The sequence below is a fragment of the Durio zibethinus genome, chromosome 4 (genome assembly GCF_047325235.1).
Source record: "Durio zibethinus cultivar Kanyao isolate XHJ-2024 chromosome 4, ASM4732523v1, whole genome shotgun sequence".
Taxonomy (NCBI): domain Eukaryota; kingdom Viridiplantae; phylum Streptophyta; class Magnoliopsida; order Malvales; family Malvaceae; genus Durio; species Durio zibethinus.
Genome location: NC_143165.1, coordinates 36,119,365 through 36,256,221, shown reverse-complemented (window position 1 = coordinate 36,256,221; position 136,857 = coordinate 36,119,365). Strand labels below are relative to the sequence as shown.

The 136,857-nt window shown below is 34.0% G+C and overlaps 19 protein-coding genes and 8 pseudogenes across 38 annotated transcripts; 16 read left to right on the top strand and 11 right to left on the bottom strand.

The window, feature by feature from the left end:
• Positions 1-5,642: 5,642 nt before the first annotated feature.
• On the top strand, positions 5,643-11,040 carry LOC111288607 (putative WRKY transcription factor 57). 2 transcript variants are annotated; one of them, XM_022879565.2, is made up of 4 exons: positions 5,643-6,324; positions 7,601-7,744; positions 8,483-8,859; positions 10,428-11,040. In XM_022879565.2, the coding sequence occupies exons 1-3, from the start codon at positions 5,924-5,926 to the stop codon at positions 8,844-8,846; spliced, it is 909 nt and encodes a 302-aa protein (XP_022735300.1). In that variant the 5' UTR covers positions 5,643-5,923; the 3' UTR covers positions 8,847-8,859; positions 10,428-11,040. The 2 variants fall into 2 exon arrangements, with proteins under 2 accessions (XP_022735300.1, XP_022735301.1); XM_022879566.2 differs by having other exon boundaries at positions 5,647-6,324; positions 10,437-11,040.
• Positions 11,041-15,518: 4,478 nt separating this feature from the next.
• LOC111287970 (uncharacterized) lies at positions 15,519-18,112 on the bottom strand. Its single transcript, XM_022878668.2, has one exon. It carries the CDS (start codon positions 17,240-17,242, stop codon positions 15,692-15,694), a length of 1,551 nt encoding a protein of 516 aa, XP_022734403.1. The 5' UTR covers positions 17,243-18,112; the 3' UTR covers positions 15,519-15,691.
• A 5,646-nt stretch (positions 18,113-23,758) lies between these two features.
• LOC149519388 (uncharacterized) lies at positions 23,759-25,434 on the bottom strand (annotated as a pseudogene).
• Positions 25,435-28,073: 2,639 nt separating this feature from the next.
• LOC111287918 (UDP-glucose 6-dehydrogenase 1-like) lies at positions 28,074-30,046 on the bottom strand. The gene has a single exon (XM_022878614.2). The coding sequence runs from the start codon at positions 29,740-29,742 to the stop codon at positions 28,273-28,275; it is 1,470 nt and encodes a 489-aa protein (XP_022734349.1). The 5' UTR covers positions 29,743-30,046; the 3' UTR covers positions 28,074-28,272.
• An 839-nt stretch (positions 30,047-30,885) lies between these two features.
• Positions 30,886-32,866, top strand: LOC111289061 (expansin-A1-like; annotated as a pseudogene).
• Positions 32,867-33,637: 771 nt separating this feature from the next.
• On the top strand, positions 33,638-36,621 carry LOC111287448 (Cobalamin biosynthesis CobW-like protein). Of its 2 annotated transcripts, XM_022878022.2 has the most exons (9): positions 33,639-33,851; positions 33,951-34,168; positions 34,297-34,411; positions 34,884-34,973; positions 35,150-35,323; positions 35,424-35,543; positions 36,056-36,166; positions 36,254-36,335; positions 36,424-36,621. In XM_022878022.2, exons 1-9 carry the CDS (start codon positions 33,642-33,644, stop codon positions 36,474-36,476), a joined length of 1,173 nt encoding a protein of 390 aa, XP_022733757.1. In that variant the 5' UTR covers positions 33,639-33,641; the 3' UTR covers positions 36,477-36,621. The 2 variants fall into 2 exon arrangements, with proteins under 2 accessions (XP_022733758.1, XP_022733757.1); XM_022878023.2 differs by lacking the exon at positions 34,884-34,973 and having other exon boundaries at positions 33,638-33,851.
• A 993-nt stretch (positions 36,622-37,614) lies between these two features.
• Positions 37,615-39,293, top strand: LOC111288547 (KTI12-like, chromatin associated protein). 2 transcript variants are annotated; one of them, XM_022879470.2, is made up of 2 exons: positions 37,615-37,770; positions 38,155-39,293. In XM_022879470.2, the coding sequence occupies exon 2, from the start codon at positions 38,196-38,198 to the stop codon at positions 39,105-39,107; it is 912 nt and encodes a 303-aa protein (XP_022735205.1). In that variant the 5' UTR covers positions 37,615-37,770; positions 38,155-38,195; the 3' UTR covers positions 39,108-39,293. The 2 variants fall into 2 exon arrangements, with proteins under 2 accessions (XP_022735205.1, XP_022735206.1); XM_022879471.2 differs by having other exon boundaries at positions 37,643-37,770; positions 38,173-39,293.
• A 1,184-nt stretch (positions 39,294-40,477) lies between these two features.
• On the top strand, positions 40,478-46,220 carry LOC111287291 (putative methyltransferase PMT5). The gene is made up of 10 exons (XM_089760116.1): positions 40,478-40,616; positions 40,912-41,925; positions 42,123-42,258; positions 42,473-42,713; positions 43,180-43,405; positions 43,604-43,763; positions 43,907-44,208; positions 44,713-44,845; positions 45,200-45,406; positions 45,881-46,220. The coding sequence occupies exons 2-9, from the start codon at positions 41,399-41,401 to the stop codon at positions 45,347-45,349; spliced, it is 1,875 nt and encodes a 624-aa protein (XP_089616242.1). The 5' UTR covers positions 40,478-40,616; positions 40,912-41,398; the 3' UTR covers positions 45,350-45,406; positions 45,881-46,220.
• A 5,836-nt stretch (positions 46,221-52,056) lies between these two features.
• On the bottom strand, positions 52,057-52,851 carry LOC111289060 (putative pentatricopeptide repeat-containing protein At1g26500 pseudogene; annotated as a pseudogene).
• On the top strand, positions 52,712-55,004 carry LOC111287257 (14-3-3-like protein GF14 iota). The gene is made up of 7 exons (XM_089760117.1): positions 52,712-53,003; positions 53,126-53,432; positions 53,798-53,885; positions 53,998-54,107; positions 54,197-54,345; positions 54,558-54,619; positions 54,720-55,004. The coding sequence occupies exons 1-7, from the start codon at positions 52,928-52,930 to the stop codon at positions 54,726-54,728; spliced, it is 801 nt and encodes a 266-aa protein (XP_089616243.1). The 5' UTR covers positions 52,712-52,927; the 3' UTR covers positions 54,729-55,004.
• A 1,411-nt stretch (positions 55,005-56,415) lies between these two features.
• LOC111287256 (triose phosphate/phosphate translocator, chloroplastic-like) lies at positions 56,416-60,025 on the top strand. Its single transcript, XM_022877661.2, has 12 exons — positions 56,416-57,249; positions 57,390-57,461; positions 57,716-57,781; positions 57,899-57,977; positions 58,064-58,184; positions 58,275-58,370; positions 58,519-58,631; positions 58,834-58,911; positions 59,012-59,128; positions 59,218-59,317; positions 59,536-59,636; positions 59,793-60,025. The coding sequence occupies exons 1-12, from the start codon at positions 56,930-56,932 to the stop codon at positions 59,817-59,819; spliced, it is 1,290 nt and encodes a 429-aa protein (XP_022733396.2). The 5' UTR covers positions 56,416-56,929; the 3' UTR covers positions 59,820-60,025.
• On the bottom strand, positions 59,207-64,889 carry LOC111287255 (pentatricopeptide repeat-containing protein At1g26460, mitochondrial-like). Of its 5 annotated transcripts, XR_016341829.1 has the most exons (9): positions 63,990-64,889; positions 63,057-63,279; positions 62,476-62,955; positions 61,651-61,857; positions 61,236-61,373; positions 60,961-61,149; positions 60,691-60,760; positions 60,071-60,192; positions 59,245-59,341 (listed from the first exon to the last, which is right to left on the bottom strand). XR_016341829.1 is itself a non-coding variant. In XM_022877657.2 (7 exons), the coding sequence occupies exons 1-6, from the start codon at positions 64,601-64,603 to the stop codon at positions 60,961-60,963; spliced, it is 1,851 nt and encodes a 616-aa protein (XP_022733392.2). In that variant the 5' UTR covers positions 64,604-64,889; the 3' UTR covers positions 60,445-60,760. The 5 variants fall into 5 exon arrangements, 1 of the variants encoding a protein (XP_022733392.2); XR_002689954.2 differs by lacking the exon at positions 60,071-60,192 and having other exon boundaries at positions 59,207-59,341; XR_002689955.2 differs by lacking the exon at positions 59,245-59,341 and having other exon boundaries at positions 59,465-60,192.
• Positions 64,890-65,537: 648 nt separating this feature from the next.
• LOC111288598 (Ribosomal L18p/L5e family protein) lies at positions 65,538-67,967 on the bottom strand. The gene is made up of 2 exons (XM_022879542.2): positions 67,763-67,967; positions 65,538-66,151 (listed from the first exon to the last, which is right to left on the bottom strand). The coding sequence occupies exons 1-2, from the start codon at positions 67,940-67,942 to the stop codon at positions 65,756-65,758; spliced, it is 576 nt and encodes a 191-aa protein (XP_022735277.1). The 5' UTR covers positions 67,943-67,967; the 3' UTR covers positions 65,538-65,755.
• A 140-nt stretch (positions 67,968-68,107) lies between these two features.
• Positions 68,108-69,281, top strand: NDHT (Chaperone DnaJ-domain superfamily protein). The gene is made up of 2 exons (XM_022879541.2): positions 68,108-68,535; positions 68,773-69,281. The coding sequence occupies exons 1-2, from the start codon at positions 68,192-68,194 to the stop codon at positions 69,194-69,196; spliced, it is 768 nt and encodes a 255-aa protein (XP_022735276.1). The 5' UTR covers positions 68,108-68,191; the 3' UTR covers positions 69,197-69,281.
• A 3,161-nt stretch (positions 69,282-72,442) lies between these two features.
• Positions 72,443-74,618, top strand: LOC111287959 (PLASMODESMATA CALLOSE-BINDING PROTEIN 2-like). The gene is made up of 4 exons (XM_022878654.2): positions 72,443-72,695; positions 73,051-73,293; positions 73,400-73,430; positions 74,031-74,618. Exons 1-4 carry the CDS (start codon positions 72,644-72,646, stop codon positions 74,257-74,259), a joined length of 555 nt encoding a protein of 184 aa, XP_022734389.1. The 5' UTR covers positions 72,443-72,643; the 3' UTR covers positions 74,260-74,618.
• A 1,750-nt stretch (positions 74,619-76,368) lies between these two features.
• On the bottom strand, positions 76,369-78,972 carry LOC111288623 (uncharacterized). Its single transcript, XM_022879587.2, has 3 exons — positions 77,072-78,972; positions 76,876-76,947; positions 76,369-76,779 (listed from the first exon to the last, which is right to left on the bottom strand). The coding sequence occupies exons 1-3, from the start codon at positions 78,137-78,139 to the stop codon at positions 76,582-76,584; spliced, it is 1,338 nt and encodes a 445-aa protein (XP_022735322.1). The 5' UTR covers positions 78,140-78,972; the 3' UTR covers positions 76,369-76,581.
• Positions 78,973-87,564: 8,592 nt separating this feature from the next.
• Positions 87,565-88,939, top strand: LOC149519387 (ureide permease 1-like). The gene is made up of 5 exons (XM_089760273.1): positions 87,565-87,645; positions 87,813-87,958; positions 88,089-88,452; positions 88,575-88,627; positions 88,753-88,939. The coding sequence occupies exons 1-5, from the start codon at positions 87,565-87,567 to the stop codon at positions 88,937-88,939; spliced, it is 831 nt and encodes a 276-aa protein (XP_089616399.1).
• A 1,952-nt stretch (positions 88,940-90,891) lies between these two features.
• LOC111287891 (F-box/kelch-repeat protein At2g44130-like) lies at positions 90,892-92,298 on the top strand. Its single transcript, XM_022878578.2, has one exon. It carries the CDS (start codon positions 91,026-91,028, stop codon positions 92,067-92,069), a length of 1,044 nt encoding a protein of 347 aa, XP_022734313.2. The 5' UTR covers positions 90,892-91,025; the 3' UTR covers positions 92,070-92,298.
• Positions 92,299-95,111: 2,813 nt separating this feature from the next.
• LOC111288475 (magnesium transporter MRS2-5-like) lies at positions 95,112-100,037 on the bottom strand. 2 transcript variants are annotated; one of them, XM_022879381.2, is made up of 7 exons: positions 99,689-100,037; positions 98,576-99,133; positions 98,071-98,141; positions 96,560-96,688; positions 96,122-96,466; positions 95,546-95,593; positions 95,112-95,398 (listed from the first exon to the last, which is right to left on the bottom strand). In XM_022879381.2, exons 2-7 carry the CDS (start codon positions 99,006-99,008, stop codon positions 95,168-95,170), a joined length of 1,257 nt encoding a protein of 418 aa, XP_022735116.1. In that variant the 5' UTR covers positions 99,009-99,133; positions 99,689-100,037; the 3' UTR covers positions 95,112-95,167. The 2 variants fall into 2 exon arrangements, with proteins under 2 accessions (XP_022735116.1, XP_022735115.1); XM_022879380.2 differs by having other exon boundaries at positions 98,576-99,173; positions 99,689-99,965.
• Positions 100,038-100,791: 754 nt separating this feature from the next.
• Positions 100,792-104,329, top strand: LOC111287869 (uncharacterized). 7 transcript variants are annotated; one of them, XR_016341827.1, is made up of 4 exons: positions 100,794-101,100; positions 101,659-102,940; positions 103,153-103,334; positions 103,539-103,676. XR_016341827.1 is itself a non-coding variant. In XM_089760110.1 (4 exons), the coding sequence occupies exons 2-4, from the start codon at positions 101,721-101,723 to the stop codon at positions 103,735-103,737; spliced, it is 1,509 nt and encodes a 502-aa protein (XP_089616236.1). In that variant the 5' UTR covers positions 100,798-101,100; positions 101,659-101,720; the 3' UTR covers positions 103,738-104,329. The 7 variants fall into 7 exon arrangements, 6 of the variants coding, with proteins under 6 accessions (XP_089616238.1, XP_089616240.1, XP_089616239.1 ...); XM_089760110.1 differs by having other exon boundaries at positions 100,798-101,100; positions 103,156-103,245; positions 103,539-104,329; XM_022878542.2 differs by having other exon boundaries at positions 100,799-101,100; positions 103,153-103,245; positions 103,539-104,329.
• A 1,601-nt stretch (positions 104,330-105,930) lies between these two features.
• On the top strand, positions 105,931-109,935 carry LOC111287165 (LRR receptor-like serine/threonine-protein kinase RPK2 pseudogene; annotated as a pseudogene). Its single transcript, XR_016341826.1, has one exon. The product of XR_016341826.1 is annotated as an LRR receptor-like serine/threonine-protein kinase RPK2 pseudogene (transcript).
• A 205-nt stretch (positions 109,936-110,140) lies between these two features.
• Positions 110,141-112,937, bottom strand: LOC111287166 (glycerophosphodiester phosphodiesterase GDPD6-like; annotated as a pseudogene). Its single transcript, XR_016341828.1, has 8 exons — positions 112,846-112,937; positions 112,223-112,401; positions 111,607-111,790; positions 111,412-111,486; positions 111,182-111,291; positions 110,814-111,032; positions 110,560-110,715; positions 110,141-110,469 (listed from the first exon to the last, which is right to left on the bottom strand). The product of XR_016341828.1 is annotated as a glycerophosphodiester phosphodiesterase GDPD6-like (transcript).
• Positions 112,938-115,052: 2,115 nt separating this feature from the next.
• On the bottom strand, positions 115,053-118,196 carry LOC111287598 (ninja-family protein AFP1-like). Its single transcript, XM_022878244.2, has 2 exons — positions 117,160-118,196; positions 115,053-115,516 (listed from the first exon to the last, which is right to left on the bottom strand). The coding sequence occupies exons 1-2, from the start codon at positions 117,881-117,883 to the stop codon at positions 115,161-115,163; spliced, it is 1,080 nt and encodes a 359-aa protein (XP_022733979.1). The 5' UTR covers positions 117,884-118,196; the 3' UTR covers positions 115,053-115,160.
• On the bottom strand, positions 117,734-123,005 carry LOC111289059 (nuclear transport factor 2-like; annotated as a pseudogene). Its single transcript, XR_016341900.1, has 8 exons — positions 122,964-123,005; positions 122,677-122,917; positions 122,423-122,573; positions 122,205-122,325; positions 122,047-122,112; positions 121,818-121,869; positions 121,455-121,663; positions 117,734-117,864 (listed from the first exon to the last, which is right to left on the bottom strand). The product of XR_016341900.1 is annotated as a nuclear transport factor 2-like (transcript).
• Positions 123,006-123,980: 975 nt separating this feature from the next.
• Positions 123,981-124,588, top strand: LOC149519386 (pre-mRNA-splicing factor ATP-dependent RNA helicase DEAH10-like). The gene is made up of 5 exons (XM_089760272.1): positions 123,981-123,992; positions 124,081-124,126; positions 124,212-124,286; positions 124,348-124,351; positions 124,417-124,588. Exons 1-5 carry the CDS (start codon positions 123,981-123,983, stop codon positions 124,586-124,588), a joined length of 309 nt encoding a protein of 102 aa, XP_089616398.1.
• A 448-nt stretch (positions 124,589-125,036) lies between these two features.
• LOC111289058 (pre-mRNA-splicing factor ATP-dependent RNA helicase DEAH10-like) lies at positions 125,037-129,238 on the top strand (annotated as a pseudogene). Its single transcript, XR_016341899.1, has 8 exons — positions 125,037-125,189; positions 125,303-125,506; positions 125,946-126,106; positions 126,403-126,604; positions 127,427-127,654; positions 127,744-128,283; positions 128,511-128,705; positions 128,871-129,238. The product of XR_016341899.1 is annotated as a pre-mRNA-splicing factor ATP-dependent RNA helicase DEAH10-like (transcript).
• Positions 129,239-129,960: 722 nt separating this feature from the next.
• LOC111288047 (protein SPIRAL1-like 1) lies at positions 129,961-133,094 on the top strand (annotated as a pseudogene). Its single transcript, XR_016341825.1, has 2 exons — positions 129,961-131,108; positions 132,794-133,094. The product of XR_016341825.1 is annotated as a protein SPIRAL1-like 1 (transcript).
• The last annotated feature ends 3,763 nt before the right edge of the window (positions 133,095-136,857 follow it).

Below are 136,857 nucleotides of genomic sequence, written 5' to 3'. Positions count from 1 at the left end.
AAAATTCGGAATTCGATTTTTGGTATTTATAATTTTTTTTATATTGAAATTGTGATTTTTTTTGTAAAAGATAACCATGTATTGAATTTTTTAGTGTGCTTCATCAAAAAATAGTGTATTCATTAATTGTGTAGCTAGAGATTTATTTGTTTTAAGTTTTTTTTTTATTATTTCTTTATTGCTTTGATCTTCACAGGAGGCTTTCAAAATGATTGATATGAAATGTATACGAGTTGATGAACACATGAACAGGCCAACTAACGCAAGCCGTCAGGACCATAACATGACATCTGATATGCACGATGACGCGTAATATTGTTGGATTAGGCTGGCATTACATATTCCACGCGTGTCGGTGTTGATTAATCATGTGTTTAAGTTAAGAACAATTGGTTTAACAGCAGAAGAAGGATGTTGAAGCATGCGTTACAGTTTCATCGACAAAAGGCAGCTGTTTCCTGGTAAATAAGGGTTGAAGTCTTAAGCTGCAGTTTCTAAAGGGTTCTTGATTATAATACTTCTCAAAATTCTTGATCAACGGAGGAACAATATCAGTATTTTTATTCAATAAGATATTAAAGTGGATGATTGACTCATTTCATACTAAAACTAATCGTAAAAATCTTTTGATAACACGAATTTTTATTTTTCATTGAAATCCCACGATCAAAACAATTGGTTGAATTTAAGATCATTCTTTTCTTCAATTGAAACGAACGGAGATAGAATTAGATAGATTCCTTAAATATTTTTTTGGATATTTTTCAATGTTCCAACTATTCACAAAACGTAAGAAACGGATGAATAATTATCTGATTTTGAAAGAAATTGAAGAATTTTTTAGAATCTTATAAGATTCATTTTCTCTTTTTTCTTTGATAGATGGTCAGAACTTCAAATTTTGTATAGACTGGAAGTGGATTATATCAAAGTTCTTAATTTGCCGATGGAAACATAAAATATTTGACTTAACTAATTGCTATATTCACTCCAAAACAAGTTAGGGCTCATCAATTTATCATAGAATCAAATTGGTCCAAGATCGATTATGATACACGCAAAGAGCATGTTTGATTTGATTCAAAAATATCAATAAAATTAACCTTTTTTAATCTTTTTTTTCCACACGTATATTCAAATTGCCTTGCTGAAATAAATGGGAGCCAAACTTGGATTTTGAGGGACCAATTTGTATGCTGAAGATGAAACAGAAACCAAATCAACTTGGCCTGTCAAGTATACCATAACTTTTATTTTTATTTATTTATTTATTCATTAACCAAGATCAAATGTGACAAGAAAATAGTTTAATTGATGTTAAAGGGGCATCAATTCAAATGTCAAAACAAAATTTTATTGATAGAATGTCTTCATCATCAATTTAGATTATGTAGAAGAATTAGTTCACCAATCCTTAACACTTGAAAAAAAATATATTTTAATTTGCCGACATCGTAAAGTTATAAATTTTGATTTTTTTTTTTTATAAAAGAAGTCGCAACTATTCAAGTATTATTATTATTATTATTATTATTATTAAGGATAATTGAAAATTTTAAAATTAATCAATACTTATGGATTTTAATAGTCCACATAATTTAGATCTAAACCAAGGTTTAAATCAATCAAAATCACATGGCATTCATATCCGTCAAGGGCCCCAAACTTAAAGTTTATTATTATGCAGAGCTTAGGGACCAAAGTCCAAAAGGGGTATAATTTATAAGTAAGGTCTTTATTTTTTGAGTACTTGCCATGTTTAATTTATGAAATCTAAGTTCGAACTTTAAAATTAAAATTTAAACTGAAAATCAATTTTAAAGCATATAAATGGATGAGTTCGAGTTTAAATTTAAAATTAAATTTGTTTAATTATTTATTATTTTCAACTCTTTGAAAAATATTTTAACAATATATAGATAATAATCGTAAAATACTTGCTTCGTATATAACTCAAAATTATAAAAAAATAATTAAAATTATAAACTAAACTATTTAAAAGCAACTTCATCTCAAAACAACATCCAATCAGAATAATATCAAATACCTACAATGCAACCATTATTTTTCATCATAACTTTCAAATCATACTCTTAATTTTCATTTACAACAACAATATCAAATTAGGCCTCATTGATTTTTTTTTAAATATTGTAATTAATTATTTTAAACTTTATTTAAAACTAATAAAAAATTATTTTTAATAAAAATATTTATGAATCGAATCAAAATTAGGTAAAATTTGAGATTTTATTCAATTTTCCTTATCCAAAAGGGCAAAGGGTTCAAATCTAGAAGATTCCATGAGGTGACATGTCCCCTTGTTGTCTAGCGTAGGCCCTCATCATCTAACAAATTAATTAATTAATTAATAAATCTCCATCAGCATCAGCCAGCTTATGCCAAATTGTCATCACGATCAACCTTACTAGTCTAATAATAATATTATTTTCATTTTGCCGTAGGGTTTAGGTAAATAAAATTTTAGGTAAAAAAAATTATCTCATATTTTTAATAAAAAATCATATAAAATTTATAAATTATTCATAAAATAATTATTAATAACAACAATTAAATATAAATTTTACAAATAAAATATTTAATTTTATTAATTTAACCAATTTATTTACTTTTTGAAACATGCCTTTCTTTCCCTCTATCTGATTCTTAATTTCTGGACAAAAAATTTGACAGTGATGTGATTTCTTGAGAATCAAGTTATCTCTTTATTGAAATAACGTTTATTTTATATAAACAAATGTGTCCACGTTTTATCTCTTAATCTGTCTTCTCTTTAATATTTAGGAGAGATTATGTCACTTATATATAGCTTTAATTTTATACATGTGAAAGCATATTAACTTTTAGTAAAGCAAATTGATACTTATTTTACATAATATAATACTAACAAACTCACAAAGATTAGTTTAGGTTTCTTTTTTTTTTTTTTTTTTTTGTCAATTAAGATTTAATTCTTAAAGAAACACTTCGAAAATAAAATTATAAATGTATCAAAATATTGATATCGACTTGAGTGAAGCATCCTAAAATCGTCAAAAAATTAGGTTTTTTCATGTAATTTATAAAAATCTTATTCTTTCATCTTCAAAATTTGAATTTTGATTTTTTTTAATTGTAATCCTTACGATTTGTTTATAAGTAGGGACAAGCTGTACTTAATTCACAAATTAATGAAATCGATATAATTATAATTATTAATTAGGGGAATTAATATTCCCATTATCTTTTATTTCTGTAGATTTAACTTATAGCTTGTCGTATATACATCATTTTTATGCTTAATTCAAATGATATTGAAGGATATGTTGATTTTTCTCGAACCCAAATTAAAAAAAAAAGGAAAATATTTTCTTACCATAGCCAAGGGTTTAATTAAGTATAAAACAAAGGCATTTTCCTTGAAGGAGGTTTGGTCATGGCTTCCCTTAGCATGTGCCCAAAAATGTTTACAAAGCAGTGAACAAAGTTTTCCTTTGGTTTGAGGTAAAGAGTCAAGGCATGATTGGATAGGGGAAGATCGGCTCCCCTTGTTATTTATAACATTATTATAACTAAATATCTCTTTAGTTTAATGCAAAGTTACATATCTTGCAGCTGCCAAATCCAAATGGTTGGTATGAGTGTTTATTTTTTTTAATATATTTTTACAAATGATAATATTGAATTCTATAAGTAACTAATTTTTTTTTTATTTAAGATTGTTAGCATTTAATTAATTGTTCACTAAAATTAAAATTTTAACATTTTATTAACAGATCACATAATATCGTACTTAAGTTTTTTAAATTGAAGGTTTCAACTTTTAAATACCACTAAGTATTTATTAAGGATGAAGTAATTGAACAATAATTAGGTTTTCTTGGCTATAAGAGAAAAAAAAATCTATGAATCCTTGAATTTGATACTCAATTTTTTATATATATTAAAAATATGTCAATCTTTTTTAATCTTGTAAGTGTAATTTAAAAACTCCATTAATAATATATAAAATAATTATATATATACACACACACACACACCCAATAGTTTTAGAAAAAAAAGTGAAGAGGGAACAATATAGTACAAAAGATTTTCCTTGTTAATTATAATATTGAATAACATAGAGAAAATGAAAAAAAAAAAAAAAGAGAAGGGAAAATTACTAACAATGGAATTAACAAATTTCTTTTTTGTTTTTACACCCTGATCTCAAATAATTTGTTTGCACAAAAAATCATAAAAAATAAAGAGAATCTCCTTAAATAAATTTAGTGATTTTCCATTTTTAAATCAACTAAATAAAATGAAAACTAAAAACCAATAAATTGATAAAATCAATCAAGCCATGTATATATTAATAAAACCAGGTCACTATCTTAATTTCTTTTTTGCTATCCTAATTAGGTAGTGAGAGTTAGGACTTAAGATTTTTTATCTCAAACTCATAGAATAAAGCATGTGAGAATTATTACGGAATTTTATCATGATTTAATTATAATTATAAAATTTTAACTCTAATGGTAAATTATATATATTTTGTTTTAAATATTTTAATTAAATAATTTTAATTTTAATTTTGTAATTGTATTTATGAAATCAAAGCTCACCTTTTATACAAAAATTGTATGAAAATTCAAAATATAACTAGAATAGTTGAGACATAATTTATTGTCTGATTGGTGCTGTAATCTCAAACAATTTGACTCGCAAACAACATCTCATGGTGCTATAAGATCCAAGCACAAGGGGACTTTCACTCTCTCTAGCGTTCTTTTCTAGGAGATTTGGATCCTACAATTCGATGCATATAGCATGAAGCTTGCCAACACTCGTTGCGTACAAATGGTAGCATCTACACACATTAATCCACAACTTACCCAATCAATAACTCAACAAGTGAGCAGTGGAAATAATATACAATATTACACCACAACCACTTGATACGAGAAAAATCCAAGCAAGGGTTACGAGATTACCTCTATAATCCAACAAACAACATTGACATAAACACTACTAAGACTTGTTCTGACCAAAATCACACATGCAAACTCTATTGTCACTTAATGCAAGAAACCTTTTCAAAATTAACTACTTAATCGAACAAAATAAAAGAGAAAACACTCATTCGGGAATTAAAAGCAAAGAAATTAAAAAAAAAAAGAAAGAAATAATGCAATAATGAACAAAAAAACCAAAAAAAAATCCCCATTAACAAGACACTATGATCATATTAGATGCATATAATGATAAATAAGATATAATAAGATAAAATAAAATAAGATGATAATTATTTTATATTATATTTAATTTATAAGTAAAAAAATAAAATTATAAAAAAAATTAATAATTCTCTTAATATAAAATAATTTTCAAAATAAAAAAATTTATTTTTAATTTATAAAATTGAATTTATATATTTTATTATATTTTTAAAAATCATGAAAGAAATTTAAATTATATAAATTTTAGGTACCAAAATCGTCCTCTAATTATTATTGGAGAGATAAAAAAACAAGGTGCACCCTCATGTCGGAAAGTATCCCTCTCTATTTTTTCTCATTCATGCGCGTGGGCCCCCCCACACAGACCCTGTCCCACCCTCTTCCACCTCGCTTAAATATCAACCTCCCGTAACGATTTTCGGTTGACGCCGATTTTTAACTTATCTATTCTCTATTCGACTATTCTTCCCCTTCTCCTACTCGCGCGTTCTTTTCCTTTTTACTTTTTTTTCCTTTCTCTTTCTCTTTTGGAAAAAGCTTTCAAAAACTACGCGTACCTTCCCAACACTAAAACTCACACACCCAAGCCAAAACCCTAGCTCTCTCTTCGCTTTTCTTTTTAGATCCTGTTTGGATGCTTTGAATCCTTTGGATTTTCTCTTTTCCTCTCTTTTTTTCTTTGTTCGCTGAAGATTTGAAGGATGGAGGATAAAGAGGGGGCGGATCCGGGGACCGAGTTTACATCCGATTCGAGCTGGACACTGGCTGGACCTGACTCAGTGTCCGACAGCGTCAATTACTTCTTTGATAGGGAAAGCATTATACTGAGTGAGTTCGGGTGGAATCTACAACCGGACCATGGTGATGAGATTGAGCGGTTAGCTGAACTCGACCGGACTGATACCAAGCCTGATTTGGCGGGAAACTTTAGTGGCTCACATAGCTGTAGTGCATCTGCTGCTGGTGTTTCTGGTTCAGGGAAGGCGTCGAATCCGGGCGGGTCAGCTGATGTGTCGACATCGAATCCGTCGGTGTCGTCGAGCTCCAGCGAGGATCCGCCGGAGAAATCTACGGGCTCCGGCGGGAAACCGCCTGAGATACCGTGAGTAGTAGTGAACACATCATCACCAATGATGAAAATAGAAAAAAATTAAAAAAAGAAAAGAAAAACTGCCTTTCTTTTTTAATTTTTGGTATTTTGGGGACTGAATCGTAATTAAGTACAATTTTGGTGGGCAAATACAGATTGTAATAAAGGCCACCGGATCAAAAGTCATGCTTCAATAGAGTCTGTCCGTAAGGAAAGGAGAGAGAGGGATGGGTGCAATGGTGTCCGTACACTGGAATTGTCAAAAAGAAACTGCCTTGTTTCATGCAAGTTGGGGGGGGGGGGGTAAGGCAGTTTCGTAATTTTAGAGAAATAATAGGTGCAATTAAGGGAATATAGGGTGAAAAATAAAAGGAGCTTTTTGGCTATTAACGAAGTAGCCTTGAACATCGCCGCCATTGCGGCGGCAATGGCGTGTTTGGAGCATTTTTTTTTTAATTTTTACTAAGGGAAAAAGCGGGAATATAGTTGGGAAAAGCCCCTTTTGATAACTCATCAAATTATATTCTTCTCTTAGTGGGATTTTAGTGTTATTTCTGAGGTTGGTTTTCCATGTTCTTATAGTTTGTAAATGCACTTCACTGCTTTTGAAATACATTTTTGAGAAAACTATAAATGGGCAGTGATCAGACATCTCATGAAAGTTTAAAAGGCCTTTCTTATGAAGATTTAGTAGCATTCCACTTCATAAAATTCTCTTTGCTATAAATGGGCATTGATCAAACATCCCATGGAATCATGGACTTTTAGCATGTGTGCATTTCATGGGAAACTTGTTTGTATTTAGAATGTGCTAGTAGAATACTGATTAGGTAAACTTAGTTTTTCATCACATCATTAATGGCTGCATGATATGAAGTATACAATATTCAAATGTTTTCTTTATTATTTTGAAGATATCTACCTTAGTGGTTGCATGTTTCTTGGCTCTTCACTTTTGAATCTGTTTCAGTGCATACAATCAATTTGCTTGAATAGTTCCTGACAAATTGATAATAGCTTCCTTTTTCGTTTGTTTTATAAAATTTACCACAATTTAAGTTGGAGTGATGAGGAAACTTATCCAAGTAATATTTACCTTCTTCATTAACATTTTTCAAGTACTTAATTTTACGGTAATACTTCTAATTTTTTCATAGGAACTGTCATTATGTGTTTTTTTCTTTTTTTTTTTTCAACCTTTGTTGCAAATTGAAACATATTCATTAATTTTTTTTCAAAGAAAACCTTGTTTTTCATTTTGATAATTGTAGGTGGAACGTTTTTGTAGGAGTAAGGTAAGGAAGAAGGGGCAAAAGCGAATTCGGCAGCCACGTTTTGCATTTATGACCAAGAGTGAAATTGATCATCTTGAAGATGGCTACAGGTGGCGAAAATATGGACAAAAAGCTGTTAAAAATAGTCCATTTCCTAGGTCTGTTGCTATTTCTCTATTATAATTCAGAGAAAACTATTGACATATTACCCATTTTTTAAATTAATTCGGTGCCTGTTTTCTGTTAAATAAATTAAACTTTAAAGTGAAACATTGTAAACCATATTCACTGTTCAATATTATAATGAACTTTCTTGCCAGAAGTTGGTGTATGATCATTTTTACATTCTTTGCTCTTTGTTAATTAAGAGGGAGATTCCATCAATTCATTGACAAAAGATACCTGAAATCAAATGGTTGTAAACTAGAGTTAGTAATATCTTTCTTCAACAAAGTTAAATATTAATTATTAAACCACTATTGATATAGGGGTATATTCCATCATTTCATGACTATATGATTGCTAGGACTCTAGATTACCATTTTCTCTGAATGTTAGGTCCACTCCTTTTCATTTGACTCTCCATTTTCTTAAACCTCTAATTTTAACTTTCAACTGCATAAATATTTTTGCTTAATTCATATTTTATGTGAGAATGCACCTACCCATTCATTATCTAAAGTCAAATTTAATTACAAGCTCATACACATCGGAATATAGAAAATTGATTTAAAACAAAAAACGGTCATGACCTAAAATTTTTCCATGGAGGGTAGTAAAACTCTTAATAGGGCTCATTATGTTTGAAGGCAGTGAAATTATGACTTCATGCTTAAAATCATTATTGATGGAAATTTTCAAAATGTTGTGCAAAATCTGACCCACATATTTCACAGGAGCTACTATCGCTGCACAAATAGCAAATGCACGGTAAAGAAGAGGGTAGAACGCTCCTCTGAAGATCCCACCATTGTCATTACCACATATGAAGGTCAACACTGTCATCACAGTGTCGCATTCCCCCGTGGTGGACTCATCAGCCATGAAGCTGCGTTTGCTGGTCAATTTACTCCTGGAGTCTCACAATTTTATTATCCAGGGTCACAGTTACATAGGGAAATTCCTCCAAGCATAACACAATCACACCAATTACCCATTGACGGAGGAGAATCTCGTGAGCTGCCCCAACCCACGCCAAAGCTCCCCACAGATGAAGGGTTACTTGGGGACATTGTACCTCCTGGAATGCGTAACAGATGAGAAAGAAAATATGGTATGCATAGCTTACTTCAACTATGTGTGCTTGTTCACTTGTCTATGTCATGTGCTTCTTGTATGTTGACTGTTGAGAGAGGGGAGGAGGGGATGAGAGAGAGGATCAGTACAGTATCATTTTTTTTTTTTTTAACTCAGAAGAGTAACAATCAGTACTTAAGGAGGTTGGACCAATGTTCAATTATGAAGCCGTCAGGCAGATGCACCCTTCTTCTCATCAAGCAAGTGGGCTGAGTATGAAAAGCTTAAGCAGTGGGCATTTACAGGTTACGGCTTCAGCTTAGTTATGGCTAAGTAATTAAACCTCCAATGGCCATGAGGCCTTCACAGGACTAGAACTTCTTAGCTACTAGGTAGTGGACCACCGATTAATATTTGACATTTAACCTCCCAAGCATGAGATGTAGAATCATTCGTTGACCAGTCCTAATCTATCTTGGAGCAATTAAATGTATCGGAGCAGTAACACATAGGACCGACTGCGACCTGAATGTTGATGGATATACATATACTGATATTTGTAGTGATATGGTAAATCGGAGTCTTCCTTGTTATTTGAATACTTGTTTCCTTGCATCAATACATCACGACTAATGTCCGGTGCATAGTTTTATTGGCTAGTTACTAATTTGTTGGCTACTATTACTTCAGATAATTTATTGTTTTGTGGCCTGCCTTATGTCTTTATGCTGCCTGCTTTATTATGCTTATCAGGCATTTGGAAAGGCCTTTCTAGGCATGATCTTGATAGATTGTAACTTTAGTACTAGTGAAAAGACTTTTAATAAGCAGTTGAATCTACTGGATTGACAGTTTTAGATGTTCTCCTTGGTAAAATTGTACCCCAAGTTGAGAGGGTTATCCGTAAAGCACATTTGATAGGCCTCTAGTGCACCCACGTAACTATATGCAGCGACAAGTTATTTTGGAATTTGGTTTTATAGTGCCTAATATTGTTTTAAGTTAGTGAAGTTGAAGAAGATTCAAGGGTTGCTTGAGTTTGTGTAAGAAATTGGTTTCAGTCACTCTTCAGTCAACTTATATCACAACTTCGTGATTACTGCAATGATTACTGTGGTGTGGGTATATAGATGTTTTATGGGATCTAAATAAGCCTTGCTTGATTCTGTCTTTCTGTACGGTAGTTAGTATGCCTGATCTGGAAAGGGAAGGTTTCTTTTATATACCGTCATTATCAACATTATTATGCTAACCGATCATTAGGGAAGGAAAAAGAACTATCGGTTTATACCATGTGCGAAAAAAACACGTGCCTGTTTATGGACAAAAGAAAATGCAAAAAGCAAGTTTAGGTCTTTGTTCAACACTTGTGGAGGTGACGAAAAGATGAAGGAAAGTAGAAAAAAAAAGTAAGTAGCAGTGCAAAATGATAAATAGAATATATCATGCCTGTTGCTTTGGAACAAAGCATAAATCAAGAGGAGAATCCAACTACTTGTATATAGCAATATTGCCTTTTAGATTATAGGTTTGGCTCTTTTTTCTTTTTCTTTTTTTTTTTTCTATGTTCATCTTCTTCAGAAAATAATAGTAACCCTTTTTCAGTTTGTGCAGGCCAGGCAGTGATTGATATATAAACTAAAGGTTACTCTTGATCTGAGGACCCATTCCAGATGTCAGAAGAGCCAAGCCATTAGTCAAGGCAATTTTTTCAAGATGGAAGTGAGTCCTTTACCTGAAATTACACAAATATTACTTAGACAAATCAGGTATTGGTCACATGAGTTCATTCTCTCATGGGCAGATTTATCTAACCTCAGGCTTCCAATTCTAATATATGCATGTGAATATTGAAATTCCTGTTTATAAGGTTTAAAAGTTGAGGATTTCGATCACTGCAGTTCATAGCATTTCTTTTTAGCTGCAAAAAAGATTCGAGCCGTTAGGTTGCAACTAGGCTACAGTAGTAGTTGTACTTGGTATCTTTCTTATAATTATAGTATTATATTTAAAGAAATGTGAAAAGAACCACATTTTGGATCTATTCTTCTGCTTTTTTTTTTCCTACTTCTTGTTGGGTGTTCACTCTTTGCCCTTTGTCGAGCTCTTCATGGTTCGTACGTGACTGTGAACTGCGGGGAATCGATACAATCAATAGAAAAAAAAAGGAGCTGTAAATTGGGCCACTTGTTTAATGGCTCAGTTGCGTGGATTTCAATGTTGCTTCAGAGTTAGGCGGTCAGCCGACATGCTTTTTTTAAACTCTCTCTCTCTCTCTGTATCTCTCCCTCCCGCCGTCTTACTTTTTCTCGTCTCCTTTTTTTTTTTTTAACCTTTTCCGCTTGGAATTTACTTTAGGGACTCTTTTTTTCACCAATTTTTTTAACACTTTTCTTTTAGGGTTTCGTCATATATGGGACGTGATGAGCTTCTTGTCTTTACTATAACCCAAATTGAAATCAACGATTAACTGTTGGCTCTATTAGTTTCAACTCAATGATTCATCATCAAGGAATATAAACAGTTCAGTCAGGTAGCCCATGTACGAATGTAACTATCATCTGATCTAAGATATCCTCTGTCTGTCTACCCTCTCTAACTCCTATAGCTAAAAACATTTGCCATTATCGGTTTTATAAATGCATGTGTATACATGGTGGGAGAGGATGCTTGTTTTTCGAGATATACATAGAGAAAGTAAAAATTAACTTAACACTATAAAATTAAAAAAATATATTTTTTAACGATTAATTTTAATAAATCCACGAATGTAGTTAAATAAAAATTTTTCTATTTTTATTTGTTTCTTTTATCTGTTAAAATCAATAATTAAAAAATTTTATAAATTTTTTTAGTTTTACACAATATAAATCAATCTCTTTTCATATATATCTCTCTCATATGTGATAATAGTAGAGTACGAAGGGGGGCTTTGGTCATAGATGAAAAGAGAGACTTAATCTATTTTTTTTATACTTCATATTGCCAAAAACTAATCGGGGGTTAATAGAAAAATATTGCTAAAGGGTAAAATCTTTAAAGTCCTAAGCAGGAAAGAAAATTTTAATCCATTTCTGTAACCTCATGGTGAATCATGCATTTTTATTACACATTTTGTCTTTAAATGTTGTTACCCTCATAACTCTGGTATGTAAAATATATTTAATTACCTACATATTTATTACATTGCTTTCCCTATATAACCATCTATATTTGTGTAAAATTTTACCCTTTTGTCTTTGGTTCATGTATTATATCACTAAATTTTTTTAAACAATAAATAAAGTCTAATTTTGCAGCCATTTAAATATTATAAATTGACCTAAAAAGTTTGGAAAAAGCTACTTGAACAAGAAAAATAACTTTAACAGGTATGAATATGAGAGTGCCAAAATTTTCAAGTCCTGAAGTGCAAATTTTTTTTTGGAAATGAAAGATATTAAAGAGGGGGCAGTTAATTTAATGGGGGCGCGTGAACGCAATAAATCCCCAGCCTTTGTAGCATGTGTGGTTTACGGACCTTAACAGACCTGTCTGACCGTACACGTGTCATATTGATTTCCCTGTCCCCCCAGACTGATCATCGTACGATAATCCCGCATGGCGGTGGCAGAAGAAGTGGCGCTTTATTCGCCGCTTTGTTTGCGGGTTGGTCCCCGACCTTTCATTTCCTCGGCGATTCTTATTCTTTTTCCGATTCCTCGTGTGGCAGTTAGGCAGTTAGGTGAAGTTTGTTTTGCGTCATTCACAGCAGTTGGACTTTTTATGGGGTGGACCTCTCTGCTCTCTCCTCAGTCACTTGCTGCGACTGTGAGCTTTCTCCCTGCTTTAGGATAGGGTAAAGGATTAAAAATATCTTCGAATAAAAATTTAATAACTATTTAATAATTTATTATTTTTATTATAATAAATTAAGTCTTTCAAATATTTATTTATTTTAATTAAATTTTTATTAGAAAAAAATTAATTAATTATCAATATTAATTTTTATTTAATTAAAGATTCAATTGAAATAAAAAATATTTAAAATTTTAATTGATTCAAAATAAAAAATAAAAAATTTAATTTAATTTAATTATAATAAAATATTAAAAATTTAAATAATTATCAAATTTTTATTCAAAAGCTTTTTTTTTTTAGTCGTTTTGCCTTTGACATAAAACTAAATTTCAAATGATTGTTTTTAAGCTTTGACCTAATGATTAAAATCGTTTAAAAAAATATCAAGGATTTGGTTTCAAATTAGATCTCTCTTCTCTCTTTTATTTGTATTAAAATTTTACTTTCCTGATGTAAAAAAAAAAAATTCAAATGGTTTGCTACTTAAAACTTCAATTGGACGAGGATTCAATACCCTTTCAGAGAGATGTCGTACGCATTTTTACCCTTTTAGTACAAAATTTTAAAGCCAAGGTTTTATTTAGTGACACTATTAATATTAAATTTAAAGAAAGAAGTATGTAGTTAATATATTGTTTGTTATTGAATTTAGTAACTATATTGTATTAAATGCAAAAATATTTTTTATACAAAAGATGTTACAATTTAAAAAAAATAAATAAATTGTAAGTGTTGAATTTTAATTTTTAAATTTGACGGATATCATTTTTTAAGATAATTATTTAAATTAATTAAGTTAAAATTCGAATTCATAATACAAAAAATATTTTCTTAAATAGCTTTCTAACCAATGTCTATAGACAACTATTAATTGGACCTTATGTTGTATAAAGCATTTTGTTATAATGTAAGAGTCATTTATAATATTAATCATTTTTTTATGATTAAAAAGTCCATTAAATTCATCACAATCATATTGATTAATTAGGGTTGGATTTCTATAGTCCACAATCTGAACCATCAATCAAAGGGCAAAGCACAAGCGATTAAGGAAAGGCCCCATATCTTTCTATTTCCCAGAAAGGGCAAACCTTAGCCACTCATAACACATACAAATTTTTCTGACGCACAAATTTTCTACTGTCAGTTGATTTTTTTTTTTTTTTTAGTGCTTGTTAGTTTTGGTAATGGTGATACATCAAATGGTTCAACCTACCAAATCTGAAATGAATTTCCAATTATTGTTTTATATGCCTACCCTGTATGCAGTTTTTAAACCTTGAAGTTTCAATCAAGATAGCATTGAAGATTTCAGCCCAATGTTGATTTTTCATCATTACCTAATGGGCTCATCTTTGATTGGATCATAAGAACCCAAACTTCAATGCCCTCAATCACTACCTTCATGATTCAACACCAAAGTCTACATCTTGTCATTATTATGTATATCTCATGTTAAATATATATAAAACATGAATATTATTATATTATAATTCATGTCAAACCGTTAAATGAAAATATATCTTTTGGTTTTTTTAAATTTATAATTTTTATTAAAATTTTAAAATAAATCTTTTTTATTTTTTTTGTCATATTTAAAAAATGAAATTGCAAAGTGCCTTCTTTCTCTCTCAAGCATACACAATCAAAGGATAAGAGAATGTTATAGTAAAGAAACAAGCAAAAGGGACATGGTGTGCTGGAATAAAGATTTAAAAACAAATTCTAACACCCTGTCAAATTAAAAGGTTGAGAAAAGAAAGCACCAAAAACAATGAGATTGGGTTTGTTTTGTTTAATGGTAGTTGACAATGCAACAACCTTTGAGCCACAATTTCTTCTTGAACAATAAAAAAAAAGTGAATGATCAGCTTTGATTCATCATAATTCCAAAGACTTGTTATCTTCAACCATGTCGTCAAACTAAGTCCAACCAATCCACGTATATCCTCTTTCAAGCTAATCTCAATAGCTCAACAAGTGACATTTTCATTTAACAAAATGAACCAAGCTGCCAACTCTACAAGCTGGTATGGGGGCTGACCTAAATTCTTGAATTGTATTCAATGGGAGAGAACAATGTGATGAGCAAGGCCATTTTAGCAATTATTTATGTGGGTGGAAGGAGATCCTTAACTTAGTTATAAAGAAAAAAAAAGTTTTGAACTTGAAATTTTACTTAATTGATTCATGTAATTATCCTTAAAAAAGGTATCCAAAAAGTTTGAATTCAAATCTTAATACTTGTAATTCCTTACTATCTTAAGACTTCAATCTTTTTTATTTATTAAAAAAAAATCTTTAAAAATGATTTAGGGGCATTTTCCTAGGAGTATGTTCCAAAGAGAGTTGGAACAAACAAAGGGATTTAACTGTACATCTTTGGTTGTCTTAACATATTTAAATGTGAGTGTACAGTTCTTGAGGCATGTGCTTTTTAGAGGAAACTTCTTTTCCACTCCATAGAATCACACTTTCTTTAATGTTTCCCCATAAAGCAGGTTGTCCTTTAGTTTTTTAAAACAACACTTCAACAGTGGGATTGGTTATATGAAGGACCAAATATGATTGCCTATATGAAATTAAAGGTTTTAAAGTAAAGCTTTTGTCATATAAGTTCAAAAAGAGAAGCCACTGGCCCTTGAGTTTGCTTCCTAGAAGATGCTAATTGACAAATTTGAAGTAACTCAGAGCTGAAAGTGCTTTAACATGGAAAAATGGTGTAATCAAGAGGGAACATAGTTGATAATTTTTCAAGATAAAATAGATAGACAAAGAATTGGAAGTTGTAAGAATGAAGACATAATCCAAGAACATGGATAAAATCAAAAGAAAACAACTTTTAGAAGCAACAGGTGGGGAACATTTACCTTGAATTTGAAGCAAAGGAGAAACACAATTAAATTTACTTGTCTATACAGTCTAAGATCTCTTGCATCATGATGAATTATCCTATGCCAAAAATTTTCTCATTTAGGGATCAAACCCACCATGCCACCAGCAAGAGTCATGCTTCAGTTGCTTCAAATCTACCATGGCATGAGCCCAGCATTCACCATTGCATCTTCTTCAACAGGAGCTGGAAGGTTAAGATCAATTAGAGCTGGCATCTCGGGTGAGTTTTGCTTGATCACCAATGTTCTGTCCTTGGAACCTCCAATAAAATGGGACCTTTTGTGACCTCCTAAAGCTTGGCCTGACTTGAAAACCCTGAAGCAGAATGGGCACTCATGCCCCTTGTTTTTCTTTGATCCCAATCTTTTCCCCGCATTGCCAGATGAACCACGACAAATACTTAGGGTTTTGCCATGTGAAAACTTGGTAACTTTTCTATAAGTCATTGGAACAGGAAAAGAATCATTTGTTAAGCTATCTTCACCGCTATCATGTATTGACTCACTGCAGTCATTGACCTTCGTATGCCTTGCTGTGTGCCCTCCAAGAGCCCTGGGGGAATCGAAGGTCTTCTTACAGGTCAAACACTTATATTTGCTTCCCTTTGAAGAACTGGTGCACAAATATTCAGGACTGTAATAATCATTCTTGGCACTTCTTCTTAAATCATACTTGGTCAAAGCTCTATCTGCTCGATTATCTCCTATTTCACTAATCAAATCCTTTGGAAATTCAGTTTTCACACATTTGAATTTACTCAAACTCTTCCCAAAATTTTCATCAAAGTCCTCGTATCCAGATCCAGACTCCACCTTAAGTTTCTTGGGTCCATTACTAAAATAACCAGAATCAGAATTCTCAGAAGAAGGACCAGACTCAGCAGATTTCAAGTTGTTGTCTCTTTGTTTTTTCATCTTCAAAAGCTCACCACTGTTAGAAACACATTTCATGTCATTCTTAATAGTAATCCTCACATCAATAGATGATGATTTAGCTTCGAAAACGACAGAATTGTTATCTGAAGAGTCGGCAACTGAATTCAATCCTTTCTTACAACCAGAATCCCTTGACAGCAACATCAAACACATAGCAACCTCTTCTTGTTCTTGCTCTATCTCTGATACAGATGAAGAACCATTAGCTAAAGAAACTGAATTATTAGAGTAAACGCCAATTGCCTTGTACCTTATTCTTTTGGATCTCCTCCTCCTACTTGGAGCTGATGTTTCAGTATCTGACTGACTATCCATTACCAGCTTCTGTTTATCACTATTACCTGAATGATCCTCAAACTTCTGAAAGACCCTCTCTTTCTCTGAGTGACAAGCCATGTGACCACAAAGAGCTTTCAAAGATTGGAAACCCTTACCACATTCTTTACAAATCATCTCTTTGAGTAAAGAAGCGTTGCCTGGATCAGAAAACCTCTTGGTTTTCTTGGGGTTCTCCCTCAGACCATAAGCTGCAGATAGGCCACCAGATTCAGCCTCTGCAACTCTCTTGATGTTTCTAGAATTACTGCTGGAGAGAAGCTTGTTTTTGGAGAGTTCAGCTGCTCCTTCCTCTGCTTCAGCATAATTTTCAATATTCATATGAGTCCTTATGTGACCACCTAAGGACTTCCCACATGGGTACCTCTTGTTGCAAAACTTGCAAACAAACTTCTTCTCTTGATTTTGTTCCATTAAAAATCAATGGAGGTTGATCACTGAAAAACAGAAAATACCCAGTAAAGGAAACAGGATCAGTTGCTCATTTCTTACCTCGAATCTTCGAAAGACGGCATTTTTCATGATCTTTGGCTGTGACCAAGAAGATATCTTGAATGGTGAAGAAGCAAGCAAAGGAAACAAGAATCAAAATCCAGATCAAGGAGGAGAGAAAACAGATCGCAAAGCTTCTTGCTTTTGTTTCAGTGGATATGATCAGACGAGAATCAGGAGTTGAGATGTGACAGTTCCTTGCTTTAAGTACAACAAAAAGATCCGACCCACCTCTTTAAATCCCATTTTTTTCACCTCAACACCTTCCAATGTTTAAACAAAAATACTTTAATGGCTTTTGAAATAGAAAAATCAAAATTTTAAAGGAGATGGGTCGCTAATGATGGCGATGAACAGGCCTATAAGAAGAACAATCAAAGCAAAACCAGGACCCTTTCTCTCTCTCTCTCCTTTGCTTTTGAGTTGTGGTTGGAGGAGAATTCCATGCATGGAAGCAAAAGATTCAAAAGGAAAAGAAAAGATAGGCAGCACGTGTACTCAAGTGAGAACCATTCGGTGAAGGATTGAACGGTCAAGATTTCTGGGCTTTTTTTAATGGGATTGAGGATCCCAGGGAGTGAGGAGTACTGGATCAAATAAATGGATTACATTTACATGGCAAATACTAGACTGAAGCAGCTGCTGCAACATCCAAACTATGCCTTTTGCTTGCAAGCTCACACAAGTGATAGGTCAGCATGGCCGAACATTTTTGGCTTTCAGCTTCCTCCTTTTGCCAACCCACTCAAACAGATCATGCATATGCAAAGATGTTACATTGTGGTTGTCCCTCATTTTTCTTCTCAATTTGTCATTTTCTTCCTTTTTTTTTTAAATAATTTTTGCATTTATTGTATGGTGGGAATTAGTTTATGTTTATGCTAACTTTTATAGAATCAAACATACAAATTTTTACATATTTTTCTTGATTTGAAAATACTATATGTAAAGTTATGTTCAAAATTTAATTCAGATACTTCGTATAGTCATTTATAAGAATAAGTATTCGATAAATTTAAAATTTAAATTTTAATATCTGTAACTTATTTTTTAATATCAAATTGTGATTTTTTTATATAAAATACATGTGGAGTTAAATTTAAGTTTTTTATTTGTGTCATTTATGTAAAATTAATTTTGGGCATTTTACCAATATTAAGACTAATTTTGGGCATATCTTAATATTGGAGAGCCATTAGACATTCAATCATGGCCATCGCTATAGTGGCTAACTGAGGGCAAATGCAAAAAACTGTAATCAGTTCATAAAAAGGATATTTGCTAGAAACAAGGAACTTTAGTAGTAAAATGATTGTTAAGTTGATAGCCCAAAAGAACATTTATCGTATATTCGTGTTATGAAAAATATTAAAATTTATATATTTATATCATATTTTATATAAAAATTATATGTTATAATTTATATTTATCTAAAAATATTATATGTATTTTTTAATTTTTATTAAATTTATATATAATTATTACTAAAATTTTAAATTTAATATTGTCTTATTTTTTTATCATATTTTAATGTCAAATTTAATCTAAAGTTTGGAGCAGTAGGAATCACGTACTTGAAAAGCATAGTGTCCATGCTCAGCTTTGCCCAATCTCACCAACTCCTCTTGAAATTCAGGCTGCAATTTCACAGCCAAATGCCTAAATATAAAACCTAATCAATTTCCCTTTCTCTTTTTTTTAGCATTTTTTTAATACTAGAATATATTCCATTGAAGATCAGGTCAAGGCCCTCTTTGTGTTAATCTCAATGTGATGTCGCAATCCATTGCATCTTTTCTTTATTTAGCATTCTCTGCCCCGTTTCTTTCGTGCAATTGCAACTTCCTTGACCAGGTTCATTTTTTAATAGTATGCACCGCCGTAGGAGGTGTTACTGTTTTAGGCCTTTTTTATATATAAGATTATCAAAATTTAAATTTTGATTATTAAAATTAAAGGTTTAATATTTTATCAACAGTTATACGATTATTAATAAAGGTGTTGGAATTTATTTTAATGGTTAATGAAATTTTTTTTATTATATTATTATGTTATTTTAAAATTTAATGCATTTGACGATAAAATAATATTATAATACGATGAGAATCATTTTTCTTGAAATTAATTTCTCATTAGCAAGCTCATCTTGGACCAATAACTTGTTGCTCCATAAATTCCACAAACAGGAGAAACTAATGCAAAAGTTGATCATGGAAGTGTCATATTTAACCATCCTCTTCAACCCTTCAAAGTGTTTTAAAAAGGTGGAGAGAAAAAGAGAAAGGGAGAGAGAGGAGAATTGCCTTTTCTTTTGATATCCAACATATGATTTTACCAAGTTGTAAATTTCTTTCACATTAGATAATAATTTGGGGTTAGATTCAAGGTGACACAAGACATTGGATTCTTTGTTGTTTTATTCTTCGTTGTGAACTAATCATCATTGGAGCTGACCAAGAATGAACCAAGAAACCATCTTTGAAAGCTTGACTTTGGAGATAAGAAGACGATTCCACTGATAATGAGGCCAATGAAGTGAAGTCGGCTTGAAAGGCATGGCTATGAATAGACATACATACTGGCCTGTTGATTTTGTTGGTTTCTTGCTAATAACTTTTGACTGGTTATAATACTATCCGCTTATTGCATGCAGACGCTAATACAGAGGGTTGAAAACCAGAACTTATCAGATTTATTGATGGAATTGATGCATAACTCACCATTTATCACAAACACAAATTTATAACAGAATTAAAGCTGAACTTAGTGTGAGTAGGAGCCAAAACCCACGGAACAAAACCACCAGGGCTGCTGCCGGAGGAAGGAGGCATCACGGCAGATCCAAGTGCTGCTGGTTGCTGCTTATGGTCGGGACTGCTGGACTAGCATGCAAGGTGGACAGAAGCTTGGTTTGTTTAGAGAAGGTTCACTATTCTCTTTCCTTTAATCAACTGAATTGCGTTAGCTCAATCACTTGTATACATTATGAGAGTTTGAATCTCCTTTGTTAGTAAATAATGTCACATCCCATTTTGAGTCCAAATACGAAATTAGAATGGAATCACACTCAACTAAATTCATACTATGTGATCGGATATATCATAATATAATTACTCATTAATTTGACTTTTTTTTTTTTTTTTTTTTGGTTTCAAAGTGGGCAGTGCCATACATCAATAGGTGAGGGGGAGAGGCTGGGGTTCCTATGTCTTCTTTAAGGCTTACTTGGCCACTAGGCCAAGCAGCTGAAGACATTTAATTTGACATTGATCAAATATAATCCGAAACAAAATGACTTTGTAAATTCACTACATAAGATAAATACAACATCCCAAACTCAGCTGTCATTGACACTAGAGCTAGGAGCTTCCTTTTATGATGAATTTGTCAGTCAGCTGCTTTGAGGTTACAGTCTAACCAGTCAGAAAGAGGAAACGCTTAAAGGAGAAGCAGGGCCAAGAAACAAGTTGGAATCAGTACAATCGCATTCAGCAGATCTAGAATAGCAATCCCCATTCATGAACACAATTAAGACACACAGATCATCATAATGCATGTGTCACGGGTCGAGACTCAAGCTCCGAACCCGCGCGGCTCCGGGACCCGGGCATTCACCCTTCCGGTGTCCCGGATCAGCCTTCCGCCACGGTTCACACCCTTGTGAGGTATTGTCCGCTCTGGCCCCCTTGGCCTCACGGTTTTGTCCTACAAAAGGCGCCTCACAAGGCGGAGATGGTGTGAACCCTTTTATACCCCAGTGACCTTCCTATTATGTTCGATGTGGGATTCAGGACTCCCCCTTAGGTCCGTGACATTCTCCCGCACCCAACCTCGTGACGCCCTCGTCACGGAGGCCGGCCACCCTGCCTACCTCCCTCGAGGCGCTCGGCGTGGATCGAACGGTTTAGGGCTGGCTCTGATACCACTTGTCACGGGTCGAGACTCAAGCTTCGAACCCGCGCGGCTCCGGGACCCGGGCATTCACCCTTCCGGCGTCCCAGATCAGCCTTTCGCCACGGTTCACACCCTTGTGAGGTATTGTCCGCTCTGGCCCCCCTGACCTCACGGTTTTGTCCTACAAAAGGCGCCTCACAAGGCGGAGATGGTGTGAACCCTTTTATACCCTAGGGACCTTCCTATTATGTTCGATGTGGGATTCAGGACTCCCCCTTGGGTCCGTGACATTCTCCCGCACCCAACCTTGCGACGCCCTCGTCACGGAGGCCGGCCACCCTGCCTACCTCCCTCGAGGTGCTTGGCGTGGATCGAACGGTATAGGGCTGGCTCTGATACCACTTGTCACGGGTCGAGACTCAAGCTCCGAACCCGCGCGGCTCCGGGACCCGGGCATTCACCCTTCCGGCGTCCCAGATCAGCCTTCCGCCACGGTTCACACCCTTGTGAGGTATTGTCCGCTCTGGCCCCCTTGGCCTCACGGTTTTGTCCTACAAAAGGCGCCTCACAAGGCGGAGATGGTGTGAATCCTTTTATACCCCAGTGACCTTCCTATTATGTTCGATGTGGGATTCAGGACTCCCCCTTAGGTCCGTGACATTTCTTGTCACGGGTCGAGACTCAAGCTCCGAACCCGCGCGGCTCCGGGACCCGGGCATTCACCCTTCCGGCGTCCCAGATCAGCCTTCCGCCACGGTTCACACCCTTGTGAGGTATTGTCCGCTCTGGCCCCCTGGCCTCACGGTTTTGTCCTACAAAAGGCGCCTCACAAGGCGGAGATTGTGTGAACCCTTTTATACCCCAGGGACCTTCCTATTATGTTCGATGTGGGATTCAGGACTCCCCCTTAGGTCCGTGACATTCTCCCGCACCCAACCTCGTGACGCCTCGTCACGGAGGTCGGCCACCCTGCCTACCTCCCTTGAGGTGCTTGGCGTGGATCGAACGGTTTAGGGCTGGCTCTGATACCACTTGTCACGGGTCGAGACTCAAGCTTCGAACCCGCGCGGCTCCGGGACCCGGGCATTCACCCTTCCGGCGTCCCAGATCAGCCTTTCGCCACGGTTCACACCCTTGTGAGGTATTGTCCGCTCTGGCCCCCTTGGCCTCACGTTTTTGTCCTACAAAAGGCGCCTCACAAGGCGGAGATGGTGTGAACCCTTTTATACCCCAGGGACCTTCCTATTATGTTCGATGTGGGATTCAGGACTCCCCCTTAGGTCCGTGACATTCTCCCGCACCCAACCTCGTGACGCCCTCGTCACGGAGGCCGGCCACCCTGCCTACCTCCCTCGAGGCGCTCGGCGTGGATCGAACGATTTAGGGCTGGTTCTGATACCACTTGTCACGGGTCGAGACTCAAGCTCCGAACCCGCGCGGCTCCGGGACCCGGGCATTCACCCTTCCGGCGTCCCAGATCAGCCTTCCGCCACGGTTCACACCCTTGTGAGGTATTGTCCGCTCTGGTCCCCCTGGCCTCACGGTTTTGTCCTACAAAAGGCGCCTCACAAGGCGGAGATGGTGTGAATCCTTTTATACCCCAGGGACCTTCCTATTATGTTCGATGTGGGATTCAGGACTCCCCCTTAGGTCCGTGACATTCTCCCGCACCCAACCTCGTGACGCCCTCGTCACGGAGGCCGGCCACCCTGCCTACCTCCCTCGAGGTGCTCGGCGTGGATCGAACAGTTTAGGGCTGGCTCTGATACCACTTGTCACGGGTCGAGACTCAAGCTCCGAACCCGCGCGGCTCCGGGACCCGGGCATTCACCCTTCCGGCGTCCCAGATCAGCCTTCCGCCACGGTTCACACCCTTGTGAGGTATTGTCCGCTCTGGCCCCCTTGCCTCACGGTTTTGTCCTACAAAAGGCGCCTCACAAGGCGGAAATGGTGTGAACCCTTTTATACCCCAGGGACCCTCCTATTATGTTCGATGTGGGATTCAGGACTCCCCTTTAGGTCCGTGACATTCTCCCGCACCCAACCTCGTGACGCCCTCGTCACGGACCTAAGGGGGAGTCCTGAATCCCACATCGAACATAATAGGAAGGTCACTGGGGTATAAAAGGGTTCACACCATCTCCGCCTTGTGAGGCGCCTTTTGTAGGACAAAACCGTGAGGCCAAGGGGGCCAGAGCGGACAATACCTCACAAGGGTGTGAACCGTGGCGGAAGGCTGATCTGGGACGCCGGAAGGGTGAATGCCCGGGTCCCGGAGCCGCGCGGGTTCGGAGCTTGAGTCTCGACCCGTGACACATGAACCATCCTCAACCTTTATTTTCTTAAAAATAAAAAACAAAATAATAAAACAAAACATGAAAGCCTCCCACAAACATATTGTTTGGTTAACGAATTAATTAATCTATACAAAATGTGAACTATAAAGATATCGCCAGTATTTTTATACAAGTGTAACAAGTCAATGCCTCTAATCACAGCTACTTACCTTATCCACAGAGATTCTAACAAGTTTGAGCTTAAAAATCCAAGAGACTACCCGCAGCATTCGAGCCTATACAAGGGCAATGTACTGTATTGCTATGCCATTTACAAAAGCAGAAAGATCCCATTAAGAGCACTTTTAACACATGCTGGGACATGAATATATTTGGTAAATGAATTTACAAGAAAGAATTAAAAAAAAAAAAATCTTAGCCTCCTCTAAGAAGATTCAGGACGTTTCAAGAACCACTATCTGATGCTTATTCATTTCTCGTCTTGTTGTCCCAAGTGTCTTGTCCAAAAATTTCTTCAATGATGTTGCATGTCGGCTGGAGATCGATACCTTTTGTTGAAGCTGTAGGATACCTGGCGTCTCAGATTTTTGCATCACAGGCATCCAATAAATACACATGGCTCACCAACTCACTAGACCCATCTACTTTACCCCGCATACACTTGCTAAGGTCAGTCTTCATACCACTAACATGCAAAATTGGCCTTTGTGTCAATCAGACTATGAGGGTCAACCATGCTTGGCTGAAACTCAAAAGACATGCATGAGTCATCCTGTAAATTGAAATCCTTCACTATTCCCGAAACTGTCTGTTTGTTCAAAAACAGGATAAAACCTGCTCTCATCAAATGACTTTGCAACGTTTTCTTTTAACAAAAGATTTACAGCATAATCCTCTCTTGTTGCAGAACTGCAATAATCCCCAACACCACTATCACCATCAGAGTCGCCACTATCATCATCATCATCTTCAAGACATTCCGCTTCATGGTTTGCCAGATCTTCCTGGTCAGCAAGAGACTCAATAACAGAGTCTTCATCTTCCTCTGAAAATTTAACTTCATAAGCCTGTTGACTTCCATGCCACTTATCATCATCACCGTCAATCGCCAGAACAGTGGATCTGTTCTGAACAGCTCGTCTCTGACATTGAAATAATAGCTAACTAGATCCCTCATAGATCATGATGGGAAGACCACAGACAAATGCTTCCAAAACTTCTAACCCAATGATGCAGGATTAGCGTAAACAACCTCATGAAAGATTTCTTCATCTTCTTCAGTCCATTTATAAGCTACATCAACTCCCATGTCATAAAAACCCAGCTTCACAAATTTTTCATGAACAAGGGATTTTCGTAGTTTTTCTCGTGCCTCGATGGCATGCTGTTGCACACATCTCAATGAGCCCCTATCCAAGCAGCTACACTCAGTTCTACCAGCTCCAACTTTGCCACTGTTGTTTGCAGACAAATCTGAGTCAGGCATTGGAATGACACATGCTCCCATCATAATCTCTTCATAGTCATTATCATTGGCATCTGACGCACCATTCAGAGCAAACCTATCCTTCTTCATGTGCCCACCCCATGATGGAACATTGGCTTAATGATTTGGCCCAAGCAGAACTTGTCTTCGAGGAGACTGATCCAAGAGTAAAGAATAGGCATCCTCAACAGGAGCAAACATTCTTCGTGGGAAATCTAAGTCAAAGTATTCTGGGGAAACAGGTGAAATAAATGCTGCCACAGAACCAGTATTTTCTTCATTGGAAGCGCTAGCAACCAAAGACAAAGGAACACTAGTCTCAAAGTCCTTGTCAACCAAATGTGTAAAATCACTAAGAGCATCAGTGTCAAATGCTTCATCCCATTGGTATTTACGAAATCCACCGTCAACTTCTACTATGTCAGACAGAGGAAGACCAAATCAATATTAAAACCATGCAGCAGAATATGAATCATTCGCATAAAAACAACCAGAACAGGCAGAGAACACATTGCCTGAAATATGAGGTTTCTCTGGAGTATTACTACGGGGAATAGTATCAGCAAACTGAGTCAGCTTGTTGCTATAGCCAAAATGTCTTGGATTCTGGAAAGGTAATTCCTGCAGCTCCTCGTCCTCAAAAGGCCGTTTCAATCCCATTTACAAGCTGTGGGACAATCAATAAATTATGAAGAAAACGTAAGTAAAATAATAATAACAACAATAAAAAAGTTAGAGATGCAAGTCAATCACAGATCGTAACAGTAAATGCACAATGACACATTAAAAAAAAAATGCAATTGCAGACAATAAAAGGAGCACTTTCAAAATTAAGCCTATGTCAAATAATACTTAACGCAAGCAATAAACATAAAAATTAGCCAGAAACTCATTTAAACTAAAATTTATGATATAAGAGGGCTTGGAGCACCATGCTACTAATATTAATAATAATGCACATTGTATAGGCATAACATAATTGTGTTCTGCTAAAGAGAAGGTATTTTGCCATTTATAGTTAACCAATTTGACTTAGCATGGTGAGCTAAAAGGGTTTAGGGTGGGTAACCCAACCCACCCCCGACGGGTTCCAACCCGACTCGAGCCTATAGGATCAAGTTTTTTTTTAAAGTGGGATTTGGAATCGGGCCTGATAGTGCTAAGAAGATGTTGGGTTCGGATTTTAGATAAATTTGATCCGATCTGATATTATATAAAAATAATTTTTTTAATTAATTTTTTATTTATATATATTTATATAATTATATATTTAAATATTTATATTTAAAAAAATAATATTTTATTAATTTCGAGTCATGATTTATACACTCAAATCGAGTCGGGTTTATATATGAAAAAAATTAAAAAAAAAATCGGATCGACGTCAGGGCTGGATTTGACATATATGAAATCGAGGGCTGGGTTTGACATATATGAAATCGAGTTAGATTTAGAACGAGCAAAAATCCGCCTCGACCCGTTGACAACCTTAAAAAGGTTCATAAGTTAAAGCAAATCGACAATTAGTCAATTATGAATGATAAAAAGCAAGAATTAACATATTAACCACTTCACAATAATAAAAACTAAATTTAATTAGGTAATTAGGTAAAATCAATTACCTCTTACTTGTGTTCAGATGAAGCTTTAATGGAGCTGAAAAAAAAAGGGATCAATAAAAAGGTCCAGATGCCTCAATTGAGACGAGGATAGCACTTAATTGGGTACTAAAATTGATTTCACTATGGAAAGAGGCGTTTTCCCTAATTAATTTGACTACCAGGAGAAGCCCTAAAATTACAAGAAAACCGTAACCCTAATTCCCAATTCAACAAGGACACGACAAATTCGAGGCACAAAACCCCTCTAAACAATCTCGCCGCCACGTAAAACACCGAAGCCCTTCTAAGAATTCATATATAGAGAAGAACCCTAACGAACCTAAACCCTAAAAAGAAAACGAATCAAGAACAATCACACAAAATTGGACCAAAAAAAAGAGGGATATCAATATATATCGAAGATAAAATTAAAAACCATGAGAATTCAGGAACAAAAAGGGCTCGATCGAGGATATCGAAGAACCCTAACCCTAGAAAATCTTAAAATCAACGGCTGTGATAGAAAAAGAGATCAACTGAAAGGGATGAACAAGAATTGAAAAGATATTTATGTGATTTACAAATTAGATGAAGAAATTACGACAAAATCGGAGATAAATTTTCTGGTTAATTTGGGGATTAATAAAAAGGGGCCAAGAGGCGATAAGGGGGCCTCGAGAGTTCGGTTCGGGGCTTTTTGCATACGAGGCGGTCCAATAGGGAAAACCGGTTGGGCTAGTTTTCGATACCGAACCTTTTTGCGGTTTCTTGTCTTACCTGGATGCTGGATCCTATTTAAAGAAAAGCGGTCCGGTTCTCATTGAAATTACCTAAAGGCCCTTAGAATATTAATTGTTTTTCAGAATAATAATATTAAAAGTATCATAAGAATACTCTTTTCTTTTCTTCCGCGTTGTTAATTAAAAATCATGGCTTGGTGTATTATTATTATTTTAAAATATATTAAAATAATCATAATATTACTCTTTTCTTCCTATTTTTAATTAAAAATTATTGTTTGGGTTTATATTACTATATTAATTTTAAAATTAATTGTGGTACAACAAAAGCGAGTTTAGGGTACAATACATTCATGGTTCAAGCAGATTTAAAATTAAAAGAAATTGCTTTTGATTTAACCTAAAACCTAAGCGAGTGGATATCTTATTAAATGATAATTTTTTTTTTTTTAATTTGAGATATGATTTGTTGCATTCGATGACCTAAAAATAATAATTAAAATCATAAATTTGAGATAATTTCAATAAAAAAAAAATTAAATTCGAATTTAAAAATTTTATATAGAGAGTAATGATTTTTACTAATTAAATCAATTCATGTTGGTTATTAAATGATATTTGCAGCATCGAAATCAACATCCCATGACGATGAACAATCTAATATCTCCATGCAACATTATTAAAAAATTCACTTCAGTTCCAGAAGATCTATAATTCAATAAACATGGATTATTATTCATGCATCAGATGACCGGTAAAGGTTTTATTACATTAAAGCCAATAACAAATCTAAAGACAGAGATCCAGACGCTACTGTGTCAAGTAGAAATAAAATAATCTTAAAGCTAGAAGAAATAAAATGTAATTGGAAAACAATATATCTCAAGATTATCGGTTCTAGCACGACCCTGCACAAGTAGCTGCGGAATACGCTCTATGCCACAGCTGGCATAGCCTTAAACCATGAATCCAATGGCTTGCCAATGGAGTAGACAACAAACCCAATTTTCCGCAGTTTAGCTACGTCCACAATGTTCCGGCCATCGAATACGTATGCAGGCTTTTGCATGTTATCATAAATCCTTTGGTAATCAAGGGTTTTAAACTCATCCCACTCTGTCAGAATGCAGACCCCGTGAGCATCCTTTGTGGCTGCATAGGCGTCGCAAACAACACTAACTTGCTTGATAGAAATAGGGCTCATTGGCTGAAGTTCAACTGGATGGTCCCAGTCGAACTTCTTCATTGAAAGATCCCTCTGAATCTGCTCTTCATTGACTTGAGGGTCGTATATGCTCAGACTAGCCTTGTCACCCAACAGCCCTTTGCATACGTCGATCGCTGGGGTCTCCCTAGTGTCACCAGTGTCCTTCTTGAAAGCAAATCCGAGAATGGCAATCTTCTTCCCTGAAACTGTATTAAACATTGAGGAAACAATCCGGTTCACAAAACGAGTTTTCTGATAGTCATTCACCTTAACGACTTGTTTCCAGTAATTGGCTACCTCTGGGAGGCCATTGCACTCACAGATATAGACCAAGTTCAGAATATCCTTTTGGAAACATGATCCACCAAAACCGACACTAGCATTCAAGAACTTGGGTCCTATTCTTGTATCCTTCCCAATAGCATGAGACACTTGGCTCACATCAGCACCAGTCGCCTCACACAATTCTGACATAGCATTGACAGAAGAGATTCTCTGTGCCAAGAAGGCATTGGCAGCAAGCTTCGACAGCTCAGCAGACCAGAGGTTGGTGCATATGATCCGGTCCACTGGGACCCAGTGGGCATAAACATCCCTTAATACTTTAATTGCCTTTTGACCTTCCGGGGTCTCCCTGCCTCCTATAAGTACACGGTCAGGATTGAATAGGTCCTGAATTGCAGTGCCCTCAGCAAGGAATTCAGGGTTGGAGAGAATCTGAAAGTCGATGCCTTTGCTGTTGTGGGTCAAAATTTTCTCTATTGCCTCAGCTGTTTTAACAGGGACAGTTGACTTCTCAACCACAATCTTGCTAGATTTCGCTACATCAGCAATCATACGAGCAGCACTCTCCCAGTAGGTCAAATCAGCCGCTTTCCCAGCTCCAAGACCTTGAGTTTTGGTTGGGGTGTTAACCGAAACAAACACTATGTCAGCCTCGGCAACATGCTTCTCCACATCAGTGCTAAAGAAAAGGTTCTTTCCTCTGCACTGCTTCACCACCTCGTCAAGACCCGGTTCGTAGATGGGGAGTGCATCACTATTCCAGGCATTAATTCTTGCCACAGAAATGTCTACAACAGCCACTTCAATCTCTGGGCATTTCAGTGCAATGACAGCCATGGTAGGCCCACCAACATATCCAGCTCCAAGGCAACAGATCTTCACCATTTTCGATATCCTACAACATAAAAACATCCATCCAGTTTAAGGGAAACAAAAAAACAACCAAATTACATTCTATTCAGGTTTGAAGCACATTGAAACCAAACACATTTAACCATGAAATCTAACCAAAAAAACTAAGAAAACAACAACAGATTCACCAATTAACAAAACCCAAATTCCATAAAACCAAAAAGAAATGAACTAAGCTAAAACATAGACAAAAGAAAAAAGGGTTGACAGGGAAAACAAAAAAAAATGGAAAAAAGTTACCTTTGGGAGTCTCGAGCTATTAGATCAAAGAAAGAAGAAAATGAAGAACAGAGAGAAAAAATGGGTGCAGAAGAAGAAGAAGAAGAAAGGGGGAGGGACTGAAATGGAGCAGTTCTTCTGGCGAAGAATGAGGAGATCCAAGACCTTTCCAATGATTACTATATACTCACCTAAAATTCCTTCAAGATCCAATTATTCAGGTGCTTCCACGGCCCATACTTCATATGTTTATCAACAATATTCTTACATGTTTTCTTTTCCAAAATCGTACAGTTCAATTCCAGCAAACTATTCAAGAATTTTATTAATTAATTATTCAAAAAGCCATGTTAAAGCTTTCTTTTTTGTTGATGGATAAGGCAAAATAATGCACACAAGGACAAAACCAAGATCCGGTAGTAATTATTATTGCATTAAAATTTCAAAGTTCAGTTTTTTTAGTATAAAAATAGTAATTTTAATTAAAATATAAGGATAAAAAATAATTTTAAATTAAACTAATAAATAATATATATTAAAATATAAAAATTAGATTAAACATTTTGATTCGTGAATTATTTGAATATTACATTAAGATATTTGAATTTAATTTATTTGATAAATTAATTTATTTGAGTAAAACTTAACAATGATTGAAATGAATTTAAATTTTATTCAAGTTGATTTGGAATAATTTGGGAAAATGAATTTATTATTTACACCCTTAAAACAATAGTTCCACTACTCTTTACAAAAATGAGGTGGGCGACTTCCATTCCTCTTGCTCCTACCATATATTCTTTGAAAAACACCAACACCAGACCATGCTTCAGATGCATCTTCCATGCCATAGGTGCTGGTGTGACCACATTAAAGAGAGAAAACAAAAGACAATGTGAAGCTGATTTTGATACACAAAGGGGGATGAGACACAAACCAGCTCTGACGCAGTGCCAATCAGGGCTCCATGAATCTAGCAGTCTTGACAATAATCAAACAGCAATGCAACAAAACCATCATGCGCATAAAGCACAGTCATTAATATTTAGGTATGTTCCCAAAAGAAATAAAAACATGGGAGGCAACGTGAGTGTAAGATGCCCTTTAATTTGTACATAAATTTCCAAAAGACAAGTGAAGCAACAACAAGACGGCAAGTCCTAAAAGGACCACAAAATTTAGCCAATATGTCAATGGAAAAATAGAAAGAGAGAGGGAGAAAAAGACTTGCCAATTAATTTAAGTCTTGAATTCTATTCTATTTATTTTTCAGTTTCAGAATATGATTATTTTGGCATGAGCTACATGACTCGTAGTAATTTATCGGATAAATTGATAAGTTTGGCATTTCTGACCCATCAAGCCTAAAAACATTTTCCCTAGATTAATTATTCAACTACTATTATACTTTATATTTGATTTTTTAAGTAATTTTTTCCTCCATTTATAATTTGTTTTTGTTGATAATACTTTTTATAGCAATCCCTACATGGGTGAAAAGGCAACGAAGAAAAAGTAAGAAAATAGTTTTTAATTTGCATGTAAAAAAAAAAAAGATTTTCAAATATGTAAAAAATTAGGTGTGGCATCATGTCCTAATATATAAATATAAATAGTATTAGAATATTTATATTTTCCATGTTATTGAATAGAATAATTAATGAGTTTGTTTAGATTCCTTTGCATGCAACAATTATAAAAACAAGAACCTTAAACCTTAATAATTAACTCAAACTACTTACTTAAATACATTGCATGGCTTACACTTTGTCAACTTTCATTAATTTTATTTGCCAAAAAACTAAGATTCCTCCTCTTATTTTTAATTTACTCACATATTTGCCTATTTATATTAGCACTTAATTTCAACTTTTACAAAGCAATTCAAGCAATAAAATTACTAATACAAGCTTGAGTGGTAACATGGCTGGTGGGAGGTTTGTTTTTGTGGTTATGCTCTTGGTTTTTTGGTTGGTCAGGATTGCTGGGTCACAACCATATCAGGATTGGAATGTAGCACATGCAACTTTTTATGGAGACATTCGAAGGACTGAAACCATGCGTAAGTTTTGATCCATTCTTATTTATGTTGGAATCCTGTTTACGTGGATAAATTCTAAATACTCGAATTATTTTTAATCTAAAAGATTGTTCGATAAACTAAAATTTTTCTTCAGATTCTATTGCTTCGTATCTACGAATTTTAAGTTTCCAAATTGATATTCTCATGTTCTTAGTCTAGTACTAACTTCGTTTCTTCTATTTTTGGTATGCTTGAGGATAGAAGGTGCTTGTGGCTATGGTGATCTAGTAAAACAAAGTTATGGCCTGAGCTCGGCTCTCTTCGACAATGGTCTGACCTGCGGAGCCTGCTATGAAATCCGGTGCCATGACTCCGAACAATGGTGCCTAAACGATACTATCATTGTAACTGCCACAAACTTTTGCCCTCCCAACTACAGCAAACCTGAAGGAAATTGGTGCAATCCACCAAGGCAACACTTTGATCTATCCCAACCAATGTTCCGAAGAATTGCTCTTTACAGGGCCGGCTTTATTCCCGTCATTTATAAGCGAGTTCCTTGCATAAATCTGGTGGTGTCAAGTTCTAAATTAAGGGAAACCGATACTGGATACTGGTATTGGTGTACAATGTGGGGGGAGATGGTGATGTTACAGACGTTAAGATCAAGGGTTCAGGCACAACATTGATTCAAATGTCAAGAAATTGGGGCCAGAATTGGCAAACTACAGGTGAGCTTATCGGACAAAGCTTGTCTTTTCAAGTGACTAATAGTGATGGTATAATGGTGCAGTCTGATGACGTTGCACCAGCTGATTGGAAATTTGGTGGCGTTTATGAGGGCAAGCAATTTCCAGGTTAAAGCAATGATAATTGCTTTTGATAACCGCATGCAGATAAACTTGTTAACATCAGTGTAATAGAATGAATAACTGTTGTATTCGTCTTGGGCCTTTTGAGCTGCTGCAAATGCTTTCTGTTGCATTCGTCTCTGGTTCATACCAGTTAACATCCAATGATATCCCAACTGATCCATTTTGTTTACGCTGCATAAGACCAAAAGACCGTTGATCTTAGATGGTAGCTTATTTTAAATATAACGTGAAATATTTGTGCTCATAAACTTTTCGAACTTAATTCTTTTAAGAGATTTATTTAAAAGATTGACAATATAATTAAAAAGATGTTTTAAATACTATACATATCAATTTTATATATCTCATATGATATTTTCATATTTGAGAATTAACAAATTCAACTCGGTAATGTTCACAAAATTTAGAGCTTGTTTTTTATTTTTAATTACTCGATAAACAAACGTAAATTTCACTTTTTATAAGTTTAAAATTTTTTTCACAAAATAATCAATCCTTTTCCGTTTGTTAGTTTTATAATGAAAATATTTTGTCGACTCTCCCAAGGTTTAAAAAAATCGAACTATAATCTATGAATTGAGTTTAAGTTCGAGTTTTTTAACCTAAACAATTTAGAACTATCATCTTGGTCCTTGGATTGCCTTACCTAAGCCCAGTACATTGATATAGATTCCACATTTGAGGGCCCATTTATCTCTGTGAGATTATGAGAAGGACTGAAGGCTAAATTTTACCAAAATCAAAGGGCCCAATAATAAAAACAGAAATCCTTAAACCCCAAAATGTATAGTAGCCCCTTCTCTGAAAAAGAAAAGGAAAGACAAAACTGGATCGCGGAAATGTCCGACAACGAAGAAGAGCCACCTCTTGCTATTCGAATCGACCAAATTGTCGCAGAACCTTCCCAATCCAATCCCGAGCAACGTCCAGACGACAACGTTTCAGTTGGGGTAACCGTCATCACAGGCTACCTGGGTGCCGGCAAATCCACTGTAATCATATCAAACCCCTCAAAATTTCGCTTTGTTTTTCCTAGCTGATCATAGCTTATTTTTAACTTAAAGATTTTGCCTTTGGGGTGTGGTTTTCAGCTTGTTAATTATATATTGAATGCCCAACATGGGAAACGGATTGCTGTGATTTTGAATGAGTTTGGTGAAGAGATTGGAGTTGAAAGGGCTATGATAAATGAGGGAGAAAGTGGTGCACTTGTTGAAGAATGGGTTGAACTAGCAAATGGGTGCGTTTGTTGCACTGTTAAACATAGTTTGGTTCAGGCCCTGGAACAACTTGTTCAAATGAAGAAAAGGTGAGACTACCCATTTCATTTTTTTTTCTTTTTATTTCTACTAAATTTGATTAGTAACAATGGGGGGGGGGGGGGGGGGGGCAATTTCCTGATTTGATGATCTGTGAATTTTTTGTTTTTGTTAATAGACTTGATCACATATTATTGGAGACCACAGGGTTAGCGAATCCTGCTCCTTTGGCTTCTGTTCTTTGGTTGGATGATCAACTGGAATCTTCAGTCAAGCTTGATTCTATAGTTACTGTAAGTATATTTATGGTTCTCGAATAAATTTTATGGATTGGATTGGATTATCTGTGTGGCATTTAGACTCCGTGTTGTCTTTTTCTTTGTGGGGTTTTAGTGTTCAAACGTTATTCTCATTAATCATTTACTTATATGAATTGTGGTAAATATTTATGTAATGTGTTGAACATAGATTTCTTTTCTGTCATTTATAGTCTATTGAACTGACTAATTAATGGGGGTGTATTTCAGTACATTATCTAATTTACTTAAAAGAAACTGAGCAGTGTCTGCTGCATTTGAGCATTTGTCCTTATGTACGTTTCATTTCATGTTCACCTATATATATGGCAGTCTTTTGCTCATGTATAGTTTAGGTGTTGTAAAGCTTGAGTTATTGATACATTATTCTGTCCTGGAGTAACATGTGTTATGACTTGAAACAACCAACACTATTTCTTTATTGCCTTTCTTTTTGCTGCTTGAGTAGGTTGTAGATGCCAAAAACCTGCATTTTCAGCTAAACAGGCATCGTGACTCTTCCTCATTTCCTGAAGCATTTCTTCAAATAGCATTTGCGGTACTTCTGATCTCAACTTATTATTACATCCAATAGAAACAACCTTTGCAACCTTTTACAAATGGCGAGATCATTGTTTCATTTATTATTTGATATTTGCTTGTCACGTACCTAGAAAAGGGATATTTTATGGGTTCAGCAATTATATCCGCTAAAATTTTTGTTGTCTCTTGTAGGATGTTGTAATTCTTAACAAGGTTGATTTGGTTTCTCTAGAGGGCTCTGAAGGTGCACTAGAGGACCTGGAGAATGAGATACGTAGCATAAACTCCCTTGCCAACATCATTCACTCTGTTCGGTGTGAAGTAGACTTGTCTCAGATACTGAACCGGCAGGCATATGATGCTATGGTTAATCCTAAAAAACTTAGTCATCATATTATACACTTCTTAGTGCATGCTCTACTCTATTTTAACCGATATTACTCTTTTCATTCCCCTGTGGGTTTAGCATGCCACTCATTTAGGAGCACTCTTAGAAGAAAGCAAATCTATATCTTCCAGAGATCTTCATGATAGTGGTGTTCGCACATTATGCATTAATCAGAGAGAAGCTGTTGATCTTCATAAGGTAGTTCCTTCACACAGTTTACTAGATTCATTCTCTTCCAAGCCGATGTAATCTACTCCTAATTAGTCTATGTTCACAGTTCCTTAGTCTGGTATATTGTCACAATGATATTGTATTAGACAGATGGCTTGCATAAGCCATGTTTCATGCTTGCGCACATGATGCTTCATTTGTTAGATAGAACTGAGACAAGCCTGTAGCTGCATTCATTTATAATTTCCTTTCAATAATTTTGCTGCTTTTAGTTGAGGTCGCGTTCTTGATTTAAGCCTCACCATGCTTATTTGCTCAAATTCCCAAATGACATAATCATTTGAAGTAACATGTTTCACATTGTATGCTTTTGCTTAAATATATCAATCTAAGGTTACTCAACAATAATGTTAATTCTTTTTTTTTTTTTTTTCGACATGAATATATTTTCATGTATTTTGTTTATTTACTGAATCATTCTCTTTCTTCTATGTAAGGTACACTTATATTATTCCTTGATTCCTGATATTATATTTTAGGTCCGTTTATGGATCGAGGAGATTCTTTGGGATAAGAAGTATGACATGGATGTCTATCGCTGCAAAGGGGTTTTAAGTGTTCAAAATTCTGATAATCTGCATACGTTGCAGGTGATGTTACATGCCATCGATTGCTTCATCATGAGTAGTTTGCTTTTGATTTCTTTTGCAAACCATTAGTTGTTGATCATTTGACAGGCTGTAAGAGAGATATATGAGATTGTTCCGACTCGCCAATGGAGAAACGATGAAAAACAGATGAACAGGATAGTGTTTATAGGTAAAATACTCTACCAATGCTGATTTCCTCTAGATGAAACTTTTCCCAGAAACTATTTATTTTACCAACTTCTTAATTGGTTTTGCAGGTCATAATCTGGATGAAAATATTCTCGCCGATTCCTTTCGAGGTTGTATATGAGAACTTAATCCGAGTGACACTCCATTGAATTCTTTTAAATAGAATCTGAATACCCAAAGCTACTGTTTAAACTCCCATTACTCATGTGATGTAACAATGACTTTTTAGCTAGAAATATATGAAAGCTAAAGTATATTTGAAACTATTATTGCTTCACACTTTAATCTCTGCATTTATGTGTACGGATTTGCATACATATTTTAGAAGCCAGTACAATTTAACAGGTATATGGAAACATTTTTGTTTTTTTCTCTCTTTAATATCTTAATTTCGCATTAACTTAATTATTGTAAAAATGAATTTGAATAGAAATCAGTTAGAAATTGATATAATTAGATGTGAGAAAAGTCAGTCATATTGTTATATATCTATAATTATGAAATCAATTTTCATGATCTTACAAAATAATCGAATTTTGCAAAGATGTATGCATGTTCGATCAGATTTTTGGACGTTACCATGGGAAAATAGTTATTTTTTGAAAGAATTTATGCATATAATTGTTTCTTTAGTTAAATAAATAAGGGTTGGGTAAGGTTGATGATGGATTAGATTGAATTGGATTTGATTTGATTTTTTTGAATAATATATAAAAATAAAAATTTTTAAAATTCAATTTGAATCCGTAATTAAATTTTCATACTATTCGAATCAAATTTTATTATATCGGTTTAGTTTGATTTGTTAGTTTTTAAATCTTTTTATTTTTATATATTATTGTAATATAATTTTTAATATACTTAAATTAATTTTGGTATAAAATAATTAATTTTATTTTATATAAAAATTAATAAAAATATTTAATTTGGTTTGATTATTTTTTTTATTGTTGACTTTTTAATTCGACATCCGATTTAAATTTAATTTATATATATTTAATATTCAAATCGAATTAAAAAAAATTTGATTATAACTAAACTGAATATTATGGTTTTAAATTAATTTTTAATTTTTTAAATTTTTTTTCACTCTTAATTGAGGGTAGATTAAAAATTTTTTTAAAAATGAATTTTTTTTAAAAAAATTATAGGGTAGTTAATAATAGTAATATACATGTTTTAAATTTTGCTTTTCTATAGGAATCCTAAAATTATAAAAACTGAAAAAATATATATATAAAAAAAAAAAAAAAAAAGCCCAGTAAGCCACAAGCGCCGCCACCGACGTCGTTTTAGAAGACTTCCTTTCCAATTCGTAGCTCATACTTCCTCCCAGGCTGCTGCATTTTCCTCTAGGTTGGCAAATTTCTCTCAAGCCGCCCCCTGTCTCTGGGTGCTATTAAATCTCCCCTAAGGTAATTTCTCCACCTCTTAATTAGGGTTTTTGTTCATAATCACTTTCACACTTTTTTCTTTTTCTTTAATCTTTCACTCTTTTCTTACCCTTGGGCTGTTATAAAAAACAATACTTTTCTGGGTTTCTTTTAATCTTCAAATTACTACCTTTGCAAGTTATTTCTGGGCTACTATCTATTTTATAGGCTTTCTTTTAGGTTAATTTAGGGTTTAGATTATGGACCCATTAGTAATTAGAAAGAAATTTCCTTATTCTTTTTTCATCATCATTCTATGACGGGCAAGCTGATTCTTGAATGTAAAAAGTATGTATCTTTTGATCTGAAAGCTTTGATATGAAGCAAAGGATCTTGATTTGAATCGTTTACTTAATTTCTGAACAGTGAATTTTCAAGGTGCAGCAGTTAAAACGATTTGTGGTGAAATGGCATTGGTGGTAATTTGTGGACAACCTTGCAGTGGGAAGTCTATGGCTGCTAAATGTCTGGCTGAAGCTCTGAATGAATCAGAATGCAAACAGACAGTAAGGGTCATTGATGAAACTTCATTCCATCTTGATCGTAATCAGAGTTATGCTAATATGCCTGCTGAGAAGAATTTACGGGGAGTACTGAGGTCTGAAGTTGATAGATCTGTGTCCAAAGATAATATCATTATTGTTGATTCTTTGAACAGTATCAAGGGTTATAGATACGAGTTATGGTGTTTGGCTCGTGCTGCGGGGATAAAGTACTGTGTGTTATATTGTGATGTTGGAGAAGAGCAGTGTAGGAAATGGAACAAAGAACGAAGGGAGAAGGGGGAGACTGCGTATGATGATGTTATATTTGAAGATTTAGTTAGAAGGTTTGAGAAACCAGATCGAAGAAATCGTTGGGATTCGCCTTTGTTTGAGTTGTGGCCTCATAATGATGGAGTAGAGAAATCTTCTGTTGCCATTGCAGATGCAGTTTCTTATTTGACAAAAAAAGTGGACTCAAAATCACGTGATGTTAAGATTTTACAGCCAACCATTGCTACACAAAATACACGGTTTTCGGAGGTGAATTCTTTGTATGAGTTGGATAGAGCAACACAGGAGGTGATTAATGCTATTGTGGAGGCACAATCCCAGGCAATTGGAGGACCTCTTGCTGGTATTTCTATTGGCCAAGGTTTACCAAGTATCAATATTTCCAGATCAGTTGGGTTGCCAGAGCTACGTAGTCTACGACGTACATTCATCAAGTTAACGGGGCAAACAAGTTTGAGTGGGCGACCTCCACCATCTGATGCAGACAGTGCAAAAAGGATGTTTGTAGACTATCTGAATAGAGAACTGGGAACTATTGCTTGAAAGAGGGCTAATACCCTAGTTTTATACCTTGATCAGTGTTGTCAAAGGTTACTAATGTATTTTCTACTGTTATTTTCTCACAAGAACAGTTTAGATTGTCTCAGAATTATCTTAGACTTGGCAATAATGTACTCTGAAAATCTATGTCTTCTGCATCTCTTTTTACATGTTGGAAATTTCTGATGAGTTGCAGAGTTTGCCGGTGTGATGGATCAAGTTCTATGCCAATGCCAATTATTGCAGTAATGAACAGATGGTTCTCTCTTGCCATGGTACGGTGGAGGAATAGCAACACCTGATGCCAATGGAACCGGACATGGAATTTTGTTGGAATTGTGGGCTCCACCATAGTCCTTTGAAATGATCAAAGTGTCCCAAAACTCATTCCTCATCACCTCGGGTCCTTTTATATGCTTTGTACTGACATTTTGGGCATAAATGTGTGAATTTAGTTGTTTCAGCCCCAGGATAATAGAATGCATCACCGGTTTTTGAAACAGTAAACTTTTTACCAGGGATCATTGAAACCCAGCTCCTGAAATTTGAGATATCCCTGATTTCCACACGCTAATTTGCTGGCAGAAAAGGACATCTTGATTGAGATCCTATCTGAAATTTCCACTTGAGGTCGACCTGTGGGCTAAACCTTAGGCCTAGATGAAGGGAATTCATCTTGTTCATGAGGCATGACAGTGGGCACCGCACAGCTCATTTTATGCTACTCCCGCTCTGGAATCTAACAGACCTCAACCATTGTGCCCTTTTCAGTTCTCCAAATTAGACTCTGAAATTTAAAACTCGACATTAAAATTATACGAAAAAATGAATTTAATAAAAATAGAAATATATATTTTATATATTTATGATGATATAAATTATAATATATAATTTTAATAAATTATAATACGTAATTTTATTTGAATTTTTAATATTATACAAAACATATAATTTATCAAATATTGCATCATCAGTTAATACTAACTTTGAGCGGCTAAAATCTAACATAAATATTAATCAAATGTACAGTTTATTAATGAGAGGAAAGCTGATAAAAGCTGAGAAAGCGGCAGCATAATTTGGCACCATTTTAAAGAACTAAAAATATTTTTTTTTTTTTTTTTTTTACTTTTTCTTTGCGGCTATATCAAGATCGTTAAATCCACCTGGCCCGGCAGAACAAAAGATCACGAACCACGTGTCCATCAGGACCTGCATCATCATTACCAATCACCACCTGTCATTGTACCTGTTTCAACAGTTTAGTATGTGTGCCCGAAAAACATAAATCTCAATTATTACTTAATTAATTAAAATTAAAATATTTTCATATATTAAATGATTTGTGCCCCCTATTTGGCATTTCCTTTCTTAGGAAAGTGAGAGCCTTTAGATCTGATCATTAATATTAACCATAACAAATAAAACTTTACTTTTCTCTCTCAAGATCGCCTCTGTTTTTCGCTCTGTCGCTCTCTCCATTTGTCAATTTCGGATTTTGAATCTCCATCGGTACGCTCCCACGTAAACCCTATTTTTTTCTTTTTTCTTTTGTTTTTTTCCCATGTGTTCTTCAGTGATCTTGATCTGTTATTGTTTCCTTTTTGAGATCTGACTTTCGTTTCCCGGATTCTAAAAACGGAAAGTTTTGCATTTTTTTAAAAGAATAGGAATTAGTGTAATGAATTTTCTGTTTTAAGCTTTAGAAATCTGTTGTTAGATTCGATATCATTTCATCTACCGAACAGACCGTTAAAGAATCGTAATTTCCTTGTTTTGAATATTGATTCTGGTGGATCATTTGCAGCTTGATGCAATTGGTCATTTGCTGGAGACTGAGGAATTGGCATTACTCAAAATTGTGTTTCGATCGGCTCTTTTTGGATTCGGGTAAAAAGATACCGCGGTATATTTCGGATTGGTTTGGATTAGGAGTTGTGTATAATTCACTTATAGGCCAGTTCGATTTTGGGTGGAATTATTGATCCATATTAAGGAAATTCAGCTTAATTTTCTTTGGATTTTCTTGATACTGATTTTGGTGGATTTATAGTGAACTTGGGTATTGTACTATTTTGTTATCTGTTGCTTGTGATGGTTGGTGAAAGATCGATGCGGGTAGGAGTGTAGAGGAGGTGGTTTCGATGCTTGTTGGACTTATCTAGATTCATGGTAACATATATAGAAGCTTACATGTAATGATAGGTTATGGTTTTCACAGTTCTTGGAGATTTAAGCTAAAGGGATTGGTTATCTAGTGGTTTCCCAAGCTTCAATTGTTTAAAGCTTAGGACATGAGAAGCCCCTGGCTGAATAAACTATCTATCATTTTCGGCCCTAGACCACGGGTCAGTTGGTCACGGGTCAGTTGGTTGTTATTGTGCTTTGTTAGTGTGCTTGCTCTGATTGCAGTCTTTGGATCGTCATCTTCTAATTCCTTTGACTCTGTAACTTCCACTCCTGGACCTGAGATTTATAGTAACTATAGAAGGCTAAAGGAGCAAGCAGCAGTTGATTATTTTGATCTGAAAACTCTCTCATTGGGTGCTAGTCGCCAAAGGGAGCTTGGCCTTTGTGGCAAAGAAAGAGAAAATTATGTTCCTTGTTACAATGTGACAGCGAATTTGTTATCAGGGTTTAAAGATGGAGAGGAGTTTGATCGACATTGTGAAGTGTCAAGTCAAGGAAAGTGGTGTTTGGTTCGCCCTCCGAAGGATTATAAGATTCCACTCCATTGGCCTGCTGGTAGGGATGTGATATGGAGTGGAAATGTCAAGATAACCAAAGACCAATTCCTTGCTTCTGGAAGCATGACAAAGAGGTATTTATTAAATTTATTCAGATGCTTTGTAAAAGTAAGGGAAATATAATTCTTCTCCTTTGATTATGAACTTTTGCTTTTAGAATTTGCTAGTATCTGTTCTTGATCGCAGTTTATATATTCTTCTTTCTTTGTTCTTTATGCGATCAATGACAGTTTTCTAATTTACCTTCATAATCTTTTAACAAACTGTCTAGAATGATGTTGCTAGAAGAGAATCAAATTGCTTTTCACTCTGAGGATGGCTTAATCTTCAATGGTGTCAAAGATTATTCTCGCCAGATTGCAGAGATGATGGGACTTGGAAGTGACTCTGAATTTTTTCAAGCCGGTGTAAGTATTTATTTCATTTTATGATATTGTTCTTACTATTTTTAACCTTTTGGAGAACCATGAGCTTTGAGGGTTTGGTATTTTTGGAATCAAATATTTTTCTAATATATTAGCTTGTAAACTTTACAAATATGAGAAAGATACTCCATTGTCTTCAAGGGCAAGTAAAAGTATCAGCACCTAGTGTTATTTAATATTCCTTCTTTGATTACAGGTGCACACTGTACTTGATATTGGTTGTGGATTTGGAAGTTTTGGGGCTCATTTAGTTTCACTAAAGTTGATGGCTCTTTGTATAGCTGCATATGAGGCAACTGGAAGCCAAGTTCAATTAGCTCTTGAGAGAGGTCTTCCAGCAATGATTGGCCATTTCATATCAAAACAACTGCCATATCCATCATTGTCATTTGACATGGTTCATTGCGCTCAGTGCGGTATTGTTTGGGACAAAAAAGGTACTTGTAGAGTTTAATAGTAGGCTTGCTTTCTGTTATTTATAGATACTCTTTTTTTTTTTTTTACTGTTACTAAATTACTCAGGAAGATTTAGCTATACCACTATTCTGTTACTTCTTTTTTTTATTGATAATCTCCATGTCATGCAGTGCTTTGTACAGGTGCACTGAGTTACAGCATAGTGCGCTGTTAACAGTGCTTTCTGTTAAGGTTAATAACACTGCTAGCCATGAAATGTATTTGAGTGCTGAAACTTTCTCCTCCAAAACCTTGATGAAAAAGACAATACCCAAAAAGAAAAAGTATAATGCATGTAGCTTGAATCATCTAAAGAGTTACTGTTAGATGCATGTGTGATCTTAATGCATTGTGCATGTACCGATTATATTCAATAAATAAGCAAGTCTAGCTGCCTATTGCAAAATTAAATATGCTTTGCTTTCTAACTATGACTTTATAAAACAGAGGGGATGTTTCTTATAGAAGTAGATCGGTTGCTTAAGCCTGGAGGTTATTTTGTTTTAACCTCACCCACAAGTAAGCCACATGGAAGTGCAACAAATATGAAGAAAAGAAACATGTTAACACCACTGGAACAATTCACTGAAAAAATTTGTTGGAGTCTTATTGCTCAGCAGGATGAGACTTTCATCTGGCAGAAAACAGCTGATGCTCATTGCTATTCATCTCGGTGAGTGTACACTGATAATTTTCACTCTTCTCTGAGTAACTCTTAATTTAACTGCATTAAGGAATTGGCTTTCAATTCAGCAAAAGGGTTTTTAGGTTGTCTTACCCTTTTACTTTGAATTAGTTGTATTTGTTCCTCTTAACTATAACTGTCAGATCTGTGCTGATGTTTTTCCAACTTTCATTTTCTTGAATATAGCAAGCAGAAGGATGTGCCCCTTTGCAAAGAAGGACATGATGCTCCCTATTATCAGGCCTTGATGCCATGTATTTCCGGAACTTCCATCAAACGCTGGATTCCTATTCAGAACAGGTCCTCTAGCTCACATTTGAGCTCTGCAGAGCTTGAAGTTCATGGAAAGTATTGTTCCAGCCCATTTTTTCTCCCTGCACCTGCACCTGCATTTTCATTTTTCTTTTGCGTTGCAACCTGGAATGCACAGTTTATGCAGTAGATGGCTTTACTTGCCTAATATATTGATGTAAATTAATCCTTGCAGGAGTCAGTCCAGAAGATTTCTTTGAAGACTTGCAAGTTTGGAAATTAGCTTTAAAAAACTATTGGTCTTTGCTTACACCCTTAATTTTCTCTGACCATCCCAAGAGGCCAGGCGATGAAGATCCATTGCCTCCTTTTAATATGGTACGCAATGTGATGGACATGAATGCTCATTATGGGGGTTTAAATGCTGCATTCCTGGAGGAAAAGAAATCAGCGTGGGTGATGAATGTTGTGCCTATTCGGGCACGCAATACTCTTCCTCTCATTCTTGAACAAGGTTTTCCTGGTGTTTTGCATGACTGGTTAGATTTTTACAACTTCATCAAAGTAATTTGTTTTAGTTGATAGTTATGAGTTGGTTTTGGAGTTTAAATTTTAACATCTTTGTTTTAGTTATAGATTATCTTCACAAGATTTTAGGAGTGAACTTGCTCATTTCGTTCCCAGATTAAGATAATATTAAAGTTTGTGGATTATAAAGATTCTGTTAAAATAGTTTGCTTTAGTTTAGATTCATTCTTAAAATTGAATCATACTGTTGCTTATAGTTTTTCTGAATATACCGAATCTTCAGTTGTTGAACTATATTTGACTTATTTGCTCAAATCATGGGGTGGCAAGTAAAGACATGGTTGACTGTAGTAGACTGCTAATATTGGAGTCTGTATGACAGTTTTCTCTCTTTGAGCTCCAGTTTAATATTCAAAAGTTTTTTTTTTTTTTCATGATTAGTGATTTCCGATATAGCAGCTATGTATCATTCTATTGAAAGAAAATTTTTATCTGATATATCTGGTGGCGTTCAGGTGTGAACCCTTCCCAACATATCCTCGAACATATGACATGCTTCATGCAAATGGGCTCCTCTCACATCTGACTTCAGAGAAGTGTGGTTTGATGGACTTATTTGTAGAGATGGATCGAATTCTGCGTCCTGAGGTATTTTCACTTTTTTGGTGTTTGTGTTTGAAATTCAATGTGGTGTCCCTTTTTTTTCCAATTCCATTTTTATGCAGGAATTGCCTCTTATGCCTCTCAACAGTTTGTAAGATTGTTTTAAGAAAACCCATTTTTTTTAATGTTTTTATTTTATGCTCAACATCCTAATCCTCTTCAACAAGTCCCCCTCCAAATAAAAATTGATATTTTTAATCAATTCCCTGTAATGCCATTTCATTTGATGTGCCCTAGAATATGTTGTATTAGTGAATACTTTCTGAAATAGTTATTACTTGAACAACTGTACATTGGAAGTTCTTGAACTTCATAATATGAGCTGGTGTTTGTTTGCAGGGTTGGGTTGTGCTCTCTGATAAATTAGGAGCTATAGAGTTGGCACGTGCACATGCTACACAAGTACGATGGGATGCAAGGGTGATCGACCTTCAGAATGGTGGTGATCAGCGACTACTTGTTTGTCAGAAACCATTTGTGAAGAAATGATTGATCTAGTGCCAGAAGGTCTCAAGACTGTGGATGTGTAAAATTGTTTTTGATCTGGTAATCCTCTAATTAATCCACCAAAACACCTTTTGTGACTTCCGCAAGCATGCATGCACAATCAATATAAAATATTACACATGGGAACTGGGTTGGCTTTGGTGTTTAGATCCACATAATAAGTGGCCTTTTTTACCAATGTTATGCTTGGAGTTGTTTGTTTGCTTCCTAGTCAAATATAAAGCTAAACGGGTTTTTATGCCATGAACACCAGAGGGGAAGGGAATCCATTCTATTATTTATTTTAACGGAGCCAGCTAAATCTTCTGAATTTTTTGATGGTCTTATCGGACCAAGCTGAATGGCTAGTCCAATGGTTGTACGAACTATATAAAAAGGATAATGGGGACCTCCTATAAAACCTAGTTATCGGCATTTACAGAAGTGTTATCTCACATGTAGTTAGCTAGCATTTGTCAAAAGATAATAAATAGGTATTATGTCTTAGAATTGATGATGTAGTTTTCTTGGCAGAGAATGAACTATGGCAGCATCACAATGTGAGATATGCTCTGGAGTCTCAACAGGTCTGATATTAATGACTGAACGAGGAGCATGGTGAAGGGCCGTAGATTAGAAAAGAGGTTTGCTGCAAAAAGTAGCTGCAATTCTTTTTCTTTTTCCTTTTCCTCTCTTTCTTTTTTTTTTTTTTTTTGTCAAGGCATTTGTAGCAATTCATTCATCCATTTTTTTCCTTGTCTAAATTTTGAGTTTGTCTATTTCTTTATTATTTGATATTGAACACCACCTTGTATTGAACCATCATTGCAGTGCAATGGCCATGAAATGTGATAATTACAAATATATCAAACAAGCTCTCTCTACCTCTCATGGATTTTTGAGGTTTGTGTTCTTAACATTTTTTTGGCGAAATGTATTTACACCACAAATTTTTCTTTTTGAAGGTTCTTGTCATGGCTCCACCGCCTCACTGCCCTCTCTTGCTGGTGGCCATTTTTTTGCCTATATCTCTCCAATATATCAGCCAAATCAAACAGCCCCACTTCCCTTAATATCTTGCCCTACTTCTCAAACATAACTACAACTTCCTCATTTGAGTAACAGTGCAAAAATTTATTGTAATCAAATCTAAGCACCTCCATTCCTCCATTTTATTGTGGCAGCCTCTAGTGTCTTCCCAGCCTTAATCAAACCTCCAACAAAATTATATTGAAATTCACCAATGGATCATGCCCCCAAATGAGTCCTTGCAACAACATATGCTTGCATTATAGGCTCACACCCTCTCTTTATCATTTACCTAAACACTTGTTGCTTAACTTGCCTTCCTCAACCTCAAAAGCCCCTTTTTTCTGGTGCATGATAAACACTGATATCAGGCTTCTCAATCCCTTTCACAAAACACTAATATCAGGCTTCTCAATCCCTTTCACAATCATATAAGCCTTTATAATATCAAATCTACCGGATGTCACTTTTTAATAGTGACTGCATCAATCAATTAATTTGAACTTTAAACCTATTAAATATCATCTCATAATAATAACTACTTGAATCAACAAAGTTAAACTTTGAGTTATATTAATCTTACCTCTATTACATATCTAATTGATCACAAGCTATGATATGCCAGCCCAAATAATAATTGGCTAGATTAATATCAAAGCTAATTAGTTTATTAATAAACTAATTAGTAAAAGAAAAAGGACTAAGATAATAAATGAAAAAAAAAATCTAGCTATAAAAAAAAAAAAAAATAGAGTTTTTATTTCTCATCTTCCTTAGAGTTAGAAAGTATGAAAAGGCAAGTTGACGATTCAAAATTTGAGGCTACAATCAAGTTAATCCCTTAAAAGTGAGTATATGTCATCTTTTTATTTAAGAAGAAATATCATGTTGATTGTTATTATTTGGAGTTGAACTTTTGAGAGAAAAATCAAGAAAAATTATGAAATTTTTCATTAATCTTCATGATTTATTTGGGTAAATTATTGAGACTTGTTTATTTCGTGTCCTTAAGATTTATTGATGATCATTGAATGGAGTTTAAAGGTTGAAAGTGGGGATTTGAATTTTTAAAGATTAAAGAAAAAATTTTGTTTTTAAATGATATGCTATGATTTATAATAGTGAATCAAAATAGGATTCTGTATTAATGGATAGATTGTTGCTATGATTATTATATATCATTGAAAAGCATGTTGAATCAACTTTCTAATGAAATAAATGGAAGTCGAATCCGAGTTTTCTATGAAGAGTTGCTTAATTTTTACTTAAAGATATATAGGCTATAAGGCAACAACATTAAGGTTGAATTACGAAAATTGTCTTAATTTTTATACAAGGATTTACAGATTAAACTATATATGTTTGAAAATCATATTAAGTCTACTTTCCAACAGAACAAGCGGAATTGAATTTTGAGTTTCCTATGAATAAATACGTAGTTTTTTTTAAAAGGTATACAAGCTGTTTGGCAACAGCATCTGTCGTAGATTTCCAAAATTGTTGTAATTAATCCACAATGAATCATGAGATGACCAATATATGGTTAGAAAGCTTATCGAGTCTAGTTTTTAACGCATTAAAAAGAACTTAATTCTAAGTTGGATATCTTGAGATATGGTTGTTTTAGTGAAAGGAGCTCATGCTAAATGTATTAATTAGTTGAGTTAACACTTGTGCAATTTAATTGATTTTTGTATAAATAGTCTAAAAAAGGATTAATTAATTTTTGATGTGTTGAAATGATCTTGAATAGGTTATTAATTATTTTAGAGAAAAAAGTAAATAATGAAATCAAAATGAAGTAAGTACAATCTCACACACGTTACTTATTTTCAAATCTATATATATATATATATGTTTTTAAATGAATGAATGTTTTGTTTTGTTATTTTCTATGTGTGAAAATAGGATCAAGCATATGGTTATTTTGTGTTTTTCTATATAAATGATGAGCGATGCTCATGAATGAAATGAGAAAATGATTTATATTTAAGAAATGATTTTATGATAGTTATATTTTTACATCTTTGGGAAGTGAGATCATCGACACCAGAACTAGTTCTACAGCTCTAGCTAACGGGTTATAGTAGTTAGCATAGACATGATCATATAGCCTTACTAACGGGTTATAATAGTTAGCGTAAGTGTCACGGATCTAAGGAGGAGTCCTGAATCCCACATCGAGCATAATAGGAGAGTCACTGGGGTATAAAAGGGTTCACACCACCTCTGCCTTGTGAGGCACTTTTTGTAGGATAAAATCGTGAGACCAGAGGGGCTAGAGCGGACAATACCTCACAAGGATGTGAACCGTGATAGGATGGCTAATCTGAGACGTCGGATGAGTGGATGCCCGGGTCCCGGAGTCGCGCGGGTTCAGAGCTTAAGTCCTACCCGTGACAAGTGGTATTAGAGCCAGTCCTAAACCGTTCGATCTACGTCAAGCGCCTCGAGAGAGGTGGGCAGGGTAGCCAGCCTCCGTGACGAGGGCGTTACGAGATTAGGTACGAGAGAATGTCACGGACCTAAGAGGTAGTCATGAATCTCACATCGAACATAATAGGAGGGTCAATGGGGTATAAAAGGGTTCACACCACCTCTACCTTGTGAGGTGCCTTTTGTAGGACAAAACAATGAGACTAGGGGGTCAGAGCAGACAATACCTCACAAGGGTGTGAACCGTGACAGGAAGGCTGATCTGAGACGTCAAATGAGTGGATGCCCGGGTCCCGGAGTCGCGCGGGTTCGGAGCTTAAATCTCTATCCGTGAGATAAGGCCCTGGCTAGTGGATTATAATAGTTAGTAATGATCATGAAGATGAAATTATTGATACGACCAATGTCACGGGTTATAGCAGTGACCATAGCTAATGATAATCGAATGATAATGACGATTTATGATGGTGATGATTTACAATAGTTTTTAATTATTGATCTATGATTTTGGTTTGATTATGATATTTGAATGATAACATATTTTGCAATGATTTATGAAGTGACATATTTTCACATTGATTTATGAATTTACAAAATATTTGACAAAACAATAATCTTTGAAATATTTTGACATTATAATTTGACGAATGTTTTGAATGATCTATATGATTTGTATAAAGCCTATACGTGCTAAGTTGTGGTTTGCTTATTCTCCATTTACTTTTTCTTTACAGATGAATAAATGATAAGTTTGCTTAATTTTATGAAAGTTAGAAGATTAAATGTGAAAGATTACTTAGTCGTAAGAGATAATGTTGGCCAATAAGATCTTATAAAATGGTTTTGTATTTTTTATATGATTTGTATTTGGATATATATAGAAATGTATCATTAGTTAGATTAAATATATGAATTTTACTTGGTTAACTATATCAGTTTATTGAAGAATTTTAGAATGATTAAGAAAAAAAACTTCGTATTACTTTAGGTTTACTTTAAGGTAATATAACCGTGTTCCATTTTGGTTTCAGGTCATAACATAAAGTGATATGTCACGCCCCAAAATCGAGACATAACACAGCCATATTACCTTAAAGTATAACCCCAAAGTAAAACGAAACTTTTTTTTAATCATTCTAAAATTCTTCAATAAATTGATATATTCTACCAAATAAAATTCATATCTTTAATCCAACTGATGATATATCTTTATACATCCAAATACAAATAATATAAAATATAAAACCGTCTTATAAAATCTTATTGCCAACATTTTCTCCGACGACTAAGTAATCTTTTTCGTTTGATGTTCTAGCTTTTCAAAAGACTAATCATATTTAATATTCATATCATCTATAAAAGAAAAAAAATAAAGAATGAGCAAACCACAGTTCTGTAAGTATAGGCTTACACACCTTATTGGATCAAGCATTGTTTTCATATATATCATATAGATCATTCAAAACATTTGTCAAATCACAATGTCAAAATATTTCAAAGATCATCGTTTTGTCAAATATTTCATAAATTCATAAATCGATGTCAAAATATGTCACTTCATAAATTATTGCAAAATATGCTATCATTTAAATGTCGTAATCAAATCAAATCATAGATCAATCATTAAAAATCATCGTAAATCATTTTTATATACAAATCATAGATCAATCTTTAAAATCATTATAAATCATCATTATCATGCATTTATCGTTAGCTACGATCACTGCTATAACCTATGACATTGTCTGTATCGATAATTTCATCATCATGATCATTGCTAACTATTATAACCCGCTAGTCAGAGCGTTACGCTAATTACTATAACTTGTTAGCATGGCCGTATGATCATGTCTATGCTAACTACTATAACCCATTAGTCAGGACCATAGAACTAGTTCTGCTGTTGATGATCCCACTTCTCAGGGATATAAAAACGTAGCTATCATAAAATCGTTCTTTAAACTTAAACCATTTTCTCATTTCATTCATAAGCATGCTCCATCGTTTATATAAAGAAACACAAAATAATGATATGCTTGATCCTATTTTCATACATAAAAAATAATGAAATAAAATATTCATTCATTTAGAAACATACATATATACATAGATTCGAAAATAAATAAAGTATGTGAGATTCTACTTACCTCTTTTCAATTTCATAATTTAGTTTTTCTCCCCAAATAATTAACGGCCTATTTAAGATAAGTTCAACATAACAATAATCAATCAACTCATTTGAGATCACTTATACCGAAACAATTAAGTTAAACAAGAATTAACTCAAGTAACTAATTCTAATTGCCTATGCTTTTTTCACTAAAATGATCATATCTCGAGATATCCAACTTGAAATTAAAATATTTTTAATGCATTAGAAATTAGACTCGATAACATTTCTAACCATATATGGCCCATATCGTAATTCCTTGTGGATTAATTATAACAATTTTTGAAATTCACATCAAATGCTATTGTCAGATAGTTTGTATACCTTCGAATAAAAAAATTACGTATCTATTCATAGGAAACTCCAAATTCAATTTCACTTATTCTGTTGGAAATGTAAACTCAATTTGCTTTTTAAACCTATATGGCTTAATTTGTAAATCCTTGTATAAAAATTAAAACAATTTTCATAATTCAACCTTAATACTGCTGCCTTATAGCTTGTATATCCTTAAGTAAAAATTAGGTAATTTTTCAAATTTAACTTCCGTTTATTTCATTAAAAAGTAGATCCAACATGCTTTTCAATGATATATAATAATCATAGCAACAATCTATCCATTAAGACAAAATTCTATTTTGATTCACTATTATAAATCATAGCATCTCATCTAAAAACAGAATTTCTCCTTCAATCTTTAAAAATTCAAATCTTCACTTTCAGCCTTTAAACTCTATTCAATAATCATCAAAAAATCTTAAGGACATGAAATAAACAAAGCCCAGTAATTTACCCAAATAGATCATGAAGATTAATAAAAATTTTCATAATTTTTCTTGATTTTTCTCTCAAAACTTTAACTCCAAATAATAGCAATCAACATGATATTTCTTCTTAAATAAAAAGAGGACATATACTCACTTTTATGGGGATTAATTTGATTGTAGCCTCTAATTTTGAATCACCAACTTGATTTTTCATATTCTCTAACTCTAAGAAAGATAAAAATTTTCATTTCTATTTTTCCATAACTAGATTTTCTTTTATTTAATATCTCAATATTTTTTCTTTTACTAATTAATATCTTAATAAACTGATGAACTTTAGTATTAATCTAATCTAATTATTATTTGAGATAAAGTATCAGACAAGCCTATGACTTCGAAAGCCCACAATCATCCATCCTCTTTTTAACTCTCATCATTTGGAGAACCTTCATTGCCTCGTCATACTTATTAGTCTTAAAAGGTGTCTCCACCGTTGTCACCACAAAACCTCAAACCCTTCATCCACCATCAAATTCCAAACTTTGAAGCCTCCATCAAATCACCCTCACCACAAAACCCCCGTACCAACCATTTATAAGTAACCCCATTTGGCTTAACCGACTGTTTCAACTTTAAAGTAACAAACTTTGGCTCTTCCCACTAGCTTATCTTTACACAAACTTTCCACCACCTTATTTAAAGTCTCCAACTTGTATCCAACCACAAACTCATTCATCAAATGAAAAAACCCCACACATTTCTTCAACTCCCTAGCTAAAGCTACAGTCTTTAAAGCTATCCTGAAAGTCTTACCATTGACCAAACCAAGTTTTTAGATGAGTCTTGCTGTTGTTAGAGGATTTGACAAGGGCTTAAGCAATATTTTCATACTTATTTTACAAAAAAAATAATAGAGAAAAATGTGGAGCATTATTGAATTCCAAAAAAAGCCTATTCGAGAGAAAAGGATTGAACAAATCCAAGTTAAAGGGAATAACAAAGAAAAAACAAATGCCACGCTCCTTCTTTCAAAGCCTCCCCCTGCCTTTTCTCCTTCTTTACTCTCCTCTATAAAAAAATCCTCTTACCCTTTCCTCTCCCATTATTCTTGCTTATTTCTCCTCTTCCTTTGAAGCACTTTGATTTTTTTTTTCCTTTCTTTCAATCTCTACATCGACAATGTCTAATGCAGAAAAGGAGAGAGAGACTCATGTTTACATGGCTAAACTTGCCGAACAAGCTGAACGTTACGAAGGTAATAAAAAAATAGATCATGGGTTTCAAATTTCATTCGTTTAAGATTAATGTCAACAAGGGATCATGAATTGTTACTTGCTGTCGAAGCTGAACGAACTTTAGTTTTGATTGGTGAAACAGAAATGGTGGAGAGTATGAAACAAGTGGCAAAACTTGATTGCCAGCTGACTATGGAAGAAAGGAACCTTCTTTCCGTGGGATACAAGAACGTGATTGTTGCACGAAGAGCTTCCTGGCGGATCATGTCTTCGATTGAACAAAGGGAGGAATCGAAAGGAAATGAAAATTATGTTAAGCTGATCAAAGGTTACAGACAGAAGGTAGAGGAAGAGCTGTCCAACATTTGCACTGACATATTGGGCATCATTGACAAGCATCTTATTCCGTCTTCTTCCTCTGGTGAAGCCACTGTTTTTTATTACAAGATGTAAGTTTTCTTTCTCCTGGATTGTGGTTACATTCTAAATCTCTAGTATTATTTTGGTCCAAATTGCTACTAAAATTAGAGCCAAGTCTAATAGGATATATAGACTTGGGTGTAAATGAATGGAAAATAAACGAACTTTGTTATGTTCGTGATTTGTTCCATTAATTAATGAAACTTGAAATATTATAATAAACGAATAAAAATCGAACCTGATCACAAGCTATTCATGGAATGTTCTGATCGTTTACAACTCTATTTGTAACCAAGGAAGACATTAAAATGATAACTTGAAGATTGGTAGGGTAAGAATGATGTGCACACTCTTTTTATTGAGGAAAATGAATGGTTTTTGTGATGGGATTCAGGAAAGGTGATTACAACCGGTATGTTGCTGAGATCAAGACAGATCAGGAGAGAAAAGAGGCTGCTGAACAGTCATTGAAAGGTTATGAGGTATGTTACGCTTTCTCAAATAAAGATCCTACTATTTGATCATAGTGTTCAGTTATTCACTTCTGCAGTCACAGCTGACTTAAAACTTTTTTGCTGCCATTTCACCTATCAGGCTGCCTCTGCCACTGCAAACACAGATCTTCCTTCAACCCACCCAATTCGTCTTGGCCTCTCCCTTAATTTCTGTGTCTTTTATCATGATATAATGAATTCTCCCGAGAGGTATAAACTCCATAACTATATCTAAATGGTTTTCAATGTTGGAATTGCTTGACCATTTCATGACATATTTGGTTCTTTGAAACTTACAGGGCCTGTCATTTGGCTAAGCAAGCCTTTGATGAAGCCATTGCAGAGTTGGACACTTTGAGTGAAGAGTCATACAAAGATAGCACCCTAATTATGCAGCTTCTGAGAGACAATCTCACCCTGTGGACTTCTGATTTGCCTGAAGATGGAGGTATCGTATAGATTTGAAATAAATCTAGTTTTTCTGATCAGTAACACCAGGGACCATTGTTTATTGTTCATTATTTCTTGCATCCATCATATATAGATAAAATATAAGATCTTGTCCCTCTTGTCCTGTTCAAACAAGAAGCCTTGTCGATTGATTTCAAACTTTGGCATGCTTGGGAAGCACTGTCTCAAATGTTACATGAATCAATGCAGGTGAAGATAGTGTAAAAGGTGAGGATGCTAAACCTACTGCTGAAGCTGAGGTAAAGGGCGAGGTAAAGTCTTGCCATGATTTCTTCTTCAGGAATTTATTTGTTTTTTTATTACCCTTTTAGTCACCTTCCTCAAGTCAAAAAGTCTAATTTGTTTTTGCAGAAACATTGATAAGCAATCTGGGATAATACATGGAGGCAATTCAATTTTTTTTAATACTATGCAGAATTGGCTCCTCCTAGCTTTTCTTACAAAGAGGATTGGATCAACCAGTTTAGCCCTTTTACAATGCTAACCAGATGATGAAATTGATCAGTTGATCCAACCATGTTTTACTGTTCACTCTTGTTTTTCATTTTTGATGCTTTTGTTTTTTTTAATGTTCTGTAATATGAAATACTTACTGAAATTATGGATGTTTTGTTAAATTTTGCTTTAAATTTTATCCTCTCCCCTTGTCTTTTTGCCTAGCATTTTTTTTTCCATGGTTTAAACTAAATATAATAATTTAAAATATGATATAAAAATTATATGAATAAAAAATATAAAAATAATATAACTTAAAATTTTAAAATATATATAAATAAATTTAATAAAATTAAAATTTTATATTATATTTTATGTTGATATAATTTTTATATAAAATATATAATAAATATAATAGCTTACACGATACGACGAATTAATAAATCTAATTCAAACTCAGCTTGATGAATCGAAGGACGCTTTACGAAATAAATGCATTGATATGACCAAAAACAATGCAGATACGGATACATAAACATTAATTGTTAAGAAAAAATCAGGGTTGCAAAATTTTTTCACTGAATTAGGCGCTAGAATTGAATTTTTACAAAGTTTGTATCAGCAAATAAAAAAAAAAATAACAAAAATATCAATAATTTTTCTAAAACAGAGAAGAGAAGAACGTCGAGAGGGAGAGAGAGGAGGCCGAGGAAGGCGGAGCTTTGCAAGGGGATGGATGTACGGAAACGCCATCCTATTCCTCTTCCTTTTCTCTTCCACCTCTACCCGCCATCCCCTCTTATTTATTATTATAAAATTTTTCACTCGTTAAAACTAGGTTAAAAAAATTTCTACTCTTCCAGATTAAACTTTAAAATTGGAACAATTTGTTTCTTCCAATGTTGGCCAGGATTTAGTGTTTGATCCGAAATGTACTTCCCATGTAGATTTAGTTTTGTTTGTCCCATTACTGGGCTGGCCCATTATTCAGCCTGCTACCTTTTAGTTGGACTGGAGTGGCCCATGTACATGGTGGGATGGCTTGGGTAAAATCATCATCAGCTGCATATATAAATTATTATACCAGGCGGGTTGTACAATAAAGAAAGAAGTTCAGTCTCATGTCATTGAGCATGCTTAATTTCTCATTTGTTTTTTTCTAAATGAAAAATAAAATTTTGAAGAAAAAAATAATGCATGGGCATAATCTATGTCATTTGCATAATTTTTTCTATATTTCAAATAAAATATTTAATAAAATATCTCAAATACGAATAAATATGAATTTAAAGATTATAATTTTTTTTTTATTGCTTAGGTTTAGATTTGTTAAGAGGCAGAGAAAAAATAATTTTTCATAAATTTATTAAGTTTCGCATCAATAAATCTATTTGTTTGGATCTAACTTAAAAATGAAATTAATTAGACGACACTCAAAAAAACACTTTTTAACTAAATAAAGAAAAGTCCGCAACACAAGGCATTGGATAAGGCCAACAACTGTTGACAAAACTAATTGATTTTGAGAGGGAAACTTTAGGCAAAAGACAAAACGAATCAAAACGTCCCCAACTCAAGCTTCTTGCTCTTGCTCCATTATTGAGGTTCTTGATGATTGATGACTCATCACAGCTAACTTTCTCTTTAAAAGTTTCAACATGCTGCTTTCAATTCAATTCCTCACGGCTGAAAGATTCGTCTCTTCCAATTTTTTTCCCTATCTTGAAACATTTTTTATAAAAATAGAATCACAAAATATCAGAATTTGAATTTTAAATTTATTGGATATAATTATTGTGCGAATTAATTGAAATAAATCCGAATTCTAACTTTTTTTTGTCGTTGGATGTTTCTTAATGTTGTTAATTGAATCCAAAAAATATTAGATTTTGGCTTTTAACAATTTCCATATAAGCTTACCTGCCATAATTATTAGTATAAAAAGCAAAAATAATGAAGCTACGTCTCTTCCTCTGTTTTCTTCGCTTCCTGTAGCTTTTAGCCTATTGGTTTCAACGTCCGAACGTCTTTGTCTCTCTTTATACTACAATAATAACACTTTTTTTCAATACCCTTTTATCCATAGTTGTTTTTTGATCTGTTTTCTTTTGCTTTTTGAATTCACAATGGCTTCAACAACTAACCCCGTTCACTCTTTGATCACAAATTCTCGGTTTTCTTCTCTATACTTGTCGACAAACAAAGTTTTGCCTAGTTGTCTTTTACTCAGGACACGATCATCACGTTCTGCAACAGCCTCATGTCTGGCGTTTTCATCTTTGCGGGGCAAAAAGAAACCTTCAGTTCCTGTTGGAATGGTCTATGCCAAGCCGTTGACATTTACTGGTTGGAATCAAACCATGAGGCGGAGGAGCCAAGTTGAGTTCCCAGTCGCTTCAGCTGCTGCTGCGGATTCTGACGGCCGTGAAATTGAGATTTCTGAAGGGTTAGGCACTTGACTTGATATTTATCTTCTTGTTTAGTTTTTGCCATTATATTGTTTGGTTGCCGAGAAAAAAAGGGCAAATTTTGACTTCTGAGTTCTAACTTCCTTTTTTTTTTTTTTGTTGAAACATATAACTGCAGGTATGCAAAGCCTTCAAAGAGCTTTGCAGAGAGATTTCCTGCTCTTGTCACTGGTTTCTTCTTCTTTATGTGGTAAGCTATCATATCACAGCTATCCCTTTTTTTACTTTAACTACACTTGGGATTTAATTCATTTTGTGTTCATACAAGAATGCATCACTTTTGCTTTTCCTCCCATGAATTATCTGGTCTTTCATGGTGGCTTCTTGATTTAAGTCCCCAAGCAATACGATAAAAGCTTCAGCAAATTAAATTGACACCTTGTTTTTCAGTTTGTCTGGCTGAAATAGTGCTTTTCATATTGATGGTTCTCTCAATCTGTGCAGGTATTTCTTAAATGTAATTTTCAACATTCTCAACAAGAAGGTCTACAATTATTTCCCATATCCATAGTACGTTACGCCGGCTAGATGAACATGTTCAATAGCATATCATGAGAATAAATCATGCATCATTAGAAAGATCTAGATAGAATTCTAAAGAGTTCTTTCATTTTCTCCCTTTTGTAGTTTTGTTTCAGTAATACATCTGCTAGTTGGCGTGGTTTATTGTCTTGTGTCTTGGTCTGTTGGCCTGCCTAAAAGAGCAGTAAGCTTAGTTTTCTCAGCTCTTTGCTGCTCAATATTGCATTATGGCCTTCCTCTAGGAAACATAATTTCATTCTATTTTACCAGCCAATTGATAAGGAGCTGTTGGGGCTACTGACTCCTGTTGCTTTCTGCCATGCCCTTGGACATGTCATGTCCAATGTATCTTTTGCAGCTGTTGCTGTGTCCTTCACTCACACTATTAAAGGTAACATGATTTTTGAAAAAGGCAAAGGCATCAGTTCTAGGCCTAATATGTCTTTGTACTAAGAAGGAATATTTTGATGTGTTTACACAGCCCTGGAGCCATTCTTTAATGCTGCAGCTTCTCAGTTTGTTTTGGGCCACCAGATTCCTCTATCCCTATGGCTTTCATTAGCTCCTGTTGTTATTGGTAAACTTTTTTGGATTTCCATCATGTTCTTTCTACTTCATTCTTGCTTGCAAAAAGATTCCGTCTGATTTTCAAAAACTTGTCATGTAAAACAGCTTTACCTTTGATTACTCTTACTATCTGATGTTATCTTCCGCTTTACCTTTAGGTGTTTCAATGGCCTCACTTACTGAACTTTCTTTCAATTGGACTGGTTTCATCAGTGCAATGATTTCGAACATCGCATTTACTTACAGAAGCATATATTCAAAGAAAGCAATGGTAAGACAAGGAATTTTCACCTTACCATTACATTTGAAGCCCCATATCTTCTAGTGGATTAGTATCAGATTTGCACCTTATTCATGTCAATAAATTGACTTACTGCATATTGAAAATACTGCGCAAACATTAATGTTGAAAATTCTGAATCTGTTGCATAAGAGATGAATTAACAATGGTAGCTTTTGTTCTTGTTTGACAGACAGGGATGGATAGCACAAATATTTATGCATATATTTCTATAATTGCCCTCTTCTTCTGTCTCCCACCAGCAATTTTGGTAAGTAAATAAAAAACGAATAAGATCTTCATGTACTTTTCACTTTGATTAAACTATGTATCATTAATGGTTTGCTAACATGGATCTGATCTGCATCCAGATTGAGGGCCCTCAACTGATGCAACATGGTCTCAGAGATGCCATCGCCAAAGTTGGCTTAGTCAAATTCTTGTCGGACTTGTTTTGGATTGGAATGTTTTATCATCTCTACAATCAGGTATGTATGATAGATGAATTGGACTGCTCATTACCTTTCCACAAAGATCACTTCACTGAACTAACTGATATTTGAGCTGAGAAATGCAGGTTGCTACAAATACCTTGGAACGGGTTGCACCCCTTACACATGCAGTCGGAAACGTGTTGAAGAGAGTTTTTGTTATCGGCTTCTCTATCGTGGTATTTGGTGAGTAAGCCTGCTCTTTCTCATCTATGATATGTTCATGCAACAAATTAAAGCATGTCAGAAGATCTGAAATGGAGTGAATTGAATCAAGAAAACCACCTAAAAAGATAAAGATAAGATGGCATCCAAAGTAGTCAAGCTAGTTAGTTTCAGTGGAACTGAGAAGTGAGAACCATGATTCATTTATTTTTTAACCGATGGTTGCAAAAATATGGCAGGCAATAAGATCTCCTCCCAAACTGGGATTGGTACTGCAATAGCAATTGCAGGAGTCGCCGTTTACTCACTCATAAAGGCAAACATGGAAGAACAAAAAAGAGTAAGATCTCTAACAAGCAGCCATGACTCTTTCATTTCTGCATGGTCTACAATTGCAAAGGATAATTCAGACTCAAGTTGAGACCATAGTTTCTTTTTCTTCCTTTTTTTCCCTTAGTTTTGGGCTGCTGATTATTCCTTCTTTCTACCCTTTCAGAAGGCTGCTGTAAGCCCTGCATCCTAAGGAAGCTGTAGAAGGCTGCTTACAAACTTGTTGAAGATGGGTGCTCTGGAAAACACATTTGGGAATGGGAAAGAATAAGACCCAACTTCTCAGATTGATTTATTGGATGAATGATTCTTAATGAGAAAGACTATTATTTTTTTAAAAGGTTGAATGCTTAATTTGGATGAATGATTCTCAATAAGAATCCAATCATTCTTATTGGATTTGCATTTGCATTTCTTAGTAATTACTATCATAATCACACCCACTTTTTGTAAAGCAGCCTGCTCGACCTGGCTTGCCCATCGGGCTCATCTTTCTTGCTCAAAGCAGGACACCACCGCCTGATTCGATGAGGCCAGAAGAGGACAAACATGAAACGCCCTTAGACCTGCAGCAGCAAGCATCTCAGCCCCTCAGGCAGAAAGAGCTCAGATTTATGCACAACAGTCATGGTAGTTAATTCAAACAATCTCAACTTAGTCATTTAGAATAAAATCTGAGCAACCTTAATTACCCCTTCATGAACCAAAAGAAGCCTACTACAATAAGTTCAGGCAAATTAGTATCAACATCCATCATCGTTAAACCGCATATGGAGAGATGAACAAGAGAGCCAGATTAAATTAAAAGGTTGAAAAAATAAATAAATTTATGCTCATCGCTCCTTAAATAATTGGGATGGTTCTACATTTATTTGTCAACATGAGAATACCTTTTGATTAACATTTTGTGTTCCTACTCAGAAAGCATATAAATGGGAAAATAAGAAGAATAGAAAAACTAGGAAAAAATTCACAAGCTATGGTCATGACATTTATCCTGCCAAGGCTCAAAATTGATAAAAATCAAATAATGTACAGAAAAGTGGGTTCATAGTTCTTTGGACCTTGCAACATGTGAACTTGGTGAACCCTAATCATCACTGTTGATATTTCCAACATAAAATAGACCTGAATCTGCAATGAGAGGTTAATTCCGAGTAAAAAAAACCATCTGGCAGTGAAATTCTATAGCAAAAATTCAATATTTTCAAATCATCATAAGAACATTGTAGAAAAATCAACTATGAACCTTCTGTCTCAATCCTAAGCAAATATACAAAAACTTTCTGGACCGCCTCATGCTAGTATTTATACCATAAGACAGCAGAGCCTACCTATGATGCATATTCAGTGCCATAGTCAAGATCAAAAAGTATGCCCCTGCGGTTTTCTGAGCCCATTCGAATGCTGAATTTCTTTGCCAGGGATTCAACTTGGTCATCACACTCATAGTCCATCTCTCGTATACATCGCCTTCTGACCTTTTTTAGTGTTTCTTTGGAGGGTATAAATCCAGCAGTCACCTGCCGAAAGAATTGTTGAATGGCCATTAATCTTTTTCTACTGAGATATCATGAGGTTTTAACTATCAGAAAGGAAAAGAAGTTACCATCTCCTCAATTACAGAGAGAGCAGTTTTTTGATCTCGATTGATGAGATGAGCATCAACAAGCAATGAATATGACTTAGCATTAGGTTTGACACCCAAGCTCAGCATGTGTTCAAACACCCTTGAAGCTTCAAAAGTCTGCCATGCAAGGATTCATTAAGTTTAAATTCAAAGCTTAAATCCCAAGAAAGCACCTTTTGGTTGGGGGGAGGGAGTAGGCTCCATGAGTTATTTAGACTGTAGGAGTATGCTATGGGCCCGAGAGAGAAAAAGACAAGAAAAAGAATCAAGCAAAGCATTTCCAACATATCTTGGATACATGCATTTTACAAGCTCAAGATAACTCATAAATACAGCCATGTGTACTGGTTGCAAGTGTATGTGCACATACAAGAGAGAGGCAACAGATACATACCTTCTTCACCTTTCCAAATGCATAGATTAGAGCATTATATGAATGAATATCAGGGGTAAGCCCAAAAGAAGAACTTATTGCATCAAATGTTTGGTAGGCACGCTCAATGTCCCATATGTTTCCACAACCCAAAATTATACAATTCAAAGCAGCAACAGACTTTTTTGGAGGGTTTGCATGGCTTAAATTCTCAAGCTCATAATATACCTAGAGAAGATATTTCAATTTTGCAACATCAGCAACAGACTCCTCAATGAGCAGAATATATGAGATGAGGGTAATGAAAAATTGTGAAAGAGCAATGATAAATTGAATGCTATAATTGCAAACTTGAACAGCCTTCATTTTTTCAAAAGTAAAAAAAAAAAAGAAGACATTTTCCTCGCACAAAATTGTTATTACAAGGACACAAATAAGTGTTAAATTCTGATAAAGTGACATAAAGACATACATTCTGATATAATCGCTAAGACATGTAGACAATAATGCGTACATTGCAAGAACAGAATGATGGAGTAACAGTTATTTGATTTCCAAAAATTCCACAATTCAAAACACAAAGACAAGTGATTTAAAAGACTTCATTCAAATGCTCAATAAGCATCCAATGGAGTAGCTTAAGGAGCTTCCCTGATATTTATTTATTATTAATTGTTAAAATTGGACTTGTTCTAATTTGAAAAAGCAGCATGCATGCATGTTGATATTTCTCATACTATTTTCTTTTTCTCAAGAACTATCATAATCACCAAAAGTATTAAATAATAGCTGATTCAAAAGAAAATCAATCAGAATGCATATAATTTGAAGTATAAAAGGACATACTGAATCCAAAGTCTCAAAACCCTTCTTTGAGCAAACTACAACCAATGGATATAAAGAGGTAAAAGGTGAGAACGAATCTTCTGCTTCATTAATGGAATTCCCATGAGCTGCCTCAAACATGTGCAGCGTAGCAAAAGCTTTCTGTAGATTCCCCAATGATGCATGAGCATATATCTTCCCAAGGAAAGATTCAGTGCTAGGCACCTTCTTTTGACGCAAAGAGTGCCGTAGGATTACCCAGGACATATCCAACAGGTTTGAACTGTAGGTCCTACCTGCAGTTGCAAGTGCTGATACAATTAAACCTTCATCTACAGAAAGCAATAAAGGTGGCCTTGCAATTTCGCCCCATGCAATCCATTTTTCCAAAAATTCCAAGGCATAAAATGCTAACTTGCTGTTATCCGCTTGCATTGCAACTTCTGCAAGATAGTTGCACAAATTCCAATTTGGATAAAGAGCTTTATTCCGATCTGTTGTCTGATAAGAACCATGAGAACAAAGTTACATAATAAAAAATTTAGCAAAAGGCAACCTCCTTACTCAAAACAATATCATTGCTAACAAAATGAGTCATATACCTTGCACCTCTCAATGACAGTAACCAAATTGTCAAGCTGGCCCTGGTTAATACAGTACCACACACATTCTGTAAATGCTTTCGTAGACAACTTACAACCAAATTTTAAGGCCATATCTACATATTTCAAGGCTGCATCAATCTGTTGTGTCCCAAATAGCATTCCAATAACCAAATCATAAGATTCATCATCAGGCAGAGATTCTGTTCCACCTTGCAGCATCCTGATGGGAATAAAGTGAAGGGTGATAATACCAATTTAATATTACTAATATTTTGGAAAGTAATTCCAAATATAAGCAATAAACTTAAAGCAGTATCTTACTGATGCAATGGAATTCCTATTCGAAAATGAATGTATATCCTTACTGAAAGTAAATTGATAAAAGAAAGGTTTCTAATTCTTTAAAAAGAAATATTGCATCATCTCCATTTCTGTTCCACTTCATAACCCAACTGCGACGTTCATCCACTTTTAATTCATCTAAGAACAGTAAAATCCACCAAAACCATGAACCTCCGACCAAAGACAACCAAACAATACCCAAGTCCAATAGTTTTACAATCACAGAGATTATTGTACCCAAAAGAATTTTCTCCAGAACATAGTCACATTCAAATATAAAGGATTCAAATTCTCAATACAATTAAAAAAGAAAAAAAAAACTTATAACTCAAATACTCAATCCACTCTAACTGCTACGAAATGCAAAGCAACAAACTTTAATAGCAAATGAGAAAAAAAAATTATTTCCCTTTTCATTTACTAACTCAGAACGAAATGTTTATGAAACTTTCAAGCAAAGGGTAGCCTACATTTACACCAAAACACCCAAAAAAAAAAAAAAAAAAAACAATACATTTACACCAAAACACCCAAAAAATACAAACTTCAAAAGAGAGAAAGCTAAAAAAGTATAGTAGTATAACTAACCGTTCAAGCAACTTCTTAGCGGCTTCAGTTTCCTTAGCTTGATTCATAGCCTTTAAAACCAAATTATAGGCCACTGTATTGGGAACAATCGCAAATTCATCCATTTGCGTCACCAAATCAAGCAAATCCCCGGCCGAAGCTCCCATCATCAAATTAGCTCTCAAATAATGATTATAAAGATTCACATCGGGCTTATTGGGCTTCCCGTTCTTATCCAGCGATCGAACCCAGAACTCGAAAAGCTGTTTCACGTCGGTCCACTGTTTCTTAGTCATCCAATCAGCGAAATGGTTCATTAAAGCAGGCGTGTCGAGGGTTTGGGAGAGGTATTGAATCCGATGGGCAGGGGTTTGGGCCAGGAAGCCGAGGGGAATAAGGGATTGAGCTAGGGAGGTCGAATTTTTGGCCACGTTGGCGTTTCGCCAGTTCTCGTGGTAGAGAGGGCTGCCAGAGGCCGGGTTGGGAGGGAGAGGAGTGATTTGAGTTTGAGTGGACTGAGTCGACTCGGTGAGTTGAGGTTCTTGAGAAAGGAAAGGGAAGGTGGAAATACATTTGGTTCGGTTTACTAGGAGTTGGATTCGGGTTCCGGTGAAGATCGCCATTTGTGAAGCCATTTTTTTCGCTGTCCAAAGTGAAGCAGTGAAGCAAAAGAGTTTTCTGTCCAGGTTAGGGTTTTTGAGATGACGAAAAGGTTGGAGGTATAATAGTAATTTTCCAATACAGTGGTAATTTGGTAATTGTCTGGAACCGTTGTTGGCATTCACTTTTAGCCTAGCAATCTCAGCGGTTTGAACAAAGGATAACAGGACAGTTGGTTCGAAGCTCCAACTCTGCTTTTAACTCCGGACAAAGATTTTAGAACAGAGAGGACATCCCGACACGAATGTTGATCCAACTCCACTTTTAACTCCCGAAGTCAAGCACCAACATTTAACTTACAGAAATAAATTTAATAATTTAAAATATAATTTTATATCAATATATTATAAAAATAAAATATAAAATTAATATAATTTAAGATTTTAATAGTTATTATATACATGTTTAACAAAATTTTTAAAAAAATTTCACATTTTTATATCGATTCAAATTATAATAATATAATTTTTATGTAAAATACGATATAAATATATAATTATTAATACTTTATATAAATATAAAAAATACAGAAGCACTAGGTCAATCTGTATTCATGTCTGCATATATATTTATAGGGCTTTATGTTTGCATAGATATTTATAGGTCTTTCAATAAGTACCAGGAATTTTACTGACAAAATGAATCGACAGGATGAAACATTTTGCAAGCAGGAAACTACTAAAGAAACAAAATTCTTGCTGAAATCTGATACATACAAATGGAATGGATCCAAAATTGCTATTGAATTTTATCAAATCCTTACCATCAAACGACAAAGGCAGGGATTTTGATCCCCAAGCCTCAAATTCAAAACCATAGGCATCACACATCATCTTATGAAACATGATGGGCCAAACATTATGGCAAATCATCTGGTGATAACTAAATAAAATGATACTCCATCCCAAGTGACAAAGCAGGAAGATTTATTGTTTCAGCCTGAATGCCTGCAGATTATTTGCAGGTTTTGTCCAGCACAGCGTTCAAGTTCTTATACTCCAGTGCACAACATGATTATAACATCAAAGCTGCTAAATATTGAGAGATCAATGAAGTAAAGCTCAAAGTAAAGTATATTCTAAATACAAATTACAATAAATTAATTTTTACAGCAATGCATGATTGGCTCATACAAATATGATCCCATTCTCCTTAATGGTGTCTAGAACTATCCCTAGCTTACCTTCAATCCTCTCACCCTTTCTAGGCTCATAGGACATTGCATAGACATCAGCTTCCTTTGATCGTTCAGCAATAAGTTTCCCTATTATTCTGCACGCATTGTGATCTGTGAGTGATGGCAAATTGTTTCGAAGATCCTTGGCATTTGTGGTAGCAACCGATATCACTTTGCTTGTACCCCGATGCATCACTTTGGCATGAATAAATTTCTTTGAAAAGAAAACATTTAGTAAAAATGGCCTCATATACATATCAGTCCTTTGTTTCCATGATTTCCTATTGGGTTGCTTTGCAGCTTCACCGCGGGATCTCCTAGTCCAGGCAGCTTGAACAAAAGAACCCTAAAAATAAATGTCAAACAAAATAACTTAAATTCTCTTCTCTTCCCTCGACAGATTTAGCTGCCTGAAGCTAGCATCAATGAGGAACGGAAAATCATAATTTAATATCATAGAACAAACCAGCGCAAACACATCTACGACTTTTCAGCGTGGAAATTAAAATCTGCACTATTTGGGATCGGTAAAAATGTTAAACAGTACACAGATCCCTGTGGGTTCAAAGAGTGATTAAAATTATCATCAGATGCATTCTGCTGTACGCAGAAGAAAAACTGTGCATATGAGTTCACCAGTTCACAGATTTTGACCATTGATCCTACTATGATGAAACCCCACCCCAGGGAACATCTAGAACAATGATGTGAAGAGAATTTGATGCTCTCAATTGAAACAAAACCTAAGATTAAAAATCATTTCTTTTTTATTTTTGGAATTTGCTTTTGACATTTACAGCTAACTGCGGCCTTGAACAAACTGATAAACAACAAAACAAGTACATGGTAAGATGTTGTCTCATCTCAACTATCAAAATAAAGTACCATGATATTGTTCTTCTCAAAAGCATGAAAGTTAGGAATTTTTCAACTTTTCAGTGTTTAATATCCATCACTTGCTTCAAGATGAATCTCCATGATGCAGAAGTTGTTTAAAATTTTCAATGCCTTGGCATAATCAAAGACAAACAATAATATTGCTATTTCTAGACATTATGAAAATTTAGTTGCCTTAGCATATATCTCTAAATCACATTGGAAAGAGATGATTCCTTCCAAACCACTAAACTCTTGACAAGATCAAAAGACATCATGGAGTTCCAATTAAAAGAGTGAATCAACAAAAGTGCACTGTGAAGGACAATTTTAGAAAACTTTGTCAGACAACCATCATTTTGTGTAACAAACCAGCAAGCAAACAGGATTCAGTAAACCACAGAGGGACCATCATTGAAAAGATCACAAAAAAAGTTGAGTCAGTATCATATTAAAATTTTTTTCTAGCAACTTATGTATTGAATGGTTCAACTCCAATCCTATATAGTTCAGTAGAATTTAGCAGACTCTAAAAATCCAATATCATGAAATTTAACAATTAAAAATGGAAAAAAGAAACTAAAAACTCAGATTTTTTGACATGCTCAGTAGTTGAACAGAGAGCTAATGACTCCAATCATAGCATCTATTGCAATTAACAATGAAATATGGAGAAGCTCTTTTATTTACTTCCAAAAACCAGAAATTTGAATCTATACTCCCAAATTTAAAGGTATGAAAAACAATTTATCATCTAAAACAGATAAGCTATTCACAAAACCAATATTAATCATTAATCAAGCATGCTTTATCTACATGAAACCAAGAACACTGAATAATGTTTTGAAATCGAAAGGCAAAGGCAAACCAAACTCACCACTACCAGCAAGTTAACAATTAAACTCCCATCGTTACAAGTTTATCATTTGTCACAAACCCATTTTTATTTCAAGTAAATTTAGCATTCCGAGCAAAGTTATAACAGTATTGTTAAACATTTAAAAAAACCCATTATGCCAACCAAATTCCTTTCCCAGGAACCAAACAAATAATGTTCAAAGAAAGACAAAAAAAAGAACACCTTGTTCAGAGAGGGAGCAGAAGGAAGTGTAAACGAGTTAATGGAGATGTTGATACTGGGAAACGAAGAGACCCATGAGAGTGAGGTGAGGTTGTTGAAGCGTCCTGAGTGAGTCGGGAATGAGTCGAGGGACCGCGTTGGTAAAGCTGATGAAGAAGATATTAATATCATGGACGCCATTTTTCTTCCCTTGTGTTGTCTCCGCGTTTTTTATTCTTAAGCTATTAATCTGGGCTTGAACACCAAGGCTTCTTCTCTTTGTTGGGCCACCGAGGTTAGGACTGTCAGCCAACATTTGACGCTAAAGCCCAAAATAGCTCGGGGAATTCTAAGCCACAGAAAACTTGAGGCAATGGCCAATCGAGGCTTTGCTTTCTCAACTTCTGAAAACTACACCAATCTGATGAGTTAGAGTTAGTGATCCCTCTGATGGCATCCACCACTCATCTTCACGCTCCATATTCTCTCTTACTCAAACCCCGAAACATAACTCACCTGCAACAAGACTTCAGAGCAGCAACAAGGAGAGCAATAACTAGAAGAACAAACTACAGTAGGCTGAGTGTTTTTGCATCACGGGGGCCAAGCAAACCCCAAAGAGCTCCTCCAGGAGTTGATACCAGAATCCACTGGGATAATGAAGATGAAGGGTGGATTGGAGGGCCATCGAATTCACAGCAAACCAAGGAGAAGCTGAATGCTGAAGAGGAGCAGAAGAATCTTCTGGGTGATAAGTTTGCTGACTTGCTCAATTATTCCGATTCTCATTACCAGTGAGTCTTGTTGTTAGCCAATTGCTTCACTTTTAATTTATATGTGTTTCAGGTGTTAATGCAAATTGTGACACGATAAAACCATTAATTTTTCCTGAATTGTACAAACCCTTAGTGGGATGTACAGTATTTACGGTTTCTAAGTTATAATTATGCAGCCATTGATGGAACTCTGGAACTTAAAATTGTTCAGTTAATACTATTTCTAACTCTCCTATTAACATTGACCATATACAGGTTCCTAGGAGTCTCTGCAGAAGCTGATTTGGAAGAGATTAAGGCAGCTTACAGAAGGCTATCAAAAGAGTACCATCCTGACACAACTTCACTTCCACTAAAAGCAGCTTCAGAGAAATTCATGAAGTTAAGAGAGGTTTATAATGTTTTGAGCAATGAAGAGAGTCGTAATTTCTATGATTGGACACTTGCTCAAGAGGCTGCAAGCCGTAAAGCTGAGAAACTGAGGATGAGGTTAGAAGATCCTTACCAGCAAGACTTAAGGAACTATAAACCGAAACCCGATATGGTTGATCGTCTTGGTGGGAGGAACATTGAGCTAAGTGATCAAGCAATGACAGCCCTCACCTTTGATGTTTTTATCATTGTCTTTGCAATTTGTTGCATCATTTATGTGCTTGTATTTAAAGAACCATATTACTAGCTAGGATGAGCAGTTTAGAGTGAAGAACCTCAAAATTGTACATAATGGTCATTAAAATGAATCTATAGTTGTTGAAGGTTTTGTATTTGAAGAAATTTTTGATAATTGAATTGATCATAGTTCTTTTTTTTGTCACAAATAATCCATAGATGCAAAATTCTCTAATGTGCAGAGCTTCTCCAAATGGTTTCTGTCATGATAATAAACACCAACAAAAGATCAATGCCAAGTTATTAGACCTCCTCATCATACATGGGAGAGGTCAAATCCACCCACTTTCCTTTCCTCTTCTCTCCTTTTCCATCCCAAACACACATTGACTTAACAATAGTGTCCTTATTTGCAGAAAAAAGGTACATTCCCTTTATTTGGTCTCAGGTCCAACCCTCTGAAAATCTGTTATTCGGACTCGAGAGTGAGATATCAGATGTAGAAATGGAAACCTCTCATAAATTAAACCCAAACCTGACAAAGAGAAACGTCATCAAATTATATCTACTACATATGATTAACCAAGCCACATCATAAGTATAATTGTGTCACTTAGAGTTATAATAAATTGATAAGAAACACCATACAAGTGGCATTAGCTGTATGGTAGGTTGATTGGAACAGCTTAATTTGCCCAACAACCCAACCCTTACTCAAGAATCCTTAGCTGGGAATAATCTACAGGCATTGTTAAGAATATCAGCACATGCTTACAATGTCTCTTTACATTTTGCTTTCTCTTTAGCCTACCATACATTCTCTGTAGTTAGAATTTTTAATTAGAGTTCATTTCATATTTTCATTGGATGATCTCTTGCCCAGAACGCAGTTAGCTTTAGCTAAACTAAAAAAGTTAATTCATATCTCGTATAATTGATCAGGAATTGACATTTGACATTTAAACATAGTCTAAAATTAGTGGTAGTTCCGTTTGTAAGGTTAAGTTCGATTCTCGTTGTAAATTCAATATAAAAATTTCGCTGAAAACTGTTTTGCAGATCTAATGTAAACCAACTGGCCCGGAGAGATTGCTAAGAAACAAAAAGGTGGTTAGCTAAAGGCAAAATTAAATAGATTTGATAATCTAAAGTATGATATATTGATACGATAAATATAATATAAAAATAATATAATTTAAAATTTTAATAATAATTATATATAAATTTAATAAAATTAAAAAATATATTTTATATTTTCGTATCGACATAAATTATAATAAGTAATTTTTGTATAAAATATAATATAAATTTTAATATTTTATATGATATAATATATAAATCATTAAATCTAAAATCAACCTAAATAAATGTAAAAAGCATCTGGGCATAATCTATAAAAAATTGTTTTGGGGTGGTCCAATTATTCTCTTTTGAAGCAGTAGGAAATTTCAAAACCCCAATCGATACCTTTAGAGATTGATCAAAATAAAGTAATAAAAAAGCAACCACATAATTTCAAACACCCATTCCCTTCTTGAAGTGTTTTTTCCTTTTCCCCTTTCCGCTACCCACCACCTAACCAACTTGTTTGCTTACTACCAATCCTCCTGTATTACTTCCACTTGTCACCTTCTATTGTCCCCAATGTTAGTAATTATGCAACTAGTCAATTTCAAAGCTTCATTTTAACTCATCAATTAAGCCTTGGTATGTATGTCGATATGGAGACCTCAAACTTAGACATGATAATACATGTATTTATATCGTGAAAAATATTGATAATTTATATATTTATATTGTATTTTATAAAAAAATTATGTGTCATAATTTTTATCGATACAAAAATATAAAAAATATTTTTTTGTTTAACCTATTTATGATTTTTGTTAAATTTTTAAATTATATCATCTTCGTATCTTTTATTCATATCATTTTTATATAATATCATCATATCATATTTTAAATTATGAGATTTATTTCAACTTTGTCGAGTCACCATTCTGGCCATTATAAACAAATAAATGCAAATTAAAAAAAAAAATTGCTTTGGTTAAACCAACAATTATAGGTGACTTGAAAAGCAACATAATTACAAAAAAGTAATGCAGTTTGTTAAATGAAATAGAGATTTGTAACCTCGAAGTAAATTGGGAGTAAAAGGGAAACAACTGATGTAGCCAACTAGTAGTAGTTAGAGTCAAGATAACCTAAAAATGCAACACATTGCAATTGAAATTAATAATTTAAGTTGATTTCTTTAAAGAAAGATGCTTCCATGAAGAAAAATAATGCATATAGTTCAAAGCTTGACATCTCACCAAACATGGACAGTACCTCACAACCATACCATATGTAAATGTACCCAAAAGAAATATGATTCAATATTTTAAAGCCATGAACCCAAAAGAATTCAATATTTTAAAAGCATTTTCCCTTTTGGTGTTTTTAATCTCGTGAATGATTTTTAAATTATAATAAAATATTTAAATTTTAAAATTTTTTAATATAATATTTGAATTATTAATTTATTAATTAATATGATAATTATCTTTAATTAATCTAATTTTAAATGATAATATATGATGGATAAATTTTTTAAATCTCATATTAATTAATAAATTCATAATTAAATATTATATTAAAATTTTTTAAAATTTAAAAATTATATTAAATATTTTATTATAATTGAAAAATACATTAATTATTTTTTATCATATTTGATTTCTAAGTTATACTATTTATTTTATCACAGATTATTTCATGAACAGAAGAAAATTATGATATGCTTACTCACTACGTTTATAAGAGATAGTGAGAAAAAGAAATTATTGAATTTCAGAACATTTAACACAATCCTGTTTTAATGTTGTCTCCTTTGCAAGATAAGAAACAACGTACAATGCCCAATGTAGAACCAAACTTCATTAATTCATCTCAATCAAAAGCTGAAAAAGAAGGAACACCACAGACACAGTGCAAGCTCAGCACATTGATAAAAAAGACAAAAAAGGGTCCCCAACCCAACGGCAGGAGAATAGAACCATTGGTCACCCTTCACCTCACTTTCACTGTTTCACAGCACCAACCTAAACCATGTTGGGTTAAGTTTTGACCCTTAGTTTATGACCGTTGGAGAAAAAAGCATATATATATATATATATATATACATACATTATGTGCCATAAATTATATGAACATACATACGCATGAGAAACTGAAAAAAAACAGTCAAATAGATGAAAAAGACCTTGTTTTGGGATTTGCTCAGTTTCCAATGACACTTAAAAGATATCCAACAATGTAAACATTTAATACTATGGTCCAGGTTGTTTTTAAGACATAGTATACTGTAATAAAAGGAGTCCTTGCATATCAGATACCGACACTCATTGTCACCAGTCACTACCCACCGTCATACTTTTTCTCTTTCTCATTGTTTGTCTAGATATCTCCATTTTCTCTAGCTCTCTTGCTCTCTTTGATTTCAAGTTCAACCATCTTTAATCTTGCATATATCATGGCTCCTTTAATTTGGCTAGTGCTTCTCTTGGCAATGAGTGGCCATTCAAGTATGTTTCTTGGTTTTTGTGATTTTCTTTCTTTTTCAGGTTCAGATTAGATTTAAAGATTTTTGGGCTATCATATTTCTTAAAGATCAATTCTTTTCATCTTCATTGTAAAGAATTTTCAGAGAATATTTTTGTGACTGCTTTTCTTGTTTGAATGCAAAGAAAAAAAAACCATTTTTCATAGAGAATCTTTCATCTTTGTTATGAAATTTTTCATTAAAAAAATTTACTTTTTGGTTGTTTATTTGTGCTATTGGATTTTTTCGGATTGTTCTTTGAGTGGTTTTCATTGTGATGTCAGAAGCTAACTTTTTTTTTTTTTTTGGTTTGGGGTTGTCCTGTTTTCTGTCTACAGGTGCTACTTATTGCTTATGTAGAGATGGATTGAGTGATCAAGCTCTCCAAAAGACCCTGGATTATGCTTGTGGAGCTGGAGCTGATTGTACTGCAATCCTCCAAAATGCTGCTTGCTATAATCCCAACACTGTGAAAGATCACTGCAACTATGCTGCCAATAGTTATTTCCAAAGGAAAGGTCAAGCTACAGGAAGCTGTGATTTTTCTGGCACTGCTGCCATTAGTGCCAACCCTCCTGCCAGTAAGTCCTTTGACCAACCCTTCTTTTACTGAATATTTCTTTCTTCTTTCCTTTCTATTTTTGGATTTTCTAAATTATTTTTTAACAATTTCTTTGTGATTTGCAGATATTCCTTCTACTTGCAGCTATCCCTCAAGGTATGGTTTTAGATTTAACGTTTCAGCTTGTTGATTCTGCAGTGAGGTTCCAAAATCCACTTTCACATCTAAGTTTCATTCTGATATGTTTCACTGAATCCTTTTTCTGTTAAAACTAGAATCTGCCACTTTGATGAAAATCTTTTCTCCAGTTTCCAACTATCCTCTGATGTTATGGTCTTAGCTTTGGGATTTTTCTTGTAGGTACAACCGACATGGTATATATGAACTGGATTTTGCTTTCAGAAGCAACTTACATAATAGAGTCACTTTGCCAATTTTCATTAATAATTTTTATGATGGTCAATTAAGTAAAGAGTAGATCTAGCCTAGCCCCTCTCAAATAGCTAAATCATTTTTCCTTTGATTTCATTAGAAAGAGGCTAGCTTGTTACAGCTCTGAGCTGTCATGATGTTGATATTTCAGAAGTTGTTTGTCTTCTTTCTTATCTAAATACTTATGATTCCCGGATTTTTGTTGGAAATTTGTTATATTCTCATGTTAGCATGTTACCATTTTGCTTTCATAGAATGATTGCTTTTTTTTTTTTTAACAGTTCACCATCTAAAATTCTAATTTTCTTCTGCTAAATTTTGCAGTAGCACAGGCACAACCACAACCACCACAACAACTGGAACAACCACAGGGACAACCACTGGCACAACCACTGGGACTCCTACAGTTTTTGGCGGTGGCACCACCCTTGGCCCAACAGGAACAACAACCATCAATGATCCAAGTGTTGCTGTGGCTCTCTTCAGAACCACTAACAACATTTTCTTCACTCTTATCATGACCCTTTGCATTGTAGGGTTGTATCGGATATGAAGATGTAGTACAAACTAGAGGAAGAAAAGGAGGAATGGGTGGTGTTTGATGTGTGGATGAGATTTTGCCATGATGGTATTATTAACATTGGTGTATGTAGGGATCATCTAATAGAGGCAAACACCCCCACTAGGACTTTTTTTCCTTTGTCTTTCTTTTTTGTTTCATTCCTCCTCCTTGCCTATGTGAAAAAAAGCTTTGGAATTTCATGCCCTTTTGAGTGGTGATATGACTGCCATTGCTGTAGTAGAAGAACCTGGTCACTACTTTTTGGATTTTCCTCTGTATATCTAAAGATAGGGCACTGTTATTTAATGAGAATTTGTTTAATGAAAACTACTTCTGCTATCCATTGTTAATGTACTTTGTTCATTTCAAGCCTCAATAAGTGGACTGGTGTTTTCTTTTTGAATTGGTGGATAGTGATGTATCATGGTCAAAACTGAGGATCAGATCAGAATTATTGACATTAGACGGTGCAATGCATGGCCTAAATTTGTATAATATCATTATTAATGAAGTTTTTTTAGGCCATGGAGCTTCTGATTGTGACTTGTGAACCACCTACCAACCTTTCGGTTACAAGCACACCGAAAAGAATTGATAGATGATAATTTCGTGTCTTTAGTATGATTTTGAATTATCTGTTTGCACTACCAACCCTGTTTTTCCTTGTTGGCCAGGGTAAACAAAGTTTTTTGTTGAAAAATTTGGTGAATTTGTTTTAAATAAAGCATGCAATCAACAGTGGAACGTAGAAATTTACTTGCTAAAATAGACCATAAATTTTTTTGAGAGATATAACACTGTATCAAAAATAATAACCATGTAGAACCCAAAATGGCAAAACTCTTTTACTAAAAATGTCTCCTACATTGCTCATCTCACTCTCAATAATTTTTCAAAGAATAAGTGACCTCTAAAAGGATGAGGTCAAGACAGGCCAATCACATCATTTAAGAGTTTTAGGTATGATGCGTTTTAACACTTTCATATAGTTATTTTTAATGTCTTTTTATGCAAAACAAAAAACATTGGAAACATGTAAATGTGTCCATAACTCATTCCCTGTCGTTTTTATGTTCTTAACAATTTTGTTTTTGCATCTTAACCTGCAAACGGTCACAATCCCATATAGCCAATGGCATCTCCCGTTGTGGCAATTGAAACCATCCCAAATTATGTGTTTTTGGTAGAAGCAAGCAACAGAAGAGCAATTTCTAAAACAAGTAGAAACGAAGATAACCATTGTGATTAACATATCAAGCGGCTCGAGATATGGTTGTCATGGCTCTGTAGAAATGTAGAGATGTTGCATCTTTGTTTTTCAGTTGATGGGTGATTACTGAATGCTTGGAAAAACCATACGATGGTTTCGGGATTAAACAGAAGGAATTGTTGAACATTCTGATACTATGGTTTGGTTTCCATTCTGATTTATGCTTGCTGCACAAGGACAAAATAACTGACAAGAGGTACAGCTCTCACATATCTTGGCTAGACAAAGTGATACAATTTGGATGGATCACTTGCCGCTTTGAAGTACAGTCAATGAAGAAACCAGTGTTATATCCCTTTACAGGATCAAAAATTTCTCATATTACATAAATATTGTAACCATTAAAACAGCGGGGTAAGCATTATCAGTTCAAGCATACAATTAAAACCCAAGCTAAATATGTTTATTATCAATATTTTAATAACAAACATCAATAGCCAGTTCGAGCATAGAGTTTTGAAGCATTAATAGGATCCAATCCAGTCCATGTACACATTTTACCTACACCACATATACTCTTTGTCATGAATAGGGTAATAAGGGGACCAGCGGAGGACTGTTGATGAACTTTATGGAGACCAGCAGGGTAAGCATTATAAACTGATCTAACAATTGAATGCAGCCTAAAGAAATCTCAATTTCCTCAACCTTTGACTATTAGCATTTTGACCTCACCTTCTTCTCCCATGATGTACAAGTCACAACTAATCTAGAAATTCCAAGCACAGGTCTAGTGACAATTACATCATGCCAAGCAAAGAAGCAATTGATGCTTGAATCTTGATGTGCAGCAAGTAACAATTGCCAGGTTCAGGTCAGTAGAAATGCCGTTAAAGTTGAACTCAAATTTGCATTAAAACTTTGGAATCAGTACAGGGAATGAGAGAATTAAAGTCATGAAAAAGTTTCACAAACAACAAACAAAAACTTAAACAACAATAACAATTAGATTCTGCAACATCCTATCCTTTACAGAACTATCATTATTTAGTCTAGGTCAGAACATTTCTACAGCTCCTTGATAAGCATACATGAAGAAAGGATTAATGCAGTTGTCCTCCATTCTGTGGCACCGGTGGGTGTGCTGGTGGCGGCGGCGGCAGTTGAGCATCCTCTTTAGTTGTGCTAATGTCCATTGCTGCAAGTCCTTCTAACTCCTGGATTGCGTCAATTGCACTGATGTTGCTTTCACTGGTGAACTGAGGCTTCAGTAATGCAACCGCTTGCTTCACTCTCGATTGCTGCAATCAACATTATTCAATCATTAATGAACGAGGCTTCCACGGGCATAATTGCGTGTAACAAACTAGAAGTGATAAAGACATCATATGACTTACAAAGAATTCAAGTTTTCTCTTAAGATCTCCATATGCAGCAGTTAACGCCTTTGATTCAGCATCATCAGTTGTCTTGTAATAAAAAAGAAAACATGTCGGAGGACAATGACATTAGATTCAACACAAAGACAATCCAGCAGAACATAACGCATCAAACATGAAATGTCCAAAAACCATACGAAGGAAGTAGTTTTACCTTTTTGGGGCGACCCAAGGGCTTTCCAGTTGTGTTCTTGGGCTTGATGGGTTTAGCAGTGATCCCATCAATCTTGGGTGGTCGACCTCTCCGCTTTCCAGAGACCAAAACGCCGGCAACTCCAGCTGTGCCCTTGGGCCTGCCTCGGGGCTTTGGTAAATTAGGAACATCAACAATGGCAGTACTGGCATCAGGAACATCAGCATAAGGAACAGCCACGGGTTGACCCCGGATCGGCAAAATAGCCGGTGGAGGTAACTGGTTCAAGGCCTTAGGCGGCCGTCCACGGCCTTTTTTCATTGTATTAGCCCCCACCACTGACCTCAACGTCTTCGGTTTCCTCGGTCGACCGGGACTCTTCTTAGGCCCACTTTTGGGTGGACGACCCCGGCCCTTCCTAACCCCAAGTTGACCAACGTGCCCATTCGTTGTGGGCCTGCCGGGGCTTTCCTTAGACCCATCGGCAAGCGGAACAGCCAGCTGAGTGTTGAGGTCGGCAGTAACAAGTGTGGGTTTGGACTTGGGAGGCCGGCCACGGCGTTTGGATCCAGGAGAAGCGTCGGGAGGGTTCACCGGCGTGGAATCCAGAAGCGAAACTTCAGATCTAGCGGTGGAAGCCAGCATGTAAGATTTCTTGACCATAACCAGAAGACCGTTGTTTTTCAAGCGCTTCAAGTGGTGAGTCAACAAGGCCGAGTGTGTCGGTGGCAAGTCTTTGTAACCTAACTCTATGTACTTAGCTATAGCCCTTTTGCTGGACCCGTTCTTCTCTTTCAAAGCCCCAATCGCCTCGCATATCATGTCTGTATAAGGAGGGTGGTTGAAACTCGGCCGCAGACCGGTGACTGTCGTCGTTGGGTTGGCCACGACGGGGATGATGGGCGGGGGAGGGATCGGGGGAGGAGGGTCTATGGGGATGGAGAAGAAAGAAGGGTTCATTTTTGGATATGGTTGAAATTTTTGGTAGAGAGAAAAATGAAGAAAAAAAATGAAATGATAAAAATACAAAAGAGTAGCTTGTGATTTGTAATTTTTCAGTGTAAATGAAAGGAAAAGGAACATGGGCATGGGCGGGGAAGAATCGGGCCAAAACCCGGAGGATGGAAGTAAAAAAAAGAAATTGAAGGGTCAATTTGTGGACATAAATGAAAATTATGGTAAGTGTGTAATTTTGGTAAAGACCATAAAGAAAACAGGAAAAATGGCACCTTTTTAGGGATAAAAATGAAAAGAAATGGAAAATGAGAGGGAATTATATTGGTTTCGTTAAGTTTCCGTTGTTATCTGCAAAAAATTACTCCAGACCTCGGCTGACCAGGTTGACCCCACATCATTACAACGGGCATGGTTTCAGACAAGCTTTTGTCACGATGGAAAAATGGCTGATATTAAGGCTTCACAGTTGTTTGACCTCTGCGTAGGACATATTGTTGCAGTGATCTCTGAAGGATTACTGCAGTACAATCAGCAACAGCAGCAGCTCCACAAGCATAATCCAGGATCCAAAGCAAAAGATTCTCTATTAAAAAAATGGGATTTTCCTTTACTTTTTCTTTTCATTGAAACAAGAAAACCACTCAAAAAGATTCTCTCTGAAAATTCCTTACAATGAAGATGGCAAGAATTCATCTTTAAGAAACCTCCCTCAGAAAAATCTTTAAATCTAATCTGAAGTTACAAAAGAAGAGAAAAAGTTTTAAAAGAAAGAAAATTACAAAATCCAAGGAGCTTACTTGGATGACCAGTCATGGCTAAGGAAAGCACTGGACAAATTAAAAGTGCCATGATTGATGCAAGAGAGCAGAAAAAGGAAAGAGAAGGAGAGATGGAGCAGAAAGAAAGAGAGAAAGAAAGAATGAATGAAGATGGGATAGTAAGTAGTGACCGGTGATAGTGTCTGTATGATATATATAAGATGATTTATGTATTTATATTATATAAAATATTAAAATTTATGTATTTATATTATATTTTATATAAATATTATATAACATAATTTATATTAATATAAAAATATATAATATAATTTTTTTATTAGATAAATATATAATAATTATTATAATTTTAAATTAAATTATTTTTATATTTTATTTTTATAACGTGTTTATATTATATTATATTTTAGATTAATAAGCGGATAGCTGAAATTATAAAGCTCTTTTTCAGTTTTTTTTTTTGTGTTTATGTTCATGTTATTGCGCTATAGATCAGAATTATTGACATTTGACGTCCAATGCATAACCTAAATTTTTCGATTATTTCTCCGTTAGGCCATGGGAGGAGGCTCTGGAGCTCCAGATTATGACTGGTGAACTATTTGTTAGCACATTGAAACTGCTATTTAAATACAAAATTCCAAACATAACGCTTGTTATTTTTGTATTTTCATATTATTATGAAAATTATATCTTAAAAAAAAAATAATAACAATGTATATAACCTAAAATAAAATGGCAGTACTGTTTTCCTATAAATGTCTGGCCCTACATTTCTCATCTCTCTTGATAATTTCAAGAAAAAATTAAAGTAACCCCCCAAAAGGATAAGGTCGAAGCATGATAAATCACATCATTTAAAGAGTGAGTTGATGTTTGACACATCAAAAACATGTAAATGTGCCATTAATAGGTTCTATACTTGTGACTTGTGAGGTCATAAATACAAGTCATTTCGTTGATTAGTTCTAATCTTGTAAATATTTGACTCAAGAGCCGATGAATTTTGCTTCTTGTTATTTTCGTTTAACAACGTATCAATTACTAAACGGATCATTCATATTTTTGTGCAAAATTTTCAAACAAGAACATCATCTCCTCACGACATATTGACTTGAAATAAATAACCTATGACTAAGCCAACAAACAAACCAATGAAAACCAACGTCTAATGATCGAAGATTTTTCTTTAACTGAGTTTTAATCCAAAAGAATCTCTTTCCAAGATTCCTGATTATGACAACATAACTTTCTTTTTTTTTTTTTTTACTAATGGCCTTCTAAATTGTTTGTTCTTCTTTATTACTTGATCTTTTGCCAAGGCCTCCCTCAATCTGCAAATGTTGCAGCATTGTTTTTAAGGTAGTTCTCTGAAAGTTTCTGACCATTAAACTGGTTTAAGGTAAAAGCTTCATAGTTCTTACTTTCCATACTTATTGGATTATTGGATTCCTGATAGTGATGACTGATAAGTATTGTTATGTGTGGCCTACTGACTTTATTACTCAAGTCTATTTCAAGTCTGTGCTGTTGCTTTTGGCGTTGGGTAACCGTAACAACCATTTTTGTTCCTTTCAATAACCTCCTTTTGTACCCTTTAGCTTTTTGGTTGCCTGTGTTTAGGATTTTTTTCTTTGCTTTGCTCTACTATTTGCATGTGGTGAGTGAGTAATTTAGAAGAAATATGATATTCATAGTTTGGAAATTTGAGTTTGCTGTGGGCTTTTTGTTCAGTTGACTTCTGAAGTCTTGTTCTGGATCTGTTTTTGCCTCGGGCTACGCTTGCTTTGCTGTCTGTTTGCTTGCATATTCTACATCATTTCCTTTATTATGTTGGTTTTTCTTTTCTGGGAATTTTGTTGCCTTATCTTTCTGAAATTTGAGCTCTCAACCAGTCATTTCTGAGGCTGTCCTCTCTATATATGTGTTTTTGCTTAGATATAGTCTTCCTGTTTTCCAATGGTTGTTAGCTTCATCGGATGCCAATTGCCAGCTGCTTGGAGCCTCACTATGGTGTGTAATGGTTTTTCTGGAAACCAATAGGATTTTTAGAAATGAAACTGTTTCCTCTATTTGGGATTCCTTAATTTTAGAGAATGTCCATGTAGGGCTTAACAGGCCAGTAAATCTACTAAATTTGACCAATTGAAAGACAGATTAGACACAGACTTCTTCTTTCTTACAGGATTGTCCAGACATTGCATCCTTGATCTCCGTACCAATTGAGAGGGTTATTTTTATTGGTTTGAAATGTATCTGGTGGAAAGCAACGGTAGCCTGCATGCTGCTGGCTCTGTTCTTTTTGCGCACATGGCCTGCTATTATGACACTACCAGAGAGACGAGGTCGTCTTCCTTAACATACTTAGCTTAATTATACTTTGACAAACCTCTTGGCTGCTATAATTATGGCTTTAACATTTGGTGACGTAGGCAAGAGCACTCCTGAGCAACCAAATTTTATTGCTCAACGTTCACAGTTGAGTTTCCTCCATTTAAAGGGTAGAATTGAGAGTGAACGTAGCAATAAAAGAAAAAAGTAGACTATGAACTAGATAATCGAATGTTCGAAGATGTTGGATTATTATTCAATGCTGATAATAGAAGATGATTTGCCCCTAAGTGATCAATGGCCCTTAATTGAAAATGGGTAGATGAAAGACAACATAAAGTTTAGGTAAAGAACAAGTTGCAGTTATATTAATTGATCATGTAGAAACCAGAATTTCAGTGTTTGTAGTAGCATAAAGTTGGATTCTTCAAGCTGAGAGATGACAATAAGATGTTGTCTGAATTAGAGAGAATTAGCTCCTATGCTCACTTGCATAAGTAATTTGTAGTCGGTAACTTGTATGGATACTTCTGAAGTGATTGATATAGCCAGATACCATACTTGATTATCAGTAGCAAAGGTATTATATTACTTACAGCTGGATTTGAATCTTTAATGGTGATAATGCAGAATAATTGGCCTTCTGTTTTGTTTGCAATGGCCGGTGGGGTGGTTCTCAGCTTTGGAAATTTGTCCAAACAGTATGCTTTAGTAAAGCTCATATCTCAGACATGGTTGGAGCAGGATCCCTAAGGGCATTTTTAAGTTTTGTTTTCTGTCTTAGCACCTTCGTTATGATTAGCATTGATGATATGCAGCTTAGGTTGCACCTTTGTTGGACCCTAGCTAGAGATTTTGTAGTCTACAAGAAGCATGCCACTGTATATATAAATTCCGTAGGTTGTTGCACACAAATGCTGCTTTTTACTAGTCAATTTCATCCCCCGATGCCTACACTGTATCATCCAATACTTGACCTGAAGTAGATTTTACTTGTCCTTTTCTACATCATATAGTTCTAACTTCTAATGCGAAAGAACCGTATACGATACTTTGTCACGTTTAAAAGTTAAAACCTTTATTAGTTCTAATGTATAAGTTGCTAATTATGTTCTTTTTGCTCCACAAAATTGTTCCTTTTCCTCCGCATCAAAAGAGGCAGTTACAACTGAGGGTACAAAGCTCTAGCATCTTAATTACCTTGTTACTTACTGCTCACTTCATTTTCTAAGACTCCCTTTGTCAATGATCAGAACCAAAGAGGAGGATGGGTATGGTGTTGGGTCTAAAGCAATAAATACAACAACGCAGAAGTAATATATCACAATAAACTCACAATATTAGATAATAATCAACAATCAATAATGCATGAAAAATAAAGTACACCAAAATTTATATGAAAAACCCTCAGTGTAGAGGAAAAAATCACGGACCACTAAAAAAATCTTCACTATCAAATAATAGATATACAAAGTTTTTCTCTAGTTAAAACTAGAGCTAATCAACAACTAGAGAGACAATTGAAGAAATCTCACTAAATAGGTGACTCAACAAATATACCATGGATTTGTTCCTAAATAACTTCAAGCCTGATCTTCATCGTTCAAAATATAGAACTCTGAATCATAAACTTGCTGACAAAGTTTCAGTTCAATCGGACCACGGATCGACTTCCATTCAACTAACTTTTCATTCTTTTTCTCTCTACGTTTCTTGCCTTTTCTTATTTCTCTTCTTGGTTTGATACACATCTTAAAACAACCCTACCTCTTTTTATTAAGCAACTAGGGCTCTATGTAAAAAAAAAGACTAAGGCCCATGGCCTTTGATTGGTCCAAAACCAATTACATGGGACTGGATCCCATTTTCCTAACAATCTCTTCCTCTAGCCCCATTGGGAGGAGATTCATCACCATAGCAGTTTTATTTGGAACTTACCTTGACCAAGAAACTCATTTCGGCCAAGTTACTGCAAAGCTCAAGCTTCTCCTTAAGAAGTATCTTAGTCAACATATCTGCTATATTCTCATCAATATGGACTTTCTTCAACAACATCTGATGTTCTTCAATCACTGAATGTAACCAATGATATCTAATATCAATGTGCTTTATTTTAGCATGGTACATGACATTCTTACTCAAATCTAAAGTACTATGGTTATCACAAAATACTACATACTCTTTCTGATTCAATTCCAATTTAAGAAGAAAACGTTTAATTCAAAACATTTCTTTACTTGCTTCGGTTATTGTAAAATACTCAACCTCTATGGTTAACAAAGCAATACACTTATGTAACTTAGATGCCAAGACACATTTTTCTTACAAAAATGAACAAATATCCTGAAGTAAATTTTTTAACATCAAGATCACTTGCCCTGTTAGTATCAGTAAAAACTTTTAAAACTGGTTGTGAAATTCTATAACTCAAACACATTTTTGAAGTGCCCCTCAAATATCTGAAAATTCATTTCACTACTTCCCAGTTAATCTTTCTCGGATTAAAAAAAAACTACTCACTACACCAACTGCATAAGCAATGTCAAGCTATGTGCAAATTATAAGATACATTAAAAATCGATTACAGAAGAATAAGAAATACTAGACATAACTAATTGTTCTTCCTTAGACATTGGACAAGATTTCTTACTTAGATGAAAATGGTTGGCAAGTAGACTGGTAACTGATTTAGTATGTTGTATGTTGAATCTGCTAAGCACTCGTTCAATATATTTTTCTATGACAACCATAGCTTTTCAGCTCTTCTAGTCCGGATAATGCCCATACCGAAAATCTACTTTGCTGGACTTAAATCTTTCATGTCAAAAGATTTAGACAATTGTTCTTTCAACCTATAAACCATACCAACATCTTGTCTCACAATCAACATATCATCAATATATAATAAGAGAATAATGAAGTTACCATCAAAAAATTTTTTGATATACACAAAAGGATCCGTTACCATTCTTTTATAGCTGTGGTTCACTATAAAAGAATCAAACATTTTGTACCACTATCGCGAAGCTTGTTTCAAGTCATACAAGTTTTTTTTCAGTTTGCAAACTAAATGCTCTTTCCTTTTTACTTCAAAACCTTCAGGCTAATTCATATAAATGTCTTCCTGCAAGTCACCATGCAAGAATGCAATCTTGACATCAAGTTATCCAAGCTCAAAATTCAAACTAGCTGTTAATTCTAGTACTACTCGAATGAAAACTAAGTGCTATTTTTTTTTACTTCAAAATTTTTAGGTTGATTCATATAAATGTCCTTCTGCAAGTCACCATGCAAGAATGCAATCTTGGCATCAAGTTGCTCAAGCTCAAGATTCAAACTAGCTATTAATTTTAGTACTACTTGAATGAAACTCATCTTTATAACTGGAGAGGAAATCTTAGTAAAATTGATGTCTGGTTTCTGAAAAAAAAATTTTACCACCAATCAAGCTTTGTACCTTATTAGTTTGTCACCATCTTTTTTCAACTTCAACACCCATTTATTTTTCAATGATTTTTTTCCTTTTGAAAGTTTAACAAGATCATATGTACCATTTTTTCGTAATGACTCCATCTTTTCTTTCATTACTTTTAACCAGTACTTTTTATTCGGAGTAGCCTGTACATCTTGAAAGCTTTCTAGCTCTCTTTCATTAGTAACTAAAATAAAATTTGAACTTGAATACATGGTAGATAGCTTGTACTCTTTAGTAGATCTTCTAGGTTGAAACTTTACACTATTTGATATCGAAGTATCTTCCCCTGCTCAACACTCTCAAGTAGAGAGGATTATTTTTCTTGCTCAAAACTGATTACATATGACTCATCACTAACTGTGGTTGGCTCATTCATATCTTCAAGTTTTATTTTTTGCTCAATTTCACCATCTGTGGCTCTTTCCTGTGGAACCCTTATGAGTGTTAAAACATCACACTCAACAATAAACTGTGTAGTCTTTTCATTTTTCTTAAGATTTGTTATGATTTTCTTTTCATAAAAGATCACATCTCTATTTCTAACTGTCTTTCTTTTCATTGAATCTCATACCCTGTAGTCAAATTTTTCATCATCATATCCTACAAACATACATTAAGTGGCTTTACTATCAAGCTTTAACTTATATTTTTTCGGCATATGCATGAATATTTTATACTGAAAACTTTCAAATAAGAGTATGAAACATTTTTTCTATCCACATTCTTTTTGGAATGTCAAAGCATAAAGAAATTAATGGTGATCTATTAAGCAAATAACAAACTCTGTTGACTGTTTTACCTCAAAATAGTTTTAGAAATTTTGCCATCCTCAACATGCATATGATTTTTTTCATAATGGTACGGTTCATCCTTTCAGCTACACTATTATGCTGCGGTGTTTCAAGTTCTGTCATATCATGCCTGATTTCATGCTTTGAACATTATTTTTTAAAGTCTTTGGATGTATATTCCTCACCATTATCAGTTTAAATACATTTCAAGAGCAATCCTGTCATTATTTTTATCATGGCATGAAATTTTTAAAAATATTACAATATCTAGCTTTTATTTTTTAACATATACACTCAAATCTTACGTAAAGCATCATCAATAAAAGTAATAACATATCTGTTACCACCTAATGACTTAGCCTTAATGGGACTAGATACGTCAAAATAAATCAATTCTAATCTATTTTCTTTTCATTGAGAACTCTTACAAAAAGAAACTCTATGATGCTTATCAAACAAACAATAATTACATGAATCGAGAGACATACCTTTGGTCAAGGGAATAAGAGACTGCATTGCCAAAATCTATAATCCCTTTTCGTTTATGTGTGTTGACCTCTTATGCCACAAGTTTACTGAAACATCATCCTCAACGGCATTTACCTGGTTACTATTCAATTCTATCCATGTCTTATACATTGTACAACATAGTTTTTTTTTTACAACTATCATAGATCTTTTGAAAAGCTTTCACTGCTCATTCTTTTGTCGACTCTCATATTTCTTCTTATCAAAGATATTGATAGCAACCAAGTTCATTCTTATATTCAAAATATGTCTAACATCCCTCAAAGTTAACATATAGCCTATACTAGTTTGTACTATAATATCACTAATCCCGATAATCTGTGACACTCTTGTTTCCCATCTTGGTGCAATTAAAATCTTATACTTTGTAAATTATAAATAACTCTTTCTTAGGAACACAATGATATATCGCTCCTATATCAAATATCCACTCAATGTCGGGATCATCAACATGATTACAATCATCATATGTATAAATCAAAGTAACTGAATCACTCTTTGAATTCACTGTTGCAATATTACCATCATCTGAACTGTTGTCTTTCTCATCTTTTCATTTTTATTTTAAGAATTTACAGTGTAATTTTATATAATCTGTTTTACTACAATATAAATATTTCACTTTATCTCTGGACTTAGATCTATGTTTAAACTTATTATAGCCTTTTGAGTTTTGACCTCTGTTGATGTTTTTTTCCCTATTCTCTGTAACCACAGCTTGATTTTCAAGGTCTACATCTTTTCGCCTTACTTCTTCATTAAGCATACTATCTTTTACCATCTTCAATATCACCTTGTAATCAAGAGGTAAATTAAGAACAGTCATAACTAAAGTATTTCAACTGTCTGACAATGAACCCAAAAGAAATAATACATTCATTTCATCATCCATCTTAAGCTCCATAATAGTCATCCGATTTAATATGTCTTGAAAATCACTCAAGTACTCTATAATCGATTGTTTATCCCTGTACTGTAAAGTTGTAAGCTTTTTAACAAAAAAAACTTTATTCATACATGTTTTGCTCTCATATAATGCTGTCAATTTTTCTTAAATAATGTGGGCATTTGCCTTCTGTGCTACATGATGGAACACGTTGATATCAACCTATTTTTTTATTGTAACCAGCGTCTTTCTGTATTCATTTTTCATATTTGCTGGTTTAGCCGAATCACGTCATACCAGCTCATACAAATCTTTACAGTATAAATGATCTTCCATCATAAGCTTTCAAATTGAATAATTTGATGTTATCAATTTTATCATGAAACCAGTATCACCTTCCATGATCTCAAACAAAATTTACTTCTGTGTTGGGCTATTTCTGTATTGATGTCTCAAAATAACCATTGCTCTGATATTACTTGTTAGGCCTGAAGCAATAAACACAACAACGCAGAAACAATATATCATAATAAACCTATAGTAATAGACAATAATTAATAATCAACAATACAAGAAAAATAAAGCACATCAAGATTTACATAAAAAAAACCCTCCAATGTAGAGGAAAAAATCACAGATCATCAAAAAAATCTCTACTATCAAATAATAGATATACAAAGTTCTTCTTTAGCTAAAATTAGAGTTAATCAATAATTAGAGAGACAATTGAAGAAATCTCACCAAATAAGTGACTCAATAAATACATCATGGATTTGTTCTTAGAGAGCTTCAAATCTGATCTTCATCGTTCAGAATATAAAACTCTAAATCATAAACCTGCTGATAAAGTTTCAACTTAATCAAACCGCAAATTAACTTTCGTTCAACTAACTATCTTTTTTTTTTCTTTTTTTTTATTGGCTTTTTTTTTTCTCTTCTTAGTTTGTGACATCACCTTAAAATAACTTCACCTCTTTTTATTAAGCAATTAGGGCTTTATGTAAAAAAAATCAAGGCCTATGACCTTGATTGGTCCAAAACTATTTGTATGAAGCTGGATCTCATTTTCCTAACACATGACACTACAGTGAAGGCAAAGGCAGGAATTGCTGATTTCCTTGTAGGGCTAGAGAACAGGAGAGCAATCAAGGTTGCAGGTTCTACTTTTTTTTCATTCAAAACAGCTATTCAAGAGAACTTTAAGGAAACTAAAGTGGACATATCATTATGCCTTGCGTGTATGACAGTGGACATTAATGTCTGTCTCGTAACAATTGGTTTGACTCTCTTTGAGCAGTTTTATTGGGCTGGCTATAACTCTCTTCGCTGGTGTTTGCTTTTCCCTCTTCTCACCAGTCCTCAACTTAGCAACAAATGATCAATGGCACACTTTGAAAGAAGGGGTTCCCAAGCTGGTTGTCTACACTGCATTTTTCTACTTTTCAATCACTTGTTTCATAGTTGCTGTAATCCTAAACAACACCCTCCTCTACAGCCCTGTATTAGAACTACCCCGATCATCATTCAATGCTTATCTTAATGCCTGGAATGGCAGAGGCTGGACCTTTTTGGCCTGGTTTCTCTGTGGGTTTGGGAATGGTCTCCAGTACATGGGAGGTCAAGCTGCAGGATATGCAACGGCAGATGCTGTTCAGGCACTTTTAGTCCATCTTTAAGACCACAAAAATTCATGACATCCATCTTTCATTGATGTGCTCATTGGCATGTTCCTGTATCTTAAATTGTTCAATTCATCTAGATTTGGTGGTGATATCAGGCACTTCCACTTGTGAGCACATTTTGGGGCATACTTTTTAGCAAGTTGTTCATGTTTACTGTGCCCGTTGCAGTTCTCACTGCATCGAAATTGAGCATACGCAGCATTTGATCGACGAAACAAGTTCTTTTATGCGGATTGCATAAATCATGGCTTGATGAAATAGTTGATGAACAAGTCGAGCTAACTGCATTGGTAATGGAGAATTGAAGACCTGTTGCATGAGCATAACTCTTAAAACTGTTAGGCCTCAATGTGGTATTTATGACGACTTAATCCCAGCTGAAAATGGGTCCAATTTTATTAGTCCAAATAATATCCGTTCCATGAGTTTTGTCTTTTTGGGCGTTAACGGAAATTTATGATGGAGAATATAAGCTACTGTATCCCAATAGGATATTAAGCCCTAAAAATTTAAAATATGATATAATAATATAATATAATTATAATATAAAAATAAAATATAAATAAGATATAATTTAAAATTATAACAATAATTATATATGAGTTAAATAAAATAAAAAAATTATATTTTATATTTTTATATCGATATGAATTATGATATAATAATTTTCATATAAAATACGATATAAATACATAAATTTTAATATTTTATATGATATGAATACATGAATCATAAGATTTATTTTGTAGTTAGATTTTGAGATTTTAATTCAAAAATCTTAAATTCTAATCTTGAGACTAAATGAGAATCCAATGAATTTTTTTGAAATTGTTATAATTATAATCAAGTCATATGTAATGAAAAGTAAAAAAAAAAAAATGAAAGAAGACTTTTTCAATCCTTTTAAATAGCTAGTAAAACAAAAATTAAAAATTTATAATGCATTGCAATATTTCAATCTCATATCAAAATATTATTAAAATTTATTATGATATATAAATATTTGAATTTATATATGTGAAGATTTTTTTAAAAATAAAATTATAAAATATATTTTTAAATTAAAATAGATAATATCTCGGATTTAACATGAGTTTTTACATGAATCTTTTATCATGATAATTAGAGAAGAAAATTCTGGAGTGTGCTGAAATTGAAGGCAACAAATATTTGTTTCAGGCTTTACAGGCAACCCATGCCCCGACCCCATCACTAAAAATGCTTCTAGAAGAGCAACTGAAAGCAACTCATGGCACCGTTTGGTGGATTCTGTGGATATTTTGTCAACAAGATTCCTTGTTACAGCTCCAACAGGCAACAGTCTGAAAAGCAAAATGGGATAGTGGCCCAGATGGAGAAGAACGAGGCAGTCCATCAATGGGGCCTTTAGGTGCCTTGTTTCTATGATGTAAATGAATAGAATTTTTGACGAATAAATATGTTTAATTTTTTTATTTATATTTTTTTAGTAAATTTAATAAAATATTTTAAATAATATTTTTATATTTATTTATTAAATAAATCAAATAGGAATAAAAATATGTTTAATTTATTTATATTTGTAAATAAATTCGTTTAAATTTTATTTAAAATTCATTTGTTTATTTGTTTATTATTTATTTGTTATTCATTTATAATAATAATAATAAAATTATATTTTTATTTATTAGTTTAATCTTATTTTAAAATTCATTTATTTTTTTTTTAGGTTCATTTATATTCATTTAAAATTTATTTATTTAAATTTATGTGATTATAATTTTTTTATTATTTATAAATATATATATTTATAAATATGTTCGTTTAATATTTATGAACGAACTCATTTAATACAATTAAACCTCACAAAATCAAATATGAATATTTTATAATTTAAATGAACTAAACTCAAACAATCAGAGTAATTTTTTTATTAAACATGAATCAAACTTAAATACTTTTAAAAATAAATAAATATACCACAAATATATATTCTCTCACAGCATTATTCGAACACAGTGAAAGGTCACTAACACTAAAGAACAAAAATGTGAAGACTAGCTGTTGAAAAAAAAAAAATTTACATCAAATATTAAAATAAGGAAAAGATTAAAAAAAAAAAAAAACAAATAGATTTTGTCACCTTTGGCTGCTATCACTAAGCACATATCATTAGTCATTTTATTAATTATGACTTTGGGTTAATCTATTTGAAACATTCCAAAGCATACTGTAAAACTTTGTTATATTTATTATGCAATCAATCTGTCATCAAGTAAGTTTAATTATTTAATCTGAATCATCTAATGAATATGGGCCCCGCTAACGAGCCAAATGATCCACGTGTAATAACTTAATTTGCACTTATCCGTTCTGTCATAACATGACGAGCAGTAAAAGATCCCCTTAAATTGCATTAAATTCTGTGAAACGTACACGTGTCGTTCAATCAAAGAGTAGTGGCCATTGCCGTTATCTACCCATCTGCTATAAGTAAGAGGTGGCTGGTGGCTTTGTCTCCAATGCTTTCGAGGCTTTTCAATGAAAACCTTCCAGAAACTTAAGAAATGGAAAGTTTCGAGTTTTCAACTGAGTTGGTTCCGGGTTTACCCGAAGAACTCAGTCTTGAGTGCTTAACTCGCTTACCTTTCACAGCTCACCGACTTGCCTCCCGAGTTTGTCATCAATGGCGGGAATTGCTCCGAAGCCAAGATTTTTATCATCACCGCAAAAAATTGGGGTACATCCAGAAAGTCGCTTGCTTGGTTCAATCCTTAAGTGGTGGAACCGTGAATGGACCTAAAAAACCCGTTGAGTCACCGTGTTATGGAATTGTTGTGTTTGACTCGGTGAGTAGGAGTTGGGATAGACTCGCCCTGGTTCCCAGGTACCAAAATGGGTTACCTTTGTTTTGTCAATTAGCAAGCTGTGAAGGGAAGCTTGTGATGATGGGCGGGTGGGACCCTGTGAGTTACGACCCTGTTACTGACGTTTTTATCTATGATTTCATGACTCAGCAATGGAGACAAGGGAAAGATATGCCGTCAAAAAGGTCGTTCTTTGCAATCGGAGCATGTTCGGATCAGGTCTTTATTGCGGGTGGACATGACGAGAACAAGAACGCGTCAAGAACCGCGTGGGTTTATGATTTGAGAAAGGACGAGTGGACTCAGTTAGGGGAGTTGAGTCAAGAGCGAGATGAGTGTGAAGGAATGGTGATCGGGGAAGACGAGTTCTGGGTTGTGAGTGGGTACGGAACGGAGAGTCAGGGTCAATTTGATGGGAGTGCTGACGTATACGGGTTTAATTCGGGTCAATGGAGGCGGGTCGAAGGGGTATGGGAACCGGGTCGGTGCCCGAGATCATGTTTAGGGATTTGGAAAGATGGGAAATTGTTGAATTGGGCAGAGCTCGATCCGGCCGTTCGGTTCGGAGCATGTGGGATTACGCTGGGAGGGCGGGTCTTGGTTTCCGGGTCGGAGTATCAAGGTGCACCACATGGGTTTTACATGGTGGAAATGAAGGAAGGGCAAACTGGTAAATTGGAGAAGATCAGTGTGCCTGATGAGTTTTCTGGTTCTGTCCGGTCAGGCTGCTTTGTTGAAGTCTGATGCACTATGCATATAAGCAACTAGTAAAGAAAAAAAGATTAAAAAAAAGGAGAAAAAAAAAAGCGCTTTTTTTTTTCAATAATCATATAATGATTTAAAATATAATATAACAATATAATACGAATATGATATAAAAATAAAATATAAAAATAATATGATTCAAAATTTTTGTAATAATTATATATAAATTTAATAAAATAAAAATATTTATTTTATATTTTTATGTTAATATCAATAATAATATATAATTTTTTTATAAAATATGATATGAATATACGATCACAAATTCACGATGATTAAGTCTCATAATGTAAAATTTTGAATTTGATGCATAATACTTACGATAAATTTGCACAATATTTAGTTTGACGTGTAAAAGTCAAGTTTGATGGTTTCCAAAGGAGACTCAATTGTCTGTGGAGCAATGAAAATTGAAGTTTCCATCAGTTGATTTTTCTGTCTGCATGTAATGTTGACATGAACCAGACAGGCTGGTTTCCCAGTTCATTGGTCATTCTAGACTGTCAATAACGCAATGCGCCCAGCTGAAGTTTGCCATTGAAACATTGACATTTTCTTGAAATTAAGCCACATGATGACATGGAGTAGTTGTCCAGGTGCCATATTGTTTACTTTTCTGCAAACCATTTAAAGCTCTAGGTTGATCATTATATGAAATAATATATGACCAGTTTTCAGTTATGGACATTAATTTCTGGGACATACTGACTCAGTGACTTGCAACTGCAAACCCTTCTTTTTATTGGTTTATTTTTCAACACTTGGATGGGGTCCAGAAAGAATAAAATGTGCAAAATTTTGAAACAGATTGCATTGAAATAAGCCTATGTTTGAATGTAATTGCACTTCCAACGAGATGCAGTTAAACTTCAACCATTGTCAATTGAATATAAATATCAATTTTGGGAGGTCCTTTCATTATAAATTTTTCATTATGAAAATTTTTTTTCAATCGTATGTATAATTTTTTTTTATCGTAATTACAGTTATTATTATTATTATTTTTAATTTTATCAAAACTGATCTCACCGTCTATTCAAATGGACCTAAATCTTCTTTCACAAAGTAAATATGGAAGTTGAAGCCAGCATTATATAGTTATGTTGAATCTGCTCTACTCATTCTTTACAGGAGCCGCCTGAATTGTTTTGTTGTGTTATGTAAACCTTGAAAAAAAACCAAAGAATACAATGTTTGTTTGTCTTTGAACTTCAATGTTATCTTTCATAGATTCCAAAAATCTTTCTTTGAATTATGAAGGTATGGAATCTGTAAAAGGGTTTCTCATGTCTGGCTTGTCAGTTCTCTCTCTCCCTCTCCTCTCCCTGAGTTGGTATCTCTGTAATTGGTTTTTCTTAAAAGGCCTCCAATGAGGCTACCGATCAGATCTATGATGATTGAGTCATTTTCATCAGGATTTTTTACTCAACTTTCACTGGTGAATTTCAGTTTTGGCTTTTGTATCAAGTGCTGGGCATATAACCCTGCATGCATGCAGGTGAATCAGACAATCAGTCAATTGAGATCATACTATGCTTATAGCCATCAAGAAAAGTTGCTTGTAACCTTCTGTCAGCATGTTCACTTGGTTGAGCCATAAGATATTCTTGGCAGCTATTCTCTTCAGATCATGAAGGGGACAGAGCCTGATAAAATATGAATAAGAAGATGCCTCCAAGCCTAGCATTCCTGTCCAACTCAGAGGGTAATTGGTATAGAAATGTATATTGCATACAAATTCTTCCTCCAAAGTTGCACCAATAATAGTTGCTGATTTCTCACCAACTCCAATAGTGCTCAAAAGAGCCTGACAAAAAAGTTAAAAGTAAACAACAAACAAAAACAGAAATTATTATCAACATAGAGTCTATACTCTATAAACAATCCAGAAGAAGTTCAATATCAATTGAATTTGACCCTTACTTGGGTAGAATGCATTGTTCTTATGTATGTTGAAAGTAAAAAAAAAAAGAAACTGAAACTTTAGTTAGTAAGGATTACTAATTTAAGCAGTGCCCAACTGCTCATCAATGCTTTTTACCTGCTAAGAGTCTCATATTTGTGAAGGGATATAGTCTGGAGTCACACTGCCTGGGAAACCCTGAATTCAAGCTGACTTTAATATAATCTTCTCTTCTTCATGTTTGGGAACCCCAAAAATGGATTGTTTATCAAATTTTCATGCAACTAAAAGACCCAACAAACAAAATTTGATTTTTATTGTTTTTACGTATATAACACCAAATAATGGAAACAAACAGAAAGAAGAAAACTTGCCTTGTTGATGGTGAAAGAAAAGACCCGTGGATTTCTAGAGAAGGGGAGACAGTGATAGTGGCAGTTTTGAAAAGCTTGGTAGAAGAAGATCTGTTCCATTCTTCGATTATTAGTTGCTGCTCTGTCCATTTTTTTGCTTCCATGCCCGAAAATATGATTTTCATATCGTTTTTTTTTATATAATTTTTTTATCATATTATTGTATCCAAAAATCTTCGCTTCATATGACTTTTTGCAGTAGCATAGTGCTTTCCAATATGTTTCTTCTCCTTCTCCAAACCATTTGCTTTCAAACATGCATGTTTGCCAACTTCCTCTTATCTTTCCTCCATGCTTATTTTGGTTAAAGTAGGAAATCACTCTTTAAGCTAATTATTGCATGAATATGAGAAATATTCTTCCAAAGCAGGCATTGGATATTATCACATGGTCACTGGCCCATTCTTATAAACCCTTTGAGTACATTTTTTTATTCTATTATTGGAAGTCGTACACATTTTTAAACAGTAGCTTACTTTCATCTTCTTCTTTGCAGAAGGTGGCATCATCTCATAAAAATGTAGAAATCGAAAATGGGAATGCCAGAAAAGGCTTTTCATTTCAAGATCAGAATAGATCGCAAGTTTCATAAAAGAATTATTCATCAAAGAAGATTACTAGTAACGAGATGAGAATTTAGACTTTAAAACGAAGTATCGAAACCTTATGAACTCAATCACCACAAGGCGGAATGCAAATGCAATATATGAGCTAACAATGCCAGTAGAAGAATAATGTTATTAGCCTTTAAGCTCAACAATTTACAATGGGAATACTTTCTTGTACCTGAAATATAACACGAAAGAGAAGTACAATAACCCACATCCAGCACCTGTTATAACCAGAACCCAACTAAATGCAGATGGGTAATCAAATATTGAAGCCGCAAAGTTCATTCCAAAGACTCCTGCTACAGCAGCGAATATCGTGGCCACAAAAGTTGCGGCAGTAAGAAGTAACTCAAATTGAATCAGATGGTTTTGAACATTGCCCTGTTTAAGAAAAAAAGGAAGACAATTAATCTTTGACAATTTTTTACTATATGACTTCCCAAGTACCAATTGACTTCTTTCCCATTTCCTACTTTCCCTTGCAAGATAAAAGTGAAGGTATCATTGAATCAGTCAATCGATCCTCACCAATTTAATGTTGATCAGATCTTCAGTATCATCAATGTACTCTTTAAGCTGCATAACCAATAAGATTGAGCATCAGTGGTTTACATGGCAGAGGTTATTCTCAATAATATTCAGCAGAGGCAGATCCACATATAATACCAGGGCGTCCATGGGCACTCTCAAAGATTGAAAAATAAGAAAAATTTCCCATGAACACCTCCAAAACTTTCCACTAGACACCATTTCCGTAGATAAAATTGGTAAATACATGGACAGTTTTTTTTATATATATTGTCAACACCCAAGGAAAAAAATCCTGGATCTGTCACTGATCTTCAGAAGAGAATATATTTTAGTTTCAGGTTCCTACAGTACTGGAAGAAAAAACTACTTGTTGCTTTGATCAAAATCAATGCAATATCTATATGTTAAACTTAGGGGTGGGAAAAACAGATCATTCTTCTACCTCAGCTGATTAGTTGTAGATATGTAGGATGTGACTAAAGCATCTTAATAATTTTCCAGTTTCCACTGAATTTGTAAACAATCTTAAAAGGATTCTAACGTATCTATGGTAGGAAGTCAAATGCCTCTTACCGAGAACAACTTGCTAAGAGTATGATCAATAACAACAAAGTATGCTTCAAGTAACATTTCAAGTTGTTCAATATTTTCCCCACCATTTGATGAACTAATTAAGCTTCCTTGTTTACTTGAAGGCACAATACTGCTAAATGCCCTTTGCAATCTCTGGGCTCCATTGGTTGATGCTACAGGTGAAACAGGAGCAGATTTTGAAACTAGTCTGGTTCCACCAGAAAAATTAGTTAGAGCATTTAGTTCACTGGGGGTGTTACCCTCTGACCTTAGTTTTTTCTCTGTGAGGTACATCTCAGCCATGTCACCGTCATCATCCATAAGATGCTCCAACTCATCTCGGACCTGAAATTTCAATCTAAAATCAGTTACTATAAAAGATCCAAGGCTACAGCAGGTACATGTATTTCTAAAGGTACTGTATATAAGTATCTGAACCTTCTGAACTCGCTGGGTTAATGCAAGGAGGTGGCCTTTTAATCTACGAACACGTTCCAGGTTAAAAGTATTAATGGACGATGCTAGTTCATCTAGCACTGGATATATCTCCATTTCCAGTTCTTTCACCTATAAACAAAAAAAAAAGAAAATTTCGGAATTATGAAGGATTTTAGCTTATGATGATATCTGCATTAGTATTAACACTAATATTCCAATATTTTTAACTTTGGTTTTAACCAGGCTAATTTCCTACCTTTTCTAGAAGACTAGAACCTATATTTGTTAGATGACACATTGGGCTTCATGAGATTACCATGCATGCCAAAACAAAGATTTAGACTTTGGGAGCAGAGCCCATCCAACCTATCAAGTCCCAAATAAATAGTCGAAAATTTTGTTTCAGTGTAAAGGGACCCTCTAATTGTTGAAAGGGCATAATAATACTAAATCTAAGCAGAGTTGTTGGCCAGAAAAGATTTCACACTACTTGTGATTTAAACAGCCAATGTAAGGAATATGAGACCAGACGGACAGCAAGTACTTAATCAAGATGAGGTCAAAAGTCAGCAAATACACTCCGATTCTGTAAATGTGGGAACATAGATTCAACAGGAATTTATTGAGTGGTATATGAATAGTAAGTTTTATACGCAATAGGAAAACGAAAAACAGAATTTTATGCCATTAAAGGAATCTGCTGAGTCTTTCTAGCTGTGTCTTTATGCAGGATAGCATAGCTTGAAAGCCTCCGGAAAGCAAAGGTGGAACATGCCCATATGTTTATCAAGCTTTTTAACAAAAATCTAAACCTACAAACTGGAGCAGGATAGAAAATCTGCAACTCAACCCTATCCGGACTTAAAGAAGAGGAGAGGCCATTTAACTAAGAGACTCAGTTTTGTAGCAAACCATTTGCTATTACAAAGATATTTTGCCTATATCCTATGATTTGATAGAATTTGAAGTGCCTGAACCAGCTAAACAAATTGAGCAGAACTGAGACTGACATCAGCCCTACATCATTCAAGCCTGTAAGCAGGACAAGGACAACACTTGATTCATATATAGTCAAATGACACAAAATTCTCTCTTTCACTCTGTAAAGGAGAAGAAATAGAGAAAAGAGGAAAGGGTCTCTGATTCATAACCCTAAACATAAATCATAAAAGAAAACTAACGAATCCCTCAGCAGTCATTCATCAAGGATTCTGTGCAAGTTGCATGAACCCAACCTTGTTATAGAGTACCTATCTATATTAACATTAACAGAATATTCTATCCTGTGTATTGATGTAAGTGTGCCATTGCCACCTCTGTTGAAAGAGTCAGCTAGGAAAATAAAAAAGTATCATTATTTCCAGTAAATACTATTAACTTTGGGATCCTAACAATTATACAGGATGTACCTCTAAGGTAACCCCTCAGTGTTGAATTCAATTGATTATGTACTTGAAAAAAGGATTTCAAGCAGTTATAAAAATTAGTTAGTGATAGAGGTTATGGCATACCTTTGCATCCAGGGACATGCAGGTTAGTTCCAATGCCAGCTCCAGAGCCCTAAATTCAAATGGCAGGTCATCTGAATCAAACCAGCACATGACGTAAGCAACTTATGAGACAATTTTATAAAACGGAGTTCCAAACTGCCAAATAATTTAACAAAGAAAGTGAGACAAATAAAAACTGCCATAAAAACACATTGGGGGCTAACAAAGGTTTTGGAAGCATCATTTGGGCCAAATTTGTAATTTTTCACCTTCCTGAACTGAGGAAGATGTCTCTGTTTTTCAGGAGTAGTAAAGTAGTCAAATTCAGTGATATTAGAGTTTTTCTCATATGCTTCTCCACATAAGATAACATGGCAATAGATATTGAGGGACTGGAGAATATAACAGACATTTTTGTAACAATGATTTCAACAGCAAAAATTGTTTAGTTGTGACTCTTTCAGTCTTCCACTTGAAACCATATTAAACTACAAGCTATCAATACCATACAAGTAAGCATTTTTACCAGCTTGATCTTTGTTTGTCAGAAGACGCTTGCATAATTCTGACTTGTATTGAACCACATTTATATCCAAAGAATTCATCAAGATAACCTCCTCAGCTGTAATTATACATCTTATTTGCTCAAGATTGACCACGATAGCCTTCTCCCTTCCTAGTATTGTTGACGGATAAATAAACAAAGGGTCCAAAAGCCTTAGGTCCCTGGATGGCAAAGAACATTGTCTCATTATTCTAGCCTTATCAAGCTCCAAAATCTTGACATTCCCATCTTGATCAATCTTTATCCATGAACGACTGCTGTGGCCTCTCTTCTTCGCTCCTGGAAAGCCAGACCCAGGATTCACATGCACTCCTGAATTAAGCCTTTCACTGTTATTGGAAGGGACAGATTCAGGAACATCAGAGGGAAGGAAATGGCCCTGTGATTCATCCATCGGTCTTTAGTTTTTCCTCCTTTGATTCCAGGCAACAATTTTGCAAAGAGGTGTTGTATCAGTGGACATTCCAACAACAGCAGCCTCGCTCATTTGAGTTGGTAATCGTATGGTTATTGATATTTCTGTTATCCATGTAATATTGTCAACCACAAAGCAAGATTCCTGAAAACTTTAGGTAAGTATATAATAAAACAGGCAAGGAATCACTTTGAAAAAGTACTGCTTTCAATGGAGAAAGTACAAAAACATTATTATCCATGTAATAAAAAGGCTCAATCTGAAAATCTACAAGCAGAAGAAAGAAAGAGGAATCCACCTTGAATCTCATGTTTCATATTCAACAAGGGACAAAAACCAACAATTTTTCATCTTTATTTGGTTGAAGACCAGCAAATAAGCTTAACACCCCCAACAATTGAGAAATGTATGATTTGGTTCAATGATCAAATCCCAGTATGAAACTGACTCAAACAGGTATAGTTCTCTATCAAAATCCACAAACCCCAACACTCAAAAACCCTCAAAGAGCATTCTACTAATAAAAATAGCAATTTATCTTCAGACCCAAATGACAAAAACAACCCACTTCTGTTCAGAAGATTAAACGCGAAAGAAAGCAACTTTCACGAACAATAAATATAAAAAAAAAAAATTTAATGGAAGAACAAGGATTATACCACTTAAAATGAAAGGACCCAAATCTGCAAAGCGGTGGAGGGAATCTGGGACAGCGTTGTTGCATATGATGGAAGTGAAGAGAAACAGTGAAACAGTCGATGTGAACTGAAGAGGTGCCACCATTAAGCAATTTCTCGACGAGTTTCTTGCCTCTTGGCTGTCGAAATTCGCAAAGCAGGTAAAGTTTACAGCTGACTTAGTAACATTTGTTTAACTGAAACAGTTTCTTTTCTGGGAAGAACTGCAGATTTTTTTTTTTATTTCCTGAATATTTACAACCATTAATGTGCTATATAGGATGGCTTTGTCTTGCCTCGAAACAAAAAGACGCAAAAACCGGAAAAAAATAATTAAAGAATTATGGCTCTTTTTATATATCAAACCTTATAATTTCACATGAAAAACAAATGTAAAAAAATTATATTTTACAATTTTATTAAAATCAAAATATAAATATATATTTTTTATTTTATTAAATTTATATATTTTTATTATTATAAATTTAAGTTATATCATTTTAATATTTTTATATTATATTTATATAGTATCCCATATTAATATCTTAAAATTTTCATATCTCCGACAAGGTGAGATGCTCTTTCCACGTAAACCTCCTAGTAAAAGAGATCTACATAAGCAAATGCAACCACATTTCCAAAACCATTGGAGTCAATCATTTAATCACTGAGAACCAATCACAGCATGCCACATCAACCATCGTCATAACGAAAAGACTAAAAGGCCCAAAAACCTTCCATCTGTCGAATGTGCCGCCGAAGGTAATTATTTTTTAACGTTATATTCAATAAAATTTTAATTATTTATATTTAAATTTGGGTTTGAATTCAAATTTAAATTCAAAATATTTTATTAATTAAAATAATAAAAATTTTATTAAAAATAAAAATTAAATTAAATTTATAAATTATTTAAATTAAATATAAAAATATTTTAATTCAATTCAATCAATAAATTAAAATTTTTTAATTTAAATTTAATTTAATAATAATTAAATTTTATTTAAATCATACTCGAATATTTATAAATATTAATATATTATTTACGTCACTGTACGAACGGAAACGGAGATGGTTTAAAATAGCGCCAAACGTATACACAGTGAAGTTAGTTACAAAACGGAACCAGAAATTCAGAAAATGTCGCTACTCCATCCCACCAAATTATAACCGCTGAATTTGTTCTTTTTATTTTTTTTAACTTCAGGTAAATTCTATGTCTATCTTCTCTGAAAATCCGGGGTCAAATATCATACTTTGTTTTCTGTTGATCCCGGATTTTCTTTTTTCTCTTTTGTAAATATATGTGAATTTCAGATGGAAAGTCGATAAGCATGCCGGAAATGTTTCCGGTGAGTTTGCTTTTAGCAGCCGCTGGTGTTTAATGCTACAAAGTAAGTATTTTTTTTTTCTTTTTCTTGTTCATATGATCCAGGAATTTGAGAATTGCAACTGTTACCTAATTCATTTTGAAAGAAATATAGAATCAAAACAGGAGACAATTTTGTCAGGTGAATTAGAGAAGAAAATGCTATCAAGTTACAATGAATTTAATGCTACCAAATGTGGATTTTACGAACTGGAACTCGAAAATTGTTGACGGGGTCTTATTTAATTTCTTATTCTTCTAATATATATGGTTTTAAGGGTCATCTACGTACATTGTTTTCCCCTACTTTCTCAAGAAAAAATTTGGCAATTTTAATGTGAAGAATGGTGTAAAATTTACCAATTATCCCTCCATTCATGTATGGATATGGCTTTTAGCATTGAAGGGGTGTTTTTTTTTTTCTTTTTAATTTTCTGAAGACAATGTTTGAAGCTGTTGATATGTCACAAGATGTTCTTCGAACTTTGACTAAACCTCTTAACTCTTCATGAATATGGCTACCTGCTTCTTCCTCTTGTCATTGGCAAGTAGTTAAAGATTTCCTTTTGTTTTCATTTTCCAGGTGGAGCCATATGGTGATAATATAAATGCATGTATCCAACCCTGGTACATATATTTTAAGTTATGGACTTTGATTATGTGAATGGAAGCAGCAAGTATTCAAGAACAGACATAGAGGAAGTTGGTGATGGGAGTGGAAGCAGTAAGCATTCAGGGAGACATCTGGAATTTGTGTTTGGAAGCGGAAACAGTAGGCATTTGAGTGAGGGAAGTGGAGGCAGTAAGCATTCAAGCAGACATCTTGATGATGAAGCTGAAAGCAGTGAACATTCAAGTGAGGATAGTGGAAGCAGTAAGCATTCAAGAAGACATTTAGAATTTGATGTTGAAACTGGAAGCAGTAAACATTCACATACTTATCCAGAGGAAATAAATAGAAGTGGAGGAATTGAAAGTAATCATTTTGAGATTGATCCAGAGATTACAAACGGATGGGGAAACAGTCATGCTTTTGAAATACATCCAGACGTAATTGATGGAAGTGAAAGTAGTAAACGATCAGAAGTAATTCAAGAGGAGATGAATAGGATTGAAGATGATGTTCTCGTCTCAACCGAAAAACTGAGGTTGTCATCTTCTTCATCCTTATCTTCATCTGGCTCATCTACAGATGATCAGTTTCAAGAGGATATAAAACTATCAAAGTCCAGATCAGACATAACGTCCACTTCCTCCCCTAAACCTGATGAGTATGCTCAACAATTACTTAAAGATACACATCATGTTTCTGCTAACAACTCTTTCAAATTAGAAGAATGTCAAAATGGATCTGCAGGTTCCACATTGACATCTCAAGTTTCAAGTGACACGCATGAATCAACCTTGACACAATCCCCTCCAATCCAAGTGATGGACCGGCTAGGAGAATTCGATCCTTATAGGATTCCCTCTGCTGTCTTTGCAAGAAGTAAATCAACAACACCTATGGATTGGAGTATTGCTTCTAATGATTCATTATTTAGCATTCAAGTAGGGAATCATAGTTTCTCCAGAGATCATATTCTAAACCTAAAATCTGGAGAACTTTTCAAGTCTGGCGAGTTCATTGCGTTAAGTCCATCCCCTGTGGCTCCAGCGGTAGACACTGACAAAAAGAGTGTTGAATTGGACAAGAGCGAGGCAACTTTAGTATCAGATGATGCTGTCAAGGATAAAACAGGTTCGAGTGCTGAAGAACCAACTGGGGAAAATCCAACACATCCCATGGTATCCTGGAATTCATCAGCCATTTCTAATCATTCTGATAAAGGTGTAACCAGTGCACGCTCCTTTGCCTTACCATTGTAAGTTAACAGCATTCTCTATCTATAAACAACCCTACTATTGGCAAGCATGTTCTCACTTGTTATATATGCATCTCCTTGGTGTCTATGTAGTTGTTCATGTGAACCTGATATTATCATTTATTCATTTATTCCACGTGTATACAAAATCATACAGAAATTTCAACAACAACGCTTGCTCGATGACGAATATATGCCTTTTTCTGTTGTAGAAGAAACAAGAAGAAGGGTGCATGGCCATCATGCTACTGTTCTAATTGTAGCTGGGCGTTCTGCTACTGTATAAGGCCAAGCTGCTACTGTAGGTAAGCTGCTACTGTTCTAATTGTAGCTGGGCGTTCTGCTATGATTGGAACTGTAGCATAAAAAGATGGTGTTATCACTTTTGTACTGTGTATGCTTCTTTCTTTCTCCCTACCTATATGCTAACATGTATCAAGCATTAGATAAAAACAGATTTTTTTTTAAAGAAAAAACTTTCTTTTAAAAGTTTTCTGTGCATTTTATTGCTGCATATTGTACTTAATTTTCCCCTATTTGCTTACAATGTGCAATGTTGCAGGAACTCATTGACTTAATTTATACTGGATTCTTGCAGTTTGTCATATGGAAAAAATGTTTCTAATAAAGAAAAAGCAAAGCAGAAGCAGCAGCAGCAGCAGCAGCAGCAACAACAACAGCAACAACAACAGCCCTTGGCCTCTGCAGTACCCTCAAAATCAGCTTGCTGCAACCGTTGGTGTTTGTTTCCTTCCCGGCATTGGTGTTGCTGTTGTAACTGTTGTCGAGGAAACTGATGTTGAAGAACTCTCAAGCCACCCTCTCCCTGCCGAAAAATTCTGCCCAAATCTGTCCTTTATTATGGGATGCTTGCACAGATCTGTTGCAAATCATCATTCTGCATAACTGCAGAGGCTCGTCATGAACTTGCTCTTTTATGTGTCCATTGAAGTGATATACTTCAACCAATCTCAAGTTCACATATCTTTTCTTCTCACATGCATAATTATGTCAGAAACGGGCCTTTTACTCATGAGAAGAAAGGGGACAATGGCTGGGAAAGGGAAAATCATCTACCTCTACATGATTTTGAAGACGGATATCGACTTTTAGGTGGCTTTATTCGTGTAACTTTCACCTATTTTGAATTTTTAGCGATGTGAATCTGTTTCGAGTTTATTAATACTTTAGTTTCATTAGATTTTTTAACTATCTACTCCAAGCATTTGCCTTCATTTTGCAGATTAACAGTTTAAGTAATGGTGGTGGTTAGAAGCTTTCTTGTGCAGTTACGTTGTCTTAGCCTGTAAGTGCTTTAACATGCCAGTCACCCAAAAAACAAAGTGAATATGAACATATATGATCAAAGTAACTTAATAAGTTGTAGCCTTCCCAACCCAACTAGGAAAACACAAAAGATGTAAATGAACCATGAGCGAAATTTATTATATTCGTAATTTCGTGATCCTTTGTTAAACTTAACAAACAAATAGAAATCGAATATGTTTACGAAATGTTAATTGACATTTACACCACTAAGATCACCACACCATCACCATTTAAGATACAAGAAACTGCAAACTCTGCCTGAAAGTTGCTTATCAGAATGGAGCTTTTGGCCTTAAACATGAGCAACTTTAATGGGAAATTTTGTGCATTGAAGCACTTGGATGCAGCAACAAACATTGAAAAAGCTTGTTACCATTTCCCATATACACTTCAAATGGAAAAAAAAAATTTGAGTTTGACAGTCCTGATTTTTTTGGTCAGACAAATTGCTGGTCATTTTTAACCAGGAATCATGATATTGATTATTTAACTCCAGAATCTTTTCCTGTTTTGAAGAAAAGCTTGAATTGAACCAATGGAATGGAGGAGATTTAATGTGACCTCTCAACAACCAAAGGCTTTAACTCCACCAATCAAACATGACCCAACATTAATGTCTGAGTTGTGGTCCTAACTTCAAAGGTATCAACACTGAAGTAAGATCAACTGACAATAATTTTTTTTTTCCTTTTTTTTAATGACCCTCTTCTAAGATTTCATTATTTAAATCATTAGAAGAAAATTATTTGGCCATTCCATCTTCACATGGTTACAGCCAGAATTTGCTCACCACATCATTCCTTCAAAACATTAAATAATTACAATTTATGCCATCACTTTAAAAAATAATATTTAATAAGTTTGAAATTTAATTTTCGATATATAAAACATTTTTCATTATCCTTGAACAATGACTTTCTTTATAAAAAAAATTATAATCAAATTCAACAAAACAATTCAATTTTTTTATAGTACAAAAAATAAAATGAAACTTAAGGAATCTTAAATAAAAAATCTATCCATTTCTTGGTCACTATCTATTAAACAATTAATAATACAACAACAACATTAACTTGTACCTAACTACTAAACTTTAGACAGAGTCATAACTTGTTTTTTTTTTTTTTGTTTAACTGAGGTCATCTTGATAATGGACAAGATCCTAATCAAAGTTAAAATCAAACTTACCAAATTTTAATAATTCAATGTTTTACTAATTGAATTGAAATCCAGGAAAAAAAAATTTTTTTTTAGCATGTTAGTCCAATTTTATTATCTTAAATAAAAGGCAGAATTCAAGTTTGAGAGCTTTTAATTTTCCTTAAAAAATAAAAAAATTACTTTCATGCGTCACACTGGCGATAGGATGGCATCAGCTTTTGGTTAAGTTCTTGAGAAACGACATCGTTTTACTTTTCATTAAGGGTACTAGGTGAGAGTTAAGATATTCCACGTAGATAAAAAAAGCTAAAAGAAAAAAAAAGTGGGACCCATAATCCGCCTGGTCTTTCCGGGAGCCACCGTGTGTTGACGGCTCTGATGTATTAATTGACCGGTAGTTGGACCCCACCTTCCTCATCCGTTAGTCTACCTGGGCCCCAACCCCTACCTCTATTTCCAGCAAAAATATAAAACCTCGAAATAAATTAAAAAAAAAAAAAAAACAGGACAAAGCTCAAGACCCAGACTTTCCACAACCCCATCAGAAAAAACAAGAACGCGTTTTTTTCCTCCAAAGGCTCTCCTTTTCCTCCAAAGAACACATTTTTCTTTGTTTTTTATTCCAAAAATAATCAAATGCTTATGTCCCCTTAGCAAACAGAGAGAGTGGTTCTTGGTCCTTTGGGTGGACTCTTTTAAGAACAGGGAGATCTTTGTTTTTGGGTGGTTTTTATTTTCTTTGGAAACAAACATGAAATGTTTTCTGTTCTGTAAAGCTTTGATCTTGTTTGTGTTTCATCTGTTTGTTGTCTTCTCTTTAGTTTCAGGGAAGTTGTTTCCTGAGAAAAGAATCCTCTTGGAGTTCAAAAGCTCTGTTTTTGATCCTTCTGGGATTCTTTCAAGCTGGAACTCTTCAAAGAGCCCAAATCACTGCTCCTGGTTCGGAGTTTCATGCAATTCAAGGTCTCAGGTCAGCTCCATCAACATCCCTGGTGGTTGTGGTGAAGGTTATAAAGGTAACTTGACTCAAGCTTGTTCTTGTTCTTCAAAGCTGTCTAGGTTTCCATTTTATGGTTTTGGATTGAGAAGAAGAGCGTGTTCACATGGGATATTAGGTGGAAACTTGTCACCTTCGATTGGGAAACTTACTGAACTTAGAGTTTTGTCTCTTGCTTTTAATGATATTGGTGGAGAAATTCCTTTAGAAATATGGGGTTTAGAGAAATTAGAAGAACTTGATCTTGAAGGGAATTCATTTACTGGGAAGTTGCCTAGTGAATTTATGGGGTTGAGAAATTTGCGGCTTTTAAATCTCGGGTTTAATGAACTAGAAGGGGAGATTCCAGGGTCTTTGTCAAAATTTGTGGATTTGGAGGTTTTGAGTTTAGCTGGGAATAAGCTGAAGGGGTCAATGCCCGGTTATTTTGGTAGTTTTTATAAGTTGAAGGGGCTTCATTTGTCTAATAATCATCTAAATGGGCCAATTCTTGATAATTTTGGAAGTAATTGTCGGTATCTGGAGCATCTTGATCTGTCAGGGAATTTCCTAGTTGGGAGTATTCCTGGTAGTTTGGGGAATTGTCGGCAGTTACGGACTCTTTTGTTGTTTTGTAACATGTTGGATGGTGTTATTCCTGATGAGCTTGGTCAGCTGCATAAGCTTGAGATTCTTGATGTTTCTAGAAACAACCTTAGCGGTTTTGTCCCCACGGAGCTTGGAAAATGTGTTCAGTTGTCGGTTCTTGTCCTTTCTAATCTCTTTGATCCAGTGCTGAGTGGGCAGAGTTCAAGTGAAGAGCCGTCATTTAGATTGCCGCTTGCTACTACTGATGACTTTAATCATTTTCAAGGCTCCATTCCAACGGGAATCACAACCCTTCCAAAGCTTAAAATACTTTGGGTGCCCAGGGCGAATCTTGAGGGGAAGTTACCGAGAAATTGGAGTGGTTGTGAGAACTTGGAAATTGTGAACTTAGCTCAGAACCACTTTAGTGGGGAAATCTTTGGATTGTTCAATGGATGCAAGAAACTACGGCATCTAGATTTGAGCTCGAATGGGCTAACTGGGAAGCTTGATGAGAAACTTCAAGTTCCTTGTATGACACTTTTTGATATCAGTGGAAACCTTATGTCAGGATCAATCCCCAGGTTTAGTTACAGTGTGTGCCCTGGTTTTTTCTCCTTGAGTTATGAACTTCTCCAAACCCATGATCCTGCATCTGCATATCTGTCATTCTTTACATATAAAACACATCTTGCAATGCATTTGCCATTTTCTCGTTCAAAGGCTGTGTTGATTCACAATTTTGGTGGAAATAACTTCTCTGGTTCACTCCCAAGGCTACCAATTGCTCCAACAAGATTGAGTAAGCAGACTGATTATGCATTTCTTGCTGGTGGAAACAAGCTCACTGGATTGTTTCCTGGAAGTGTATTTGGAAACTGTAATAAGCTCCATGGGATGATTGCTAATGTTAGCAAGAACAGATTGTCTGGTCATATTCCATCCGGAATTGGTGCAATCTGCAGATCTCTTAGATTTTTGGATGCCTCTGATAATCAGATTGAAGGAGTAATTCCCCAAAGTTTCAGGGACTTGAAGTCTCTTGTTTTTCTTGATCTAAGTGGAAACAAACTTAGAGGTCCAATTCCTGAAGGGCTCCATCAGTTGAAGCATCTCAAACATCTCTCCTTGGCAAGCAACAACCTGACTGGTGCCATTCCTTCTAGCTTTGGGCAGTTTCACTCCCTTGAAGTGTTAGAGCTTTCATCAAATTCACTATCTGGTCAGATTCCACGGAGTCTTGTCAATTTGAGAAACCTAATTTCTCTTCAGCTAAACAATAATAAACTCTCAGGGGAAATACCTTCTGGTTTGTCTACCATGAAATCACTTTCTACGCTTGAATTATCATTCAAAAACCTACCTGGGTTATTACCATTGAATGGTAATGCAATGAATTCTACCAGTGCTCATGGAAGGCCTTTCCTCCATTCACACCATGTAGTCTCGCTATCTGTACGAACTGCTGATTTGGCAACCAACACCAAAGATTCACCAATTGATGTAGCTGCTCCTCCGGATAACACAACTGTCAATAAAAGTTTAGATTCCATTGAGATTGCATCCATAGTATCTGCCTCAGCCATTTTTTCAGTTCTTCTAGTTCTAGTTGTCCTCTTCTTTTACACCAGGAAATGGGTCCCAACGTCCAGGGTTCAGGTTTCTGAATCAAGGGAAATTACAGCTTTTGTAGACATAGGGGTTCCATTGACATATGAAACTATTGTCCAGGCAACAGGGAATTTTAGTGCTGGCAAATGCATTGGGAATGGAGGTTTTGGTGCCACTTACAAGGCTGAAATAGCTCCAGGAACCCTAGTGGCAGTGAAGAGGCTTGCTCTTGGAAGGTTCCAAGGTGTTCAGCAGTTCCATGCTGAGATAAAGACCCTTGAAACAATGAGGCACCCTAATCTTGTAACTCTAATAGGGTACTATGCCAGTGAAACAGAGATGTTTCTCATATATAATTTTTTGTCAGGCGGTAATCTAGAAAATTTTATTGAGGAAAGGTCAACAAGAGCTGTAGATTGGAAGATTATTCACAAGATTGCTCTGGATATAGCCCATGCACTTGCATATCTGCATGACGAATGCAGTCCGAAGGTTCTGCACCGGGATGTCAAGCCAAGTAACATATTGTTGGACAATAATTGTAATGCTTATCTGTCTGATTTTGGATTATCAAGGCTTTTGGGAACCTCTGAAACCCATGCTACAACCAGTGTAGCTGGCACATTTGGTTACGTCGCACCAGAGTATGCTATGACCTGTCGTGTATCTGAGAAGTCTGATGTTTACAGCTATGGCGTTGTGCTGCTTGAGTTGATATCAGATAAGAAGGCTTTGGATCCCTCATTCTCCTCGCATGCAAATGGTTTCAATGTTGTCTCTTGGGCCTGCATGCTGCTGCGACAGGGTCAGGCCAAGGATGTGTTCACTACAAGGTTATGGGATACAGGTCCTCATGACGATCTGGTAGAACTGCTGCACTTGGCCATCACATGTACAGTTGATAGCCTCTCAACCAGGCCAACCATGAGGCAAGTTGTCCAAAGTTTGAAACGAATTCAACCTTCTTCAGTAAGATAATGTGGTTTTTTGGGTGCATGCCATGATCTAGTAGGAACAGCTTAAGTGTACAAATCATAACAAACTTGTAATTTATACATTCGCACCTAAAATCAGAATTGGAACATCACTTGGTTTAAGTTCAGGGATTCTTTTACTTGGAATAACTTTCCTGTTCCCCTGGCTGAGTACAATCCATATTGATCTGCTTTATACTTGTGTTCCAGTTACTTTGCATTTGTAATGTTGACCAAGGCAGGTTTGGTATTGTAATTTAATCTTTTCCCCATTTGCAATTTTGAGCTTTCTCTGATTTGCTACAACCAAGGAAAACCAATGTTTAATCTTAATAAATATTGGATTTTTACCTTTATGAATCCTGATCTTTTACTTCATTAGTTCATTTTGATGGTATTAAGATTTTTAATTTTTCTGGTAAAGATTTTGGTTGGAAACTCTTCCTGTAATGAGCATTTATTACATGGTGATTGCGATATTTCTGTCCACAATTCCTACGCCTAAAGGGTATGTCATTCATCACCAGGCAGGTTCCTTTCAAAAGCACAGGAGAAATAACATTGGTTCAAAGATGATTAAAATGGATACTGCAAGAAACCACTTATTAGCAAGCACATGCAAAAATGTAGAACTTAATTAATGAAGTTTTTCATTGCCTTCGTACGAGGAAATCATTTTTGCAATCTTATGAAGTAGCTTCGATGCTCCACCCTCACTTTGGTGAGACGTGGGAGGTCCATTCTTGGAAATTATGCAGGCTGCCTGCAAAGTCTGTGAAGAGTCCATCTACTTTAATGTTTTTTATCCAGTAATCATACTCCTCAAACGGATCTTGGCTGAAGTTGAAGTGCAAGAATAAGTTTTCATTTCGGAAGGTGTATGGATGCACCTGAAAGGGAAAAAAGCAGGAAGCAGTAAACAATCAGAAAACAAAGTAACAGAAACATAACTTTGCATTTCCAAGCTGAGATGGAATAACCTGAAGCCCATGAAAATGGGCTTTGGTAACAAGATCAGAGGCTTCATTTAAGTAATTATCGGTTGAGGGTACAATTGTATCTTTCCAGGGTCCAATTCCAACCACATAGTTCTTTATGAAATTGAAGTAACTATCTGAAGTAATCTCAAAGAATGACTGCAAAAACATTTATTTACTGTTAGTGAAAATGCACCAGATTGTTACTATGCGTAACTTCTTCATGCAAATTTCTATCAGGATAATGATGCATAAACCTGGTTAGTGTCCTCTGTTCTTGTTGCCAGATCACCTATTAACAAAACTTTTGGCAAATCTGTGAGGTTTGAAATATGTATGAGAGAAGTAGGAGCAAAAGACTGGATAAAGACTGGCTGCCTCAGCCATTCTTTTGACATATAAGACCCTTTATATCCATATGTCTTCAGTGTCTCCACAAATTTGTCCTCAAACTTTTTTCCATCAGACCATTTCACCTGTTGTAACAGCTTAAAGATGAGAAATTATACAACACAACAAAATGTCCTTATCAAATACTTGATCGAATTAGGAAGCACTAGTTACTGAATTAACAGGTAAATTTTGTGAAATCCATATGTTTCAAACCTCCAGGATAACCACTTACATGCTGGTTGATAAAAATCGGATTCTTTATCTCCGGATAGACTCCGATAACTCTTTTTGCATCCAGTGCTATTGAGATGAACTGTTCAAAAGTAATCAACGAGAATTTCCCTGCATAACCATTTTTAGCAAATCAAAACTTATTCCTATCTCATTCATAAGCTTGCCACATTCATTCTAGGTAAAATGATGGTGAAGAAATAAACATCAATGGAGTAAAATAAAACAGACCATTATATTGTTGATCTCGGAATCCATAACGTTGCTTCACCCGTAATAGCTCCAGTTCTTCCAGTGTAAAATCAACTGCAGATTCATTGACAGTAAAATGGTTGAATGAGTAACTTCATACTTGTTGGTATTTTTATAACAAACCAGTGGACAAAGAAATTCAGAAGAAAAAAAGAAAAGGGATTGCTTTAGTACCAACAAACCATCCGGTGATGTTTACACCTTGGACCTCGTATGATCTTTTTCGGTTAGCAAATTGCTTATGATTTGCAACATCAGTGGTATTATCAAGTGTTACATCATGAAAGCATATAAGGACACCATCTTTAGAGGCAAGGATGTCTGATTCAATGAAATCTGCACCCTCTTCAATAGCTTTCTGGAAGAAACAGCCAAGAGTTTGAAACAACATCTTTCACCAATAGTAATAAAGAGATAAAGCATATAAAATATATAGAGGTCAAGATCCAATGTGAAAATATATCAGGGTTGAATGCAAATCAGTGATCTAAATCAATGACCATTCATTGATTACAGCCAACATTTTGCTTTGCCATTAAGAAAAAATTCGGGTTCTAAACAGGATTGAATCACTCACATTATGTTTTCAAAAGATAATAGAAACAGAAATATTTGGAAAAAACAAAAAAGAAGGGCTAAATAGAAGCATGACTCTATATATATTTTCAGATCAAATGAATGATCCACCAATTATACAGCTATACACAACATGTTGATGAATTACATTTTCAAACTAGAAGTAAAAATGAAATAAATCCAAGAAAGAATCTGATGTGGAACAAAAAGATACCTTGTATGCTGCAACAGTTTCTTCAGGAAACTCCCCATTTGAGCCTCGATGAGCAATATTATATGGTCGAATTGTTTGTAGGGGCTCAACTTGTCTATCAGCTACTTTACTTGGAAGTGCATGTAGTGGTCTTCCAGCAGACTCCCCAATCACTAGAAGAACTATAAATGGGACAAATTCTGCCAAGACAAATATCATATTTCTCCTGTAAATTAATTGTCTTCATGCATGACAGGATTATAGCTTCAATTTGTTTTAGTTAATTCTGAAATATGGAAAGGAAATGTTATGTGTACACAAGTTTTCTCAACTCACTTCCAGCGAAACTGCATAGCTGCAAATCCCCTCTCATAAAACCTCAACAACCCCTCTCCAAAACAAAAAAAAAAAAAAAAGGGTGGGAAAACAAGTGGACAAGACTTCATATTCCTCACAAAGTATTAAACAATCCAATCTGCTACATTCCATTGAAAAGGAAAGACAAATGATCCAACTGGTAAACAGCAGTGTTCAATCCAATGACATAATAGCACAAAACAAACAAAGATCACTTGCAGATATAGCATTAAAATGCAGAAAAAAGAAAAAAAAAATCATGCTGAATAATAAGCAATTGCATTTACCTAACCAAGTCATCGAGTCTTCTTCTCCCTGGAATGCTGCCCTGTTGACTTCTATACTACGCCTGCTTATCTCTTTAAAGTCTTTGGGTTGATCTGTAGCATTTTTGTAACTTGTAAAGCATTGACTTCTTTGTTACTAAGCTACAAATTTCACGGTTGACCCATCCATATATTATTGTATCATTTCGTAGAAAATGAAAATGTATTATCTTGGGATAAATATAAAAATAACCCATTTACTATATATTTTCTGTTAATTTGATTTTTAAAAAATTAAAACTATCAGTTTGATATTTTAATTTTTATTTTATCATCCACTTTGATGCTTGATATTAAAACCAATAATTAACTTGTTGATATGGCATAAACATCTAATAAGATATTGATATATGTTAAAAATATCCGATCAACGTTATATCATCAATTGAAAATAAAAAAAAATCTAAAATTATTTTAAAAAATCTAAAATTTTTTTAAAAATTATGAAGAGTTTTCTTTTTTTGTTTAATCTTACAATTTTAATTTTTTTATATATTTTATGAAATTTTCAGATTTTTTTAATTTTTATTTAAATTTTAAGTTTTTATTTTCCAATTTTTTATAATTTTTTAGAATATTTCAAAATTTTGCAATTTTTTAATTTTCAGAATTTTTGAAAATTTTTAAGAATTTTATATAAATTTTCAAATTTTAAAAAAATTTTAGATTTTAGATTTTTTTAAGTTTTTGTGAACTTTTTTTTTATTTTAAGAAAATTTTATTTTCATTAAATTTTTTATTTTCTGAATTTTTCATAATTATTTGTGAATTATTTTTATATTTTTATTTAAAATTTAATTTTTTTTTATTTTTTAAGTTTTCATAAATTTTTTATTTTTATAATTTCTAAAAATATTTCATTTTTTAAATTTTTATAATTGTTTAAAATATTTCAAAATTTTTTATTTTTAAAATTTTAAGAATTTTTTTAAATCTTTTATTTTTAAAATTTTTTTTTAATACTAACATAATAATTGATGATATCGTGCTGATTAAATTTTTTTTTTTACATGTCATCGTCTTAATGGATATTAATGTCATATCAATAAATTAACTAATATCATTGGTTTGAAATAACAAAGTGAATGACAAAACAAAAATTCGAGAATTAAATTAATAAAAAATAAATGATATAAGGATTATTTTATAATTAATCCTAATAGGGACTATTTTATAATTAACCTTATTATATTTAATTATTCAAAAAAGAATGGCTTCTTTTTAAATCAATATCAGAACATGTGATTTTGTTTAAGGGATAATTTAAAATATATTTTGTATTATAGATTCATGAACTTTTTCTAGTGAGAAATAAAAAAAAAAAAAAAAAGCGTTGCGGCTTTTTTGTCAACATACAAGTAGAGATGTAAATAATATATTAGTACTCGCAAGCTATTCAGGTTCGATTCGAATAAAATTCGAATTTGATTCGATTATTATCGAATTGAGTTTGAGTTCGAATAACTCAACTTATCGATCGAATAAAATTTAAATATTTTTATATTCAGTTCGAGTAACTTACGAGCTTAATCAATCTTTTATATTTAAATTTTTATTATTATTTTAATTAATAAAATATTTCGAATTCGAACACAAATAATCGAACTCTTATCGAATATAAGAATCGTATTTATTTTTACATATTTTCAAGCTTAATCGAACGAAATCGAATAACTCGAATTCGATTACGAATCAAGCTCGAATTAAAAAAATAAAATTCGATCGAATTCAAACCAAATATCGAGTCACGAGTTAAAAATCGAACTCAAATTCAAATTTTTTATTATATCAACTTAACTCGACTCTATTACAACTTTACTTACAAGAACAATGCCCCGTAGAGCATAAAGTGATTGCAAAAGGACAAAGAACAAACCATATCCATAATCATTGTTCGATTTATATATTTTTATTATATTTTACACAACAAAATATGTAATATGATTTTTATTAATATAAAAATATAAAATATATTTTTTAATTTTATTAAATTTATTTATAATTATTATTATAATTTTAAATATATTTTACTTCCATATCGTATTTATATAATATCATCAAATTATCTACTCTACATACATGGGAAAAAGAAACCAAATAATCCAAAGAGAGGCCTTTGAAAATCTCTCCTCGGATACATCGGCAAGAGTCAATAAAATATTGCAGACTTTTGAAAAGAAAATGTGATTAAAAAAAACTGTTTTCTAAAATTTTTTAATTTTCGATTTTTCCCGATTTCACATCCCCATTTTTTAGGGGGTGCCATAGCCTCCACATTACAAAAGGGAAGCAGAGGAAGGGTTTACAACTATATGCCTAAGAGGGTGATCCACATCACCACCACCTGCATGCTTGACAAACTCTGCTGGAGAGAGGAAATCGCCATGGCATACACACATTATCCTCACTTCCTCTCCCTTTCCATACTTGTACAGAATGCCTTCTATTCTTTTCCCATCAGGACCTTCTCCCTTTGTGAAAACACAAGGCATATCTTCCATCGTGTTCCCTCTTTCTTTCCCCCTATTTTCAGCTGTCTTTGTCCCCGATGAACCCATAGCCTCTTGATTGGCTTGATCTTGCAAGGACTGGGTGCTACCAGAGCTTCGTGCTTCACCACAGCTGCTTGCTCCTGCAATGCATGAAATGGTAAGAAGATGAAAACCAGCCACTCCCTGTAGGGGAGGGGGGCGGGGATGAATGCCCACTTTCCTCTTTAACCAAAGGAGCAATCAATAAAAAAAAAAGGGGGGGGGGGGGGGGGGAAACCCCAGCGCACAAGGCTCCTCGCTTTGCGAGGATTGGGATGAGGGTCCATAATACACAGCCTTCCCTCTGCATTTTTTGCAAAAAGGTTATTTCTAAGACTCGAACCCGTGACCTTCCGGTCACAAAGGAACAACCTTACTATTGCTCCAAGGCACGCCCTTTAAATGAGTAATCAATAGCTTGTTCATAAATTCTCAACACCAATTCCAACATGCTAGAGGTTAGGCTGCTACCTATGAACATAGGAGCATTCAAAACAAGTTTGGCACTTATGGATTAAATTTATAAATCTTCCACGTTACCAATGATGAATCAAACAGAAGTTAAACCTGTAAAGTGAAAATAGAGAGTGAAACTACCTGGAAAAAGTAGGAGAAACCATTATGGTTCTCCTCCAAGTAAAGCTGCAAAATGTCTGCTGATTAGATCAAGTGTCATTCGGGGTATGTAAAACCAAGCAATCACTCCTAAGGAGTTCATCCAATAAATCCAAGCAGCAGTTAAAGCAACTTCAATCAATGATGATTTTATCTGTATGTACACTCCTATTTGAATATCCAGTTATTCTCAATCATGTTGCCACATTGCAAATAAGTAGTTTTATCAAGAAACTATCCATGACTTTTAAGTTCTGTCATTGCACATAACATACGGCTATAGTGCATGACTCCTATTTACTAATTGTCTCTTGTAAGAGGATTTACTGGCTCTAAACCCGACAATAAACCTTAGCTCAAACTAAGGCACCAATCTCTCTCGTAATGATGACCAAAGAGTGTTAACTAGTGATGATATGTAATTTAACTTTTCAACTGTTTAAATTGACATCTACAAGGACAGCCACATTCAATGTGTCAAGTTACCATTCCAGATCAGTAGCCCTTCCAAGCCTGCTTACAGTTCATTAAACTCCAATTCAATAATTTTCTTAACTTACAAATAAATCTAAAGGAACCTAGTCTAGACTTGTGCTCCATTTAAATAGTCGATGAGACTGACTGTAACGAGACTGAAAATAATAATAAAAATTATTGTATTATTATTTAAAAAATATATATTATAACTGCAGTTGAAAAAAAAAATTCAATAAAAAACTTTTACTGAATAAATTTCACTAAAATTAGCATTTGAATTCAATTAACGGTAGGGTGAGAGGTGCAGTGAAATCCAAATGGGCACTTAGACTAGCTAAGATAGTGAATCTTTCAAGATTAAAAGTTTAGTATCTTTACAAACAATTATCAATCCTCAATTTCAAATAGATTAATTGAAAAAACAGAAGAAAATAATAAGATAATGGTAATGCCACTATAGCCCAGCTGAAGTCAACCCCTAATTCCAATATGAAGCTACAAAAGCCTAACCAAAAAAATGTCAACCCACTTGAAACTATCTACACAAAATTTTCTTACGTATCAAACAAACTGTAAAACTTGTTCTAAAAATATCTCAGAATTGAAACCAAATGCACATAAAATCCCATGTAGATAATGTTGCAGAAAGTACCTTGAAGGGCTTTATTTTCCATTTCTGACATACAAGAAGAACTTCCTCCTTGTGATTCCATAGACCCTTGAGGACAAGGCTGCACAGAACCTTGTGAAAACGCAGCCGCAAGACCACCACCTTTCCCTTTCACCCCCATCGCTTCATTCCCTCCTCCTAAAATCACCTGCCTTGCAGCTGCAGCCCAACTCTGCAACCCCAAAGGTGGTCCCACCCCAATAGTATTTGCCCTTCCAGCTTGCTTCTCTTCCTCTAATAAATTAACCTCCATCTTCTCTCTTGAACTCCTTTGCTTCTCGCTTCTTCTCCTTTTAGCTTCCATTCTTCTTAAAGTCTGCAACTCTTTTCTCTTCCTCCACTCCTCCTCAGTCTCAGTAGGCAAAGAAGAGGTTCTTATGAGAATCGGATAAGGAACCGGTGGTGGAGTATTAGCACCATCTTCTCTAAACATCGGTATCGAACCAGCAATTGATGATGACCTTGTCAACTTCCTTGCACTCTTATCAACCCCAAATCGACCTCCTAATGATAACCCAAGATTCAGCTCCACTTTTTCTTCTTCTTCTTCTTCTCCTTCACTTCTTGTTGAAGCTTGTGCTTCACTTGACATGAATCTCTGTAACAGATCTGTTGGGTACTTCTCAATCTTAAAAGAAAGATTAACCCTTTCTTTGCTGCTACTACTTCTGTTTTCATTTGCTTCTCCTATTTTCGACGGAAACATTAGACAAGGCAAATAAAACAAAAAAAAAAAAAAAAACAAAACTTCTTGTTGTTGTATAAGTAAAGCTAGTGTCTTCGACTATGAAACAGAACAAAAACCAGTCTTTGATCTGAGTTAGCTTTACCCATTTGCATAAACTTGATTATTCATATAAAAATTACAACTTCAAAACAATTGTAACTCAAACAAAGATGTTTCTTGTTCTTTTTATTACACAAAAAAAAAAAGAAAAAAAAATTGTATATTTATTGAATTTTTTTCAAGTTCAGTGGAAATTAGTCGATTGGATGTTACTAAAGAGAGAGTTCAGAGTTTCTCTGATGGGTTTGGGAAATGGGGGAAAAGAGAGGAAGCATTTATTGAGTGACGAAAATGCCCTTGGACAATGACGAGGAAAAGTATTTGGGACGAGACAAGTGGCAATCGGAGAAACATCAAAACGACACGTGGTTGCGACTGACATAATATTTTGAAGGATTGCCTTTTTGGCGTGTTTTAAAACAAGTTGGGAAACAGCCGGGGGTGGGTTGTAATAACACGTGTCGATAATTAATAAAGCAAGGGAACAGTGGCCACGTGTCGTTTCGATGTAGTTGTCTGGGAATTCGCCATTTGTGTTCCCATTTTTCTTCTCTCTTTCTTTTCCCCACAATCCAAAAAATCGTAAAAAAATGCGGCGTTGCTTTTGCTATCATGCGCCGTTTTCCTAAGCCTTGTTTGGACAGCTTTGTTAAATGTTATTTTTGAATAATAATAATATGAATCAATTGAAGTTAATTATTTAGATTGTATAAATTCAATATAACATAAAAAAAAGAGGAACTTGCTTCTTACAATTTCATTTATAATTGGGATTTTAATCATAATCTTTACCTTATTTGATTTTGTTAATCAAATTCAATTATTATGATTAAATGCAATTTTAATCATAATAATTTTGAAACTTAATTAGATATGATAATTATTAAAAAAAGTAATGGATATTATTATTAATATAGTTATAGATTTGATGATTCATTTATTTATATCATATTTTATAAAAAAATTACGTATTATAATTTATATTAATACATAAATATAAAATATATTTTTTTAATTTGATTAAATTTATTTATAATTTTTATTAAAATTTTAAATTATATTATTTTTATATCTTTTATTTATATTTTTTTATATTATATTATTTATCATATTTAAAATTATTAAATTTATATAATTATATTAAAACAAAAATGGTATGCCTTGTAAATCACTAAATTATTTACTTTAGGCTCATTTCTTTCAAATTAAATGTAGATCTTAAAATATTTTGACATTAAATCTAGATTTTGAAATGCTTTATCAACGACATGATTATATTCTTACCAGGGTGTTGGGATCATGCGTTGCTAAAAATGGTTAAACGGAACTTACGACTTCAAAAAAGGGCAAACAAGCGGCAGCAGTAACAGCCGTTATATTATTGACCACCTAGTAAACGAGGAAATTACCTGGAAAGAGATCGGCGAGGAAGAGGGGCGTGATGCACACATTCCCCAAGTGAAAGTAGGGTCCACGGGTGGGGTAGGATGCCAAGTTGCGCTTTTTTTTCAATGAAGAAAGATAAAGTTGTTCATGAGGATGCCACGTGTCGAGAAGATGAGGAAGTTAAACAGATGTATAAGTGGGTAAGGGGTCCCCACCTCTTTGTTTTTTTTATGGTGGAATGGATTGAGAAATGAGTGAATGCGACTACTAAAGTCTGTATTTTGGGTGACATCACATTTTGCAGTGTGTCAGATGATAATTTGAAGATACTTCCTTTTTTCTCCTCCTTTTCCATTTCCCTTTCCGTTCTAACTTCACATAAAGCCTCTCGAGAATTTGAGTTTCCTCATATTTTTAGCAAGAAATAGTTAAATTTATTATATAGTCAATTTAAATGTTAATTTTAATAAAATTTATTTAATATAAATTTATTTAATAATAATTATAATAATTTTTTTAATTGTAATTATAATAATAATTATTATTATTTTTAATATTATTAGAGTCAATTTTATTATCAATTTAAATAAATTTTTAAAGATAAATATATGAAATATTAACGATGAAATGTAAATTTATAATTTGTTCATTTATTTTTTAAATTATTTGTATTTTACTTACATTTAATAAAAATTATTTATTATGTAAGAATTTGATTTATTTAAATAATAAAATAATTGTATTTGATTTATGTTAGATTTGTTTAAGTTAATAAATTTATTTATGAACATTAAAAGAATATGTTCATAAATAAATATAAATGAATATAGTGATAAATAAAATATATATATTTATCAATAATAAATAAATTATAACTAAATAAATTTAAATAAACATATAATTATAAAATTAAAAATGAACAAAAAATAAATGAACATAAAAAACAAATTTTATATGAATTTTAATTAATTTATTCACAAATATAAATAATTAAACAAATTTCTATTCATATTTAATTTATTTAACAAATGAACATAAAAATATTATTTAAAATTATTTATTAAACTTAATATATAAATATAAATAAATAAAAATCAAATATATTCACAAATAATTCACCAAAAACTATTATCAGTTACACCCTTTTAACTTCCATTTCTTCACTTTTCTATTTTCTTAAGAACTTGAGAAATAATAATATTGATGCTTGGTTGATTCTATTGTTCATGAGATATATTATTCCATTTGAAATCCAATTTCTTGCTTTTTTTTTTTTGCAAAAGTATTTCAATAAAAAATAAATCTTTATTTATATCACAGCACAACATTTTTTTTTGGAATCAATATGAAGTATTATATTATTTCGGGACCAAAAGAAAATTTCATATTTTCAATTGTCCCCATAATTAACCAAAACATTCAATGAATTGATAAAGGTTTCATTTGGAAGCTCAAACTCCTACCACGTGTAAGGATAACAATTTAGGGCAAAAAATATTCTTTTGCATCAAAGCCATAAAAAATTGCTGTTTGAAAGAGAGAGGAAAGTGGAAAGAAGTAGAGAAAGAGAGATGTTGGTTGGAAAGATGATTGGGAGGACACGTAGATGAAGGAGACAAGGCGTTAGAAAGATTCTCCGACAAAAGAGGACACTAAGGTGCGCCACGTCTTCATCTGACAAAAGAGGAGCTGGCTCGGGCTTAGGTAGCACTCTTTGCTTTCAGTCAGCCTCACCAGACACCAAGAAAGATTTCTTATCTTTTTAATCCTTTCTAAATTTATCACTAACCCTCCTTTTTTCCTGTAACTTTTTAATAATTAATTACTCAATGCGAAAAAATAGTAAAAAATAAATTTGTATTAGATTATATTCATTAATTAAATTTAATAAATGAATTTAAATATTATTTTTAAACGAACTAATAATGTGAATAAAATTTTCTTTGATTCGTATATATTAATGAATAAATTCATTTAAAATTTATTTATTTATTTATTATTTATTTATAATTATACTAATAAAATTATATTTTTATTTTTTACTTTAATTTAATTTTATTATATATTATAAATATATATTCATTCGATTTATTTATAGTCCTACCTAAAAAATAGAGGATGTGCGCCTTAACTTTCACAGTTTCACTCTGTTTCGCCCACTGTTGCCTCGAGCTTGACCTGAGAACTCACTCCTTTCATGTCTTTCAAAGTTACGGCCGCCATTGAAGTTCCCATGGCCCCTGGAATTGTCAATTCGGTGACCATTTTCTTCTATATAAACACCACGACCTGGTTTCCCACCATTATTGCCTCCTGCAAATAACCAAGACGGAAGAAACTGATACTACTGAGAACTGTCTCTAGTTGTTTATTAGTTCATTTAGTTGGGATCTTAATTCGGTTTAGAGTTCTAATAAAAAGAAATTAATACAAAAGTGCACATGTGCAAGAAGATACGTTAACTTGCCTCGCTTTTCTTCAATGTTAGCTTGTCTGTTGCCAATTGGAATGGGAGAAGCCTGAAATGATGGTGCAATCAGGCAACACATTATGAGAATTTATCTTATAATATATGTGAGATGCAACAAATTTATGAAACAGGTGAGTAACCACATCAACAAATGACTGGATTAGTCGGTTTTGCCCAAAAATCTCACTGAACTTAAGGCCAATGATACGAGGAGGCAAGACAATACCATAGCAGCGATTTGAACTGAAGTAGCAGACTCAAATTCTATGAAGGCAACGCAGTTTTTAACCTCCTAAAGAAATAAGATCCAAGTGAAGCTCGTAAGTGTTATGCCAAAAATAACATATCAGAAAGGGACATAATCAATTTTAAAACAGAACAGACCTTAAAGCTTCTGACTTGAATACGATTGGGTTTAATTGGTCCAAATTTTTTGAAAACCTCGCTAAGCATTTCCTCTGTTCCATCCATAGGCAAGTTGCAACAAATATGGAAGTATTCTTACCTGAAACAAATGGAAATGAGGAATATGAATGAAACAAGGGAAGCTGTGGCATTACTGCAACGTGTACTTGTCAATTTGAAGAACAATAAACAAAAACCTGAAGAGTCATTGTTCCTATCCAAGGAATTGTTGTTTTTAGGAGCTGATGCCTCAGGTGATGCTGCTTTGCGTGACTGCAGCACTGGTTTAGTTTCAGGAGGTAGAGCTCTCAAAATAAATGGAGCAGAATTCTTCGTCAATGCATGTACCTGAAACAATTATTGGAAAAAGAAAAACATTAGTATCTACCCAAGTAATGCTTCCAAATCAGACTATGCATTCCAATATACTTGTATTCATGTACGAACTCACAACTGATAGATATGATTTCTTTGAAGCATCATCCTGAGTTCTAGGCGAAGCAGTCTGGTACATAGGATGATAATCATTGTGACTTTTTTCACTTGAAAGGCACTAGCTGCTCAGCAACAGCCTCATTCTCCAAAGCAGAAATCTTGCCATTGTCCAATTGATGACTGGCTTCTTTCCTACTGTTATCACCATTATCTGAAGGAGCAGTGGTATGATTTGCCACTGCAATTAAATATTGTCCCTTAAAAGAATGAAAATCCATAACTACACTGATGCATAAAACTTACCAGGCTCTGGGGACAAAGCAGCTTGAGTGCTTTCATTGGCATCAACATCTGCTGGTTCTTTGTCATTAACGTACCTAAAAACATCGTTTAAGACATAATAGCTCCCCTCTTGTGGAGCTAGAAAGAATGACTGCGTAAATTTCCTCCTCAAATCGTTCTTTCGAGTCAAACAGCCGGTAACTAAAGCAATCAAACCGTTTGCATATGAAAATTGAGCATCAGCAAAAGATATCTCAGCCTTATAACTCTGGTAGTCCAATGAGAGAATCAACTCATTTATGTCCCGTTTCTATAGTTACCAAAAATATTGTAAATTGGTGTAAACATGAACAAAATAAAATACCATGATTCCTGGCGCATTGTTTGTAAATAGAACTTACTTTCACACTTGTCACACACTTCATCACACCATCGGCACTAGGGCGGCTTAACACACTCAAGTCCAGATAAAATTTATAAGCCTGTGTTGGGTCATTATGAAGAACAGTGTAGAATAGCTTTACAAAGGCTTTCCCAATCCCTTGCGGGTCAGAAGCTGAAGGGTCCGATTTTGTAGTCATCTACCACCAGAAAACACTTAACCATAAGTACAAAACATGTAAGAACCTAACATAATGTAAAACCCACAAGAATTACTTTCCAATGAAAATTGAAAATCATGGAACAAAAAACTGAATATTCAGACTTGAGAGACATTTAAAATTTGGCAATTCACGTGGGAAAGCATAAGAATATTTACATGACAAGATGAAGAAACATCAAAAGTTCAAAATCCGTCATGTTCAGACCTTTTCATTAAGCTATGAAATTAATATAATTGAATCAATTCGAGAGAGCAGATTCATTACTCATGAAAAAAAAACCTGCATTATAACTAAAACTAAGATCAATTCAACAATCCAATCAGGGACTCTCTAATATTACTATAAATGGGACCAAAAATTTAATGGAAAATCAGATTAAAGATTAAAACTTTACGACCAAGAAAACAAATAAATTGATTTTGAAAAAACATTCATGAATCCACATGTATAAACAATTAAATCAACAAATTATTGGAAACTAAAAGTGGAATAAAGGTTCAATTTTTGAATCTAATAATTACTTGAATTTGCAGGAGACAAAGATTTTAGAGCAGCTCAAGTCCCTTCCTATTGCTTCTGGTTTGTTAGATGACTAAAGTATCTTTCTTTTGATGAATTGCGTACTTTTATGCTTTAAAAGGTTGTTCCTTTTATTGTAGTTGAGAGAAAACTGTTGACGAGGTTCGAAAGCATGATATTTTGATCATTGTTGGTGAAACTGGAAGTGGGAAAACAACCCGTGAGTAGTATTATTCTTTTGTCTTTTTGTTTCTAATACGATAATCTGGTGATAATTACAGGCTGGTATGTTTCTATGTATAGATACCTCAGTTTTTATTCAATGCTGGGTTCTGTTGTGATGGGAAAAGTATTCGGGTAACGCAGCCTAGGCGTGTTGCTGCTGTTACTGTTGCGAAAAGGGTAGCTGACGAATGTGGTGTTGAGTTGGGCCAGAAAGTTGGGTATACTATTAGGTTTGAGGATGTCACTTCTAGCTTAACAAGGGTCCAGTACATGACAGATGGATTACTTCTTAGGTAATCTTCTTTTTCTTTTTAAAAGTGTTTTTTTGGTAATCGAAAATGGTTTTAGAATATATAGATGAATTTTATCGGATTATTGCATGGTTGTAATATGATAGATTAAGGACTCTTAAAGTGTTATTTTGGATGATTTAGTCAGGTGTGATCTGAGATGAGGTTTTCTACTCTCTCAGGGAGGCACTTTTGGATCCGTATCTCACAAGGTATTCGGTGATAATTGTTGATGAAGCTCATGAGAGAACTGTCCGCACTGATGTATTGTTGGGTTTGCTGAAAAAGGTACAAAAAGTGAGGTCCAAATACATAAAGGACCACACTACTATTGGTCATAAGAGGGCAAGCAATGGTGCAATGGTGCAATCTTGGAGAAAGAAAACGCCGATCCATGCATCAGTGTTTTAAAACAATGCCAGGGAAGAAAATTACAACCTTTTAAATTAATCATAATGTCTGCCAGCTTGGATGCACGTGTTTTCTCTGAATATTTTGGTGGTGCAAGAGCCGTTCACATTCAAGGGCGACAGTTTCCGGTGGACATATTTTGTACTGTTTATCCCCAGACTGATTATTTAGATTCAGCTATGGTCACCATATTCCAGGTTTGTTGTCATTGGTCCTTAGAATTGTATGTACCTTCACTTTATTAGATTCATTCAGGTCCTGATATAAATATTAGTTATATGGGTCCTCATATGTACCTTCACTTTATTAGATTCATTTGGAGGAGGCCCCTGGTGACATTCTTGTATTTTTGACTGGACAAGAAGAGATTGAATCTGTTGAAAAGCAAATCCAGGAGAATTTAAAACAATTACCTGAAGATGGTCAAAAAATAGTAACGGTTTCAATATTCTCATATCTTCCCTCAGAACTGCAAATGTCAGTTTTTTCGCCTGCTCCTGAAGGATTCCGTAAGGTAGCTTCATAATTTTCTTTGATTATGTGTATGATCTGGTGGCCTTCATGTGTAGTAATTAATATAGGACATACACACTGTGTATAATGTTGCCAGTAAACTATCTGCAATGTAATGAGCATACATTTTGTTCTTAAAGTTAAAAAATATAGAGATAGCAAGTGCATATATTCTCCAAATGCAATCTATGAATATCATACTGGTAAAATTTTACAGCTTGTATGTTTAGGATGTGATGCAGTTTTACCTCGAAGATGTCTTTAGCTTGAATAATACTCTAGTCTTGTAGGCCTTTTTTGTTGTCTTGACATTTTTTTTTTTTTTTGCTTTTTCATTTTAGTTTGTCAAGAAAAATCTCAAACTCTGTGAAAAAAGTATTTGATGAAACTTTCATTTGGGTGAAAAAAGTTAATCATGCCACTGCATTTTTTCTGTTTAGGTTATACTAGCAACCAATATTGCAGAGACATCAGTGACAATACCTGGAATTAAGTATGTCATAGATCCTGGAGTTGTAAAAGCACGCTCCTATGATCCGGTCAAAGGGATGGAGTCATTGATTATTATTCCAACCTCAAAAGCACAAGCAATCCAGAGAAGGTAGGGGGTGAACAATAAACATTCTTTTTACATTTAAGCCTTTGTTGGTTTCAGTTTATTGAGTGGTTTCCAAGAAGAGTTGAGGGAGTCATAACCCATGGTGTGTTGCTAGTATTTTGTCTTAAACTGTGTATCCTATTTTATATACTTCTATATCAAGACCTGTATTTCAATTTTTCTTCATGTTTGACTTATTTGTATGGCCCTTTTCTCTTATAAGTACTTGGCAAACATGGATGGTTAAGCTGATGGTTTTTATAACAGTATTCCTCGTGACAATAATTTTCTTGCTGTAGTGGACATGCAGGGCGTGAAGGACCTGGGAAGTGTTTCCGTCTCTACCCGGAGAGTGAGTTTGTGATGCTTGGGGATTCAACCAAGCCTAAGATTAAGCGGCACAACCTCTCGAATGTCATTTTGTGGCTCAAGGCCTTGGGTATTGATGATATATTTGGGTTTTACTTCATAGAGAAACCCTTAAGGTGATCTTCTTTAGAGGTTTCCCTTAATTTAGTTGCATATCTATGCATTTTTGTGGATGAGTTATTGCTTGAGACTTGAGCATAAATAGAACTTAGTTGGGTTAATTTCAGCTAATTTGCAGATCTCTTTTGCTTTGTCTATCATCTTTTACAGATCATACAGTATCGTATGTGATAAAGACATCTAACCAATTTGTATCTATTTGTTCTTCCTCTTTCCTTGTAGTGGCTTCTCTGGTGTCCCCAACTTGAAACTTACCCGTCCACCATGGACAGTCAGATGGCAGGCCTATATTTTGTTGTTGTTAGTAACATTAATGAAAGAAACAGAGCATCTGAAAATTTAGCAGTTAAAATTGATGTCAATCTGTTACTAAAGTTGGTTGGTTCTTGAAGTTTTTTATGGCCTGTTTTTAATTTGGTAAAATCCATTCATTCTTGGGATCTTAACATAAAATCATATAATACATATCATTCTCTGCTCAATACCTTTGCCAAAATATGGTCATGAGAGAGGTTGATCTACATGTCAATATTTTAACATTCTTGTACAAACATCTGCTTTGAAGACTTGAACCCCTCTTCCACCTATTTAGTCATACCAGAAAGTAGGCCTTTCCTCAAAATGTATTCACTCTCTTTTGTTCTTATATGTTATAATCAGCTTTTGGGTATTCATCAATTTGGCGTCTGGTGTTTGAGCCTTCTGTCACTTATTTGAAAGATACTGTTTGTAGCCATTCAGCAAATTTGGACAAAGTGGATTTTGTTTATTGCTGCGTCAGTCTACCTTTGTTATAGGGTGTAATGATGAATGAATTTTTTCACATTTGAACAGGGCAGCTATTAAAAATCACTGGAGTTGATCTTGCTAGGTGCTTTAACAGATGAATACAAACTGTCAGATCCAATTGATCATCAAATGGCTCGGCTCCCATTAGATCCCATTTATTCTAAAGCTCTCATCTTAGCTAGCCAGTTCAACTGCCTGGAAGAAAGGTTGATTGCTGTTGCAATGCTCTCCGTGGAATCTATTTTTTATGAGCCACGTGAGAAGTTAGAAGAGGTATGTGCTTGTGTATTTCATACTTCTATCATCTTCATTTCTTCCTATTAATGATGAAAAACCGTAACATACTTTTTCTTATTTGACAGGCAAGAGCTGCAAAGAAATGCTTTGCAAGTCCTGAGGGAGACCATCTCACTCTAATTAATGTATATTGAGCATCTAATGAGTTATTGGAGAAGAGAAAGTCAGAGGTTGGCAAGGAAAAACATGAAAAAATTCTTAGAAAATGGTGCAAGGAAAATTTTATCAGTAGCCGGTCTTTGAGACATGCTCGTGACATACGCACTCACCCATAATTAATTTGTTGGACTTCCTCTTTTTCACACACAATAGACACACTCCCGTTAAACGAGGGTCCAGGGTACCCTTTCAGAACCTCTATACATCCAATAAATTGGTAATTAGTAATTGGTCTGCTGTTTTTCTTTGTCAGTTTGTATCCAAAAACCTGTAAGTGTGCATCTTTAAGTTAATTAAGTGCTTTACTGCTGTCAAATCCTGTGACATGTTGAACAAATGGGCCTTTGCATTTCTTCTTGTGGAGATGACACACTTCAGTTCCGCAGATGCCTTGCTGCTGCTTTTTTCCTCAATGCGGCTTTGAACCAGCCTGAGGGAACATACAGGTTTCAAATACACTTTGACATTATTTGGCAAGCTTGTTGATATTTTATCCAGTAGTAGCTCTTTATAGTGGAGCATTCATTTTCTAGCTTCTTCTCACCTTGTTTATTGTTAGTTTCTGCGTTATTCCGGGCAAAAGCTGACGGCATTTGATCAGCATTTATTGTTAGTTTAGTTATTCAATAGGTCCTTAAAAGAGACCTCTAACATTTATCTAATCAAACTGCAGGATGAGGTGGTGCAGATCCACCCTACTTCCATGCTATTCCGGACAAAAGCCGACTGCATTATTTTCAACGAGTTTGTCAAAACTACAAATAAATACATCCACAACATAACAATAATCGATGGCTTGTGGTTGACTGAGTTAGCCCCCCACTATTATGCCAAGCAGGAGTAATATTTCTGGTATGAGTACTAACAGGTAATCTTCTTGGGTATTATTTTGGTTCATCATTTGATCATGTTGCATCAGAACTGATTAATTTCTGTTAGATATTTTCCCAGCATATAAGCTGTGTTGTAGAATGTTTTAATCTGGGTTGTACTATCTCTTTCTGATATGGCTCTATCCGATGCTTCTATATAGAAACTCAAGAAGATTGTGCCATTACCATCCCTTTGCAGGAAGCCATGATAAAATCCAATCCACCAGAACAAGTTCTCCAGCTCAAGGGTTCTGATGACGCCTCTTTTTTGTTCTAGGCCTCAATGATGATTTCACCAAAGCAAGCCTGTAGCAGTACACCTGAGCTGAGACATCTTTTGGAATATGGCACATTCTGATCTGCATCTGCTGCATTTTGTTATATTGCATATGAGATTAAAATTAACCAACCATTAATTATTCATAATCATGTGCATGCATATGCTGTTGTATTCCTATTTGTAATTTACAAATTTTGTCATCCAGGACTTTTTACTTGTGCCTCTGTATTTTGTTATTAGTAGTCACTTTTTTTTTTCGTATCCGTATCCGATATTTTACTATTCAATTTAAAAAATTCTTAAAATCATAATGTATGCATGTCTGATAGATATACGTGTTTGATATATATTTGTATCTTATACGTAGATAAATATACGTGTTCGATATATACTTGTATCTTATATGTATGTATAGTAATTATCATTGTAGTATAATTTAACTTCCCTAATTTTATTTTTTTTTTTTTACAAAAACCCTTAAAATTTTTGTTAAAATCGCCTGGTTATTCTGAAAATGCCAAAAAAAAAATTTAAAAATGGTTCACCACTAAGTTGCGACCAAATGGTATTAGGGGCAAAATAATATTAGGAGAAAAAAACGACAGCGTTTTACCGTCATTGCTGTTTTAAACATTGCCCGTTAGAAATGTAATGCCAGATAATCGCTTGTAACTTGTAAGCTAAGCTGAGAATTCCACTCCCCTATTTTGGCTAATTCCACTGTACAATTTCAAATTTAGAACAAAATCGAGAGCGTGGAATAAGCAAAAATTAGTAGTGAACTTATCACATTTCACTAAAATTTTCAAAAATATTTTATTATATGTTACAAGGAATAGTCGTTTTCAATCATTTTACGAAAAAAAAAAAGGGGCTACCATTTTATTATACGTTACTCCCTCACTGCTCTTCTCCAGATCTGATTTCAAAAAAAGTTGCAGCCTTTAAGGTAATTTCAAAACCCCAACCCTAGATCTCCTCCTCCTCTTCTTCTTCTTCTTCGCGTTTCAAAGGTTTAGTGTTTCTTTAACTGAGTTCAGCTGTCAATTTCTTCATTCTAATTTGGATGTTAAATATAGAGTCAAAGGTTCTTGATTGTGATGTTTTTTTTCTTGTTCTGAATTGTTGACTGTGTCTTTGTTGTAATCATATAATTTGAATTTTTTTAATGAGTTGGAAATGATTAGTTTTTTGTTCTTTTCTTTTCTTCTTCCTTTTTTTTTTTTAAAATCTTATTCTTATTTTATGGGAAATTCAGTGAAATTATGAGTTATCTGGTCGGTGGATAGTGTTTTATCTTTAAGGAGTAGGTAAATCTTCATGCTGTAGCTGAAATGTAAATGACATTCGATAGTGAAGTTAGTGAGGAACAGAAGAAGATTTAGAAAGAACTAGTAAAAACCAGTTTGTTATAATGGACCAATTGTTCGTAGTTCCTCACCTTTATGGCTAAAGCCTTGGGGTGTTTATTGAGTCTTATTTGGGGGGTTAAGCTTGAGGCCAAGCCCCAAAGATTTTAGATAGAATCTTGTTTGGAAAATGGGAAGTGGTATTCAAATCTGGCATTACATTCCAGAAGTTTTAGGGCGTGTGAAGTCTAGGAATAACATTGCTGAAAACATTCTTAATTAAGAATTGTGATGGAAGTTCTGTCAATATGCTTGTTTTGCTTCCTGTCTCTACTTGTACTGAACTATGTATTTTAAAAGTACTTTTTGTGGTGTAACTTCAATCTTTGTTTTCATTCCATCTCCCTCTGCCCCCATCCCTTCCTACTTACTAAAATTGGATTATAGATTCTTGTATTTTTGCTATTTGTTTCCTCCCTGCCTGCATGATAGGTCTCTAACTTCATTTCCTAGTAAGTTGGATAAGATGTTTCGTGGAGTTAGCAGTGGTGGTGGGCAGAGCTCATTTGGGCTATCTGTTTGGGAGTGGAGAAGCTCCAAAACCTGCCACAAACAATTCCCAAGCTGCTCCAACTGAAGCTCCGGCTGTCTCCAAACCTGCTTCTGCTCCTCAACCAGTTGATATTACCAAGCAAATTTCGGCTGGTATTAACAGTACTTCCACAAACAATTATACGCGCGCTGAACAGAAAACTGGCAATTTCATTATGGTATAACCTCTTTTATGATTGCTTTATGAGTCCCTTCTTAAAATTGTATGGTACTTGAAGACTTGCCCTTTGGGTGCTTTAAGTAGTTTTACTTTGTTTAAGTTCCTGACATTTTCTATTCTTTTTCCACCGATCTTTCAATGAACAATAGGAAACATGATAAAGGCATGGTTGCAGAAAAGCTGCCCTGGTAGTTCAACAAAATCTAATTGTTTGCTTTTGATAAATGCCATGAAAATATGATCTGTACTTCTTAGAAACTTGAATTTCATAGAGGAGAAACTATTAGTGAGGAACCATCATGCTTGGTGCATCTTTAAGTAATGTGTATCAAAGTCCAGGAATTAGGCTGGAAGCTGTAAATCTTTTTTTAGGTTAATTGTTGTGTGGGATTTGGACATATAGTAAAATTAGTTTTTTTTTTTTTAATTTATTTGTTCTTTTTTCATTTGTTACTGTTTAGAAGATAGCTGAAGTATATATATATTTTTATAAATGTCCAACTCTCCTTGAGTCTAGTGATAAATGACTGAATAAGTTAGTAGTATTAACTGTTTTCAAAGGGAATTAACTTGGAAAAGAGTATACAGGGAGAATGACATTCCACCACATGCTGGAAGCTTCTTCAAAGCACTATCTTATTATCAGGGACGGATCTAGGATTCCTCATCAGTGGGGGCAAATATTTTAACTTAATTTATTAAAATTTTCATTGAAATACAAATTAATATAAAAACTTCCAAACAAAATTAACATGTATAACAAATTTTTATGTCATATATAAATATAATATTTGCATTACTAAAATTAACTATTTGGTTATTGGCTAATATAGCTTAAACACCACAAACATATACAAACACATATAATTATGTATATATTAATTTAATAAAATTTTACATATTTATAAAATTCTTAAAGATAGATGTAATATGTGAAAAAATAAAAATTAATATGTCCAGTTTTATTATTTATTTTTATTTCTTAATCATGTGGAGAATGAAAAATACCTATATCCTTATATAAAATGAAAATAATATTTTTTTAATATTCAATGAAAACAAAAAAGGCATGTTAGTCCAAGAATTTTTTTACTTTTTTATTCTTATTAATTCATACTTTATATATTATCTATGTGAATTCTAAAAGTTTTTTATTTGTTTTCCTACCAAATTGCTAACTATATATTGTAAAGAAAATGCTTACCACTTAAAGTATAAATGTTCAATTACTTTTTTTAAAATAAAATATTCAATTATTATATAAACAATAAAAAATTTTCTTTTATGAGCCTCAATTCAATGGGAGCAAATATGATAAGAAAAAAATTTAATGAGGGCAAAGCTCAAGTTTTTTAAAATTTATAAGATATTTTTATAACTAACTTAAAAAATTTTATGATTTTAGTGGGGCAACTGCCCTCACAACTCCATATATAGATCCGTCCTGCTTATTAAGCTTGTAAAAGTTTTGATAAGATAAATACTTTCGTTGGTGGTGTTTGTAATTGATTTTTGCTGTTTTAACCAAGCATTTACTACCTTTTTATGGAGTAATGTCTGCATTCACCCACCAAAGGATATTCAGGGTGTATCTGAAATTAAGTTTAGGGGACGGTTATTCGTCAATGAAGTCCTTTAATAACTTCTTTCATTGTCCCATTTTTCTTTTTTTGCTGGATGCAGGATCGACCTTCCACTAAGGTTCATGCTGCCCCTGGAGGTGGATCTTCACTGGACTACCTTTATGGTGGGGAACCTGAGGGCAGCAAATGAGATTGTGCCCTGATATATCTTGATAATGGATGTGTTGTTTGTTGATTTTGGAGAAGCCAGAGGTTCAGGATTCCGATCCTTCAACATAAGCAATGAAAAACTAGCCGTCCGATGTGCTGTAATAAACAGGTCTTGGTTTATTCAATCAAGAGTTCTACATATTAGATGCACAAACATCTATAACTTATATTTCATATGCAAAATTCTGTCACGTCCGATTCTGGTATGTACCTTTGCTCAAGAAATACAGTGCCTTGACCTTCATTAAAATCACTTACAAAGTCAAAATGAAAAAGGAGTGTTATATTTTAATGAAAATGAAAAAGGAATTTAGTATTGTAGACTGGAGTAACTATTTTACAGATTGACTTGGGGACATGTGCAAAAGATATCGACAAATCAACTATCTTGTCAGGGAGACCAAAAAATCATTTTAGGAAACCATCAATTGGACAGTTCAGTAAGAAAATTCATGAATTTATATTATATAAAATATTAAATTTTATATATTTATATTAATATAAAAATATTAATTTTTATTTTTATTTTTATTTTATTAAATACGTATAATTATTATTATAAATTTAAATTATATTATTTTTATATTTTATTTTTACCTCGAATATATAAGTGTATCGTATTTTATTATCATTAAATTAACGATACTGTTTTTTTTTTTTTTTCTCTTCCTTCAAACTGATGCTGATCGGCTAGCTCATCCATTAGTCCCTAAACCCCAAAAAAAAAAAATGGGTTTCGTTCAGTTCGAATCAGAACCTGGAAACATCAATGTCCTTTGGGAAGATCACGACAAGGAGGGATGGCCTGAAACTCTACAGCTGGAACCTGAGGGATGGCTTTGCAGCAAAGGTCTGACTCGTTATACGTAATAGCCAGAGAAGGGGGTCCCGGCAAACAGAAACAGCTGCTAAGAAAAAGAAAAGACAGTTTGGGAAGAGAGTGAAGCAATGAACATAATAATTAATCTGCTGATGACAAGTGACAGAGAAACATAGGGCGGCGCCCATAGCTGTACGGGAGCTTACACTGCTAGCACTTGTTGCGAGTGTCCTGGTGGCTACACCCTATTGCTCCACCTCCTCCTCCTGCAAGTATATATTATTATCCTTTTGCATGCTGATGTACGTACATGTGCCCTTCTCAAGCCACTCATTCATGTACGCTTCAATGACACTGTTCCAAGAAAAAGATTTTTACTGTATCTGGACCCTTTTGTTTCTTACTTTCTTCACGTGATTATTGTACTTCTTGTTTGATAAACTTTAACCTTTCAAAAAGCAACGAGAAATGAGAAAGTCGATTTTTTTTTTCTGCATTTTGTGATATGGGGTCAATATGATTCCGTGTGAATCATTTGCTAATAAGATAACATTCCATGAAGAAATGACTTTATATCCGATGAACATAAGGTAAATTTATACATAAAATTCTTATGTATCAAGTTGTTTTAGCAATTTGGAAATGTTTTTCATCAGGGATTCTTTGAATGTTGATGCTTATTTTGGTAAGTTTTTACACTGCTGTTTGTTTATAAATGATCCGAGCATAGCCAAATGGAGATGTTTTAAAGAAGAACGTAGTCGGACTGTCAACCAAAACCTTTGTCTCAAACTTTGGTTAACTTTCTGTAGCACATTTCATAACATCATGCAAATTTTTTTTCTTTCGTGCAATCAGATCTCTAGAAACCAACGCTGACTCTGTCAGAATTTAACTTTGATATGTTGAATTAATGGGATGATGATTCATCTAAGAAAGTTTTTTGAGGCTCCTTCATTGACATCCTTGCTTTCGGTGAAAACAGCTTTTCAATCGAAAATCAATTCGTCAACCTTCAAAAACTAGTTTTACAAGAATTAGACGCCTGCTTCGTTGGGGTGGATTGATGATTTTTTTTTTTTTCAAAATTTTTATTGAATGTGTTAGGAATATTTCTAAAAATTTTTAACATATAATCAATGATTTTTTTTGTTATTTGTATCGATTTAATATATTAAATTAATTTAATATGATTAATGTCACTTCAATCTTATTCTATCTTAATTATTTTTTCATGATTTCTTCAATTTTATCTATAAATATAAAGATTTGAATATCATAAAAATAAATTGATTCTATTCATTTCTCTTTTTTTTATCTAATCTGATTTTTATTGATTTAAGCATCGGAATATAAACGCATAAAACATTTTTTATCTTTATTTTTAATATTTTTTTATATTTACAAAATATCTTTAAGTAGGAGTTCAACACCAATAATTTAAGATATTATTATTATTTTAATATAAAATAATAAAAATAAGACACTCACAAATGGTTTTGATTTATTTTTTATTTTTATTTTTTAATGTGTCTTAAATTTATATTTAAAATTATTATTATATTTTTAAAATTTTTATTTTTATTATAAATAACAAATAAAATCTTTCATATTTCAATCTTTTCCCTCCCTATTCTCTTTTCTTTTTTTACCTTCCTATGAAAAAATGTCATGTGATTATCAATTGGACATCTAAATTAATGAGTTGCCCTTCAATTTCTATTTTAATAGGGGATTGTTTTCATTTGAGAATAACTTTAATTATAGATTGTATTTTTTTTTGTTATAAAATATATGATTAATTTATTGGTTATTGATATTTTATATATTTTTAAATTTTTTAGAAAAAAATTCTAAAAAAATGAGAGAAAAATTAAAAAGAACATAAAAAATCTCACTTTTATTTTTATTTTATTTATTTTGATTTTCTTTACAACATTTTTAACCCAAAACTATAGATCAAGAATAAAAACGCTTTGTCATCATCTTAATGGTAACTTATACATGAACCAAAAATCAAATTTAACCCCAACAATATATCCACTGTCACAATCATGCATGCCTCAAATTAATTCCAATCCCAATTTCATTAATCTAAAAATTAAGCTTCAAAATTCTAAATGGCTCATTTATGGTAGGTTGGGGATAGCTTTAATATAATGTATTGATTGATGATTAGAGCCTTTTAAATTTCAAATATCCCACAAAACTTCATCATAGAGGCATTTTTAAGTTACAATAATATATATATAAGTTTATATTTGATATATTATCAATATATAAATTTTATACATTATTATTAAATCAGATGATAATAATTTATTAATAAGTAAATATTAATATTTAAAATAAATATATATAAATTAAAATAATTTATTTATTAATAAAATATTATTATTAAATCTATTTTATTAATAAATTATCATCATTTAATTTATTAATAATATATAAATTTTATATACTAATAATGTATTGATTCTATTATTGTTGGCATTGGAAATATAATGAATTATAACCACATCGTGTGGAAACGTCTCTTAAGTAACCTATTGCCATTTGAATTTTGTATACGAATTGAGTACTTGATGATATGTAAATCATAAATATCTATTATATAAAATTTCAATCACGTGATTGATTTTCGGATTAGTTAATACGAAATTTTAGTAGATGCTTGAAGATTGTAAGCTCTAATGAACTCATGTAATTGCTTCTACTATTAATGGTGAGGGTTGATAATGAGTAAGGTTACAATGAGTTTTTATTCATTTTAAATTTGATCTGATTTTATAATTATAAAATTTAAATTTAACTCGATTTATTTATTTTTATTTTTTTAAATATATGAATTCGATCCGAATTGATATTATATAAATTGTATTCAATTCGATTTGATCCAAAATTAATAAAAAATTATTTTTAAATATAAATATATATAAATTAAAAATTATAAAATAAATATTTATATAATATTAAATCGGATCGAATTTATTTAAAATTTGAATCTGATTCGACCTTAATTTTTTTTTAATAATATCAAATCCAAAATCTAATTAAAAAAAAAAAACCATTTCTATAATATTAAATCAAGTTAAAACTCGTTGATTACGAGTTTGACTATTAATCCTACTAAT

Bases quoted from the DNA above. Each gene is read 5' to 3' on its own strand.
- LOC111288607 (XM_022879565.2), top strand. From the start codon at position 5,924: ATGGAGGATAAAGAGGGGGCGGATCCGGGGACCGAGTTTACATCCGAT. The intron at 6,325-7,600 runs GTGAGTAGTAGT...ACGTTTTTGTAG, and splicing joins GGGAAACCGCCTGAGATACC to GAGTAAGGTAAGGAAGAAGG. The intron at 7,745-8,482 runs GTCTGTTGCTAT...CATATTTCACAG, and splicing joins AAAAATAGTCCATTTCCTAG to GAGCTACTATCGCTGCACAA.
- LOC111287970 (XM_022878668.2), bottom strand. From the start codon at position 17,242: ATGGAACAAAATCAAGAGAAGAAGTTTGTTTGCAAGTTTTGCAACAAG.
- LOC111287918 (XM_022878614.2), bottom strand. From the start codon at position 29,742: ATGTTTTTATGTTGTAGGATATCGAAAATGGTGAAGATCTGTTGCCTT.
- LOC111287448 (XM_022878022.2), top strand. From the start codon at position 33,642: ATGTATAGTAGCCCCTTCTCTGAAAAAGAAAAGGAAAGACAAAACTGG. The intron at 34,412-34,883 runs GTAAGTATATTT...CTGCTTGAGTAG, and splicing joins AGCTTGATTCTATAGTTACT to GTTGTAGATGCCAAAAACCT. The intron at 36,336-36,423 runs GTAAAATACTCT...TTGGTTTTGCAG, and splicing joins GAACAGGATAGTGTTTATAG to GTCATAATCTGGATGAAAAT.
- LOC111288547 (XM_022879470.2), top strand. From the start codon at position 38,196: ATGGCATTGGTGGTAATTTGTGGACAACCTTGCAGTGGGAAGTCTATG.
- LOC111287291 (XM_089760116.1), top strand. From the start codon at position 41,399: ATGAGAAGCCCCTGGCTGAATAAACTATCTATCATTTTCGGCCCTAGA. The intron at 42,714-43,179 runs GTACTTGTAGAG...TTTATAAAACAG, and splicing joins TATTGTTTGGGACAAAAAAG to AGGGGATGTTTCTTATAGAA. The intron at 43,764-43,906 runs AAGTATTGTTCC...ATCCTTGCAGGA, and splicing joins CAGAGCTTGAAGTTCATGGA to GTCAGTCCAGAAGATTTCTT.
- LOC111287257 (XM_089760117.1), top strand. From the start codon at position 52,928: ATGTCTAATGCAGAAAAGGAGAGAGAGACTCATGTTTACATGGCTAAA. The intron at 54,108-54,196 runs GTATAAACTCCA...TGAAACTTACAG, and splicing joins ATAATGAATTCTCCCGAGAG to GGCCTGTCATTTGGCTAAGC. The intron at 54,346-54,557 runs GTATCGTATAGA...GAATCAATGCAG, and splicing joins TGATTTGCCTGAAGATGGAG to GTGAAGATAGTGTAAAAGGT.
- LOC111287256 (XM_022877661.2), top strand. From the start codon at position 56,930: ATGGCTTCAACAACTAACCCCGTTCACTCTTTGATCACAAATTCTCGG. The intron at 57,978-58,063 runs GTAAGCTTAGTT...CTATTTTACCAG, and splicing joins TTGGCCTGCCTAAAAGAGCA to CCAATTGATAAGGAGCTGTT. The intron at 58,632-58,833 runs GTAAGACAAGGA...CTTGTTTGACAG, and splicing joins TATATTCAAAGAAAGCAATG to ACAGGGATGGATAGCACAAA.
- LOC111287255 (XM_022877657.2), bottom strand. From the start codon at position 64,603: ATGGCTTCACAAATGGCGATCTTCACCGGAACCCGAATCCAACTCCTA. The intron at 62,956-63,056 runs GTATATGACTCA...GGTTCTTATCAG, and splicing joins CTGTCATTGAGAGGTGCAAG to ACAACAGATCGGAATAAAGC. The intron at 61,374-61,650 runs GTATGTATCTGT...CTTGCATGGCAG, and splicing joins CATTTGGAAAGGTGAAGAAG to ACTTTTGAAGCTTCAAGGGT.
- LOC111288598 (XM_022879542.2), bottom strand. From the start codon at position 67,942: ATGGCGTCCATGATATTAATATCTTCTTCATCAGCTTTACCAACGCGG. The intron at 66,152-67,762 runs GTGTTCTTTTTT...ATTTATTTTTAG, and splicing joins CTGCTCCCTCTCTGAACAAG to GGTTCTTTTGTTCAAGCTGC.
- NDHT (XM_022879541.2), top strand. From the start codon at position 68,192: ATGGCATCCACCACTCATCTTCACGCTCCATATTCTCTCTTACTCAAA. The intron at 68,536-68,772 runs GTGAGTCTTGTT...GACCATATACAG, and splicing joins TATTCCGATTCTCATTACCA to GTTCCTAGGAGTCTCTGCAG.
- LOC111287959 (XM_022878654.2), top strand. From the start codon at position 72,644: ATGGCTCCTTTAATTTGGCTAGTGCTTCTCTTGGCAATGAGTGGCCAT. The intron at 72,696-73,050 runs GTATGTTTCTTG...TTCTGTCTACAG, and splicing joins GGCAATGAGTGGCCATTCAA to GTGCTACTTATTGCTTATGT. The intron at 73,294-73,399 runs GTAAGTCCTTTG...TGTGATTTGCAG, and splicing joins TAGTGCCAACCCTCCTGCCA to ATATTCCTTCTACTTGCAGC.
- LOC111288623 (XM_022879587.2), bottom strand. From the start codon at position 78,139: ATGCCCATGTTCCTTTTCCTTTCATTTACACTGAAAAATTACAAATCA. The intron at 76,948-77,071 runs GTAAAACTACTT...TTTTATTACAAG, and splicing joins CCTTGGGTCGCCCCAAAAAG to ACAACTGATGATGCTGAATC. The intron at 76,780-76,875 runs GTAAGTCATATG...TGTTGATTGCAG, and splicing joins AGAGAAAACTTGAATTCTTT to CAATCGAGAGTGAAGCAAGC.
- LOC149519387 (XM_089760273.1), top strand. From the start codon at position 87,565: ATGGATTTGTTCTTAGAGAGCTTCAAATCTGATCTTCATCGTTCAGAA. The intron at 88,453-88,574 runs GCACTTTTAGTC...TGGTGATATCAG, and splicing joins CAACGGCAGATGCTGTTCAG to GCACTTCCACTTGTGAGCAC. The intron at 88,628-88,752 runs GTTTACTGTGCC...TTGATGAACAAG, and splicing joins CTTTTTAGCAAGTTGTTCAT to TCGAGCTAACTGCATTGGTA.
- LOC111287891 (XM_022878578.2), top strand. From the start codon at position 91,026: ATGGAAAGTTTCGAGTTTTCAACTGAGTTGGTTCCGGGTTTACCCGAA.
- LOC111288475 (XM_022879381.2), bottom strand. From the start codon at position 99,008: ATGGATGAATCACAGGGCCATTTCCTTCCCTCTGATGTTCCTGAATCT. The intron at 96,689-98,070 runs GTATGCCATAAC...TTTTGTTTATAG, and splicing joins GCATGTCCCTGGATGCAAAG to GTGAAAGAACTGGAAATGGA. The intron at 96,467-96,559 runs GTTCAGATACTT...TTGAAATTTCAG, and splicing joins TAACCCAGCGAGTTCAGAAG to GTCCGAGATGAGTTGGAGCA.
- LOC111287869 (XM_022878542.2), top strand. From the start codon at position 101,721: ATGGACTTTGATTATGTGAATGGAAGCAGCAAGTATTCAAGAACAGAC. The intron at 102,941-103,152 runs GTAAGTTAACAG...TTTCTGTTGTAG, and splicing joins CGCTCCTTTGCCTTACCATT to AAGAAACAAGAAGAAGGGTG. The intron at 103,246-103,538 runs GTAAGCTGCTAC...GGATTCTTGCAG, and splicing joins AGGCCAAGCTGCTACTGTAG to TTTGTCATATGGAAAAAATG.
- LOC111287598 (XM_022878244.2), bottom strand. From the start codon at position 117,883: ATGTTTCCGTCGAAAATAGGAGAAGCAAATGAAAACAGAAGTAGTAGC. The intron at 115,517-117,159 runs GTACTTTCTGCA...CATGCATTGCAG, and splicing joins GGAAAATAAAGCCCTTCAAG to GAGCAAGCAGCTGTGGTGAA.
- LOC149519386 (XM_089760272.1), top strand. The intron at 124,127-124,211 runs GTTTGTTAGATG...ATTGTAGTTGAG, and splicing joins GTCCCTTCCTATTGCTTCTG to AGAAAACTGTTGACGAGGTT.